General features: G+C 44.5%; 6 protein-coding genes across 6 annotated transcripts; 1 reads left to right on the top strand and 5 right to left on the bottom strand.

Annotated features, from left to right (window-relative positions):
* Window positions 1-78,944: 78,944 nt before the first annotated feature.
* On the bottom strand, window positions 78,945-93,452 carry LOC121557214 (ras-related GTP-binding protein C). Its single transcript, XM_041871051.2, has 7 exons — window positions 93,039-93,452; window positions 91,314-91,517; window positions 88,599-88,798; window positions 86,761-86,875; window positions 82,440-82,582; window positions 82,029-82,177; window positions 78,945-81,575 (listed from the first exon to the last, which is right to left on the bottom strand). Exons 1-7 carry the CDS (start codon window positions 93,219-93,221, stop codon window positions 81,424-81,426), a joined length of 1,146 nt encoding a protein of 381 aa, XP_041726985.1. The 5' UTR covers window positions 93,222-93,452; the 3' UTR covers window positions 78,945-81,423.
* A 641-nt stretch (window positions 93,453-94,093) lies between these two features.
* LOC121557218 (c-Myc-binding protein) lies at window positions 94,094-97,686 on the top strand. The gene is made up of 5 exons (XM_041871055.1): window positions 94,094-94,220; window positions 96,584-96,656; window positions 96,757-96,805; window positions 97,119-97,248; window positions 97,364-97,686. Exons 1-5 carry the CDS (start codon window positions 94,206-94,208, stop codon window positions 97,406-97,408), a joined length of 312 nt encoding a protein of 103 aa, XP_041726989.1. The 5' UTR covers window positions 94,094-94,205; the 3' UTR covers window positions 97,409-97,686.
* Window positions 97,687-97,786: 100 nt separating this feature from the next.
* Window positions 97,787-101,723, bottom strand: LOC121557217 (gap junction alpha-9 protein-like). Its single transcript, XM_045213773.1, has 2 exons — window positions 101,063-101,723; window positions 97,787-100,209 (listed from the first exon to the last, which is right to left on the bottom strand). Exon 2 carries the CDS (start codon window positions 100,185-100,187, stop codon window positions 98,694-98,696), a length of 1,494 nt encoding a protein of 497 aa, XP_045069708.1. The 5' UTR covers window positions 100,188-100,209; window positions 101,063-101,723; the 3' UTR covers window positions 97,787-98,693.
* Window positions 101,724-107,726: 6,003 nt separating this feature from the next.
* On the bottom strand, window positions 107,727-114,645 carry rhbdl2 (rhomboid, veinlet-like 2 (Drosophila)). Its single transcript, XM_041871060.2, has 7 exons — window positions 114,520-114,645; window positions 113,110-113,258; window positions 109,904-110,016; window positions 109,419-109,519; window positions 109,258-109,318; window positions 109,069-109,130; window positions 107,727-108,288 (listed from the first exon to the last, which is right to left on the bottom strand). The coding sequence occupies exons 1-7, from the start codon at window positions 114,643-114,645 to the stop codon at window positions 108,112-108,114; spliced, it is 789 nt and encodes a 262-aa protein (XP_041726994.2). The 3' UTR covers window positions 107,727-108,111.
* A 5,909-nt stretch (window positions 114,646-120,554) lies between these two features.
* Window positions 120,555-134,826, bottom strand: LOC121557216 (akirin-1). The gene is made up of 5 exons (XM_041871053.2): window positions 134,442-134,826; window positions 123,510-123,653; window positions 121,937-122,065; window positions 121,204-121,275; window positions 120,555-121,014 (listed from the first exon to the last, which is right to left on the bottom strand). The coding sequence occupies exons 1-5, from the start codon at window positions 134,647-134,649 to the stop codon at window positions 121,004-121,006; spliced, it is 564 nt and encodes a 187-aa protein (XP_041726987.1). The 5' UTR covers window positions 134,650-134,826; the 3' UTR covers window positions 120,555-121,003.
* A 6,995-nt stretch (window positions 134,827-141,821) lies between these two features.
* Window positions 141,822-143,659, bottom strand: LOC121557221 (cannabinoid receptor 2-like). Its single transcript, XM_041871061.2, has 2 exons — window positions 143,569-143,659; window positions 141,822-143,402 (listed from the first exon to the last, which is right to left on the bottom strand). Exons 1-2 carry the CDS (start codon window positions 143,642-143,644, stop codon window positions 142,303-142,305), a joined length of 1,176 nt encoding a protein of 391 aa, XP_041726995.1. The 5' UTR covers window positions 143,645-143,659; the 3' UTR covers window positions 141,822-142,302.
* Between the last annotated feature and the right edge of the window lie 520 nt (window positions 143,660-144,179).

Below are 144,179 nucleotides of genomic sequence, written 5' to 3'. Positions count from 1 at the left end.
TGCAGTTCAAATTGTTTTCTATAAGTCACCTCTACAGGGGGATTTTTGTTCATCCCGCCCATTGATTTGTTGCTGGGGTTCATTGGGCTAGAGCTGGGGATGGCAGGTGGATGGGAGAATGGAGTGGGCCAGGCTGGCTAGCATTCGTCCCTCTCTGGGAACTGAGAGAGAGAGAGAGAAAGAGAGAGAGTGTTTGTCTCCACAATTCAGAGGTTAATTGCCTGCTCTTCGCAGATGACCTGTGCCTGCTGTCACCCACAGAACATGGCCAACAGCAGAGCATGGACCTGCTAGAGCAGTACTGCCAGACCTGGGCCCTGGCAGTAAACCCCCAAAATACTAAAATAATGATACAGAAAACACATTGAAATTGAAATACCTATTAAAATTTGGCTAAACCTAATTGAATGTGTCATTGAACCAATTGCACTTTATGGCAGCGAGGTGTGCAAAACAAGATTTCACAAACACCCCATTGAAACACTGCATGCAAAGTTCTGTAAGATTAGGCCAATATCCACTAATAATAAAAATTCCAAAAAGAGCAATTAAGTTTTGGAAACATCTAAAATACAGTGACCACCTCTCATATCATTACCAAGCCCTGCAATGCCAAGAGCTGAGCAAAGAAAAGAGTCCCCTCATCCAGCTGGTCCTGGGGCTGAGTTCACAAACCTGTTTTAATAACACACTGAAACCTCAGGACCAGAACATACAATCAATCAGAATAAACCAAATTACAACACAGTCAAAACAAAACTACATGACCTATTGGTAAACACAAGCACAAGCACAAGCACCAAGCAAAATGCATTGCTATCTGGCCCTAAATCGACAGTACACCATGGAGAACTATTTGACCATGGTTACTGATCAAAACCTTAGAAAAACCTTGACAAAGTACAGGCTCAGTGAGCACAGCCTTGCCATTGAGAAGGGTAGATACAGGTAAACCTGGCTCCCTGTAGAGGCTGTGCAACCACAGCACCACAGCAGAACCCGAGACAGAGCTGCATTTCCTGACAAAATGTGAAAAATATAAAACAATTAGAGAGTGTAATTTCCCCAAATTCGAAACTCTTATTCAAGGTTTCAAGACCACCTGTTGGGGGAAGACGCAGAGAGCTGTGGATTGGCAGCTCACTACATTACTACCTGTCTTAAAATGAGGGACAGTATCTGACAGACCAACCAACCTGCACATGTCCTCTATGCCATTGTTATTGTCTATTGTACGGTTATTTTTATTGTTGTCCTGTTGACAATCTTGATGATGATTATTTTAATTATATTAACATTGTAAATGTATCTCTTAACCTCCAAAGTATGCTTTGGCAATATGTACATTTACATTTTAGTCATTTAGCAGTTTTTCTTATCCAGTTAGTGAATGCATAAATATTTTTTTTGTTTTTTTTCATAGTGGCCCCCCGTGGGAAACGAACCCACATCCCTGCCGGCCAAACCCTCCCCTACCTTGGACGAATTGTGTGCCGCCCATGGGTCTCCCGGTCGCGGCCGGCTGCGACAGAGCCTGGACTCGAACCAGGATCTCTAGTAGCACAGCGATGCAGTGCCTTAGACCACTGCGCCACTCGGGAGTCAATTGTTAAGTCATGAAAATAAAGCAAATTGGATTTAATTGAAATTGAGAGAGAGAGAGAGAGAGAGAGAGAGAGAGAGAGAGAGGAGGATGAATAGAGAGGAGAGGGATAGAGAAAGAGAGAGAGTGACCAACAGACAGACAGACAAAAGAGAGAGTAGAGAGAGAGAGGGAGAGAGAGAGAGAGAGAGGGGGGGAGAGGGAGAGAGAGAGAGGATAGAGAGAGAGGGGGAGAGGAGAGAGAGAGAGAGAGAGAGAGAGAGAGAGAGAGAGAGAGAGAGAGAGAGAGAGAGAGAGAGAGAGAGAGAGAGAGAGAGAGAAAGAGAGCGAGAGAGAGAGAGAGAGAGAGGAGGAGGAACAGAGAGGAGAGGGATAGAGAAAGAGAGAGGAGTGATCAACAGACAGAGAGAGAGAGAGAGAGAGAGAGAGAGAGAGAGAGAGAGAGCGAGAGAGAGAGAGAGAGAGAGAGAGAGAGAGAGAGAGAGAGAGAGAGAGGGGAGGAGGAACAGAGAGGAGAGGGATAGAGAAAGAGAGAGGAGTGATCAACAGACAGAGAGAGAGAGAGAGAGAGAGAGAGAGAGAGAGAGAGAGAGAGAGAGAGAGAGAGAGAGAGAGAGAGAGAGAGAGAGAGAGAGAGAGAGAGAGAGAGAGAGAGAGAGAGAGAGAGAGAGAGAGATACCTGGGGAGACACCCAGAGAGACAACAGGCGGCAGCACAACAACCACCTCACAGTGAACCCAGCTTCCTCTGGCACATCATAAACAAAGCATCACTATGCATTTCTCTTTCTTTCGCTCTCCCGTCCTTCTCCACATCCCCCTTTCCCTGTACAGATAGGAACTTCCCCACAGGCGCTAAACCTGTCTGATGCTTACACGTTTAATAATGATCAAATATGTTTACATGCACTAAGAAATCTCTACATAATACCTTACTCTGGGTGCATGATACCATCGCTGTATTATGCTAAATACCCTGGCATCAATCCATTGTGGTAAACAAGTGTTTATTCTCCTTTTTTTTTTTTTTTTTTATACAATATGAGAATCCTGATGGGGAAACTTTCATTCAGTTATTTTTTCTTTCATTCTTCTTCCCCTCATGTCTTTCTCTCTCTTTATCTCTCTCTCTCAAATAATGCCACATGCGCCCTGATTTGCCTGTTTCAATTTCACGTAGTGGCTTAATTATGGCGAGTGTTTATAATGCAAACGATGAGGCATAATCAAGGACCAAATACAATCAACATGCTGTCTTATTAACCTGCGTTGTCTGATCCTTCCCTATGCCATACAATGTACAATGTGAGCATGTTCAGTATGCAGTTTGTATATGCTGACATATAGGCTTTGTATGAGTGACTGCAGATACTGGTTTGCATACAGCATGACTCACTTGTCTGCTAATGTGGAAAAGAGCTATGAGAGGAAGAGGCATTTTGACTGTGTGATGTGAGGTGAATACAGGGCACTGTTATAGTAAGCTTCGCAGGAAAAACCCTATAGAATTATGATGTGTGTGTATGTGGTCCTCTGTAGCTCAGCTGGTAGAGCACGGCGCTTGTAACGCCAAGGTAGTGGGTTCGATCCCCGGGACCACCCATACACAAAAATTAATGCACGCATGACTGTAAGTCGCTTTGGATAAAAGCGTCTGCTAAATGGCATATTATTTTTATTTCAATAGAAACAGAAAGGTGTGACCATAGAAATAGCATTTCTAGAGGTGACATAGCCCCTCAGACCACAGCTATATGAATTAGAATGCCCGGTCTAGGAATTATATTTCTATGGGTGTGAAGCAGTATGGGTATACAAGCTCATACCGGGATGAAGCTGTGGATGACCATTGCTATGGAGTGGCAATATTGATCAGATGTAATCATTCCAAGTTCTCCAAAGCACAACTGTCAGAGTCTAAGCTTAGATTGGTGATGGATGAAACAATCAATTACTCCTACTGTTTTATGCAAAACCCAAACATTGACAAGTTTGCAAACAGTGTACTTCATAAAATATGAATGTGTTTGGATGTCTGTGCATGTTCACTCATGCATGTATATGTATATTTCCGTGTGTGTGTGTGTGTGTGATTCATTAGTTTTGGCTCGATTCAGAGGCTTGCCACTCATCTGGGGGCTGGGGTACTAACCCACAAACAAGATGGGTCCAAATTAGCCGCTCGGAAAGCCCATGGCCTTGAGTAGCAGTGTCCTACCCCGCAGCTACATTATTGAGCAATGCTAATAACCTCAGCTTAACTTCTTTACACTCACTTCAACACCATCCAGCAACACTCGCCAACACGAGCTTTAAAGAGGAGACATTCAAGAGGGTTTATAAAAATGTTTAAGTTACCATGTGGAGAGCTCTATCTCTGTCTTTCGTTTGCTCTCCTTTTCTCCACATGTAGTTACTTCTGTCTCTCTGTCTTTATTTTAGTCCCTCCATCTCTCTCTCCCTGTCTGTCAAGATTTAGGTAGTGCTGCTCCTCCTGGTTTTAATAAGCACTGGAGCAAAGTGTGTGTGTGTGTGTGTGTGTGTGTGTGTGTGTGTGTGTGTGTGTGTGTGTGTGTGTGTGTGTGTGTGTGTGTGTGTGTGTGTGTGTGTGTGTGTGTGCGTGTGCGTGTTTTAACGGTGAGCCAGTAACGAGACATGGCCCTCCCTCACCGTTGCCGCCTAGCTCCTATTTACTTGAGCAAATCCGTGAGCTAGGCCGAGTCTCGCGTCGCTCCGAGAGCTTTACTCCTGTTAATTGGTCATTAAAGGTAGTCATTTGTAGGCCTCACTAAATCTTTAAACAGGCCATGAAATTCTAAAAGGAGGGCTTGTCAATGCTTTAGCCCCAGAGAAGCCTAACTGAGAAGAGAAGAAAGGACTTGGCTTGTGATCATTATCTCTAGAATTACCATGTCTGATAATAATTGCTCTATTCATTTTGGGGACTTGTAAATACATTTTTATTAATGTAGCTCCTTATCGAAAAGATGAAAAACAGATTGTCATTGATGTGCTGGCAAAAGGGGGGTTGTAGTAAGGATTAATTGTATGTACCGCTACGGTGTTCAAATAAGGACTGAGTTTGAAACTTTACACTAATATAGTCCTTTTATTAGGTAGATTGTCAGATAGAGAACTCTTTATTCTTTATACATAACACCATATACTGAGTGTACAAAACATTAGGAACACCTGCTTTTTCCATGACATAGACTGACCAGGTGAATGCAGGTGAAAGCTATGCTCCCTTAATGATGTCACTTGTTAAATCCACTTCAATCAGTGTAGATGAAGGGGAGGAGACAGGTTAGAGAATGATTTTTAAGCGCTGAGACAATTGAGACATGGATTGTGTATGTACAGTGCATTCGGAAAGAATTCAGACCCCTTGACTTTTCCCACGATTTGTTACGTTACAGCCTTATTCTAAAATTGTTTTAAAAATTGTAATCTCATCAATCTACACAAAATACCTAATAATGACAAAGCGAAAACAGGTTTTAATACTTTTTTACAAATGTGTTAGAAATAAAAAAAACAGAAATACCTTTTTAAGTAAGTATTCAGACCCTTTGCTATGAGACTCGAAATTGAGCTCAGGTGCATCCTGTTTCCATTGATCAATCTTGAAATATATCTACAACTTTATTGGAGTCCACCTGTGGTAAATTCAATTGATTGGACATGATTTGGAAAGGCACACACCTGTCTATATAAGGTCCCACAGTTGATAGTGCATGTCAGAGCAAAAACCAAGCCATGAGGTCGAAGGAATTGTCCGTAGAGCTCCGAGACAGGATTGTGTTGAGGCACAGATCTGGCGAAGGGTACCAAAACATTTCTGCAGCATTGAAGGTCCCCAAGAACACAGTGGCCTCCATCATTCTGAAATGGAAGAATTTTGGAACCACCAAGACTCTTCCTAGAGCTGGCCGCCCGGCCAAACTGAGCAATCGGGGGAGAAGGGCTTTGGTCAGGGAGGTGACCAAGAATCCGATGGTCACTCTGACAGAGCTCCAGAGTTCCTCTGTGGAGATGGGAGAACCTTCCAGAAGGACAACCATCTCTGCAGCACTCCACCAATCAGGCCTTTATGGTAGAGTGGCCAGACGGAAGCCACTCCTCAGTAAAAGGCACATGACAGCCCGCTTGGAGTTTGCCAAAAGGCACCTAAAGGGAGAAACAAGATTCTCTGGTCTGATGAAACCAAGATTGAATTCTTTGGCCTGAATGCCAAGCGTCACGTCTGGAGGAAACCTGGTACCATCCCTACGATGAAGCATGGTGGTGGCAGCATCATGCTGTGGGGATGTTTTTCAGCAGCAGGGACTGGGCAACTAGTCAGGATCGAGGGAAAGATGAACGGAGCAAAGTACAGAGAGATCCTTGATGAAAACCTGCTCCAGAGTGCTCAGGACCTCAGACTGGGGCGAAGGTTCACCTTCCAACAGGACAACGACCCTCACCACACAGCCAAGACAAAGCAGGAGTGGCTTCGGGACAAGTCTCTGAATGTCCTTGAGTGGCCCAGCCAGAGCCCGGACTTGAACCCGATCAAACTCTCTTGAGAGACCTGCAAATAACTGTGCAGCAACGCTCCCCATCCAACCTGACAGAGCTTGAGTGGATCTGCAGAGAATAATGGGAGAAACTCCCCAAATACAGGTGTGCCAAGCTTGTAGCGTCATACGTACCCAAGAAGACTCGAGGCTGTAATCGCTGCCAAAGGTGCTTCAACAAAGTACTGAGTAAAGGGTCTGAATACTTATGTAAATGTGATATTTCATTTCTTTAGTTTTTATAAATTTGCCAACATTTATATGAATCTGTTTTTGCTTTGTCATTATGGGATATTGTGTGTAGATTGATGAGGAGGAAAAAAACAATTGAATCAATTTTAGAATAAGGCTGTAACGTAACAAAAATGTTAAAAAGTCAAGGGGTCTGAATACTTTCCGAATGCACTGTATACCATTCAGAGGGTGAATGGGCAAGACAAAATACTTAAGTGCCTTTGAACGGGGTATGGTAGTAGATGCCAGGCGCACCGGTTTGAGTGTGTCAAGAACTGCAACGTTGCTGGGTTTTTCACACTCAACAGTTTCCTGTGTGTTTCAAGAATGATCCACCACCCAAAGGACATCCAGCCAATTTGACACAACTGTGGGAAGCATTGGAGTCAACATGGGCCAGCATCCCTGTGGAACACGTTCGACACCTTGTAGAGTCCATGCCCCAACGAATTGAGGCTGTTCTGAGGGCAAAAGGGGCTGCAACTCAATATTAGGAAGGTGTTCCTAATGCTTTGTACACTCAGTGTATGTTTGAAAGCATACTTTTATAGCTGTAGTTTTGGTGTGGGGTCTGGAGGAAGTACATGAATTTCTGGGAGAAACATTGAATATGCATAATACAAGCACACATGACATCACCACTCTTTTGGAAGGGAATCTAGAAAGGGGAGGGTGGCAATTGCTTAAAAAGTGACAACAGAAATATGGAGACAAGATAACAGGTGTTGAATACACTCTCACACATAGACACACACTGTAGAGGCTCCCAAGAGGAATGATTCTGTTCTACTTGCATGACTTCTCATTTATTGATTTGAGTCATATCGCCACTCCCTACGGGCCATAGTCTTTGGCGCTCAGGCCTGAGCCTATTGTGTGTGCGTGTGCATGTGTGCAAAATACCAGCAGTTGGTGTGTCAACAGAGGCGGTGTGGGAGAGAGAGGGATGGAGTTTGGGGTGAAGGGTTGGGATCCCTGGTTTCAGTGACATCTGTGGGAGTGGGGTACCACCCCGACCCAACCCTGTCCCCCTTATTGTTGGGGTATCAGTTCAGGCCGTCAATAATGGAGCAGCCGAGTGTGAAGGGACAGGCGTGAGTGTGTGTGTGTGTGGGGGGTGGGGGGGGTGGGGGGTGAGAGAGAGAGAGACACACTCACACACCCGTGATCACTGACCCTACTGACCTTCCCCAGCTCTCCCTCTCTCCTGCTGTCTGTCCCGTGTGCCCCAGCCTCTCTTTCACCAGCTCCCTCCCCCCCTCCATTGCAGGCCATTGTTCCCTCTCCTCCACTATTGTCTCAGCTGAGAATGGCGAAATGAGCAGCTGTGAAAGAGGGCTGATCATCAGAAGGTTTTGCATGGTTCTGAGATTCATAACATAACACAGGCCGTCACAGAGATTTGTATACTAAGCCCATGTTGGTCCTTCTCCACAACTTAGTCAAGTAAAGTAGAAGAAACATAGTGGATATGACATGAACCTCCACCTTTTTAGAATGACAGAATATCAAAGTCTAGGATCAACTTTCACTTTACATGTTTCGATGAAAAGCAAACAAGTCTAAAGTTTAAGATATGTTCTATTATTTTTGCTTGCATCATTTTTTCTCTACTGTGATTGTTTTATCAGTGTATTCTAAGCTACAAGCTTTAAGGCTTTGAATATGTCAATGCAGTGAAATGTGAAAATCACTTTTCTTAGAGCAGTCCTACTCAAACAAATTCTCTGTCCTGTTTTCATTTCTACAACCTAATGTAATATTTTCTTTACACCGTGATATTTCATGCTTAGGCTCATCTGTTTTGATTTGAGCTTTCTTCTCTAGCAGGTTCATCTTACTTAAAGATGAGGAAGGGCTCAGAGTCAGCTTCATTCCATAGTCTGTCTGACACTAAATCTGAAATGATAGAAGTGTAAAACATGGGCCGGTAAAACATGTTCTTGAGTTCTCTTTCTGTCTGACCTATGAAGTAAATTTCTGACAATGGACTGTAAATCCACATGCTGCTAAAGGCTAGGTTTTGAGTGCCATCTACATATGTGTTTCAGTATTGCACCATAGGGAACCCATGGATTTAATTTACAAGCCCTCAAGCCAAATATGGTGACCTCATGGTTTCTTGAAAATTCTCCATCTCTATTTTTATGTTAATTAAAGGATTTGTAAATGTTGTCACCTAAGACTTAAGTTGCAAATTATCCAGAAATATGGAATGTGGTTACATTAACACCTCTTTTCTCTTGTATTGTATTTCAGTACCGTTCTTACTTAATTTGATAAAAAATCATGTGTAGCATATTTGATGAAGTTGGGATATGTAAGTACACAATATTCATTTAGGTAGACATCATTGTGATTCATAAAATCATTTCAGATAAATCAGTTCAGTAGAACAAAATAATTTCAGTAGAATTCCTAGATAGAAATAAGACCAGTTTCATATCCAAGTTGCACTAAAGCAATTACATCTGTTCTAAATGAAGCACTGAGTAGATATGTGCTCCAAATCTGGTTTAACACCCTCAGGGATTTGTGTTATTATTAAATAAGGACTACCTGTGACACATTAGTGAGATTTAATGTGAGGAATATAATAATTTTTCCACAATAACCCACAAGAGGATGATATTTGATTTCAAAGTTATTCCAAAGAAAGAGGCTATCATGCACAGTTAGAGCATGTATTTCTATACTAAACTGTATATTTGTACACAGCCTATACAGATTATTAGGGATTTGCACAAAATCACATCTCTCTTTTTAAGCAAAAATAATTAATTGAATTGTTCAGATAATAGTGGCATTAATGTATCTCCATAATCTGAGTTTTGCAGATAAAACACTCAGGTCAATGGTTTATCAGAAATTATGAAATCTTATTTTTGTAATATAAAAATATATAACTTAGAAAGATTAAATGATATCATGGCACCCTTACAGTATCAGTAACTCAAACACAGAAAGCATACTCTAGAGTCGGGTGAAATAAAAAAATATCAGGACCGCCACATGCGTTTGATGCTGTCCCAGTTGCCTAAAGTGATTCTGTCAATAATGTATCGGAGCTCTTGTTTATTATTTACTGTTTACACAGAGAGACTCATGCTGCTTCTGTGGAGTGTCACTCTCACCCGCCACCGCCATCTGAGATGAACGAGACAAGCCTTGCATGCCAGCCGGCGTTCATGCCGCCACGCTCTGTCGAAGCTGAGGCACTGAACTGAAAAATAAAAGACATGTCGGTTCACGTGAGCTGTTGTACATGCATCCTGAGGTAGTCAAAGAGAGGGAAATATTGAGGAGTGGAGGGGATATTAAATATTGATATTAATATTAATGTAAGGAGGGAGGGAGCCACCTAACTGGTAACTGGCCATTGAGCCTCAGCCTTTAAGTCTCCTCCTTTTAGTTTTCAGTTTACGCTAAGTGGGATTTGTCTACCCTAAGAGGGAGAGAAAAGGAAGATTGTTCATTTCTGCATCGTACCCTAGGGTAAGATAGTGTGTGTCCACTAATACTTTAGAGTTAATGCAATCACACTCACACCTGTCTTTTCTTACTAGCACTGATTTAAGTTTTACTTGCAATGATTGTGATATGGGATTGTTTTTTCCTACCTCAGTTGAATGCAGTGATTGTAAGTGGCTCTAGATAAGAGCCTATGCCAGATGACTATAATGTAAATGGGAAATGTACACTGTCACCACATAGTCACTCTCCCAGATATCTGTATGATATGCAGAATAGGTATTTGGTAATATACAAATGATAGGACAGAATGGACAGTCTAGAGTATAATTCCTGGATTATTTCTTGTAGCCTACACGTCTGTTAGCCTGTGTGCAAGGCAACCTCATTTTTGTATGCATACAAATGTTGTTTACAATAATTTGAAAAAATAAGATTTGGTCATACGGGACAATAATTACATGTATAATAATTACATGTCTATACCGTAGACATTAAGCCCAACAGGTCCCATGTCAATTTCTTCCAAATTTCTAGAGTAGATGAACACACAAACAATCACTAACCTCAAACTACAAACAAAAACAAACACACACACACAGACACACACACAGACAAACAGACACACACACACAAACAGAAACACACACACACACTTTCAAAGTCATAAAATGAGGGGACTTCAAATGCAGCTATTTGTTTGGGGCCTGTTGTCGTGGGAATAGGCAGTGCGACTGTGTGGGTTCATTAGAATTCCTTTCAAGTTGTGGAGTGCGGCCTCCCTGTGTTCGTCTCTCCATATTCCCTGACCCCGTCGGATCTCACAGGGGTTGAGGTAGGGCGGGGCAATGAGCGGGGGGTAGCACTATAGGGTCCATACACACACAAAAACATACAGTACAAACACATGCATGTACGCAAACACAAATACACAAACACATAAACACATAAGGCACAGTGTGTGGAGGGGGGATAGCAGTACACCCACACACACACAGAGACACACACACAGACATACACACACAGCCCTCCGCCCTAATAGTGTCACCTTGCTGCACCACCCTCTCTGGGATGCAGTGGGAGGTTCTCCTCTCTCCAGTTAGAACTGGAACCTTTGGTACAGGAGAGAGAGGCTGTTGTTGTGTTTTTGCCCCATGAGATGGTCTCCGTCATTATAATAATTGCTCACGTATTCTCCCAAAATAACACGCAGACAGGGGTACTATAAAAAATACTAGTACTAGTACACTCTCAAATGTGCTGAAGCAGCTTGATCTTATGGTCTCTAAGGTTCTTCACAGCCCCAGCAAGCTAAATATAGTATAGTAAACAGAATATTAATGAATATTACCTCTAATGTAATATATTGGATGCCTATTGTCAAAACAGAAGGTCCAGGAAAATGTAAGTTTGTCAAAGGTTAAGGTTATTTGAATTAAGCAAAAGTTCTAAGAAAACATATCAGACTTGCTGACAAACAATTTTAATGATTGGCCAGTGGTTATAAAATTGTATGACTTAGCGAGTCGTTACTGTGGTCTTATTCCAGTGAACAAGAGATGCTGGTTTCCTGGTTCCCCTGGTAACAATGGGGAGGCAGTGGGTCTCCACTTCTGTACTGCATTTACCCCCAAGTTTCTGTATTGTCACATTTCAACATATTAAACAGATTTCGCTTTGTTCAAATAGCAGGTGTTTTGGATCACACTGGATTGGAGATGGTGGAAAGAAACGGAGGTGGGGACGGAGGGGTGGCGGGGGTGAATTTCTGTGCTGCCGGGGAGGTCACTTTGGCAGGCTGGGCCCCGGACGAGATCCCAGTGGGCGCCAGACTGCGGGGAGAGGGGCGAGGGAGGGGTGCAGTAGCTGCCCGTCACAGCCCACTGCCTGTCTGACGGCCTGGGGCCTGGCAGACTGACACCCCGCCCGGGCAGGAGGCAAAGGGGACAGGAAGGGGTGGAGGGGGGAATGGAGGGGGTGAAGGGGTGTAGGAGGTATATAGAGGTGGTGGAGGACAATAAGACATGTATTGTATTTATATAGACTAGTGATTTCACCAGAGTGGACAGAGAAGAGGAGGTGAGAGGTGCTGAAGACACAGAGAGAGGAACATGCTGGTATCCTGTAGAGCACGTAATGCCATAGATAGCAGTTGCAGGCGACACTCAAGAGAGAGAGCTGGTCATTGCAGTCTGTGTGCTCTGAGTGCTTTGACTGTAACCTAGCCTAAATTGAGTTAGCTGTTCTATTTGTAAGAAAAACATTCTATAACACGTTCTGTTACATGACCACTGAACTTCATAAAATGTTTTAAACAAGGACAATCTTTTCTTCTGTAATTTTGCAAGTGTAGTTGTCGGTCAAGGTGCTTTATATCACTGAGGTGACGACACTCAGTCACAGCAGATAAATCTCACCTGAGATTCACTGACAAACACTTGTGATTGACTGAAATAGAACTGAGATTACAGTATATGATGCTAGTTCTCCTCTTTGCCACAGCATGTGTCTGCTGGTGTGGTGCAGGACAAGGAGGAGGGCAGGACTCAGAAAGTCTCTCAGGCGTGTCCTGGGCATGAGCCAAGCACACACACACAGGCAAATAGGCATACACCCCCACCCACACACACACACACACACACACACACACACACACACACACACACACACACACACACACACACACACACACACACACACACACACACACACACACACACACACACACACACATACACACACACACACTGCTACAGTATGCTGTATACAGTGCCTTTGGAAAGTATTCAGACCCCTTTACTTTTTCCTCATTTTGTTACGTTACAGGCTTATTCTAAAATGGATTAAATAAATAAAAATCCTTATCAATATACACACAATACCCCATAATGACAAAGCAAAAACAGGTTTTTAGAATGTTTGCTAATTTATAAAAAATGAAAACAGAAATACCTTATTAAGTATTCAGACCCTTTGCTATGAGACTCGAAATTGAGCTCAGGTGCATCCTGTTTCTGTTGATCATCCTTCAGATGTTTCTACAACTTGATTGGAGTCCACCTGTGGTAAAGTCAATTGATTCAACATCATTTGGAAAGGCACACACCTGTCTATATAAGGTCCCACAGTTGACAGTGCATGTCAGAGCAAAAACCAAGCCATGAGGTTGAAGGAATTGTCCGTAGAGCTCAGAGACAGGATTGTGTCGAGACACAGATCTGGGGAAGGTTACCAAAACATTTCTGCAATATTGAAGGTCCCCAAGAACACAGTGGCCTCCATCATTCTTAAATGGAAGATGTTTGGAACCACCAACACTCTTCCTAGAACTGGCCGCCCAGCCAAACTGAGCAATCAGGGGAGAAGGGCGTTGGTCAGGGAGGTGACCAAGAACCTGATGGTCACGCTGGCAGAGCTCTAGAGTTCCTCTGTTGAGATGGGAGAACCTTCCAGAAGGACAACCATCTCTGTAGCTGTTATGATTTAACTGGATAGAACCCAAATGCAGACAAGTACACCAAGCCAGAGAAGTTTTAACAGGTTTATTATAATGTTCAATAGTCCAGGTTTCCAATAAATGGGGAAGAGCAAGTCCAGGTTACAGTGAGGGTACAGATCCAGGTCAGGGCAGGTGTGGTACCGTAATGTCCTAGTGTCCGTAGGGAGTCCAAAGGAGAGGTCCGATAGTGGAGAGCAGGATGGTGGTGGCAGGAGTGAAGCGGAGGCAGGAGTCAGGTTCCAAATATATGGTTGTCTTGACTATGATCTGACGATGAGTGGCAAGTTTGACCGGGTCTTAAAGGGCTGAGGTGATTATGGTGAATGAGCTGCAGCTGGAACCCTGACTCCCGCACACCAGACTTCACTCCTGCAATCAAGGACAAACAGAGGGGAGGGGAAGAGCAGAGAGAGAGCTACCTAGCAGCAGTAGGCCTAACAGTACCCCCCCCTCTACGGACGCCACCTGGCGGCCGACAGGGTTTATCGGGATGTAACCGATGAAATTCACGGACCAGAGCAGGATCCACAATGAAGCTCCTGGGCACCCAGGAACGTTCCTCAGGACCATAACCCTCCCAATCCACCAGGTAATGGAAACCACGACCCCGGCGGCGAACATCCAGAAGTCGCCGGACAGTGTAGACAGGACCCCCACCCACGATCCGGGGCGGAGGAGGGGGACGAGAGGGCGGGCACAGAGGGCTGACAGACACAGGCTTGATCTGGGATACATGAAAAGTGGAATGAACCCGTAGGGAGGCAGGAAGCTGTAGCTTAACCGCGCAGGGGTTAACAATAGACAGTATCTTGAACGGTCCTATAAAACGCGGCGCCATCTTCTTAGATTCTACTTTCAATGGAAGATCACGTGACTTAAGCCATACCTCTTGACCAGGAGAGTAACCGGGAGCCTGGGACCGGTGACGGTTGGCTTGCCTCTGCATGTATGACGAAGCTCGGGACAGAGCTACCCTGGCCTTCCTCCAGACCTTGAAGCAGCGGCGCATGTGGGACTGCACCGAGGGTACCGCCAGTTCCCTCTCTTGAGAAGGGAACAGGGGAGGTTGATAACCCAGAGCACACAGAAAGGGAGACAAACCAGAGGAAGCGTTAGTCAAGGTGTTATGAGCATATTCCACCCAGGGGAGCATGGAGCTCCAAGACCCAGGGTTAGACCCTGTGACACAGCGGAGAGCGGTCTCCATCTCCTGGTTCGCTCTCTCGGCTTGCCCGTTGGTCTGGGGGTGATATCCAGAGGACAGGCTGGATGTGATGCCCAAAGCTTTACAGAAAGCTTTCCATACCTGGGAGACAAACTGGGGACCCCTGTCGGAGACAATATCAGTGGGCAGACCATGAGAGCGGAACACATGTTCAACCAAAATATCAGCCGTCTCTCTGGCAGTGGGCAGTTTAGGTAGGGCCAAAAAATGAGCAAACTTAGAAAAACGATCAATCACAGTAAGAATGACAGTCTTTCCAGACGAGGGGGGAAGTCCAGTGACAAAATCCAAAGCAATGTGGGACCAGGGCCGACTGGGTATTGGCAGAGGTCGTAGATGACCAGCGCTGGCCTGGGTGGAGTTCTTACTCGTGCACAGACCGTACAAGCAGCAATGAAGGCTCGAGTGTCCGCCTCCATCCTGGGCCACCAGAACTTCCGTCGCACAAAGTCAAGGGTCCGAGTAACTCCAGGGTGACAGGTAAGGGGAGACGAGTGAGCCCACTGAAGTACCTGGGAGCGAACAGACTCAGGGACAAACAACCGGTTAGGAGGACCGCTCCCAGGGTCAGCTTGATGATGTTGAGCCTGTCTAACAATCCCTTCGATGTCACATGTAATGGCCGCAATACTGCAGGTAGGAGGCAAGATGGGTTCAGGGTTACTACCAGTATCAACAGCAGAATGAACACGAGACAGGGCGTCAGGCTTGACGTCGCGTGACCCAGGACGGTAAGACAGAGAAAAATTGAATCTCCCAAAAAATAGTGCCCACCTGGCTTGACGGGGATTGAGCTGCTTAGCTGACTGGATGTATGCCAGATTCTTGTGATCCGTCCAAACGATGAAGGGTTGTTCCGCCCCTCCAACCAATGCCGCCACTCCTCGAGAGCCAGCTTAACGGCGAGCAGTTCACGATTGCCAACATCATAATTCCTCTCTGCCTGAGAAAGCTTCCGTGAAAGAAAAGCACAGGGATGCAGTTTGTTATCTTCAGGAAAACGTTGTGACAAAACCGCACCTACCCCAGTGTCGGATGCATCCACCTCCACGACAAACTGGCGGTCTGGGTCCGGCTGCATCAGAATGGGAGCCGAGGCGAAGCGATGTTTCAGTTCTTCGAACGCTGATTCGGCCCCCTTCATTCCAAGCGAACGGTAGTGAGATGGAGGTGAGAGCGGTGAGTGGTGCCGCAATGCGGCTGTAGTCCTTGATGAACCTCCTGTAGAAGTTCGCAAACCCCAGGAATCGTTGAAGTTGTTTGCGGGTGGAGGGGGCTGGCCAGTCCGTGACTGCAGAGATCTTAGCTGGGTCCATCCGCAACTCCCCCTGAGCGATTATGTAACCCAAAAAAGAGGTCTCAGACACATGAAATTCACATTTCTCCATCTTCACAAATAGTTTGTTCTCCAACAACCTTTGCAACACCTGGCGCACATGTAGTTCATGTTCCTGGGAGGACTCTGAGAAAATCAGGATATCATCCAGATAGACAAAAACAAAACGATTCAACATGTCCCGAAGGACATCATTCACGAGTGCCTGAAAAACAGCAGGGGCATTAGACAAACCAAAAGGCATGACCAGATACTCAAAATGTCCCAAGGGTGTGTTGAAGGCAGTCTTCCATTCATCACCTTTACGAATGCGCACCAGGTGATACGCATTTCGTAGATCAAGTTTCGTAAAGATGGTAGCACCATGAAGGAGGGGAAAAGCAGAATTAATCAAAGGCAGAGAATACTTGTTCTTAATGGTGATATTGTTAAGTCCATGGTAATCAATACAGGGTCTGAGGGTCTTATCCTTCTTAGCAACAAAAAAGAATCCTGCTCCTACAGGTGACGAGGAAGGACGCATAATACCTGCCGCCAAGGAGTCCCGAATGTAGTTCTCCATAGCCTCCGTCTCCGGCCGGGAGAGATTGTACAGGCGACTGCTGGGGAGCGGGGCTCCTGGCTGGAGGTCAATGGCGCAGTCATAAGGCCGGTGAGGAGGAAGAGAAGTAGCTCTGTGTTTGCAGAAAACGGATGCCAGGTCATGATACGCGTCAGGAACAGCAGAAAGATCCATGGACTCCAGTGGAGGTTGAGGCACAGTACTGGCAGGAGTCTGAGCAGAACACAAACAATTCACATGACAAAAAGTGCTCCATGAAACAATGCTACCTGTCACCCAATCAATGTGTGGATTGTGTCTTATGAGCCAGGGGATACCAAGGACCAGGGGGTCTGTGGGCAGTCGATAATATGGAATTGAATGTTCTCCTGATGATTTCCCGACACTCTAAGACACACAGGAACAGTCTGATGGGTAATACGGGTCAACAATTGTCCATTTAGACCCTTAGCCTGCAGCGGACAGTCCATAGGAACAGTCTCCAAATCCATCTGTTGAGCCCACTCTCTATCCAAAAAGCTTTCGTCGGCACCAGAGTCAATCAGCGCACTAACCGAGAAATTCTGAGACTGCCACTGGAGGGATGCCTGGAGCAGAATGCGGGGAGAAGAGGAAGAATCCGCTGCTCGGCTCACCAAAACTTCTCCCATTAATGATGAGCCGGGCCTTTTCCCGGACGAACTGGGCAGGAAGGAACGAAATGACCAGCTTCTCCACAATACAGGCAGACCCGAGCCTGAATACGACGTGCACGCTCCTCTGAGGACAACCGTGCACGACCCACCTCCATGGCTTCGGGTTCAGTGCTCCTCGTATCGACTCGGGAAGACACGGCTTTCTCCGTAGGGGAAGATGCAGGGAGGAGTTTGTTGATGACAGACACTCCTCTCCCGGCGGCGCTCCCGAATCCGATTATCCAACCTGATAGTGAGTGAAATAAGATTATCCAGCGTAGGCGATTCATCATATGACACCAATTCATCCTTTAAAGTCTCAGACAAAGCATTGATGAACACTCCTTGTAATGCCTCGTCATTCCAACCACTCACTGCTGCTAAAGTCCGAAACTCCACTGCCATCTCCGCCACACTACGAACCCCCTGCCGAAGAGAAAACAACCGTTTCGCAGCCTCCTTGCCTCGTACGGGGTGGTCAAAAACCTTCCTCATCTCCGTGGTGAAGGCCACGTAAACGTTGCAAATGTCCGACTGACTCTCCCAGACCGCGGATCCCCAGGCACGAGCGGAACCGCTAGTAGAGTTGATAAGGTAGGCAATACGGGCTCTTTCTGAGGCGTAGGTGAGGGGCTGTTGTTCAAACACTAACGAGCATTGAGTCAAAAACTCGCCACAGGTTCCCATGTTCCCGTCATAGCGCTCTGGAGCAGGAACAAAAGGCTCTCTGATCTGGGCTGAAGGGGTAGTAAGGGCAGACACTTGATTGGTGAGTAATTGAACCTGATTAAGCAGCACCTGACTGTCCTCAGCAATCGTCTTAAACAGGGTATCATGTCGGCCAAGTAAAATGCCCTGATTGGCTATGGCAGTCCAAATTTGAGTGCACTCTGGGGTGGTATCCGAGCTACTGTCTGCTGGGTTCATGTTGGTCAGATCATACTGTTATGATTTAACTGGATAGAACCCAAATGCAGACAAGTACACCAAGCCAGAGAAGTTTTAACAGGTTTATTATAATGTTCAATAGTCCAGGTTTCCAATAAATGGGGAAGAGCAAGTCCAGGTTACAGTGAGGGTACAGATCCAGGTCAGGGCAGGTGTGGTACCGTAATGTCCTAGTGTCCGTAGGGGAGTCCAAAGGAGAGGTCCGATAGTGGAGAGCAGGATGGTGGTGGCAGGAGTGAAGCGGAGGCAGGAGTCAGGTTCCAAATATATGGTTGTCTTGACTATGATCTGACGATGAGTGGCAAGTTTGACCGGGTCTTAAAGGGCTGAGGTGATTATGGTGAATGAGCTGCAGCTGGAACCCTGACTCCCGCACACCAGACTTCACTCCTGCAATCAAGGACAAACAGAGGGGAGGGGAAGAGCAGAGAGAGAGCTACCTAGCAGCAGTAGGCCTAACAGTAGCACTCCACCAATCAGGCCTTTATGGTAGAGTGGCCAGATAGAAGCCACTCCTCAGTAAAAGGCACATGACCGCCGGCTTGGAGTTTGCCAAAAGGCACCTAAAGACTCTCAGACCATGAGAAACAAGATTCTCTGGTCTGATGAAACCAAGATTGAACTCTTTGGCCTGACTGCCAAGCGTCACGTCTGGAGAAAACCTGGCACCATCCCTACGGTGAAGCATGGTGGTGGCAGCATCATGCTGTGGGGATGTTTTTCAGCGGCAGGGACTGGGAGACTAGTCAGGATCGAGGGAAAGATGAATGGAGCAAAGTACATTACATTTACATTTTAGTCATTTAGCAGACGCTCTTATCCATTTTTCATACTGGTCCCTCGTGGGAAACGAACCCACAACCCTGGCGTTGCAAACGCCATGCTCTACCAACTGAGCTACACAAGAGATCCTTGATGAAAACCTGCTCCAGAGCGCTCAGGACCTCAGACTGGGGCGAAGGTTCACCTTCCAACAGGACAACATCCCTAAGCACACAGCCAAGACAATGCAGAAGTGGCTTTGGGACAAGTCTCTGAATGTCCTTGAGTGGCCCAGCCAGAGCCCGGACTTGAACCCGATCGAACATCTCTGGAGAGACCTGAAAATAGCTGTGCAGCAACGCTCCCCATCCAACCTGACAGAGCTTGAGTGGATCTGCATAAAATAATGGGAGAAACTCCCCAAATACAGGTGTGCCAAGCCTGTAGCATCATACCCAAGAAGGCAAAGTACTGAGTAAAAGGTCTGAATACTTATGTAAATAGAACTTTTCAGTGTTTTATTTTTAGATTGATGATGAGGGGGGAAAAAACACTTCAATCAATTTTAGAATGAGGCTGTAACGTAACAAAATGTGGAAAAAGTCAAGGGGTCTGAATATTTTCCGAAGACTCTGTATATTTCCAGGCTTTACAGTAAAGATATTAAGTACACAGAATAAGTTGCTGGTCTGTCTCTCTCTCTCTCTCTCTCACTCTCTCTGTCTCTCTGTCTCCTTTTAAACAGGGGACGTAAATGATAGAGAGAGACAGCTCCGGGCCATCCAGTTGACACTGAGCAGCGATTGTGTGTCTGTGTGTCGACGTAACATCTTTCAGGATTGTTGGGCACCAATGTAAACAATACATGCTTACAGAGGAATGCTCAGGCCAGGGACAGTGACATCCATCCATCCACCCACAAAGTTTTTAAGACAGCAGTTATGTTGTACAAAAGGTAATCTTGGCTGGTTTTGCTTGTAAATACTTGTTTTATTTTTCTAGTGATTTGAATAGTAGGCTGACAGTACCATTATGCAACATACACCACAAATAAAGCTTTTGTGTGAAAAGAAAACGCTTACCCAATGACACTATGCAGGACATGTGATGAACATACCCTTTAATGCTGCAGAACCATTGGGGATAGGATCGGAGCCCTTGCTGTACACACAGACAGTCACACTGTAACACAGAAAAACACACAACATACACATTGTAACACACACAGACAGACATTAACACTGTTACTCCCACTGTAACATACACACACACACACACACACACACACATACTGTAATACACACAAACAAACAAACACACACACACACACCTTTTAACCTGATTGAGCATTTAGGCTGAGGACTGAAAGGGTTAGCGGTAGAAGTCATGGAGGCAGGTATAGCTGGGCAGATCACATAGACCCCTGTCTAAACAGTCAGTGTTCCATGGTCTCCAGGCTCAACATGGAATTTTGTAATTACTGGTAAACAGACTGATCAGTATATACAGTATGTAGCTGTGTGTGTTTATATATTTGTGTGTATGTGTCTGGGGGGGCCTCAGGGGCCCCTCCTAATGAGCTCTCTGTGTGCATGCCTAACAAGAGCCCACTGCAGCGCCCACGGCGCTGTCTTCAGGGGCCACGGTTGACCTTGCTCAGCTGCTAGGCTCTGTCGTTTCCTATATTTATGGCACCACCACCTTGCGCTATACGTGTGTGTGGGGGGGGGACTTCTGTGTGTGTGATGTGTGTTTGAGCGAGGATGCATTTGCGAAAGATGGGGGAGGGGGGCAGGGGGCTCGCTCAGGAAGCAAATACTGTGTATATCAGCATAATGAATGAGAGAGAGAGAATGAGAGAGAGAGAGATTGGAGAGAGCGAGAAGGAGAGAGCGAGAGAGAGAGATATAGAGAGAGAGGGAGGGAGGTCATTTTTCCCTCTGCTATTTTTCCCCTTCTGGCACCAAACCCCTGTGGTGTCTATTCCCTCTCTTCTTCTGTTGCCTTCCTCTTTATTCTCCCCTCATCTCCCTCATTTTATTCCTCTGCTTGAGCTTATCTGATAGTCATTCTCTCCTTGGGCTGATCATTAACACCACGACGCGTTCAGGCGTCACAAGATGTACTGGATACGCCATTTGATGGGCTTTGTGTCAGGAAGGATGCTCAATGCTATTCTGTCTCTGTCACAAATACATCTTAACCCTCATGATGATAATTAAATTTCAAAGCAACATTTATGCAACATTTACACAACACATAGGTAACGCATTACTAAATAGCGTAAATGTATCTTGGGGTGTGTATGCAGCTGCATGACTTTGGCTGAGCGGATCCTCACCCAGAAATAAAAATGCATGTGCATGGTCTCTCGTTTCTGGGGGGAATTGAGTGTAGGGCGCACACACATAATGCCTCAGTATGCAAAGCCCCGGCAATGGGTTTTGAGAGAGATTGAGAGAGAGAGAGAGAGAGAGAGAGAGAGAGAGAGAGAGAGAGAGAGAGAGAGAGAGAGAGAGATGAGTACCAGCCTGTAAGAGAAAACATAGTAAAGAGGACTTAAAAACACAACTCCAGATCCTCCTCCTCATTGACAGAGCACAACACCCCCTGAAGACCCTATGTACCAATGAAGAGCCTAAGGTTCCCAACCGGCCTGTAATAGTCATACTCAACCCTCAGTCTTGCTGCCAACATCCCCCTGAGCATGCCCACCACATCCACAGACCCCTTTCCCTGTATGCATTTTTTCCTGGTCTTCCAGATAGCTAGCTTGGCTGCTCCTGATACGAAGTTGAGTAGGGGAAAAATAGCAGAGGGAAAAATGACCTCCCTCCCTCTCTCTCTATATCTCTCTCTCTCGCTCTCTCCTTCTCGCTCTCCTAACCATAAAACTATACTTCAGTCCAAAAACAAACAGGTACAGTACCAGTCAAAAGTTTGGACACACCTACTCATTCAAGGGTTTGTCTTTATTTTTTACTGTTTTCTACATTGTAGAATACTAGTGAAGACATCCCAACTATGAAATAACACATATGGAATCATGTAGTAACCCAAAAAGTGTTAAACAAATCAAAATATATTTTATATTTCAGATTCTTCAAATAGCCACCCTTTGCCTTGATGACAGCTTTGCACACTCTTGGCATTCTCTCAACCAGCTTCATGAGGTAGTCACCTGGAATGCATTTCAATTAACAGGTGTGCCTTGTTAAAACTTAATTTCTTAATACGTTTGAGCCAATCAGTTGTGTTGTGACAAGGTAGGGGTGGTATACAGAAGATTTGTTAAAAGACCAAGTCCATATTGTGGCAAGAACATCTCAAATAAGCAAAGAGAAATGACAGTCCATCATTACTTTAAGACATGAAGGTCAGTCAATCCGGAAAATGTCAAGAACTTTGTCAGCAGCCTTTCATGGAAGTGTCTGGTCCAAACAAACCAGCCCACCTTGTTGATCTCACCCCTTCCAGGGAGGACGCATGCAACACCTTCACATATATCGTGTACATCGCCCTTCTTCCCATAGCTGTGAAATACAGCAGCAGTCCCTTAACCAGCAGCCCCTTACCCCTTACCCTTGAATCCAGTGGTGTCCTGCCAAAATAAATTAACAAGCATCCTTTGAAGGTCCTGTTTCAAACCTCCTGGTGGCTGTAACACTGTCCGTCTACGCCACAGGGTGGAGGCTGCCAGGTTTTTGGCTCCCAGAACCCTTCCCCTATAGGACAGCTGGGGCAGCAACCATTTCCACCAAGACAGTCTGGCACACACCTTCTCCACTACACCCTCCCTGTTCTTCTTCTGAAACTCCTCTGAGCCTAAACCCCCCCCCCACCCCACCCCACCCCCAAAGTCTTTAGCCCATTCCTACCCCACTGTAACCCCTGTCTGACACTGACCTGCCCACGGAGCTTCATTTTTGGCCCAATTCACCCTAGCTGAAGAGGCCTTCTCATACACTTCTAGAACACCTGAGAGAACCCGAACGTCTTCACGCCCTGTAATGAGCACTGTCACATAATCTGCGTACGCAGACAAAGCTGTCCCTGGATGCTGAGTCATCCCTGGCATGGAGAAACAAGTAAGCTTCGCTCGTAGTAAACAAAGCAACGGCTCAGTTGCGAGACAGTATAACTGGCCCGAGATTGGGCAACCCTGCCTAATACCTCTGTGGACTGGGATAGGGCAGTTCAACTCACCCCCCACCTTCACCATACAATAGGTCCCAGGATACAGTAAACCCACCCAAGTCAACAACAAAAAATTCCCAAAACCCAAAAGCTTTCATCGTTTCAAACAAATACTGGTGGTTTACACGATCAAAAGCCTTCTCATGATCCAGAGAAAGCAGGCCAACATTCACATCTGACAGTTTACAAACATCCATAAGATCTCTTAACAAAAACAAATGATCCACAATAGAACTGTCAGGTATACAGTACGACTGGTCCTTGTGTACCAACAGCCCCAGATATTCCTTTAACCTGTTAGAGAGACACTTAGATATGATCCAGTGGAGGCTGCTGAGGGGAGGACGGCTCATAATAATGTCTGGAACAGAGCGAATTTGAATGGCATAAAACCATGTGTTTGATGTATTTGATACCATTGCACTAATTCCGCTCCAGCCATTACCCCTCCCCAATTAAGGTGCCACCAACCTCCTGTGACATGATCTTATATTCTGCACACAACAATGCTACAGGTCGGCAGTTTTTCAAAAGAGCCAAATCCCCCTTCTTTGGCAATAATGAAAGCACAGCATGATGACAAGACACAGGAAGAGAACCTGAAACGATTTCCCCCACAATACATCCCCAGAAATGTTTGTAAAAATCTGACGGCAAACCATCAAAATCAGGAGCTCGGACTGAGGAGAGCTGCATAACTGCAGTGGACAGCTCCTGCAGAGTAATGACAGAGTCCAAAGCAGCTCTCTGCTCAGGGCCCAATTTAGGAAGTCCTTGAAGCAACTGTGCAGTGCACACAGAGTCACAGTCCTCCACCCTGTTGAGGGTAGAATAGAAAAATCCACGGCATTTCGGCGCATCTCAACATTGTCCGTGGTCACCCTCCCATCAGGGAGATGAAGGCAGACCATTTGTTTGCGCTAAGATACCAACCGCTCTAGATTAAAAAAGAAAGGGCTAGGAGCGTCCATATCCCTGAGGGTAGCAAGACGAGGCCTGACCAAGGCCCCCTTCACCCTCTCATGTAAGTATAACCCCAGTTCATGTCTTTTATCCTGTAAAGTTCTGTCCTGACAAGGGTCATTCTGAGCGAGCAGTTTCAGTTCAAGAGTTTATATCCTGCTCAAGTGCTCTGACAGTTTATTTCATCATAATAGTAGACAGAGAAGTATACTGTTGACAAAACACATGTATTTGGGCCTTCCCAACCTCCCACCATTGACTCAATGACTCAAAGTTCCCCTTTGTAGCCCTCCACTGCTCCCAAAAATGTTTCACAGAACATGGTATCTTGCAACAACTTAACATTGAAAAACCAATACGATGTTGACCTTTGTGGACATGACGTCAATCTCAACAGTGACAAGATGGTGATCTGTAAAACCCACAGCAGTAATGTCACACAATATCATCCTACCACTGTGGTCTAACCTTGCTGCACTGGCCCTACCATCACGGACCTTTATCCATGTTGTGATGTCACGAGAGGCTGTGTCCTGGAGGGACGTTACATCCCCCTGAGATGGCTGCAAACCCAGACAGCTATGGCTCCATCTGCTGGTATGGTCGGGAACTCCACCCCTCTATGGCCAATCTTCCCACGCAGCTGAAACAAATCAGGAGCTGATGAGCTGAAGGTTTGGGAAGGGAAGAGACACACTGAGGGAGTGTGTGGGGGTGAAGAGACACAGTCTCCAACCTGGGCTCTCTGGAGGACAAGAGTGCTGCACGTCCACTTCCATGAGGAATATAAGGATTTGGAGATACTTACCTTTGGGAGATACTCACCTTTGGATATATGCACCTGTGGAAATACGTGAGAGACATTTGGAAGGACTTTTTGCTGGGTTGGCCACTAGCTGCAACGTGGACTACAGTAAGGCTGGGGAAAAGTTATCTGAGCGAGTGAGAATTATGATTTTGGATGTGGAAGAGACATCCCTGAACTGTTAACCCTTAAAGAGCCACAAGAGAACATAATTTTGTTATATTTTCGTTAATTTCCCAAGACCTATAATAAAATCCTTGTGTTGTTTGAACCTTGTCTCCTTGCACTACTTGAGCAATCCCGCTGAAAGCTGTGTAGCCTCTCGTGACGTCACAGATGGTGGAGAATACGGGCACGCTCAAGCGTTAATAGTGCATGTCAGAGGAGGATACCGAAGGTTTGATCACCCAGTTTTCCAAGTTGGCCGTAGGCTCCCCGGCGACTGAAATGGAGGACATATTGAAAGCCCTTGTTGCTGGCCAGCAAGCCCAGATGCAAGCAAACGTGGCTCTCTTGGAGGAGCAAAAGAAAGCCAACCTTCTGAAGGCAGAGGAATTGCAGTTGCAGAGACAGAGGGTTGTCCAAAATACCCGCCCAATAAAGGCAAGTGACTTTATATCTAAGATGGGAGCTACCGATGACATTGAGGCATACCTGCATGCATTTGAGGCCACGGCCACTAGGGAAGCCTGGCCCAAGCAACAGTGGGTTGGTCTGTTAGCCCCCTTTCTAACCGGGGAATCGCTGAATGCTGTCCGGGACCTGGGCCCTGACCAGGTTACTGACTATGATGCCCTGAAGTCTGAGATCCTCAGCAGATATGGACTCACAAAGTTTGGTATGGCCCAGCGCTTTCACAGCTGGACCTTCCAACCAGACCAACCTCCTCGGGCGCAGATGCATGAACTTGTCCGAATCGCAAGGAAATGGCTGGATCCGCAGAGGAATACAGCAGCGGCGGTGGTGGAGGCCGTTGTGGTGGATTGTTACCTACGCGCCCTGCCTTATGATGCAAAACGGTTCATCAGTCAACAGGCCTTGACCACGGCTGATCTGACCGTGGAAGCTGTGGAAAAGTACCAGGCCACAGCGGAGATGCTGAATGCTTCCCGAAAAGACCCCAGGAGTGCGGCCCCACCACAAATGGGAAGAACCCGTCCAAAGGACCCCAAGGTCTCGAACCCAGCCACGTCAGGACTTATCCCGGCTCCAGGGGGAGCCAGAAACCAGGCGGGTCCAAGAAGAGTACACCAGGAGGGGGAAACTCGACAGTGTTACCGGTGTGGGGAGATGGGACATATCTCCTGGCAGTGTGGGAAACCAGCCGATGAACCTATGCCCACTGCGGAGTCCTCCAGCTCAGCACCCACACACCGTTTTGCCTCGCTCTTGGGAGTCGTAGATGGCGGCCCAGATCGACCCCCCCACCTGCCCGGTAACTGTGAATCACCATGATGTGGAGGCCTTACTGGATTCTGGTAGCCGGGCCACCCTAGTGCGTAAGGATTTGGTGGGCCCAACGTGTCTGACCCCGGGAAAAGTCCTCCCAGTTTCCTGTGTCCATGGAGACACCAGAGAATACCCCATTACTGAACTTACAATGACCAGCACACGGGGAACCATACACACGACGGCGGGGGTGGTTGATTCCCTCCCCGTCCCTGTCCTAATTGGACGAGACTGCCCAGCCTTTTACCCACTCTGGAGATAGTCTCAGGAGAGGATAACCCGAGTACCTCGGAAACGGAGAGGCAAGACTCATCCTGGGAAGGCTCCGGTGCAATCCTCCGAGTTACTCACTCCCGCCCGGGCTCTGATAGGGATGGCAGGTGCCCAGACCGACACAGAGACGGAGCTACAGAATCTGGACAAAGAACTGTCTGGTCTGAAGGGGACCGCTGAGAGGTATCGTTTGTTAAAGCAACAGTTAGACATGAAGACAGAAGAGTTAGATATCCTCCAGGCTAAACTCCAACAGAGCTCCTTCCCTAAGCAACAGGAGGAGCTGGAGAGGCTGCGCAGGACCATCGAGGAGTGTGAGGAGACCCTGCGCAGTAGTAAGGAGGTCCAGAAGAAGGCAGAGGAGAAGTACAAGGTGTTGGAGAACAAGATGAAGAATGCGGAGGCAGAGAGAGAGAAGGAACTGAAAGCTGCTCAACAGAAGCTAAACTCTGCTAAAACCAAGGCTGATGCGTTCAGTAAGAAACTCAAGGAGAGACAACAGGAGGCTGAGTCCCTGGTCCTAGAGGTGGAGGAGTTGAAGAGAGAGCAGGCTGGCAAGCACCACGGCAATGCGGACGCCCTCTCCCGGCGTGATGCCTTCTTCGCTGCCTTTACCCCGACGAGGACGTCGGTCCCGAGGAGGGGGATGTGTGATGTCACGAGAGGCTGTGTCCTGGAGGGACGTTACATCCCCCTGAGATGGCTGCAAACCCAGACAGCTATGGCTCCATCTGCTGGTATGGTCGGGAACTCCACCCCTCTATGGCCAATCTTCCCACGCAGCTGAAACAAATCAGGAGCTGATGAGCTGAAGGTTTGGGAAGGGAAGAGACACACTGAGGGAGTGTGTGGGGGGTGAAGAGACACAGTCTCCAACCTGGGCTCTCTGGAGGACAAGAGTGCTGCACGTCCACTTCCATGAGGAATATAAGGATTTGGAGATACTTACCTTTGGGAGATACTCACCTTTGGATATATGCACCTGTGGAAATACGTGAGAGACATTTGGAAGGACTTTTTGCTGGGTTGGCCACTAGCTGCAACGTGGACTACAGTAAGGCTGGGGAAAAGTTATCTGAGCGAGTGAGAATTATGATTTTGGATGTGGAAGAGACATCCCTGAACTGTTAACCCTTAAAGAGCCACAAGAGAACATAATTTTGTTATATTTTCGTTAATTTCCCAAGACCTATAATAAAATCCTTGTGTTGTTTGAACCTTGTCTCCTTGCACTACTTGAGCAATCCCGCTGAAAGCTGTGTAGCCTCTCGTGACGTCACAATGTGTACTGCCTAATGTTTGTGTGTTTGACCCTCCACACATCAGACAAACTGTGTATATCAGCATAGTGAATCAAGTAGCAGAGAGAGGGACAGAGAGAGAGAGAGAGAGAGATCACAGCTGCAAGATTTGTGACCTGTTGCCACAGGAAAAGGGCAACCAGTGAAGAACAAACACCATTGTAAATACAACCCATATTTATGTTTATTTATTTTCCCATTTGTACTTTAACTATTTGCACATTGTTACAACACTGTATATATACATAATATGACATTTGAAATGTCTTTATTCTTTTGAAACTTCTGAGTGTAATGTTTACTGTTAATATTTATTGTTTATTTCACTTTTGTTTACTATCTACTTCACTTGCTTTGGTAATGTTGACATACGTTTCCCATGCCAATAAAGCCCTTAAATTGAAATTGAATTGAATTGAATTGAGAGAGAGAGAGAGAGAGAGAGAGAGAGAGAGAGAGAGAGAGAGAGAGAGAGAGAGAGAGAGAGAGAGAGAGAGAGAGAGAGAGAGAGAGAGAACACAAAGTTTTACCATCTCATGCTGGAATATTCAAGGATTTAGGTCATCTGCCTTTGGCCTAAAGAGCAGGAACACAGACATTGTTATTCTCCATGAAAAATGGTATAGAGGAGATGGACACACTGGTTGCCCTCTAGGTTACAGAGAGCAAACTACCAGGAGTAAAACAGGGAAGGGACTCAAGGAGTATGCTAATTTGGTATAGATTAGACCTAATCCACTCTATTAAATTAATCAAAACAGGAGCATTTTACATCTGGTTAGAAATTAATAGGGAAATGATCTCAACAGAGAAAAATGTCCTCATGTGTGCTACCTATATAACCCCGATAGAATCCCCATATTTTAATGACGACAGCTTCTCCACCCTAGAGGGGGAGATCAACCAGAACCTGACACTCTTCGCACACAGGGGGACAAACACCTACCTGGAGGTGACAGCATTCCCTCCCCAGTATGCCCCCCTAGACAAAACAACCAACAAAAGCAGGTCACAACTCCTGCAGCTCTGTCGCACACTGGGTCTGTACATAGTCAATGGTAGGCTTCGAGGGGACTCCTATGGTAGGTACACCTATAGCTCATCTCTTGGCAGTAGTACTGTAGACTACTTTATCACCGACCTCAACCCAGAGTCTCTCAGGGCGTTCACAGTCAGCCAACTGACACCCTTATCAGACCACAGCAAAATCACAATCTACTTGAACAGAGCAATACTCAACCATGAAGCATTGAAGCCGAACGAACTGCATGCTGTTAAGAAATGCTATAGATGGAAGGAGAAACCTAGCAAAAAACTATTGGCCAACAACAAATTCAATCCCTCCTAGACAACTTCCTGGACAAAATGTTTCCCTGCAATAGTGAAGGTATACACTTAGTAGGAAGCATGAACAGTATATTTGACCTATCAGCTAACATATCAAATGTAAATTCAAGCAGAAAATCTAAGAAAACAACAACAATGAGAAATGGTTTGATGATGAAGAATACAAAAACCTTAGAAAGAAATTGAGAAACATATCCAACCAAAAACACAGAGACCCCGGAAACCTTAGCTTACACCTTCACTATCGGGAAACACTAAAAAAAGTACAGAAATATACTAAGAACAAAGAAGGAACAGCATGTCAGAAAACAGCTCAATGTGACTGAAGAATACATAAAATAAAATCACTTCCTGGAAAATTGGAACACACTAAACAAAAAACAACACGAAGAGCTACCTATCCAAAATGGAGATGTATGGATAAACCACTTCTCCAACCTTTTCGGCCATATAACAAAGAATCAAGAACAAAAACATGTACATGTACATGATCATTTACAAAGCTTAGAGTCAAGACTACCAGAATCCATTGGATTGTACAATTACATTGGATGAGCAACAGGACAAAATACAAACCCTCCAACCCCAAAAGGCCTGTGGTGTTGATGGTATACTAAACAAAATGATAAAATATACAGACCACAAATTCTAATTGGCTATTCTTAAACTATTCAACATCATCCTCAGCTCTGGGATCTTCCCAAATATTTGGAACCAAGGTCTGGTCACCCCAATCCACAAAAGTGGATACAAATTTGACCCCGATAATTACTGTGGAATCTGTGTCAACAGCAATCTCAGAAAAATAATCAATGAAAACAATGTCCTGAGCAAATGTCAAATTGTCTTCTTACCAGAATACCATGCGACAGACAACGTACAGTGGGGAGAACAAGTGTTTGATACACTGCCAATTTTGCAGGTTTTCCTACTTACAAAGCATGTAGAGGTCTGTAATTTATTATCATAGGTACACTTCAACTGTGAGAGACGGAATCTAAAACAAAAATCCAGAGAATCACATTGTATGATTTTTAAGTAATTAATTTGCATTTTATTGCATGACATAAGTATTTGATCACCTACCAACCAGTAAGAATTCCGGCTCTCACAGACCTGTTAGTTTTTCTTTAAGAAGCCCTCCTGTTCTCCACTCATTACCTGTATTAACTGCACCTGTTTGAACTCATTACCTGTATAAAAGACACCTGTCCACACACTCAATCAAACAGACTCCAACTTCTCCACAATGGCCAAGACCAGAGAGCTGTGTAAGGACATCAGGGATAAAATTGTAGACCTGCACAAGGCTGGAATGGGCTACAGGACAATAGGTAAGCAGCTTGGTGAGAAGGCAACAACTGTTGGCGCAATTATTAGAAAATGGAAGAAGTTCAAGATGACGGTCAATCACCCTCGGTCTGGGGCGCCATGCAAGATCTCACCTCGTGGGGCATCAATGATCATGAGGAAGGTGAGGGATCAGCCCAGAACTACACGGCAGGACCTGGTCAATGACCTGAAGAGAGCTGGGACCACAGTCTCAAAGAAAACCATTAGTAACACACTACGCCGTCATGGATTAAAATCCTGCAGCGCACGCAAGGTCCCCCTGCTCAAGCCAGCGCATGTCCAGGCCCGTCTGTAGTTTGCCAATGACCATCTGGATGATCCAGTGGAGGAATGGGAGAAGGTCATGTGGTCTGATGAGACAAAAATAGAGCTTTTTGGTCTAAACTCCACTCGCCGTGTTTGGAGGAAGAAGAAGGATGAGTACAACCCCAAGGACACCATCCCAACCGTGAAGCATGGAGGTGGAAACATCATTCTTTGGGGATGCTTTTCTGCAAAGGGGACAGGACGACTGCACCGTATTGAGGGGAGGATGGATGGGGCCATGTATTGCGAGATCTTGGCCAACAACCTCCTTCTCTCAGTAAGAGCATTGAAGATGGGTCGTGGCTGAGTCTTCCAGCATGACAACGACCCAAAACACACAGCCAGGGCAACTAAGGAGTGGCTCCGAAGAAGCATCTCAAGGTCCTGGAGTGGCCTAGCCAGTCTCCAGACCTGAACCCAATAGAAAATCTTTGGAGGGAGCTGAAAGTCCGTATTGCCCAGCGACAGCCCCGAAACCTGAAGGATCTGGAGAAGGTCTGTATGGACGAGTGGGCCAAAATCCCTGCTGCAGTGTGTGCAAACCTGGTCAAGACCTACAGGAAACTTATTATCTCTGTAATTGCAAACAAAGGTTTCTGTACCAAATATTAAGTTCTGCTTTTCTGATTAATCAAATACTTATGTCATGCAATAAAATGCAAATAAATTACTTAAAAATCATACAATGTGATTTTCTGGATTTTTGTTTTAGATTCCGTCTCTCACAGTTGAAGTGTACCTATGATAAAAAAATTATAGACCTCTACATGCTTTGTAAGTAGGAAAACCTGCAAAATCGGCAGTGTATCAAATACTTTTCTCCCACTGTATACACCCTGCACACCCTTATTCTCATGCTTTGTTGATTTAAAAAAAGGTTTTGCTCAATTTGACATGAGTTTCTGCTATACTAATTGATGGAAAGCAGTGTTGGAGTTAAAACATATGACATTATTATAAAAAAAAAAAAAAAATTTACCTTTATTTAACTAGGGAAGTCAGAAAGGGAAAACAAATTCTTATTTACAATGACGGCCTACACTGGCCAAACCCAGACGACGCTGGGCCAATTGTGCGCCGCCCTATGGGACTCCCAATCACGGCCGGTTGTGATACAGCCTGGAATCGAACCAGGGGGTCTGTAGTGACGCCTCAAGCACTGAGATGCAGTGCCTTAGACCGCTGCGCCACTCGGGAGCCCATAAAGTCAGTGTACACAGAAAACAATTGTGCTGTTAAAATTGGCAATAAACACACATATTTCTTTCCTCTGTCCCTGGGGTGAGACATGGATGCAGCTTGAGCCCCACCCTCTTCAATATTTATATTAATGAATTGGCGAAGGCACTAGAACAGTCTTCAGCACCCGACCCTACTGGACTCGGAAATCCAATGTCTACTGTTTGCTGATGATCTGGTGCTTCTGTCCCCAACCAAGAAGGGCCTACAGCAGCACCTAGATCTTCTGCACAGATTCTATCAGACTTGGGCCATGACAGTGAATCTCAGTAAGACAAAAATAGTGTTCAACAAAAAGTCCAGTTGCCAGGACAACAAATACAAATTGTATCTAAACACTGTTTCCCTAGAGCACACAAATAATTATACCTCCCCCGGCCTAAACATCAACACCACAGGTAACTTCCATAAGGCTGTGAACGATCTAAGAGACAAGGCAAGAAGGGCCTTCTATGCCATCAAAAGGAACATAAAACTCGACATCCCAATTAGGATCTTGCAAAAGCGGAGCAAATTGGAATGCTATCTGGCCCTAAACAGAGAGTACACAGTGGCAGAATACCTGACCACTGTGACTGACCCCAAGTTAAGAAAATCCTTGACTATGTACAGACTCGGTAATCATAGCCTTGCATTTGAGAGAGGTCACCATAGGCAGACCTGGCTCTCAAGAAAATACAGTATATGTGCCCACAGTCCACAAAATGAGGTGGAAACTGGGATTGAATATTTTCCCGGTATTTTACAAATGTTCCATCCTGAGAATAAATCACTTTTCTCCCAGGTAACCCAGTATTTCCTGCCAAAACCAGAATTGTCAGTCAAAAGCATTATAAGCATATACATAAACCTATGTCTGGATTTGATTAGAGCTTTGATAGAAAATTCAAGCCTGACGCTACCTGAGCCTGATGAGCCATACATTAATACATTTTATGAGCCTTACACTAAAGACATTTCATGAGCCCAAGCCCAAAAAATCCCAAATGATTGTGACATTATCCAATACATATATGATATAGGCTACTGCACATTACGCACGACAGAAAAACATAAAACCCCATAGATGTAGCTAGCTATATGCTCTTTTGGGTAAATAAATAAAACCAGCTCCAGTACACTAATATTTTTGAGTATGAACTGTATTACAGTACTGTATTGTATTATATTGTATTATATGGACCGGAATTACGCATATCGTTCAAACCATGATAAAGCAGGGAGAGAAGATGTGATTTTGGTGCAGCACATGTGGCCTGCAAAGTTACAAGTATAGGCTAGCGAATTTGATTTTAATATTTTTATATAATAGGGCCTATTTGTATAATTAGTAGACTGCTGCATACACTACCGGTCAAAAGTTTTAGAACACCTACTCATTCAAAGGTTTTTCTTTATTTTTACTATTTTCTACATTGTAGAATAAAAGTGAAGACATCAAAACTATGAAATAACACATACGGGATCATGTAGTAACCAAAGAAGTGATAAGCAAATCAAAATATATTTTATATTTGAGATTCTTCAAATAGCCACCCTTTGCCTTGATGACAGCTTTGCAAACTCTTGGCATTCTCTCAACCAGCTTGAAACGGAATGCTTTTCCAACAGTCTTGAAGGAGTTCCTACATATGCTGAGCACTTGTTGGCTGCTTTTCCTTCACTCTGGAGAGGAGAGTGATGGAGTGCTGCATCAGATGACCTGGCCTCCACAATCCTCCGACCTCAACCAATTTGAAATGGTTTGGAATGAGTCGGACCGCAGAGGGAAGGAAAAGCAGCCAACAAGTGCTCAGCATAAGTGGGAATTCAAATATAAAATATATTTTTATTCATTTAACACTTTTTTGGTTAATACATGATCCCATATGTGTTATTTCATAGTTTTGATGTCTTCACTATTATTCTACAATGTAGAAAATAATAAAATAAAAAATAAGAAAAACCCTTGAATGAGTAGGTGTTCTAAAACTTTTGACCGGTAGTGTATATAACTTTCATAATATTTCCCCTAATGTTATTAGCCTACCTCCTCTTTCTCCAGTAAGCTATTCTAGTCTAGCTCTTCCTGCATGGGACTCCAAGAGCTAAGGATAGTTCTTTAAGGAGAGGGCAGCGGAACACAGGTGCCTGCATATTGCACAAGAGATATAGGCTATAAATTAGAAGCGTATTATACATAACCCATCATTAAGTAGCTAAATATAAGGCTAATACTGCATTGAATTTATTACCTGAAAGAGGTGGGCTAGGACATCTACAGTTGAAGTCGGAAGTTTGCATACACCTTAGCCAAATAAATTTCATCTCAGTTTTTCACAATTCCTGACATTTAATCCTAGTAAAAATTCCCTTTCTTAGGTCAGTTAGGATCACCACTTTATTTAAGAATGTGAAATGTCAGAATAATAGTAGAGAGAATGATTTATTTCAGCTTTTATTTATTTCATCACATTCCCAGTGGGACAGAAGTTTACATACACTCAATTAGTATTTGGTAGCATTGCCTTTAAATTGTTTAACTTGGGTCAAACGTTTCGGGTAGCCTTTCACAAGCTTCCCACAATAAGTTGGGTGAATTTTGACCCATTACTCCTGACAGAGCTGGTGTAACTGAATCAGGTTTGTAGGCCTCCTTGCTCGCACACACTTTTTCAGTTCTGCCCACATATTTTCTATAGGATTGAGGTCAGGGCTTTGTGATGGCCACTCCAATACCTTGACTTTGTTGTCCTTAAGCCATTTTGCCACAACATTGGAAGTATGCTTGGGGTCATTGTCCATTTGGAAGAACCATTTGCGACCAAGCTTTAACTTCCTGACTGATGTCTTGAGATGTTGCTTCAATATATCCACATAATTTTCCTTCCTCATGATGCCATCTATTTTGTGAAGTGCACCAGTCCCTCCTGCAGCAAAGCACCTCCACAGCATGATGCTGCCACCCCCGTGCTTCACGGTTGGGATGGTGTTCTTTGGCTTGCAAGCAACCCAGTTTTTCCTCCAAACATAACAATGGTCATTATGGCCAAACTTTCTGTTTAATCAGACCAGAGGACATTTCTCCAAAAAGTACGATCTTTGTCCCCATGCGCAGTTGCAAACCGTAGTCTGGCTTTTTTATGGCGGTTTTGGAGCAGTGGCTTCTTCCTTGCTGAGCGGCCTTTCAGGTTATGTCGATATAGGACTTGTTTTACTGTGGATATAGATACTTTTGTACCTGTTTCCTCCAGCATCTTCACAAGGTCCTTTGCTGTTGTTCTGGGATTGATTTGCACTTTTCGCACCAAAGTATGTTCATCTCTAGGAGACAGAACGCGTCTTCTTCCTGAGCGGTATGACGGCTGCGTGGTCCCATGGTGTTTATACTTGCATACTATTGTTTGTACAGATGAACGTGGTACCTTCAGGCGTTTGGAAATTGCTCCCAAGGATGAACCAGACTTGTGGAGGTCTACAATTTATTTTCTGAGGTCTTGGCTGATTTCTTTTAATTTTCCCATGATGTCAAGCAAAGAGGCATTGAGTTTGAAGGTAGGCCTTGAAATACATCCACAGGTACACCTCCAATTGACTCAAATGATGTCAATTAGCCTATCAGAAGCTTCTAAAGCCATGACATCCTTTTCTGGACTTTTCCAAGCTGTTTAAAGGCACAGTCAACTTAGTGTATGTAAACTTCTGACCCACTGGAATTGTGATACAGTGAATTATAAGTGAAATAATCTGTCTGTAAACAATTGTTGGAAAAATGACTTGTGTCATGCACAAAGTAGATGTCCTTCCATTTCACGCCATGCTGCTCATATGAATAATTTATAATAATTTACCGGTTTCTCGCAGTTATTTGTCCCGGGAAAAGGGAGTGGTTTTGGGCGGTAAATCCCGGTAAACACTAGTGGAAACTGAGCTGCACTTCCTAACCTCCTGCCAAATGTATGACCACATTAGAGATGCATATTTCCCACAGATCACACAGACTCACAAAGATTTTGAAAACAAATCCAACATTGATAAATTGCAATCACAGCAGCAAGATTTGTGGCCCACCAGCCATGAGAAAAGGGCAACCAGTGGAGCACAAATAACATTGTAAATACCACCAATACGTATCTGTTTATTTATCTTCCCCCACTTTTCGTACTACAACAGTTTTTACATTGCTAAAACACTGATAAAATTACACTTGAAATGTCTTTATCTTTTTGAAATCTTTTTTGAGTGCAATGTTTACTGATAATTTCTAATAGTCTTTTATTAATGTTGTTAAATTTGTTTCATCTCACGTTTGTTTATTGTTTATTCACTTGCTTTGGCAATGTAAACATATGTTTCCCATGCCAATACAGCCCCATTGAATTGAGAGAGAGAGAGAGAGAGAGACATTTTTCCCTCTGCTGTTTTCCCCCTTCTGGCAACAAACCCCTGTGGTATATATTCCCTCTCTTCTTCTGTTGCCTTCCTCTTTATTCTCCCCTCCTCTCCCTCATTTTATTCCTCTTCTTGAGCTTATCTGATAGTCATTCTCTCCTTGTGCTTATCATTCTGTCTCTGTCACAGATACATCTTAACCCTCATGATGATGATTCAACCTCCAAGCAACATTTATAAAACATTTACACAACATATAGGCAATGTAATATGAAATGTCTCTGAAAAGATGCCTAACGACCTTCTGTCTCTGTCAGAGATACATCTCAACCCACAGAATTTCCCAGCAACATTTACACAACACATAGGTAACGTAATACTAGATAGCGTAAATGTATCTTGGGGTGTGTATGCGGCTGCATGACTTTGGCTGTGCGGATCCCCACCCAGGAATAAAAATGCATGTGCATGGACTGGAGTCTACCCGGTTTCTCGTTTCTGGGGGGAATTGAGTGTGATGAGCACACACACATAACACCTCAGTATGGAAAGCCCCAGCACTGGGTTTTGAGAGAGATTGAGAGAGAGAGAGAGAGAGAGAGAGAGAGAGAGAGAGAGAGAGAGAGAGAGAGAGAGAGAGAGAGAGAGAGAGAGAGAGAGAGAGAGAGAGAGAGAGAGAGAGAGAGAGAGAGAGAGAGAGAGAGAGAGAGAGGGGGGAGGGGGGGGAGAGAGAGAGGAGGAGAGAGAGAGAGAGAGAGAGAGAGAGAGAGAGAGAGAGAGAGAGAGAGAGAGAGAGAGAGAGAGAGAGAGAGAGAGAGAGAGAGAGAGAGAGAGAGAGAGAGTGCTGCTGTGAATACTCATCTGAGACCGGAGGAGAGCTTTGCTGTGTATCCCCCCCATAACCTCAGGGTGAGGGGCAGCGGTTGGGTTTCCATTCACGCAGGACACACACACATACATACAAACATACAGACAGAGGCAATAACACACACACACACACACACACACACACACACACACACAAACACACAGGCGATAAGCGACAACACTGTGGGGAGAGTGCCGTGACTAAAAGTAAAGTTTTAATTCGGTCCTCGGGGAGGCTGCTTACTCATCCTGCTCCCCTAAGGAGTGACTTCCTCTGAAATCTATTCAAATCACATCTCCTCCGCTTTTTATTGCATTTCTCATATCCCCGATCACAAAGTGACAAATCACCACACACTTCAGGGAACTGGATCAGTTTTCTCTCAATTTTTGGGATTTGGCCTTCACTTTTAAAGTGATTACTGAGAGAGAGAGACCGACTGCCTACTGGCTTCAATTATCTATCTAATGACCATTGTGTTGCAGTGAAACATGTAGTGAACCTGTAGCAACTAGACAGGAGAAGTAGGCAGGAGAAGCCTGGCAACTCCACCCATCCTACACCCACCCACCCACACACACACAGACATACAAATACAGTCCCACACATGAATGCACTCCCACTCTGAAACACACCAACACTCTTAAACACACACACTCCCTTGCACACACACAAGCACTCTGACTCTGAATGCGACACTTCCGCCAGTGCTGTGCTCTCCTAATAAAGCTTTGCGAAGTGAGAAGTGCCGGGAGGATAATTAGTTTATGCAGACACATGACGGTGGGACAGGCTGCATTGTTATTATTTCCCCAGCCCTGACGTTGCCGCGGTGACACTTACAACGCCGCCACCGCCACCCCGACCGGTAACGCTCCTCAATGGTGGCGGGCGGCAAAGAGGGGGTGCATAGAGCCGCCAAGCCACAGAGCGCCACTTGATATATTCGTAATGTTCCTTAATATTTTCATTTTGATGTAATTTGTGGCTCCGGTTTTTTAAATATCCGCTCTGTAATAATGTTTAATTTCAAGGGTCAGTCTGCCAAGGAGTATATTAAAGCTGATAAAACTCATTTTCCACAGCCCCAATATCAAGCCCAGATCAGGTTAGGAGGCCAGCCTCTGTGAATATTTCATCTTTTATCATGCCGATAATGGGGAGATGACAGAGGCGCATTATTACAATGAGAGAATTGCCTCATTTTCCACAAGGGGAGGGCTATAGGGAGGGAGGGCTGGCTGGCTGCTGGAAGCTAGGCGTCCAGGAGTGGGGAGTGTTTGCCTGCCGTTACTCAATAAAACCAATTCTTCCAAGAGGAAAGCAGAGGTGAAGAAAAGAGAGGAGGAGGGGGGAGGGATGGAGGGAGGTGGAGAGAGGGAGAGAAAAGCAACTTTCTCCAGGCACCACACTTGATTGCGATGAATAATAAATGGAGGGATGGCGGTCGCTGGTTGGAGGGGAGTTGCGGTCGGAGGGGGGTTATGGTTGAGGGTAGGTGATAATCAGTGATTTGCAGAGGGTCCCATTCAGAATTAACCTAGCCTAATTGACCCATTAGAAGAGAACAGAGCTAGGGCTATTGGGAGACATGAGAGGAGCGGGCTAATATCCACATATTAGCCCCTCATTGGCCAGGGAATGAAACCATGGAACCCCAGAACGTAATGACAAGACAGGCCGGCACCGTCTCCGACCGGCCTAATAAATAGACCCAATCAGGGCGGTTCTGGCAACCACCTGTGTCCCGGGTGGGTCAGAGCCATTAGACCCAGATTAGAGGGGATGATGAGACTCCCACCGCCCAAAAAATGAGTACAATAATAAAACCATCATGGCATATTTATTGCCTGGGAGGGATATGAGAAGGAGAGAAGTCTTTCTGATAAGTTTTTTTTTTTTTTTTACTTTAGAAAGGGATGCTTCGGGAGTAATGGGAATATTAGGAATTTTTATTGTATAACTGATGAGTCTCTGAAATGGCTACTCAGGCCATTGGAGTGCCCAGTTGAACGACTCATCAGTGATCAATTCAGTCCATAACTTCTAACAAATTGTTAAAAAGCAATGTGGACATAATATACTTGTCTTAACCAGAACTACGTGCTACAGGACATCAATCAAACACGGTATGTTTTATATCAGTATAACGGTCAGTTAGCACTAATCCCCAAATCCAGCAAGAAATACAAAAATGATCAAAAATCAAAATATTCCAGCAGCAAGAAAAATATTAAGGTTTGATCTAACCTTTTCAGCTGTACATCTGTGTAATAATCTAAGGAAAAATAGCCCATAGAGAACCCCCCCCACATATGTAAGTAGGCCTTAGTAACAGCCTTCCACACTTCTTGTAAGTCAATAGTCCACACAAAGAAAACGTATTTTAATAATCAATACAATATACCTTACAAGTCTTTGAGAAAGTTCTCACTTGTATGGAGTGAGAGAACTAGACTTTTGGACTATAAACAGATTTCTAGTTAACAAACATTTCGGACCACAACATGGCTTCCCCCAAAACATGGCTTCCTGAAAAAACAGGAAGTGACTATGGGTGTGGCTAGGGAGTGATCAGGGTGGAGCCCACAGCCTATACATCTCAGGGAACCATAGAACCTTGTGGGTTACATCAGTCAGATTTTAAAAACATAAATGCATATACTATGAAACAGGATTGGCCATGAAGAAAGACCTGGCGATGAAGGTCTGTGCAATAAACTGTGAGATCTTAAAGATCCCTAGTGGGCCTGTTCTTCAGAAAACAGAATTCCTCAAAGGGAGAGCACTGTATGGACGCATGCCATTACATATTCATATATACACTATATATACAAAATATGTGGACACCCCTTCAAATTTGTGTATTCGGCTGTTTCAGCCACACCCGTTGCTGACAGGTGTATAAAATCGAGCACACAGCCATGCAATCTCCATAGACAAACATTGGCAGTAGAATGGCCTTGCTGAAGAGCTCAGTGACTTTCAACGTGGCACCGTCATAGGATGCCACCTTTGCAACAAGTCAGTTCGTCAAATGTCTGCACTGCTAGAGCTGCCCTGGTCAACTAGAAGTGATGTTATTGTGAAGGGAAATGTCTAGGAGCAACAACGGCTCAGCTGCGAAGTGTAGGCCTCACAAGCTCATAGAACAGGGCCGCCGAGTGCTGAAGCGTGTAGCGCTTAAAAATCGTCTGTCCTCGGTTGCAACACTCACTCCCGAGTTCCAAACAGCCTCTGGAAGCAACGTCAGAACAAGAACTGTTCATCGGGAGCTTCATGAAATGGGTTTCCATGGCCGAGCAGCCACACTTGGCATTGCGCATGGTTATCTAAGATAACCATGCGCAATGCCAAGTGTCGGCTGGAGTGGTGTAAAGCTAGCCGCTATTAGACTCTGGAGCAGTGGAAACACATTCTCTGGAGTGATGTATCACGCTTCACCATCTGGCAGTCCGACGGATTAATCTGGGTTTGGCGGATGCCAGGAGAATGATATCTGCCCCAATGCATAGTGCCAACTGTAAAGTTTGGTGGAGGAGGAATAATGGTCTGGTGCTGTTTTCCATGGTTCGGGCTAGGCCCCTTAGTTCCAGTGAAGGTAAATCTTAATGCTACAGCATACAATGACATTCTAGACGATTCTGCGCTTCCAACTTTGTGGCAACAGTTTGGGGAAAGCCCTTTCCTGTTTCATCATGACAATGCCCCCGTGCACAAAGCGAGGTCCATACAGAAATCATTTGTCGAGATCGGTGTGGAAGAACTTGACTGGCCTGCACAGAGCCCTGATCTCAACCCCATCGAACACCCTGGTGATGAATTGGAACGTCGACTGCGAGCCAGGCCTAATCGCCCAACATCAGTGCCCGACCTCACTAATGCTCTTGTGGCTGAATGGAAGCAAGTCCCCGCAGCAATGTTCCAACATCTAGTGGAAAACCTTCCCAGAAGAGTGGAGGCTGTTATAGCAGCAAAGGGGGGACCAACTCCATATTAATGCCCTTGATTTAGGAATGAGATGTTCGACGAGCAGGTGTCCACATACTTTTGGTCATGTAGTGTATCTCTCTCTCTCATATTCCATGGGCCTCCTTCTTTCTCTCTTTTGTTTTGTTTGTTTTTCTCCCTCCCTTCATCCCTCTCTCTCACTCTCTCTCACACTCTCGATCTCTCTCATCTCTGTGTCCTACTCTTCAAAAGCCCAGCATTAATTAATTTTAATGGAATCAGGGAACTCCTGTGCTCAGGCAAATATTAGAGCAGCATCAGGGGCCGCTAAGATCATACTCATTTACCGAAGGAGGGAGAAGGGAAGGACAGCGAGGACTGTCCACATATGAAAAATATCATACTAATTTGCATAGTGTACAGTAACTCACAGTACTCAAGACAGTATTCACAATAATAACAACAACACAACACACACAGGTTGCCTGCTTCAAAATGGAGGTCAAAGGACAGACTTCTGATTTATTGCTCAAGAATCCACAGTTTGGACCTCGCTCACTTTACAATCACATTCAATTTCAAACTGTCAAGGCGTCAGTGTAATGCGGTAGGACGAAGTCAGGCACAGGACACAGAGCTACTCGAAAAACGTACTTTACTCGTAGGTATCTTAATGAACATACCTCCACGCAGGGAGGAACAAACCCGCTCACATACGACAACCAAAACATGAACAAACACGCACAACACACAGTGTGAGCCAGAGGGTTAAATAGGGAAGACATAATTACAAGATGGGAAACAGGTGAGACCAATACAGACAAAACAAGTTGAACATAGAAACATGGATCGGTAGCAGCTAGTACTCTGGTGACGACGAACGCCGAAGCCTGCCCGAGCAAGGAGGGGCAGCCTCGGCTGAATTCGTGACAGTACCCCCCTTGACGCGCGGCCCCAGCCGTGCGCCGACCCCGGCCTCGGGGAAGGCCAGGAGGACGCGTAGCAGGGCGAGTCGGATGACTACGGTGGAGATCCCTCAACATGGAGGGATCGAGGATGTCCCTCCTAGGGACACAGCACCGTTCCTCCGGACCGTACCCCTCCCACTCCACGAGATACTGCAGGCCCCCCACCCGACGCCTCGAATCCAAGATGGAACGGACCGAGTACGCCGGTGCCCCCTCGATGTCCAGTGGGGGCGGAGGAACCTCCCGCACCTCGGACTCCTGGAGTGGACCAGATACTACCAGCCTGAGGAGAGACAAATGGAACGAGGGGTTAATACGGTAATTCAGAGGAAGCTGTAACCTATAACAAACCTCGTTCAATCTCCTCAGGACTTTAAATGGCCCCACAAACCGCCGACCCAGCTTCCGGCAGGGCAGGCGAAGAGGCAGGTTTCGGGTCGAGAGCCAGACCCGGTCCCCCGGTGCATACACCTCACTGCGGTGGTGGTCGGCGCTTGTCTTTTGTCGCCTGATGGTCCGCTGCAGGTGTACATGGGCAGCGTTCCAGGTCTCTTCCGAGCGCCGAAACCACTCATCCACCGCAGGAGCCTCGATCTGGCTCTGATGCCATGGTGCCAGGACAGGCTGATAACCTAACACACACTGAAAGGGAGACATGTTAGTGGAGGAGTGGCGGAGGGAGTTTTGGGCCATCTCTGCCCAGGGGATAAAACCCAACCACTCCCCCGGTCGGTCCTGGTAATAGGACCGCAGAAACCTACCCACATCCTGGTTAACTCTCTCCTCCTGCCCATTACTCTCGGGGTGAAAATCTGAGGTCAGGCTGATCGAGACCCCCAGAAGTTCCATGAACGCCCTCCAGACCCTTGAGGTGAACTGGGGACCCCGATCCGATACAATATCCTCAGGCACCCCGTAGTGCCGGAAGACATGTGTAAATAGGGCCTCAGCAGTTTGTAGGGCCGTAGGGAGACCTGGCATAGGAATGAGACGGCAGGACTTAGAAAACCGATCCACAACGACCAGGATCGTGGTGTTCCCTTGTGAGGGGGGAAGGTACGTAACAAAATCCACCGATAGGTGGGACCACGGCCGTTGTGGAACAGGTAGGGGTTGTAATTGCCCTCTGGGCAGGTGTCTAGGTGCCTTAAACTGGGCGCACACTGGGCGCACACGAGCAGGAGGAAACATAAACCCTCACGTCCTTGGCTAAAGTGGGCCACTAGTACTTCCCACTAAGACAGCGCACTGTCTGACCGATGCCAGGATGACCAGAGGAGGGTGATGTGTGAGCCCAATCGATCAATCGATCGCAAACCTCGAGCGGCACGTACATACGACCCTCTGGACACTGGGGGGGAGTGGGCTCGGTACGTAACGCACACTCGATGTTCGCGTCAACCTCCCACACCACCGGTGCCACCAGACACGACGCCGGAAGTATGGGAGTGGGCTCAATGGACCTCTCCTCTGTGTCATACAGTCGGGACAGTCGGCCAATTACGCACGGCCAATTACGCACGGCCGAAATGCGGTCAATCTCCATCTCCACCCCTGACGCGGACAAGCGGTGCCCTAGGAAGGAGATGGACTCTTGCACAACACACAGTGTGAGCCAGAGGGTTAAATAGGGAAGACATAATTACAAGATGGGAAACAGGTGAGACCAATACAGACAAAACAAGTTGAACATAGAAACATGGATCGGTAGCAGCTAGTACTCCGGTGACGACGAACGCCGAAGCCTGCCCGAGCAAGGAGGAGGGGCAGCCTCGGCTGAATTCGTGACACAAACTGCCTTTCAAAAAAAATGTTTTTGGGTTGTTGTAAGATTTCATTTGATCTTTTATAAACCAGTATGAAAAATGTATGCACTCACTAACTGTATGTCGCTCTGGATAAGAGCGTCTGCTAAATGACTAAAATGTAAAATGTAATTAACAATACAAAACATACACATACAAACCACACATACAACTTTTGATAGTATGGCAATGCTACTGAAATAATAACCGATCACCCAACCCCTCAGATAAACAGCAAAAACCTCAAACTGTTTTGGCGAGGAAGAGAAAGCAAGGACCCCAAAGGGCTACAGAGGTCACCACAGACATGGCTGCACAAAAAAGGACTCTGAGTGCCAACAAACGCAGAAGAAAGGGTGGAGGGTGGGGCTGGGAGGAGGCCCTCCTCTGTCTCGGTCCACCCCCAAATATCTGGGGATGAGGGAGTGGGGGGGTTCGTGATGGGTACCAGACTGGGGCACCTCAGGGAGCTTTGGAAGAAGAGCCATGCACCATGTCTCCTGCTACTGTTGTTCCCTCATTTGATTTGAATGAATAATGCATAGTTAGGGGAGTAGGGGGGAGTGGAGGGGGAGCCCTGCCACAGTGGGAGTCATTACTGAACACACACCACACTGATGAGGAGAGTGAGAGAGTGTCTGTGAGAGAGAGAGAGAGAGAGAGAGAGAGAGAGAGAGAGAGAGAGAGAGATATGGGGGATGGAGATGGAGAAAAACAAACAAGAAGAAAGAGAGAAAGAAAGAAAGAAATAAGAACTGCATCAAACATTCCAGGCGTGCCACTCATTTCGTTTTTTCCATCTCACTTTTTTCATCATAGATGTTTTGTTGTTGTTTCAGTTTTTATCTATTAATTTATCTGTTCATATACAATAGAAATTGTTCAACATTAACTGGATCATTTTACTTGTTTGTTTCTATTAGTTGTGGAGGTTAATAGAGTCTGTGTTCTGTGTTGATCTTAGTAAGCATAAACTCTGTTAGATTACTAGGGTAAAGACTGGTAGGAGTGATACATCAGATACAATATTTGGTCTTCTGAGTTAAGGCGTTTCAGACATTACAGAGAGACCCTCATACAGTACACACACACAGAGAGAGAGAGAGAGAGAGAGAGAGAGAGAGAGAGAGAGAGAGAGAGAGAGAGAGAGAGAGAGAGAGAGAGAGAGAGAGAGAGAGAGAGAGAGAGAGAGAGAGAGAGAGAGAGAGAGAGAGAGAGAGAGAGAGAGAGAGAGAGAAAGATACACCTCACACAACCAAACACTTCACACTGTCGCCCATCTGCATGCAATCTCAAGCATACGCATGCACCTGCGTCCATCCACAATTTCCCTGTGCATATGCAGAGCTGGGCGGTAGATCAGGCAGATTATTCAAGAGTGACTTTGGAATTGGACATCTATCCATGTCCTGAGGACGTCGGGAATGCCTTCAAAACCGGCCACTAGGGGCAACAGTGAGCACTATAACCATCAAGTAACCAGATGGTTGCGTGTTCGATCTCTAGTTAAAAAATATATTATGTTTTAACCCTATCCAAAACCTTAACCCTTAATCTTCTAGATTTTACATTTGGAGCAACCTCAAAATTTGACGTTTGGAGAAACGATACGATACTGAGCAAGATGAGTCAACCCAGAGTGTCAAAAACACTTATAATTATGCAGTGAGATTGTGAGAGCTTTTTGGGTATATATATATAGGTAGGTGTGTGGGGGAGGAGGGGGCAAGGGAGAATGGGCCTGTAAAGCTGCTGCTCTGTGTGTGTGTGTGTGTGTGTGTGTGTGTGTGTGTGTGTGTGTGTGTGTGTGTGTGTGTGTGGCTATGTGGGTTGGTTCTTCTATCCTTGAGGGGATCTAAAATCCCCAAAAGTCCCCACAAGGATAGTAAAGCAAGGAAAATTCTCCCTCGTGTGGACATTTTCCACATCCCCATGAGGACAAAGGCTATTTTAAGTTTAGGGGTTAGGTTTAGGGTTAGGGTTACAATTAGGGGTTAGAAGTTAGGTTTAGGGTTAGGAATTAGTTCAAGGTTTAGGTTTAGGTTAGTGTTATGGATTAAGGTTAAGGTTATGGTTATGGTAAGGGTAAGGGTTAGGGAAAATAGGATTTTTAATGGAAAAAAAAATTTGGTCCCCACGAGGATAGAAGAACAAAACATTTGTGTGTTTGTGTGTGTGTGCGTGTTCATTTTTGTTTCACTATGTGTGTGTGTCTGTGTGTGTAGCAACACCTCGGCTCGGAGCGAGGAGAGTAGCGGCCTAGCAAGGTGTTATCACTCATTCTGATTCCGTATTACAGCATGACGGATGGGCCCCTGCGGGCTGGCGAGTGTCGCACCAGCGCTTATTACCGCCGCTCTTAAGTGGGAGTTGATTTAGCTTAAATAGGTTGTTTCATAAGGAGAAGACACCGCCGCTGTCACCGGTGCTCTGTTCCCCGCGCACTGCCAGCCGCCACCTTAATTGAATAATGCCGCCTCTAGATACATATTAGGGTGCTTAGCTACATACCCTGCCCCAATAATTTCTTATACAACCAGGCTAATTCTGCAAACCCCCCCTTTTCTCCCCTCGTCTCCCCCAATAGGTGATATTTCAAATTGCTAAACCGACAGTGCCACAGAGAATAGAATAGAGGATTCTATGGTTAAAGGTAGTCAGGTCTGCTCAGTAGGCTGTGTCAGGTGTAGGCCCTTTAATTTGGTATATAAGATGTATCTCATATTGTATATGACCAGGTAGATCGCTGAAGATTGACTTCGAAATTGGACATCTGTCTATGTCCTGAGGACTTCAGGAAATGCCTTCAGAACCAGCCACTAGGGGCAACAGTGAGCGCTATTACCATCAAGTAGGGCCTACTTAATTAATTAATTAATTAATTAATTTAATTAATTTTTTTATTTAGCAGACGCTCTTATCCAGAGCGACTTACAGGAGCAATTAGGGTTAAGTGCCTTGCTCAAGGGCACATCGACAGATTTTTCACCTAGTCGGCTCGGGGATTAGAACCAGCGACCTTTCGGTTACTGGCACAACGCTCTTACCCACTAAGCTACCTGCGTACTTAGTAGGTTTGGGTTTTGCTAGAGAGTTGTGGACAGGGGTGGCGGATGGGTGTAATCCCATAACTCAGCGTAATCCCATGACTCCGGATCAGAAGGTTGAGTGTTTAATCCCAGTGATGGACACTCAGTTTTAAATATTTTTGTTTTTACCCTATCCCAAAATTGTACCCTTAATTTAAACATTCAGAATGAATGCCTAATGAATGGCTAAATGTTTTAACCCTATCCAAAATCTTAACCCTTAACTTCGAAATTTGATGTTAGGAGCAACTTCGAAAATTTGATGTTTGCATAAACAGAATGATGCTGAGCAGGGGGAGCAACCAAGGCTGTCAAAAACAATGCAAAATGTGACGTTTGGAGCAACTTCGAAATGTGATGTTTGGCTAAACATAATGATGCTGAGCAGGGGGAGCAACCCAGACTGTCAAAAACACTTTGAAATCTGACGTTTGGAGCAACTTCGAAATTTGACGTTTGGAGAAAAAAACTAAAACGTCTAATTCTACAGTGAGAGCTTGTTGATATAACAGACAGTTTTACGAACGGACTTGTTGGAAAGGTGGCCTCCTATAACGGTGCCACGTTGAAAGTCACTGAGCTCTTCAGTAAGGCCATTCTATTGCCAATGTTTGTCTATGGAGGTTGCATGGCCGTGTCCTTGATTTTATACACCTGTCAGTAACGGGTTTGGCTGAAATAGCTGAATCCACTCATTTGAAGGGGTGTCCACCTACTTTTGTATATATAGTGTATCTCAGATGAATACCCCTGTATGTCTATTCCAATATTTCCTCTATGGTCTTTCAATTGGATTTGGTTGAGATTCTAGGAGGTTAGGATAAAGTCAATGGAACGATGTAGATCTGATCCATTTCCCTGGGTGTTGTTGGCTTGAATAGATTATTTTCTGATGCAACAGTGTGATGGAATCTGAACCGTGTGCATTATGCTATCCTACTGAGGTTTGGAGCGGCTGCCAACCCACTCAAAGTGTACAACACTGTGTGGAAGGCTGCCAACCACAACACTCTGATCAGCCAGTGGAATGTGGTCAGTAAATCAATCATGCCTCTCCGATGTATAAAAGCAGCCATTTGTCATTAGCCCCCCACTCACACACACGCAGATTGCGCGTACACACACACATGAATCCACACACACACACATTAATTAACCCCCCCCCCCACACACACACACACAAACAGCCCCCATCCACCCCTCTCGGTGCTTTTCAGTGCCCCCCCACGCGCCATGCGGCACCCCACTCTGTGTGCCTGCAGTGCCCTCTGGTTGTGGGTGATTGATGAGAGCGATGGCAATGCAGATCATTTGGGTGGCCCTTTCTACAGAGGACGTAAATCACAGCAGCCTCGTTAATGATTCTTCTCACCCGCACGTCTGGCAGGATCGGCTAGAACCCATCGAATCGTGTGCGGGGGGACAAAAAAAAACATAAATAAGTCCAAAAAAACGATTTCATCTCACCACTCTTTCAAGGCATTGACACCCAGTTAATCAAGGATTTCTCAGAAGGAAAGAGAAGTCAGTGAAATGTCATGGTCATCATTGCATCACATGTCCAAAGATGACATGTCTGGTCATGTATAAGCATTTGGTATTTGCAAACAACAAACTCCAGACATTTGGCATTTGTATAGCCTGGTCCCAGATCTGTTGGTGCGGTCTTGCCAACTCCTATGGTCATTGTCATGCACAACAAATGGCAAGACAGCACAAACAGATGTGGGACCAAACTTGTTTTGGATGCTCCACATTGTGTTTAAGGGACTTCAAACCAACAAGGCATTCATTAAACATCAATTACAGCACCCTTCTAACAATATTGGTCATATTAAGATAGATTTGAGAATGTTCCATCCTCCTCTAACATTAAACAACAGAACCCAGGGGCACCAACACACTCCTCACTCAAACGACAGATCTGCTGTCCAGTCTCCATGGCCATGCTGGCTAGCACTAGCCTGCTGTATATCTATACCAGTGTTGTTTATGCCATGGTTCTCTGGTTTGGTGGATAACACATTAACACAGTACCAGTAACTGTTGCTAGAGGCTAGGTGATGGATGGCCATGGCATGAGTGAGGACCCCCAGCCCACCTCAGGCGTCTGGGGGTGACCCATTACAACTTTTCATTAAAACGTCTGCCCGACGACCGGCCTTGATTTGACCATAATTTATGATGCCATTATGGGCTAATTAGTGCCACAATCCCTGTGCCCCGTTCAGTTCAGCTCAGCACAACACACTGTTAGCGCTCTTGGCTGTTGGGCACAGGCACACGGCTAGCTTTCTACCTCTAAAGCTAGTAACAAAGACTATATTATAAGTCATAGACAGGGTTAGACAGTTGAACTCAGCTCATGATGTATTCATAAGTGATCTTCTTCAATAATCAATGGGTATATATCATTAGTTTAAATGTTCAAAAGCTGCTGTAAGTATCACAGAGCCTTTAAAAGTAGCCACTTTATATCCTCAAAAGGAACCACTGAGAGACCACCAGAAAGTGACTTCCTCTATCAGAATTTTAACAAGCAGGAAAACCAGCCTCAGAATATTGTATTCTTTGTTTCACCTTCATTTATCTACATATATCTTATTTTGATCAAATCAAACAATACCAGGTCCAAGAAAGCAGCAGAGATATATTAGAGACATGTCTGATTCTATAGACTGCGGCACTCGACATCTCCTCTATCTGCATGAAGTGAGCTAGAGCAGTGGGACAAGACTAAAGATTACATTTACATTTTAGTCATTTAGCAGACGCTCTTATCCAGAGCGACTTACAGGAGCAATTAGGGTTAAGTGCCTTGCTCAAGGGCACATTAACGTCATTTAGGAGACGCTCTTAGCCAGAGCGACTCACAAATTGGTGCGTTCACCCCTATAGCCAGTGGGATAACCACTTTACAATTGGGGGGTAGAAGGATTCCTTTATCCTATCCCAGGTATTCCTTAAAGAGGTGGGGTTTCAAATGTCTCCGGAAGGTGGTGAGTGACTCCGCTGTCCTGGCGTCGTGAGGGAGCTTGTTCCACCATTGGGGTGCCAGAGCAGCGAACAGTTTTGACTGGGCTGAGCGGGAACTATGCTTCCGCAGAGGAAGGGAGCCAGCAGGCCAGAGGTGGATGAGCGCAATGCCCTCGTTTGGGTGTAGGGACTGATCAGAGCCTGAAGGTACAGAGGTGCCGTTCCCCTCACTGCTCCATAGGCAAGCACCATGGTCTTGTAGCGGATGCGAGCTTCAACTGGAAGCCAGTGGAGTGTGCGGAGGAGGGGGGTGACGTGAGAGAACTTGGGAAGGTTGAACACCAGACGGGCTGTGGCATTCTGGATGAGTTGTAGGGGTTTAATGGCACAGGCAGGAGGCCAGCCAACAGCGAGTTGCAGTAGTCCAGACGGGAGATGACAAGTGCCTGGATTAGGACCTGTGCCGCTTCCTGTGTAAGGCAGGGTCGTACTCTCCGAATGTTGTAGAGCATGAACCTGCAGGAGCGGGTCACCGCCTTGATGTTGGCGGAGAAACGACAGGGTGTTGTCCAGGGTCACGCCTAGGCTCTTCGCACTCTGGGAGGAGGACACAGCGGAGTTGTCAACCGTGATGGCGAGATCATGGAACGGGCAGTCCTTCCCCGGGAGGAAGAGCAGCTCCGTCTTGCCAGGGTTCAGCTTGAGGTGGTGATCCGTCATCCATACTGATATGTCTGCCAGACATGCAGAGATGCGATTCGCCACCTGGTTATCAGAAGGGGGAAAGGAGAAGATTAGTTGTGTATCGTCAGCGTAGCAATGATAGGAGAGACCATGTGAGGATATGACAGAGCCAAGTGACTTGGTGTATAGGGAGAAAAGGAGAGGGCCTAGAACTGAGCCTTGGGGGACACCAGTGGTGAGAGCACGTGGTGCGGAGACAGCTTCTCGCCACGCCACTTGGTAGGAGCGACCGGTCAGGTAGGGACGCAATCCAGGAGTGAGCCGCGCCGGAGATGCCCAGCTCGGAGAGGGTGGAGAGGAGGATCTGATGGTTCACAGTATCAAAGGCAGCAGACAGGTCTAGAAGGACAAGAGCAGAGGAGAGAGAGTTAGCTTTAGCAGTGCGGAGAGTCTCCGTGACACAGAGGAGAGCAGTCTCAGTTGAATGACCAGTCCTGAAACCTGATTGGTTTGGATCAAGAAGGTCATTCTGAGAGAGATAGCAAGAGAGTTGGCTAAAGACGGCACGCTCAATAGTTTTGGAAAGAAAAGAGAGAAGGGATACTGGTCTGTAGTTGTTGACATCAGTGGGGTCGAGTGTTGGTTTTTTGAGAAGGGGAGCAACTCTCGCTCTCTTGAAGACGGAAGGGACATGGCCGGCGGTCAAGGATGAGTTGATCAGCGAGGTGAGGTAGGGGAGAAGGTCACCGGAGATGGTCTGGAGAAGGGAGGAGGGGATGGGGTCAAGCGGGCAGGTTGTTGGGCGGCCTGCAGTCACAAGTCGCAGGATTTTATCTGGAGAGAGAGGGGAGAAAGAAGTCAAAGCATAGGGTAGGGCAGTGTGAGCAGGACCAGCAGTGTCATTAGACTTAACAAACGAGGATCGGATGTCGTCAACCTTCTTTTCAAAGTGGTTGACGAAGTCATCCACAGAGAGAGAGGAGGGGGGATTCAGGAGGGAGGAAAATGTGGCAAAGAGCTTCCTAGGGTTAGAGGCAGATGCTTGGAATTTAGAGTGGTAGAAGGTGGCCTTAGCAGCAGAAACAGATGAAGAAAATGTAGAGAGGAGGGAGTGAAAAGATGCCAGGTCGGTAGGGAGTTTAGTTTTCTTCCATTTCCGCTCCGCTGCCCGGAGCTCTGTTCTGTGAGCTCGCAGTGAGTCATCAAGCCACGGAGCAGGAGGGGAGGACCGAGCCGGCCGGGAGGATAGGGGACACAGAGAGTCAAAGGATGCAGAAAGGGAGGAGAGGAGGGTTGAGGAGGCAGAATCAGGAGATTGGAGGGAGAAGGATTGAGCAGAGGGAAGAGATGATAGGATGGAAGAGGAGAGAGTAGTGGGAGAGAGAGAGCGAAGGTTGCGGCGGCGCATTACCATCTGTGTAGGGGCAGAGTGAGTAGTGTGGGAGGAGAGCGAGAGAGAAAAGGAAACAAAGTAGTGGTCGGAGACTTGGAGGGGAGTTGCAGTGAGATTAGTAGAGGAGCAGCATCTAGTGAAGATGAGGTCAAGCGTATTGCCTGCCTTGTGAGTAGGGGGACGGTGAGAGGGTGAGGTCAAAAGAGGAGAGGAGTGGAAAGAAGGAGGCAGAGAGAAATGAGTCATATGTGGACATAGGGAGGTTGAAATCCCCCAAAACTGTGAGGGGTGAGCCATCCTCAGGAAAGGAACTTATCAAGGCGTCAAGCTCGTTGATGAACTCTCCAAGGGAACCTGGAGGGCGATAGATGACAAGGATATTAAGCTTAAATGGGCTAGTGACTGTGACAGCATGGAATTCAAATGAGGAGATAGACAGATGGGTTAGGGGAAAAATTGAGAATGTCCACTTGGGAGAGATGAGGATTCCTGTACCACCACCCCTCTGACCAGATGCTCTCGGGGTATGCGAGAACACATGGTCAGACGAGGAGAGAGCAGTAGGAGTAGCCGTGTTTTCAGTGGTGATCCATGTTTCCGTCAGCGCCAGGAAGTCGAGGGACTGGAGGTTGGCATAGGCTGGGATGAAGTCAGCTTTGTTGGCAGCAGAACGGCAGTTCCAGAGGCTGCCTGCGACCTGGAACTCCAGGTGAGGGGTGCGTGCAGGGACCACCAGGTTAGAGAGGCAGCAGCCGCGCGGTGTGGTGCGTTGTTTGTGTAGCCTGTGCAGAGAGGAGAGAACAGGGATAGGCAGAGGCATAGTTGACAGGCTGTAGCAAATGGCTACAAAAATGCAGAGGAGATCGGAATGAAATGAGCTAAGCATCTGGGAGAGGAGAGAAGGGGGCCTCCCTCACCAAAAACTTCTACCTCAGAAACTAAAATTGTTTCACTGAACCACCCGAACAAAAACTCTCCCAACTTCCACCTTTAGAAATCAGAAATTGTTGTGAACCACAGTTGTTCAATGTTTAAAGGAATAGACTCAACCCACTTTATTCAGCTAGCTAACTATGACACCATAGCTGACTAGCATGCTAGCATCCAATAACACACAGTTTAACACACAGTTAAGCACCAATACTTGGTCACAACAAACCACCAATAGTGTGTTAACTAGCTAACTAGCATGCTAGCATCCAGTAACACACAGTTTAGCACAAACACTTGGTCACAGCAAACCACCAATAGTGTGATAACACACTAAACAGATCATTCGTGTCTGTGTCAAGTTCCTTTCATGACGCAGCAATGATTCAACGTTGGCTAGCTAGGACAAGTATATTGTAATTAGCTACTACCGTACAGTTCGCTGGTCGTGTTGGGTAGCTAGCAATGGCCACTGTGTTGACTTTGTTTGAAGAACGGCTAGCTAGCTAGCTTCGTGCTACACCCGGCACACAATGGCTACTGTGTTGACTCTGACTCTGTTCGAAAAAACGGCTAGTTAGCTCGCTTCGTGCTACAGCCGGCACGGCGAAGACACTGCCAAGACACAGTAACTACCCACGATACCTAGCTATGACGCCGTAGCTAACTAGCAAGCTAGCATCCATTAACACACAATTTAGCACCAATACTTGGTTACAACAAACTGCCAAGAGTGTGTTAGCACACTAAACAGATAAATCATGTCCGTGTCTAGTTCCTTTCATAACGCATAACGCAGCAAAAATTAAACGTTGGCTAGCAGCACATTTAACATTGGAAACAGCTAATCGTTACCAGTAGCTACCCGCTAGCTAGCTAGCCTCGTGCTTCGATACTAACCTACAATTACCTACGGAAACCTACAATAACAACAATACTAACCTATAATAAATACAATACCTAACTACAACTAACTACCAACCTACGATCTAATACATGGTTAAGCTTTACTCAACACCAAATGAGAAGCTTACCTCCTGCTTACCTCCAGCTAGAGAGCTAGAGAAAAACACTACCTCAAAAAATATTGAAAAAAAATATTGGTTAAGGTTAAGGTTAAGGTTATCCCTTAAGGGTTAGGTCTAACTCTGTCCAGACCTGGTAGGGTATCCCTTAAGGGTTAGGTCTAACTCTGTCCAGACCTGGTAGGCTATCCCTAAAAGGGGTTAGGTCTAACTCTGTCCAGACCTGGTAGGCTATCCCCTGTCCAGGACACATCTCAACCAGCAGACTAGCCTATATCCTGCAGGGAAAACCCTGGTTTTCCTCACCAGACCCGCCTTGTGACAGTTATTGACATACTACACTTACGACATCCTACTGTACATCATCACAGGGCCTCATAGGCCTCAAAGATGACTGTCCTCTCCTCTCCAGCTGATCTATAAGAAGAGGAGATCTCATCAAAGCCGGAGCACCCAGGCGTGAAAGTCAATCCACTGCACGCTTGTGTTTTATTTATTCATTAGTGACACGAAGCTTAGCAAAAAAGAGAGAAAAAGATCAAGTTCCATTCAAATAAGCATGGGGTCCCTGGAGCAGGGAGTGGGAGTGGGAGTGAGGGTGCTGGAGGGAGGGAGGGAGGGGATGACTTCTTTTAATTTGGGGACCCCTCGGGGGGAAATAGTGCCTGCGCACACACAATTACGACAGTCATCAGTGAAGCGTGCACGTAAAGAAGAGGGGCGGAAGAAAATATCAGGATAGAGACAGAGAGAGGAAATGATTTGAATGATCATTTCAAGTCTTATCTTAGCCCCACTCCCTCTACACACACACACACACTCTCTCTCTGTGGCTCATTTCGGAAATGATAAATGTAAGTAATACATAGGTAATCTATTACTGTTTACTGACCGTTTCGGTGGTGGGGGGAGGGGGCAGGATCATCATCACTGGCCAATTATCATCTTATTAGGGTCGCTACGCAGCCCCATATTAGGGTCAGTGCCCTTCATTTCAGTGAAAAAAATCATTGTTAACCTCTGTAATAGCGATACACAGAAACCATTTAACTCACCCCAGGGGGATGCCTTGGGCTAATCAATGGCCACTTTGACGGACAAAATGGCTGCCTTTCAAACAATCGCAATCTGCCGCTTTAAACAGTCACATTGCGTCGTCGCTCCAGTAAGGTTGGAGAGATAATAATAATAAGCCATTTAGCAGACGCTTTTATCCAAAGCGACTTACAGTCATGCGTGCATACATTTTTTTTTTTGTATGGGTGGTCCCGGGGATCGAACCCACTACCTTGGCGTTACAAGCGCCGTGCTCTACCAGCTGAGCTACAGAGGACCATAAATAAACAAAACAAAGCACGCCAAATTAACTCGTGCATATCATTAGCCACATGACTGAGAGATGAGATAAACAAAGAGATTCACATTTTCATATTTTGACTATGTCTCAAAATACTGTGGAAGCTAACTGTGAAAGCTGCTTTGGTGGTTTTGGATGCATATTGTCAGAGAATATTGTGGCATAAAATGGGAATCGAAAATACTTTGGAAATATTTTGTTCAGCCACAGCATCAGTAGTCACACCCTCCCTAAATATTGTTCCACAATAATGTTTTTCTTTGAGTCAGGTAAAACCAAATTAATTTAACTAGACGATATAACCATAGATCTTATATGGATGACTCTCCTAAGTCAACCTGGGGTTTTTGATTTTAAGAAAATCATCATTCTTGACTTTCAATTTTATTCCCCAAATCTGTTTTTCACAAATTCCCCTCCGACCATATTGCACCTGCCTAAGTCATCTTTATTGCGGGTGCTCTCCGGTGGCCCCTCTGTATGGTAAAGTGGCACCCCTAGGCCTTGTGTCGCCTCCGGCTCATATTGAGAGAGACACCAAAGTGAGGATCCTCTCAACAGCGCATCTCGGTGAGCCGATCCACTAAGTGAGTTACCTGTCTTGGAGGCTAGCTTAGATAGAATGAAGGACTCCCATGTCAGTTATATTAACCCTCCTCTACACACCAAACTCCTCCACCCCTCCAAAACCTCTCACCCACTCCCCTTACATTCTACAAAAAATCCCCTCTTTCTTTCTCTCTCACCCCCAAGTAATTGTCCCTATCATACCCCCCAGCTAAATCATCTCCACTTTGCATAATGCACTATTTAAACTGATAGCGGTGACATGAGCGGTGGAGGGCACTCAGAGGAAGATGGGATGATGGAGACAGAGCGAGAGAGAGAAAGAGAGGAAGTGATGGGGTTTTATTCTCTTCCCTGTCCTCCCTAAGAGCAGCCTGGGGACGTGGACCTGAAGCGCTGACCTCGGTGACAGTTATTATCCGCAAGGTCACGGACCGGACCCCTGTCCCACGAGCAGGACACAAACCCTCCTAATGTAGTCCCCCACTGGGCCTGCCCCCCTCGCCGCACCCTCATCTCCCCACCCCCCTACTCTCAGCACCAGCTCCTCCCTCCTCTCACTGTCATTCCTCCATAGCGATATAGAGGAGTAGCAGAGAGGCAGGGAGCTATACGGTACGTGACACTATTCTGATGAGGCTGTCAGACAAAGAGAGAGAATCTCTCCTGCGCTTTCTCATTATAGATTTATACTGCTGTGGTTTGCCTGAGTAGTGGTGGTTCCATCCTAGGATAACGTCTGCACTAAGGGCTCAATAAATGTGTTAATGTCGTTATAAATGACGAAAACCGTGTTACATTTAATTATGTGATTACTGTATCTCTATACACTGAGTGTACAAAACATTAAGAACACCTTCCTAATATTGAACATCCTCCTCCCCCTCTTTTACCCTCCGAACAGCCTCAATTCGTAAGAGCATGGACTATACAATGTGTCAAAAACGTTCCACTGGGATGCTGGCCCATGTAGACTCCAATGCTTCCCACAGTTATGTCAAGTTGGCTGGATGTGGTGGACCATTCTTGATACACACTGGAAACTGTTGAGCGTGAAAAACCCAAACCGGTGCACCTGGCACCTACTACCATACCCCGTTCAAAGGCACTTAAATCTTTTGTTTTGCCCATTCACCCTCTGAATGTCACACATACACAATCCATGTCTCAATTGTCTCAAGGCTTAAAAATCCTTCTTGAACCGGTCTCGTCCCCTTCATCTACACCAGGGATCTTCAAGGCATTACTAGTCGATCACCAAACATTTCTGTAGAAAAGCCAATGATAAAGGCTTACGCTCCTTTTGTTTAGTTCATGTTTAAGTTTTTATTCAGCACTGTCAACACTGTTTTAATTCAACCCTTCTAAAAAACATAAACTTCCACTCACGCTGCAGCTGAAATGAATGACTAGCCAAGTGTATTGATAGGCCTGCGTTTTAATTATTAGCAGCTCGTCGTGTCTATTTTAATATCGAGGAATATTTCACTTTTTCTGGTCATAGGAACAACATGTGCATGAGGCAGATGCGGATGCGGTGTGACTGGAGCGACTGTGAGAGGCGGACCCTCTGCTGCTCTCTCCCTCCCTCCCTCCCTCAGCTCAGACTAATGCTCTGTTCAAGATAACTGGGAACTTGGAAATCTCAGACTTCAGTGTGTTCAAGACAACTGGGAACTCTGGAAAAAAAAACTATAGTTGGATACAAAGTAGTTTTAAATCCAAGTCGGAATTCCAAGTCGGAAGCTCTGGCATCTTTATAGAGTTCCGACTTGAAAGCACCATGACCATCAGATGCAGGTACCATCAGTCCAGTAAAATATAAAAGCACATTATTTCAATTTATGCTCAGCAGTTCTTCACAAGTGCTACACGAACTGATCTATTTTGTTTTGAAATATGATATGGTCTGAGAATAACAATATTGGCGGGCCAAGCATATAGCCAATATGCTGTGATAATGTATTAGGCCTACTGCACAAACCTCATTCCTACAGAACAGCTTTTAATAGGTTAATGTTTCATTTTTTAAAATGATGTTTTTTTTGTTTTTTAAGCGGTAGATCTCGGCTTGCTTTTTGACTGTGAAAGTGATCTTGACTCAGAAAAGGTTGGTGACCACTGATCTACACTGATTGAAGTGGATTTAACAAGTGACATCAATAAGTGATCATCGTTTTGAACACTCAGTGTATTTTATTATATATTTCACGACATGTATACAATGTATACAATACAATATATGCAAGAACGTGATTTCTTAAATTTGTTTTAAACCACTTAAATTCAACTAATTTTAATCTCAATTTTTATTTATTTATCTAAGTGTGTTTTACCCTACTCTGAGAGGAGAAACAAAAGAGGAAGACAGTTCAAGTAAAGACAACTTTATATTCCAATCGAGAAGTGTGGGCAGAGACACACAACACAACCTCATGAATTCAAATGGCGGCTGCCCCAGAATGCCAATGTCATCTCTCCTCCCTCTCCTTCCTGCTGCTACCAATTTCTATTTTCCATATGGGTCCTTAAATGGCAAATGTAACTCATTGCGTGCCCTTCTTTCCCTCCCAGCTCCCCCCTGGAGACCGAGGCGGTCAAAAGTCAAGGAAATTCAGATTCCGCTCCAAACAAACCAAACAGCTCAACCATTCTATAGGCAACTGGGCAAACTCTGGGCCCCCTCCCTGAGAGATTCCATACAATTCTAAATTGTAATTATTAGTTTTTTGAACTCGACTGCCACAATGCAAAAGACAAAGAGAGAGAAAAAGGGAAGGGAGGAATGAGAGAGAGAGAGAGAGAGAGAGAGAGAGAGAGAGAGAGACAAAGAGAGAGTAAGAGGGAAGGAAAGGAAGAGACTTAAAGAAGCTAAGAGAGAAAAAGAGAGAAAGAGAGAGATAGAAGGAAGCGAGAGAGAGTGAGAAAAAAACAGAAGATATGTAAATGGCGAGTCAGAGTTCAGGAGGAAACGGTCGGAATAATGTGGGGCCCTGACCTGAGGGCTGGGTGTTTGGGGGCCGAGGGGCCAGTGGCCATCTCTCAGTGGTTATTATTATGTTTGGGAGAGGTCATCAGTGTTTGAGGAAAGAGGGCTCTCTCTCCGAGGCAGTCGGGGGAATGAGGAGAGTTGAGGGCCAGCGGAGGGCACGGCAAGGGTCACTGGCTGTCGTTAGCGATGCAATGATGCTAGCGACGCTCACCTCATCTTTAAGTTCGTTCCACTTCCACCACTGTCTGTCTATCTTCACCACTATAACTCAGGCCTTACTGGGCAAAGTACCATTTGTATGGAAGTAGTGTACGCACATCCAGTAAATTGCAGGTGCAGTGTACAAAAAAGTAAAGAAAGAAACATAAATTAGGTACACTGTTGGTTGCTCTTGCAGTTTTATTGTGCAACGTATCAATTACACCTCCTGAATTTTCAGTTCCAAATACTTTACCCTGGTAACTTCAGTTTAGTGTAAAGTAACTCATAATTTATCATGAATCTGCTTTTAAAGATGTAATTTTATTTTAGATCTTCATTGATCACAGTCGTGCTCTATCCGGCATGTGTTCCATAAGTGGGAATGATCCAGGCTGGAGAAAGGCTGAAGAGAAAAGAGAGAGAGCTTGAGTGGGAGATGAATGATAGCAGAAGGGCTCTTACACAGCAACAGATTCATGACACAGCGCATGGCCGGCCTGTCTAAAACACGTGACGCAGCGATTAGAAATCATCTCCGCTTACAAAAGGCTCAAAAGACCACAAAAGGTGTTCTTTTCATTGAAGAGATGGAGCCGAGCCCCGTTGGCGTTAAAAGAGCCCGGGTCCCTTTCATTGTCAAGCATTTCTTTTCTTTTCTTTCCCTCCAACAACACCCTGCTCTTTATCAGCACAATTACGCCACAAACAGTCTCATCACGGACCCAACTGTCCTCTCCAATCGGCTCTATTTCCACAGGCAACCTAATTAGTTCTAAAGAGAGAGAGAAACGTACGAGGAGGAGGAGAGGGGAAAAAGCCCCAGCTATCATGTCCATCTGTGTGTGTTTGCGATGGTGATTGTGTTTCTCGTCCCACTCTTTTTTTGTTTGCCGGAGAAATAAAGAAAGCCTTCAAAGGAGCGATTGTGCGACGTTGGGGCTGAAGTGGTCTGTTGGTAAGCGGCAGCAGGGCGAAGGCGGACAACACAACACAACAAACATGGCGGGATCTAATCAGGGCCCCGGCTAATGTAAACAATGTCATTTTTTGCCCTTAATGAGCCAATTTTCTGCGGATACGAGAGGCTAACAATTGGGGCAGCGGCTTTGATGTCCTTCATTTGAAGGTTTGTTTGTGATCGCTGGCACTTTTGTTGGAAGCCCCGTGCGGGGCCCCTTTCATCTCCCTGCTTGAAAAGGGAGAGCCACGATGCATGTCTGACTTGGGCGCAAAAAAATAAAAAGAGAGAAAGAAAAATAAAAAATAGATGACAAACACCCCTTTTTTCAATAAACAATCTCTCATCAGCTGACCTGCTCCCTCCCTCCCCCTCCTACCCATCCAAACGGCGGTGTCCAGAAATAAAACAACGCGGCCGAAGCCAGTGTCGGGTGTCTATTGCGATCAAATGCCGTGCTCATTAAAAGGTGCCCCAGTGTGTGCGGAGGCTTCATTAACATGGCGCTGACAAAAGGTGACGCAGACCAAAGAGGCAGCCGGCGGGCCAGGTGTGTGTGGCGCGGCGCCTTTCAAGACCGCACCGAGCTCGGACTCTGACCGTCGGCCGACACTGACCAAGAACAGGATTGTTCCGGTGGTGAGAGAGAGAGAGAGAGAGAGAGAGAGAGAGAGAGAGAGAGAGAGAGAGAGAGAGAGAGAGAGAGAGAGAGAGAGAGAGAGAGAGAGAGAGAGAGAGAGAGAGAGAGAGAGAGAGAGAGAGAGAGAGAGAGAGAGAGAGAGAGAGAGAGAGAGAGAGAGAGAGAGAGAGAGAGAGAGAGAGAGAGAGAGAGAGAGAGAGAGAGAGAGAGAGAGAGAGAGAGGGAAACAGAGAGAGAGATGGAGACAGAGAGACAGAGACAGAGAGACAGAGAGACAGAGAGGGAGACAGAGCGAAAGAGAGAGAAAGAGAGAAAGTGAGGGAGACAGAGAGAAAGGGGGAGACCGAGAGAGAGAGAGGGGGGGAGACAGAGAGAGAGAGCGAGGGGGAGAGAGAGAAAGAGACAGAGAGACAGAGAGAAAGAGGGGGAGACAGAGAGAAAGAGAAAGAGGGGGAGACAGAGAGACAGAAAGAGCGTTGGAGAGAAAGAGAGGGAGACAGAGAAAGAGAAAGCGAAAGCGAAAGAGAAGGGGAGAGGTAGGTAGAGAGAGAGAACGAGAGAGGGATGGATACAGAGAGAGAGAGAGAAGGAAATAAATAGAGAGGTACACTAACTGTCAAAAGTATTAGAACACCTACTCATTCAACGGTTTTTCTTTATTTTTACTATTTTCTACATTGTAAGAACATCAAAACTATTAAATAACACATATGGAATCATGTAGTAACCAAAAAAGTGTTAAACAAATCAAAATGTATTTCAAATAGCCACCCTTTGCCTTGATGACAGCTTTGCACACTCTTGGAATTCTCTCAACCAGCTTCATGAGGTAGTCACCTGGAATGTATTTCAATTAACAGGTGTACCTTCTTAAAAGTTAATTTGTGGAATTTCTTTCCTTCTTAATGCGTTTGAGCCAATCAGTTGTGTTGTGACAAGGTAGGGAGGGTATACAGAAGATAGCCCTATTTGGTAAAAGACCAAATCCATATTATGGCAAGAACAGCTCAAATAAGCAAAGAGAAACGACAGTCCATCATTACTTTAAGAACTTTGAAAGTTTCTTCAAGTGCAGTCGCAAAAACCTTCAAGCGCTATGATGAAACTGGCTCTCATGAGGACCGCCACAGGAATGGAAGACCCAGAGTTACCTCTGCTGCAGAGGATACGTTCATTAGAGTTACTAGCCTCAGAAATTGCAGCCCAAATAAATGCTTCACAGAGTTCAAGTAACAGACACATCTCAACATCAACTGTTCAGAGGAGACTGTGTGAATCAGGCCTTCATGGTCGAATTGCTGCAAATAAACCACTACTAAAGGACACCAATAAGAAGAGGAGACTTGCTTGGGCCAAGAAACACGAGCAATGGACATTAGACCGGTGGAAATGTGTCCTTTGGTCTGGAGTACAAATTTGAGATTTTTGGTTCCAACCGCTGTGTCTTTGTGAGACGTGATGTGTGCGAACGGATGATCTCTGCATGTGTATTTCAAACCTTAAAGCATGGAGGAGGAGGTGTTATGGTGTGGGGGTGCTTTGCTGTTGACACTGTCTGTGATTTATTTAGAATTCAAGGCACACTTAACCAGCATGGCTACCACAGCATTCTGCAGCGATACGCCATCCCATCTGGTTTGGGTTTAGTGGGACTATCACTTGTTTTTCAACAGAACAATGACCCAACACACCTCCAGGCGGTGTAAGGGCTATTTGACCAAGAAGGAGAGTGATGAGTGCTGCATCAGATGACCTGGCCTCCACAATCCCCCAACCTCAACCCAACTGAGATGGTTTGGGATGAGTCGGACTGCAGAGTGAAGGAAAAGCAGCCAACAAATGATCAGCATATGTGGGAACTCCTTCAAGACTGTTGGAAAAGCATTACAGGTGAAGCTGGTTGAGAGAATGCCAAGAGTGTGCAAAGCTGTCATCAAGGCAAAGGGTGGCTATTTGAAGAATCTCAAATATAAAATATATTTTGATTTGTTAAACACGTTTTTGGTTACTACATGATTCAATATATTTCATAGTTTTGATGTCTTCACTATTATTCTCCAATGTAGAACATAGTAAAAAGAAAGAAAAACCCTGAAACTTTTGACCGGTAGTGAATATGGAGAGATTGTGTCAAGGTAAGAACCTCATCACAGTCATCCTCTCATCTGTACATCAATCACTTAGTATTTATAAATTAATCAGTGAAAAAATTGATATTTTGATCTGATCTCCTACAGAGCATTTTTCTAACACAGTTCCTGACCCAGACTAAAATATCTAATTACGTCTGATGTCACTATCAATATGTCATTCCATTACCAATTACCAGAATGAACATACACTGAACACCCCGCTCTCATATGTGACTTGTTCCTTTTAGCTACTAGTGGAGCAAAGGGCCTATCGTACTATTTAATTCATACTCCACAATAATTCAACTTCTTACCCACGCTCTTCTGTGAATCACCTATACTAACGCAGTCAACTTTCTAAGTTGGAGAGTTGGGACCGTCTGAAAGGACAAAAAAACATGAAGAGAGTGACAGAGGGAGGCATCGTGAGAGAGATAGAGAGAGAGAGAGAGATAGAGAAAAAAAAACATGAATATATAATGTAGGAGGGTTGGAGGTAGGAAAAGCTGGGTTGGGTGTCCAAAGGCGATGGGAGCCTGTGTGTCCAGGCCTGTTCCAATCAATCAGTGTAGTGGAGGTGAAGTAAACTCCAGGCCAGTCAGCCCAGGCCCCAGAACACACCTCTCTGCCCATGAGTCAGGGGCCCTCTGGGGCCACACACACCACACCTGCCGGGCCCTGCAGTAACCAGCTGTCAAGTCTACAACTCCACGTGTGCCCTCACATCTGTTTATTGGTGTGTGTGTGGGAGGGAGGGGGAGTTGTTTGTGTGTGTGTTTTTCGTGTTTGTGTGAGTGAGTGAGTGGTGAGTGAGTGAGTGAGTGGTGAGTGAGTGAGTGAGTGAGTGAGTGAGTACATGCATTAGTTTACGTTCAGGAAAAGGGAAATAAATAAAGTTGTATGGCTCAGCTGGTGAGGTGGGAGGGCTGAGAGACCCTTAAGGGTATATAAGGGGTGAAGGAGTTGCACAATAATGCTGTATTAACCTCTCCTTTCATCCCACTATCTTCCAGTACAAATTGACTAGAAACAGCCTGCCAGGTGTGTGACTGGTCAGACTGTCCTGTAGCACTTCTAAAAACACACGTACACATGCACACACAAACATTGCTCAATCTGAAGTCTTACAACATCCGAATCCCCCAAAGAATCCTTTCCAAATCCATTTCAACATAACCAACTGTTTGTAAAATAACAGTGGACTACCCTGAAAAATGAGACAACTTACTGCACTCACTGCCAGGGCATGACCTAGGAAAACCCCAGCCAACCACATTAGAAATGCTGAAAAACTAAGCTGTTTTGGGGGAAAATCAATAATGTCTTGTGATATGAACCATTTCCCCACTGGATTTTCCTTTGCTCTGCACAATCCTCCCTGTGCCCTTGAGGTATATAGCAGTACTTTGTTACAGTGTTGTAGCTGTAAGCCTTGGAGACTGCCTTGCTGTGCTAAGCTGCGCTGGAGCATATTAGCCAGGCCCATGTCAAAGAGGGCTGAAGCTGGCCTGGCATGGGAGAAATGTGTCTGTCCGCTCGCTGGGCAGAGAGGGGGGGTAGAGAGAGAGACAGAGACAGAGAGATGGAGAAGAGATTTGGGAGGCAATGTCCTGAACAATGCATGCGGAGATTGGGCAGACTTCACCTTTGTTCAGGTCTACAACTTGATAGTGTTTGTGTAAAAGGCCAATAGTGAAATTCTAACGTTGTACCATTAAAAGGTAGGCTATGTATCATCACAAGCTATGAAATCCCTTTTTTATGGCAATATGGTGTCAGTTTTGACAGTGAAAGACAGACAGCTGGGAGAGCTGCACGTCAGTTCAGGTTGAAGAAGGGAAGGAGACAGAATGAGAAGGGGTGACAGAGGAGAGAAGGCTGACAAATTCACAGCTGATGGCTATTTAGAGGGCTATTCCCCTTCACCGCAGAAGTCGGGGCTTGAACACTTCTCATTTTCTTCTGTTTATTTTCCCCTCTCTCCCTCGCTCCTTCTCTCCGCGGTAAATTTGTTTGCTTTGCATAATACTCCTGTGTGGTGGAGGGATCGTGGTGTGGTGTGGGGATCGTGGTGTGGTGGAGGGATTGTGGTGTGGTGTGGGGATCGTGAGGTGGCACCAGCGTGTTATAGGAATGTGGTGCAATTCTCCCCCCCTCCCCCCCCCATCTCTGACCACCTCTCCCAAAGCACCCCATCCCCTCCCTCCTCCTCACTCCGTCCCCCTGCCCCATCTATCCTCCCCCTCCTCCCCCTCCTCCCTTACTCACCACCCCTCCACGCTCCCTGTCCCCGTCTCTCCAGGAGGCAGTTGTCAATCATGTGCTTCTCCCAGAATCCCTCTGGAACTCATTGTGCCCGCCGGTCGCCGGCGGAGGCGAGCGCCTGCGAGGCAGCGGAGAGCCGCAGATGGAGGGAGCGCTGTCAATCATTGTCACTAATTATTAATTTCTGTCACTCAGCCCCTGTGGCTACGACGCGCTCTGGCTCTCCCTACCTCCCTCCCTCCTTCTCTCGCTCAGTCCCTCTCTCCCTATTTCTTGCTCTCAGTCCCTCTCTCCCTCCCTCTCACTAGCCAAGTCCCTCTCCCTCCCTCCCTCCTCTCCCTCCCTCCCTCCTCTCCCACCGTCCCTCTCGCCATCTCTACTTGCGTCTCCCAGTGGTGAGTGGATTTGGTATGCCACCCCAGCAACTGCAAAGTTCAACCTTTCATTATGTGACGCACACACAACACTTTCTCCACCCGGGTCAGTCCCCTTGACTCGCTGCTCTGCCTTTTAATTGTATGCTGCATGGCCTCCACCCCTCCCCCGCCTCCCTCCTGCACCCCCCACCCCTCCATCCCCCCATCATTGTTCCTAACGGAGTGCAAAAAGAGAGGGTGGACCTGGTGGTTATGTTGAAAAGTCCCAGCCGTTGCGTTGGTTCAGGTTTTGATTTGATTTTGATGAACTCGCCGCCCGTTTCAATTTGCATGCGTGTGGCTTTGGCGCTCTGATGTCATTTGATGGATGGTAATGAAGGATCGTGACCCTGTGTGTTTAACTGAAGCAACACTGGTCCACTTCCTCTAAAGGTTCTGATCTGTTTCCTCTCTCCTCATTACCGGAGGTGGTGGCCGGGCCGGGAGAAAGGCCAATCTGCAGTTAGCAAAGACACACACACACACATTCAGATGTACGCACACACACACACATTTGTGCATGTATGCAAGCACACACATGCAGTTATCTACACACACACACCGTTCTCCTCCTCCCCTCTCTAAATCTCCACCTCCTCCCTGGATTACTATTCGGGACAGGGCCATGGCCCTGTTCTAATGAGGGGCAGAGGTAGGGGCTAGCTGGACATCAGTGATCCCTGAGCTCTCACTCTCCCCCTCTTCCCTCCACACACCCTGCGCCACAAATCCTGCTCTGCATCCAATGCATTAGCCCTCCTCTACCCCTAACCTTCTGTCTCTCACCCCCTCCCTTCCTCCCTCGATCGTTCGCTTCCTCCCTCCCTCCTCGCCGTCTGTCTGTCTCTCTTCCTCTCGTGTCTGTCATTCCCAGTCCCTTCTCTTTCCTCTCTCCCCTCTCTGACATCTGTTACTTTTCTTTCACTTCTCCTTTTTCTTCTTCCTTCGCTCTCTGTCCTTTTTCTCCCTCTCCTCCTCCTCCTCCTCCTCCCTCTCCTTCTCCTTCTCCTCCCTCTTCATCACATCTTTGTTGTCACTCCTCTTCTTTTCTCATCTGATCATCTCTTCACTCCCTTCATTCCCCTCTCTTTCTTTCTCTCTCTGTCTCTGACCCTCTCTCTCTCTTCATCACAACAGTGTTTGTGTGTGTCTCCCTACTCAGCACCTCTGTGGAGACAGGGTTTATTGGGGTAATGCATTTATCACTGCTGCAAGGCAGGGCCTCACCTCCTTCTTTGAACTGGTGAGTAATGAAAATGGGATCATTTCTGACAACACCTACTGTGGTGTGTGTGTGTGTGTGTGTGTGTGTGTGTGTGTGTGAGCACACAGGCTTGCACCCACACACACACACAGAAACAAACTCAGACAAACACACATACACACACTCAGATAAAGACAGACATACATATATACACACCTACACAAGTAGACCCCTGAGTCACCCATGCTCCAAACTTGAGGTGGTGGACTGAGTTTAGTGCACATGCAACACATTTGCCCTGTTCTCCATTCCATTTAAATAAATCTGCAAAGTACATTTAATTCAATTTCAATTTAATATTAAAGAAGAAGAAAAAAGGCTGCCCTGCAATTTGGTTACATTTATCAATCTTCAATTGTAAGGAAATTATTTTGTTATTTTGTGCTAAATAAAAAGTCAGTCTGTCCGAAGAAGGTGAAGAATGATTAAATGTCCACATTGTGCCTCTTTTCTATTTAACATGTGTCTTCTGAAAGTTGATTAACTGACGTGAATTAAATGTGTGCTTTCATTCTCTTGTTTAAGATGAACATTGGACTCTGAGAGAATTTCATTTCCTAGCTAATTGTGGGACAAAACATATGTAAATTGCTCACCAAAATTCTAATCTTGTTAGAATTTTTGACTTGAATGTATGGGGTATTATGTGTTCTTCCAATGCTGAGCCCAAAATACATTATTCATTGCTTGACCACTAACATTAGGAAGCGTCTATACCATACGTATATCATATCAAAACATAAAAAAACATGGATTATCTAATTTAGGGATGAAAAAATAACTGTTTAGGCCTTCTTAAAATAAAGCATTAGGACACACCTGAGAACTAGAGAAGGGAAAGAATGTGTTGGATTTTGTGCCAATGGTCCTAGTTGGTTTACGAAAAAAACAAACAGGTAAGGACTAAGGGCCGATCGCCAGGGGTGCTTGTCCAGTCTCATTCTATTTACTGTTGAGTTGGGGATTTTTTCTACCCAGCTAAAACGATCCCATCACCACAGGTGTTAAAGCCGGGCTCTGATTGTCCGTGACAGAGTAAACATCACGAGGGCTTCAGGAACGTCAAACTCTGAAAGACAGACAAGGTCAGGGCAGGCCTGACACTAAAGTTTCATCAAACAACACAGAGCTTCGAAAACAACCTAAAACCCACCTACTTCTAACAACAACAAGACCAAATACATAGATACGAAACTACCTGTATGTCTGTGTTCTACCTCTATGCCCAAATCATTACAAACGTGCAGTGATGACGAATACCCCATTTGCTGTTACTAAACCTCAAACTGGAGTATTGCTGACTAATATGCGAAAAAGTGCAGAAAAACAGGGAAATGTGTTGTATTGCGGATGGCAGTGATATTTGGTACTCATATGCCCCTCAAGGTGTGCCCACGAGCCATGTGTGAGAGAAAGGAGGGGAGGGAACTGGAGGAGAATTGCCTCTGCAGTGCTGAGGATGCCATTAATGTTCGCTGATCGCTCTCCCACATTTAAATAACAATACTGCGGTGAGGGAAACCACTGGTGTGGATCCAAGCTGCAAAACACCCAGGAGCTCTAGGCCTATCTCCCACTGTTTCTGTGTGTGTGTGTGTGTGTGTGTGTGTGTGAGTGCGTCCATGTACCCGCACATGTGAATCCATCCGTATGTGTGTGCGTGCGTGTCAGGGTTTGTGCATGCATATGTGTGGGCCATTCTATTAGCATGTACAGGTGGATCTTGTGTCAATGTGTTCCTGTGTGTTGCTTGCCTGGCCCCAGATATTGTATAAGGAGCAGTGGATGCAATGTATGCAGGCTGGGCCTTCAACTCCTACCTTAGACCTCCTCTCTCAGCCTTGCTTCCTATTGGTCGAACTCCTCCTCTCTACTCATGTACTCCACTGTATTACGTATCAACACCTCTCCATCCACCTTCACATCCCGTCATCTTCCTCTTTCCCTCTATCCCGAGGCTGGTTACATGTAGCTGCTCTCATTTTCTTGTACACGCACACACACACACACACACACACACACACACACACACACTCGTCGGCAGGATGCAATCCGTCACACTCACTTCTCACTTGCACTCTCCCAGTGTGTTGCCCCTGGGAAGGCTCTGAGGGGCAAACACACACACACACACACACACACACTAACACACACACACACACACACACACACTCTCTCTCTTAAATAAAGAAGAATAAAGAAGACAGATCACTTCAGAGGAGAATACTAAGCATACTACCAGACTATAAGAAGCTCGTCAGTACAACAAGAGAGTTAGCTTTAGAGCAAAAGAGAGAAGGCAGAGACTAAGTATAGAATGTAGTGGTGTCTTGCAGTGCCATTTAAATACACGGCTCCAGTAGTTACCGTGGAGAGACTGCACTTCACAGCATCAGGACATCGCCCTGCTGGATGTCCATGCTGCTGCTTCACAGTGCCAGAGAAGGGTGTGTGTGTGTGTGTGTGTGTGTGTGTGTGTGCACGCACTTCTGCATGCACAAGTGAGTGTGTGTGTGTTTATGCACTTATGCATGTGCAAGTGTGTGTGTGTCTGTGCACATGCTCTGCATGCACAAGTGAGTGTGTGTGTGTGTGTGCGTGTGTGTGCGTGTGCATCAGGGCTCCATGGTTCTCATTACTGTTTCACTGTAATGTGCTCCTCTTCCTGAGAAGACCCAGTAGCATAAGAATCCTATGTCTCATATGCTCACATACTGGCCTCTCTTAGAAAAAGGCCTCACCCTGACTGCACTGAATCCTTTAATACATATTGCCTTCTTCATCTGGATTTGAACATGGTTTTTCTGTATTTTTGTGTGTGAGAGAAAGGGAGACCATAGAGTTGCCCCTCATTTTTAACCTTGACTTTAGACACCAGTATTCCCAACAGAAGGTTCTACAATAGAAAGCAGGTACATTAGTCTGACTTGATACTGTTTGTCCTCCTTTAATGACACACCAAAACACACATCTCCAATGATGTTGATCATTGTCATCTCAGCAAGACATGACGTCATACTGAAGGTCTGTTTCCAGTCACACTGATTAAAGAGAGAGAGAGAGAGAGAGCGAGCGAGAGAGCGAGCGAGAGAGCGAGAGAGCGAGAGAGCGAGAGAGCGAGAGAGCGAGAGAGCGAGAGAGCGAGAGAGCGAGAGAGCGAGAGAGCGAGAGAGCGAGAGAGAGAGAGAGAGAGAGAGAGAGTGTTTAGAACGCAGGGCTGGAGGGGGTACAGTAGTGTCCTGATTAGTCTGGCAGCAACGGTGTCAGACACTCAGCAGGGGGGGTAGAGGCTGTGTGTGCGTGTGTTTGTGTGTGTGTAGTGTGTGTGTAGTGCAAGCGTCAGTGGAGGTTGAGGCTGAAATACTGTAGTAACAGTAATGAGTAAAGAGAGGCCTACTGCAAAGATCTACTTCCTCACAAGTAACTGGATTTATCATTCACCTGTGGAGATTCAAAGATGATGGGAGGAAAATAATCCCTGCAGACACCTTCACCCCTCCATCATAGACCACAATCTGTCTGTGTCTGCCTCTCTCTCTCCCCCTTTCTCGCCCTCTCTTTCTCCCTCTCTCCTGCTAAGGTCTAGAAACTCCAATACAATGTGTTCAGTCTCAGTCTAGTAAATGACTGGAGGGCTGACATTCTACTGTCAACATCCATCTCCACAGTCTATATCACTGTCCCATGTCACTACACCACACCGAGCAGAGCTAGCACAAATGTGTTATACCCCAAAAACACTGCCTAACGACTCTCTCCCTCTGCCAAGCCTGTTAAATATGCTGCCACATCCCCCGTACGGCCCCATTTGGGTTCTCCAAATGACCAGAACATCCTTGGTGAAGTGGAAACTGCATATGTTATAAACCCAACACTAGATGAAACTCGGAGAGCATGCAATATGGTTTTCATGATCCCCCTGAATACTGAGCGAGAACTGGGTGAGTGATCCAAATGTCTAGCGGTAACTACACTGGTCATGCATACTCAAGCACACACACACACACACAGTCGCACACACACATTTGGAGGAGTATGGAGGGGCTCAGACGAGTGTGAACAGGCAAGCCTAGTCCCAGTGATAATCCAGTACTTCTCTAGCGTGTTTCATTAACTTTGCACACACAGACACGCATCCACGCACACTCGCTCACACACAACTGCATGTGTGAACACACACACCATCCCATACCCACTCCACACACCCTCCACACACACACAAAAACACACACACAAGCACACACACCACTTCACCCCCTCCACACACACAGACACACACACCAATTTACCCCCTCCACACACACACACAGGGCTGCCTGTCTGTCTCCAGGCCTGTGCCTGCATCCAGTTGTATCTGCATGAGGCTGAGATAATGTCATCTGTCACTGCTCCTTTTGTCAGTGTGGCTGCTGCTCTGCTACTGCCCATTAGCTGGCTGTTGTCTGACTGGCCCTGCACTACATGGTCTACTGGCTGACCAGCCACGTAAATACAGGAGACGGCTGCCTCTCCTCTACCTCCCTCTTTCTTTCTCTGTCTCTCCTCTTCCTCTTTTCCCCCTCCAAATCAAAGTGCAGCGTAAGAGGGTGGGAGGGGAGAGGTAATAAGGCAAGGGGGTTTGACAGTCAGGGCCAAGATATAGGTGTTCCTGCCCCTTCACTGAGACCCATGTTTCGAGGCTATTGAACATGACATGGCAACACTGACATGGCATCATTTCAGGGTATCAATATAGGAGAACAGGGGAATCATGTACCAAGCCGACTTCTACTTTCAAATGAGAACAAATGGTATTCCATATACTTACTAATTTGTAACATAATGTTATTGAATTGTAATGACTCTGATTTAAGGCTGATCTAATATAAAAAGTGACTCTTGATTTTAGAACCATACAATCCTAATGAATTCATCCTAATTTGCTTGAATGTACAGTGGGGAAAAAATGTATTTAGTCAGCCACCAATTGTGCAAGTTCTCCCATTTAAAAAGATGAGAGAGGCCTGTAATTTTCATCATAGGTACACGTCAACTATGACAGACAAAATGAGAAAAAAAAATCCAGAAAATCACATTGTAGGATTTTTTATGAATTTATTTGCAAATGATGGTGGAAAATAAGTATTTGGTCAATAACAAAAGTGTCTCAATACTTTGTTATATACCCTTTGTTGGCAATGACACAGGTCAAACGTTTTCTGTAAGTCTTCACAAGGTTTTCACACACTGTTGCTGGTATTTTGGCCCATTCCTCCATGCAGATCTCCTCTAGAGCAGTGATGTTTTGGGGCTGTCGCTGGGCAACACGGACTTTCAACTCCCCTCCAAAGATTTTCTATGGGGTTGAGATCTGGAGACTGGCTAGGCCACTCCAGGACCTTGAAATGCTTCTTACGAAGCCACTCCTTCGTTGCCCGGGCGGTGTGTTTGGGATCATTGTCATGCTAAAAGACCCAGCCACGTTTCATCTTCAATGCCCTTGCTGATGGAAGGAGGTTTTCACTCAAAATCTCACGATACATGGCCCCATTCATTCTTTCCTTTACACGGATCAGTCGTCCTGGTCCCTTTGCAGAAAAACAGCCCCAAAGCATGATGTTTCCACCCCCATGCTTCACAGTAGGTATGGTGTTCTTTGGATGCAACTCAGCATTCTTTGTCCTCCAAACACGACGAGTTGAGTTTTTACCAAAAAGTTATATTTTGGTTTCATCTGACCATATGACATTCTCCCAATCCTCTTCTGGATCATCCAAATGCACTCTAGCAAACTTCAGACGGGCCTGGACATGTACTGGCTTAAGCAGGGGGACACGTCTGGCACTGCAGGATTTGAGTCCCTGGCGGCGTAGTGTGTTACTGATGGTAGGCTTTGTTACTTTGGTCCCAGCTCTCTGCAGGTCATTCACTAGGTCCCCCCTGTGTGGTTCTGGGATTTTTGCTCACCGTTCTTGTGATCATTTTGACCCCCACGGGGTGAGATCTTGCGTGGAGCCCCAGATCGAGGGAGATTATCAGTGGTCTTGTATGTCTTCCATTTCCTAATAATTGCTCCCACAGTTGATTTCTTCAAACCAAGCTGCTTACCTATTGCAGATTCAGTCTTCCCAGCCTGGTGCAGGTCTACAATTTTGTTTCTGGTGTCCTTTGACAGCTCTTTGGTCTTGGCCATAGTGGAGTTTGGAGTGTGACTGTTTGAGGTTGTGGACAGGTGTCTTTTATACTGATAACAAGTTCAAACAGGTGCCATTAATACAGGTAACGAGTGGAGGACAGAGGAGCCTCTTAAAGAAGAAGTTACAGGTCTGTGAGAGCCAGAAATCTTGCTTGTTTGTAGGTGACCAAATACTTATTTTCCACCATAATTTGCAAATAAATTCATAAAAAATCCTACAATGTGATTTTCTGGATTTTTTTTCTCATTTTGTCTGTCATAGTTGATGTGTACCTATGATGAATATTACAGGCCTCTCTCATCTTTTTAAGTGGGAGAACTTGCACAATTGGTGGCTGACTAAATACTTTTTTCCCCCACTGTAGTACACTGTGAGGATGTATTGCCTTACAATAGAAAGAAATCAATTAACTACTTTCACATTTGTCAGAAATTCCAACATGCCTAACCGGGTCGACTTCATTTCCTCCTCATCACGTCTAATACTAACACACAGATCAAAAAGATAATTCACTGGAGTTAGAGCTTTATTAAGAGTTTCACTGACTGTATCGTCGCTATAATGACAGCGCACGCACATAAGATAAAGGTTCAACCTGACGTGCGTGCGTTCGCTCGCAATGTAATGGAACGAGAGTGTGACATCACAGACAGGCAAAAGTATGTTCTGCTGGTTGATTTTCATTATTGGTTGAGTTTCCTTATTAGATGGTGAGGAGATGAGAGAGAACAAGCATTGGTTTTGATAAAGCAAGGCAATTTCAGGAGCTGCTATAGTGTAAAATTACAGCAGTACATCATGCTGCTCTCTCTCTCTCATTGTGCAAGTCTGTGATGTTAACATTTGATTTGCATGTTGCCCACCATTGTGAGAAAGAGTGTGTGGGTGAGGAGGGAATATTAGTGACTCAGGAAGATTAAAACGTAGACACTAGTGCCATCTAGAGACTGATTGGAAGTGCTACAGGGATTCTGGAGTGTCAATGTTCATGGCAGTCATGTCAGCGTGCCTGAAATTGTTTAAAATGTGATACAGTGGGGAGAACAAGTATTTGATACACTGCCGTTTTTGCAGGTTTTCCTACTTACAAAGCATGTAGAGGTCTGTAATTTTTATCATAGGTATACTTAAACTGTGAGAGACGGAATCTAAAACAAAAATCCAGAAAATCACATTGTATGATTTTTAAGTAATTCATTTGCATTTTATTGCATGACATAAGTATTTGATACATCAGAAAAGCAGAACTTAATATTTGGTACAGAAACCTTTGTTTGCAATTACAGAGATCATACGTTTCCTGTAGGTCTTGACCAGATTTGCACACACTGCAGCAGGGATTTTGGCCCACTCCTCCATACAGACCTTCTCCAGATCCTTCAGGTTTCGGGGCTGTCGCTGGGCAATACGGACTTTCAGCTCCCTCCAAAGATTTTCTATTGGGTTCAGGTCTGGAGACTGGCTAGGCCACTCCAGGACCTTGAGATGCTTCTTACGGAGCCACTCCTTAGTTGCCCTGGCTGTGTGTTTCGGGTCGTTGTCATGCTGGAAGACGGAGCCACGACCCATCTTCAATGCTCTTACTGAGGGAAGGAGGTTGTTGGCCAAGATCTCGCGATACATGGCCCCATCCATCCTCCCCTCAATACGGTGCAGTCGTCCTGTCCCCTTTGCAGAAAAGCATCCCCAAAGAATGATGTTTCCACCTCCATGCTTCACGGTTGGGATGGTGTTCTTGGGGTTGTACTCATCCTTCTTCTTCCTCCAAACACGGCGAGTGGAGTTTAGACCAAAAAGCTATATTTTTGTCTCATCAGACCACATTACCTTCTCCCATTCCTCCTCTGGATCATCCAGATGGTCATTGGCAAACTTCAGACGGGCCTGGACATGCGCTGGCTTGAGCAGGGGGACCTTGCGTGCGCTGCAGGATTTTTATCCATTACGGCGTAGTGTGTTACTAATGGTTTTCTTTGAGACTGTGGTCCCAGCTCTCTTCAGGTCATTGACCAGGTCCTGCCTTGTAGTTCATGATCATTGATGCTCCACGAGGTGAGATCTTGCATGGAGCCCCAGACCGAGAGTGATTGACCGTCATTTTGAACTTCTTCCATTTTCTAATAATTGCGCCAACATTTGTTGCCTTCTCACCAAGCTGCTTGCCTATTGTCCTGTAGCCCATCCCAGCCTTGTGCAGGTCTACAATTTTATCCCTGATGTCCTTACACAGCTCTCTGGTCTTGGCCATTGTGGAGAGGTTGGAGTCTGTTTGATTGTGTGGACAGGTGTCTTTTATACAGGTAACGAGTTCAAACAGGTGCAGTTAATACAGGTAATGAGTGGAGAACAGGAGGGCTTCTTAAAGAAAAACTAACAGGTCTGTGAGAGCCGGAATTCTTACTGGTTGGTAGGTGATCAAATACTTATGTCATGCAATAAAATGCAAATTAATTACTTAAAAATCATACAGACCTCTACATGCTTTGTAAGTAGGAAAACCTGCAAAATCAGCAGTGTATCCAATACTTGTTCTCCCCACTGTAGATTTGAATATAATCCACATTATGTTGGACAGTAAAAGTCTGTCATTTATAAAGATCTGTTGCTGTGCCATTCATCACTATATTTTGTTTTGCTTATAGACTGGAGTGCTGGTATCAACATAGGCCAGCATCATACATAGGCCTATGTACTTACTGTATATACAGTCGTGGTCAAAAGTTTTGAGAATGACACAAATACAAATTTTCACAAAGTCTGCTGCCTCAGTTTTGATGATGGCAATTTGCATATACTCCAGAATGTCATGAAGAGTGATCAGATGAATTGCAATTAATTGCAAAGTCCCTCTTTGCCATGAAAATGAACTTAATCCCCCCAAATCATTTCCACTGCATTTGAGCCCTGCCACAAAAGGACCAGCTGCCATCATGTCAGTGATTCTCTCGTTAACACAGGTGAGAGTGTTGACGAGAACAAGGCTGGAGATCACTCTGTCATGCTGATTGAGTTGAAATAACAGACTGGAAGCTTTAAAAAAGGAGGGTGGTGCTTGAAATCATTGTTCTTCCTCTGTTAACCATGGTTACCTGCAAGGAAACACGTGCCGTTATCATTGCTTTGCACAAAAAGGGCTTCACAGGCAAGGATATTGCTGCTAGTAAGATTGTACCTAAATCAACCTTTTATCGGATCATCAAGAACTTCAAGGAGAGAGGTTCAATTGTTGTGAAAAAGGCGACAGGGCGCCCAAGAAAGTCCAGCAAGCGCCAGGACCGTCTCCTAAAATTGATTCAGCTGCGGGATCGGGGCAACACCAGTACAGAGCTTGCTCAGGAATGGCAGCAGGCAGGTGTGAGTGCATCTGCACACACAGTGAGGTGAATACTTTTGGAGGATGGCCTGGTGTCATGAAGGGCAGCAAAGAAGCCACTTCTCTCCAGGAAAAACATCAGGGACAGACTGATATTCTGCAAAAGGTACAGGGATTTGGGCTGCTGAGGACTGGGGTAAAGTCATTTTCTCTGATTAATCCCCTTTCCGATTGTTTGGGGCATCCGGAAAACACCTTGTCCGGAGAAGACAAGGTGAGCGCTACCATCAGTCCTGTGTCATGCCAACAGTAAAGCATCCTGAGACCATTAATGTGTGGGGTTGCTTCTCAGCCAAGGGAGTGGGCTCACTCACAATTTTGCCTAAGAACACAGCCATGAATAAAGAATGGTACCAACACATCCTCAGAGAGCAACTTCTCCCAACCATCCAAGAACAGTTTGGTGACGACCAATGCCTTTTCCAGCATGATGGAGCACCTTGCCATAAGGCAAAAGTGATAACTAAGTGGCTCGGGGAACAAAACATTAACATTTTGGGTCCATGGCCAGGAAACTCCCCAGACCTTAATCCCATTGAGAATTTGTGGTCGATCCTCAAGAGGCAGGTGGACAAACAAAAACCAACAAATTCTGACAAACTCCAAGCATTGATTATGCAAGAATGGGTTGCCATCAATCATGATGTGGCCCAGAAGTTAATTGACAGCATGCCAGGGCGGACTGCAGAAGTCTTGAAAAAGAAGGGTCAACACTGCAAATATTGACGCTTTGCATAAATTTAATATAATTGTCAATAAAAGCCTTTGACAATTATGGAATGCTTGTAATTATACTTCAGTATACCATAGTAACATCTGACAAAAATATCTCATAACACTGAAGCAGCGAACTTTGTGAAGACCAATACTTGTGTCATTCTCAAAACTTTTGACCACGACTGTACATACTGTAGTGTACCATCATCACATCAAGTGCGAGTGTTAGTTCACGCAAGGCTTCTTTTCCCCTTCATTTTTTATACCGGGGGTGGGACGGTGGGACGGTGCAACGGGGGTGCTGTGGGATTATTTAGGACACGCTTTGAAGAGGGAGGGTTTCAGATGTTTTCGGAAGATGGGCAGGGACTCTTCTGTCCTACCTTCAGGGGGAAGCTGGTTCCACCATTGGGGTGCCAGGACAGAAAAGAGCTTTGCCAGGGATGAGCGGGAGCTGCCCTTCCGCCGGGTTGTCATAATGGTGTACTCGGGTTGGGGTGTAGGGTTTGAGAGACCTTATACTTTGATTGTTAATTTATGATTTCAGTACGTCACTGTCACATTTTAGATTCCTTGGCATGGTTACTACAGTGGGAATGCACTATTTGTCTTTAATTAGAGCCTATTTGAGGAGCCATCAAACCAACGCGGGAAGGTTGGAGGAGAGTTTAAAGAACCGCGGGGAAGCCGTCGCCAGGATTAATCAGGATTTTTATAAGAAATTAGAGGCTTAATGAAGTGGATAAAAAAGCTGTCAGTGTTTTATTGCATCTAAATTGTGGGGAAGTGGTGTTTAGTTGCCTCGCCTACCTCTGCACATAATGGGTCGTCAGTGGCTGTGAGGTTTATTTTAACTGGCAAGGCACTTTCGTAGCAGAGCCATTCAGCTGATATTTTGCACAGTAAACCAGTTGGCCACACAATTGTTGAACCACAGCAAACTCAACAAAATTTGCAATTTCTGGGCTAATGTTTCAAATAATAGCATTGTTGAAAAATGTAGGCCTACGTGTTTAGCCTATGATTTGATTAGCCTATGTTATATGGCAAATATATCGATTTCTTTATTTTTTGTCATTTAGCAGACGCTCTTATCCAGAGCAACTTACAGTTAGTGAGTGCATTCATTTTTCATACTGGCCCCCCGTGGGAAACTATAGATCAAATACAGATGTTTTTAGGAAAGTTTTGGTTGAGCTTTTTTTCTCCAAGTCTATTGTGTTGTTGTTTTTTTAAACGTGGTTGTCGGATTTATATACTTTACCTTCAGCATAGGCCATTGACGAAGGCCGTTGTTCTCCATCTCTCTCCGTTCAGGGCAAGTTTTTCCACAGCGAACCAGTTGAGGCCGCTCTCAGTCATCTCTGCCTGGACATCTCTCCTCCAAGTGTTTCTGGTTGCTCCCTGTGGTTGTGGCTAGGGTTAAAAACATTTGGATTGAGTCTATCATAGCCAATGTAGTCATCCCTGAAATACATAGTGAAATTATTCAGGTAGATTGGCAAACTGTGAATAGCAATACACGATGAAAAAATTAGAAGTCATTTGGCACCATCTAGCGTTCATTTCCAGGTGTGTAAAAAGAGCCTGGAGATTTGGCAAGCTAGCACATAAGTTTATGATCCTGTGCCAGATACCAGATTTCATATGATACAGCATTGTGCCCTAGTCTGCCAAGGACCTAATGTCCTAAAACATCAAGTAAAACCAGAAACATTTGCTTTTGATGTGCAAGTGTTTATTTCATGTGAATGATAAAACCTCTGGCAGAACTGACAACAGTGGATTTACTATAGTCCCAAATGTCTACTATTTGCAAAAATCAAATGAACAAAACAAACACAGGCAAAAAACAACACCTTTCTTGCGTTCAGGGCAGAATAATGAAATTTGGTCATTTTTTCCCACGTTTCAGTTTCATTGTTAGACCTGGTCTCCCCTACCCACAGTGAAATACAATGAGCAATGCTATGCTGAGAATAATTCAGCTTGATGACACATTATTGCATACATGCTTGGAATGGGTTTTCATATTGGCTTCATGCTGCGTTTCGTGTTTTTCGTGTGGATTGCTGTGATAAAACTGACAAGTCCTTGCCGCAGAACCCTCAGCTAAAGTGAAACCTTCACAATGTTCCAACAAATTTGTAATTCAAGGTAATAGATAATAGCACAAAGACCTAATTCTAAATCCACCAGAGTTGTGCTATATGGTACAGAGTATTGGAAAGTGACTGAACTGGACCTCAACAAACAATTCACCTTCCACACATCTTGTCTGCGAAGAACACTCCACATCTGTTGGCCTAACGCATTAAACGCCAAACTCCTCAGACAAACCAGAAGCAATGGCCCAACTCCTTGTGACTCTGAGACTGACCTAATATAGACACCGGAATGCTGATCTCCAACACCAGGAGAGCTCGAGCACAGTAGAGTAGATTGCCAAAGAAGCGCCAGAAGTGGAAAGCAGTTGTTGCTGTCCTATATGCGCCAGACGGCGCGATGGGGATGAGTGAGTGTATCGACCAGTCACATAAGGCAGGGTTTGAAGAAGTGGTGACCAGCATTTCATTGCCACCATTCTGTTCATCATTATAACCATCATGAAATTATATGTCCATTGATGCCACACAACCAGAATATATAGATCCCATCAGAGACCTTTCCTAGTTAGACTGGTCCTAGATCTGTTTGTGCCTTCTTGCCAACTCTTCTGTTCATTGTCACGCCTTGGCAAGACAGCACAAACAGATCTGGGACCAGACTAGCTCATTCCTAATGGCATCGGACTCCACCTGCTCAGTAAAGAGAAGGGTCATGCTCAAAGAACTTGTGATGTCATACATGTATGAGTTGCACACAGTTGAAGATTGGCACAGTTGGTTGGGTGTTATTAGCATTTGGTCTAAGGCAAGCATCCATGCGGGGCAGTATTACGATTCGGTGCCAGAAAATATTGCTAAACTGACTACTGTATGCACAAGGGATATATATATATATATATAGAATGTGATTGTATTCCATACATCATTTGATAGCCAAGCCAAGAGAATAAGCCAATGCAATGGGATATTTCCAGAATACTATATTTAGAATATGTTGTATGTGCAAGATTCTAATGAATCAGATATCCAACTGCAACATATTGTAGTTAGAATCTATAATGTTGTTTCAAAATTTATAAGCATCACTGATCACAGGTTTATTTTTTAGCTCAGTTTTCCAACATGGCATAGCATTATACAGTATGACACAACAGCAACTTTGAGCATAGGGCATACACTGGCAAACCAACATGATGGGGCACAGTCATGAATCCATAATCACAAACTATCCTATTTTCCAGCCACACACACACACACGTACTCAACACACACACACGAAGAACAAGTGGACACTACAATCCCTTTAGCACTCTGAGGAACCCTGTTTTCTTCAGAAGTAGTGAAACCAGAAGCAAAGTCTTGGGCAGCATACAGGTGAGTGAGTAGTGAGAGAAAGCTTGCAACAGGCAAGCTCAATCTAAATAAGGCCTTGAGAAAGTGTTACTATGTGCGTTTTGGATAAACACCAAGCATTTCTTAGAGATTGACTCATAAGTCTGCACAGGGTTACACAACTATACTGATCCCCGTACAGACTTTGCAGTTTCTTCTCCTTATCGAGGGTTACATCAATGTTTAAATTTTTTAAAAGTAGTTCTTCACATGGATGAACCAGCAGCTAAAACAGACAGCGATATTATCAAGCTTCCTCAGGGCTCTTGGGACTTGCAGCACGCGAGGCCTTTTCTCACTGAAAGTTCCCAAATGCCAAATACGCTTTTGCTTGCGTATAGCAGTCCTGTTGGACTTTCATTTCGCTGTTTTTACTGGTGGCAAACGGTGCCGAGAAAACAATGCCTTGTATTCACACGAAATTTACGAATGTTCCTAGTATCTCTGCATTTAGTTTCCCTTCCATCCTAGCTTTGTAAGCTCGCAATCCTCCTTACCCTCTGGGCTTTGGGTTCAGCGCTGACTCTTCCTTTGAATTTTTTGCTCTAGTCCTCTTCCTGTGATTTTTAGGATCTGGGAGCGAGAGATATGATTGGTTTACTGAAAACCCCAATCCATTAGTCTTTTCCGCACGCTCCCTCCCCATCTTTCTTTCCTTTCCTCTCTCTGTCGGTCTGTCTGTCTGTCTGTCCATCTGTGTTTAGACAGTGCTCCGGGGGGTGCCGTTGAGTGTCACAGCCTTGGTGCAGGGCGTGCCGGCCGCCTGGGAGCCCGTCCACGGTGTGGAAACGCCCACCTCAAACACCTCGTGGACGGCCTTCCGGAAACAGTGGAAGTTGTAGTCTATCAAGCCTGGGGAGAGATAGGTGTCAATGAGAGAATGGTATGAATCTATTTTCACTTCTGTGATCTTAGAGACTTTGAATTTCACTCAGTCGATTACTCCATAAGTCATGTATTGTTGAAACAAAGAATAAAAGTAAGTTGTGAATAAAGTATCACCCTATCAAGATAAACCATTAACGCCCAGTGTGAAGAACATTTACAAAAACAGTGGCAAAGAAAAACTAACTAGCAACAAAGATGGCCTTCATCAGCCACTTAAATGAGTGTTAGCGCCTGAGAAGCTTGAAAATCAAGAGACTCAAGACATGATTAATTCCTTAAATAAGACTGTGCCACTCTTCCATTGAAATCTGTCTGAATTTTCCACTTGTGGGAGTGAAGTCACACTTGATTGAACAATAATGGGTAGAAGCTCTTGACAGACTGCTTAATGAGGAAATGCTGTGGTGGATGGCTTGCCTTTGCGCTCAAAGCTCTCCTCTCGGAGGATGCAGACCAACGCCAGGAACTTGGTGACCTCTTTCAGGTAGAGGACTGTGGTGTTATTCAGCTTGATGATGGCCATGGACTCCTTGTCGTAGGCACTACCACTGCCGTCCTCCTTCAGACTGGAACACAAACACACAATATAGAACTGTCAATGTAAGGAACTTATTAAAATTGAAAATGTGTTCGATACAGAGACCTAACATATCAAACTTTATAATAAGACACTAAACGCCTCATACATGCTTATAACAAGTAGTAAATTATTATTTTATACCTGTCAGCTTGAAGTAAAGTGTGGTCCAAAACATTACCGCCAAAACACGCACGCACACAGCTGTAAACTATACATATCTGACAGGAATTCAGTTCTACGGGCCTTACCCATAGATGCAGGAGACATCTATAACCACGTCGATCATGTCACAGCACAGCTCATAAGACTGCATGTCCACCGGACTGCTGTCTGTAGCGATGTAGATCTTACTGACCACGTCAAACAGAAAGGCCTTCTCTATGCCGGAGTTCTGAGGACGGAAGGAGGGGAAAAGGGAGATGAGGGGAAGGAGGAGGGGCAGAGAAACACCCTCAGTGCACATTTGGTACTCCTAAAAGCTAGTTTGGCAGAAATCTCAGAGCTATCTTTCAGGTCATATCAACAGCAAGGGTTTCAAAATGAATTATTGAGCTCCTAAGTTAAAAAAGAACATATTTTATTTACCAATGCAAAACTGTGGTGGCTTAGCGTACATGTATTTTGACTGGGATTGAAGAGACTTTGGGGTCTGGAAGCTTGGTATTATACAACAACCATAAAAGCAGCGCATGAAAGAGTCATCAGGGCTGACGAGGATGATGACACACTGTGAGTCACACACCAGACACCATTTCAGCTAGCGCTGGGAATTGCCAGGGACCTCATAAATCAATTTTATATATACCATCACAATAAATCCATTATTTATTTTAGGCAGGTCTAAAGAAACATTATGAAAATGTATTTCAGAAGAACAGAATGTGAGTTGGCCTACTGTATGTTATCTGGCTATGTGCCATGCCATAGGCTGTAGGATTGTTCATTTAGCAGACAAGATATGCTTATAAGTCCAGTGCCATTATTTATATTATATGATATGATTAGGATGCATGATTTTATAGTAAGAAGAATATAATTGAACTTAGTTGAATAAAATAGAAAGGATATTTTTCCCATTCCAAAGCGAGTATGGATATGAAGTGGCTATGTTGAGTGTAAAGTGATCATTTGAAACAGGTCTTCTTTGCTATATTTAGAGTCATTTGGCAACTTTGTGAATGATACAAACCGTAGAATGTCTTAGAAATCAAAACATATATGGGCTGCATGATGCATGATGGCCCATTATCAAATGGGCAGGAACAGCACCAATAGCGAATGGAGGCCACCTTCCCGCCAGTTAATTTTTCAAACATGCCGGGTAGGCTACTCTGGTTACTTCACTCCATGCATCAACCACTGTTTGAGGAGCATGCAGCCTCTCGCTGCGTGACAGGTGATATTCCACCCAAACTCTGTATGCCATGGTCTCTCCAACCCTGTTCCTGCAGCTACCCAGTGCTTAATTTGGGAAACCAAGTGAAATCTGTTCAGGAACATTGATAGTAACATGTTTTCACAACGAAACATTTCATTAAACTGTTGACAGCCACTCTCTACGCGCTTGAGAAAGGAATGAAGGAGAGCGAGGAGGAGATGGAAACGCACAGTGGTGAGATTCTGTAGCTAAAGGTAATGTGTCAGCCTATACATTTTGAAAATATAAAACAATTCCCTATTACTAGGCTATTCAAAATCAAATACACTATAAATTGTAGGCTAACTCTGTAAGCCACCCTGCACAATCAACAGCATCGCCTAGTCCTATACGTTCTCTCCCAGACTCATGGATAGAAAGTTTGGAGCGTAGCATAAGGTAACCAGTCCATCCAGTACAGTGAGGGAAAAAAGTATTTGATCCCCTGCTGATTGTGTACGTTTGCCCACTGACAAAGACATGATCAGTCTATAATTGTAATGGTAGGTTTATTTGAACAGTGAGAGACAGAATAACAACAACAAAATCCAGAAAAACACATGTCAAAAATGTTATAAATTGATTTGTATTTTAATGAGGGAAATAAGTATTTGACCCCTCTGCAAAACATGACTTAGTACTTAGTACATGACTTGGCAAAACCCTTGTTGGCAATCACAGAGGTCAGACGTTTCTTGTAGTTGGCCACCAGGTTTGCACACATCTCAGGAGGGATTTTGTCCCACTCCTCTTTGCAGATCTTCTCCAAGTCATTAAGGATTTGAGGCTGACATTTGGCAACTCAAACCTTCAGCTCCCTCCACAGATGTTCTATGGGATTAAGGTCTGGAGACTGGCTAGGCCACTCCAGGACCTTAATGTGCTTCTTCTTGAGCCACTCCTTTGTTGCCTTGGCCGTGTGCTTTGGGTCATTGTCATGCTGGAATACCCATCCACGACCCATTTTCAATGCCCTGGCTGAGGGAAGGAGGTTCTCACTCAAGATTTGACGGTACATGGCCCCGTCCATCGTCCCTTTGATGTGGTGAAGTTGTCCCCTTAGCAGAAAAACACCACCAAAGCATAATGTTTCCACCTCCAAGTTTGACAGTGGGGATGGTGTTCTTTGGGTCATAGGCAGCATTCCTCCTCCTCCAAACACGGCGAGTTGAGTTGATGCCAAAGAGCTCAATTTTGGTCCCATCTGACCACAACACTTTCACCCAGTTCTCCTCTGAATCATTCAGATGTTCATTGGCAAACTTTGTGGTCCTCTGTAGCTCAGCTGGTAGAGCACGGCGCTTGTAACGCCAAGGTAGTGGGTTCGATCCCCGGGACCACCAATACACAAAAATGTATGCACGCATGACTGTAAGTCGCTTTGGATAAAAGCGTCTGCTAAATGGCATATTATTATTATTATTATTCAGATGGGCCTGTATATGTGCTTTCTTGAGCAGGGGGACCTTGCGGGCGCTGCAGGATTTCAGTCCTTCACGGCGTAGTGTGTTACCAATTGTTTTCTTGGCGACTATGGTCCCAACTGCCTTGAGATCATTGACAAGATCCTCCCGTGTAGTTCTGGGCTGATTCCTCACCGTTCTCATGATCATTGCAACTCCACGAGGTGAGATATTGCATGGAGCCCCAGGCAGAGGGAGATTGACCGTTCTTTTGTGTTTCTTCCATTTGCGAATAATCGCACCAACTGTTGTCACCTTCTCACCAAGCTGCTTGGCGATGGTCTTGTAGCCCATTCCAGCCTTGTGTAGGTCTACAATCTTGTCCCTGACATCCTTGGAGAGCTCTTTGGTCTTGGCCATAGTGGAGAGTTTGGAATCTGATTGATTGATTGCTTCTGTGGACAGGTGTCTTTCATACAGGTAACAAGCTGAGATTAGGAGCACTCCCTTTAAGAGTGTGCTCCTAATCTCAGCTCGTTACCTGTATAAAAGACACCTGGGAGCCAGAAATCTTTCTGATTGAGACGGGGTCAAATACTTATTTCCCTCATTAAAATGCAAATCAATTTATAACATTTCTGACATGCGTTTTTCTGGATTTTTTTGTTGTTATTCTGTCTCTCACTGTTCAAATAAACCTACCATTAAAATTATAGACTGATCATTTCTTTGTCAGTGGGCAAACATACAAAATCAGCAGGGGATCAAATACTTTTCTCCCCTCACTGTATGCATAATTATACAGTCCACACTCAAAGGTGATTACTAGAGTATAGGTTAGACCAAGTATGTACCAAAGACATCTTAAATCCGTTTTTCTTTATGTTTTTCTGCCATGTGTAATATCCGGTAGGTATGTATAGTATAATGGCACAATCATTATTTTAATTCTGGGGGGTTTTCGGGCTTGGCCTCATATATAGGTCTATGCGTATGCATAAGCTCTAATATGCATATGGTGTGTTTTGAATGAATCATCACCTTAGAAGACTGTCCGTTTCATTGTGTTAAGGCTTTGAAACAACATCTACAATGACCATGTTTTCCACTCAGTTTCAACCTGTTGTTGAACTTCTTTCTTCAAATTGACCAATCACAGTGAGGTGAGTTTTAAAAGCATGATACCGTTTTGAAGAAGTGTTTGATGTGATTTTCGATTGCATTTATGTCAGAGTGGTTAGAGGGGCAATAGAGCCCTGAGTACCAGGCCATTAGCGACCTGATGGTCATTAGCGAGGTGGGTACTACAATATTATCATGATACTTTGGTGCCGATACGATATGTATTACAATTCTATATGTATTGCGATGCGATACTGGGATTTTATTGCGATTCGATGTTCAACAAATTTCGCACCATATGTCTGCTGTAGAGGCACAAGAGGGAGCCATGAGAAAACACGTTTTGATCAGTCATGGAAATAAAAGTGCTGAAAATATTTTGCTCCCTATTTAAAAAGAAGATGGAGAACAAGCTATGAAAAATACTAGAGTTTTGGTGCAGGTACAGCCAACTAGCAGGGAGGGACTAGCTGAACTTGCCTAATGAGAAACATGAGTTTCCGTTGCAAAATGTTTTGTTATGGTGTGCACTAATGAATACGACCCAGGTCAAACGAATGAAAGAAATGCAAAAATGCCTTCAAATCAAACACCAAGAACTAAATCAAGAGAGAATTTGGTACTTACGGATATAAAGATGTTTAGAAGGTTTTCCAGTGTTGGCAGCTGTGGGATAAGCTTCTGGACCACTTTACTGAAGGCTTCGAATATCGAGTGGTCATAGATACTTGTCAAATAGAAACTGAAAGATATATAAAAGAAAGGGAAGTTAGCTATAGGTTTGCACAGGTTAGAACAGATATGATAACTAAGTTCCTCATGCTCTGTAGTTCAAGTAAAACACAAAGTGAGACTGGATCATATCACAAAACAGTAGGGAACATTAGAAACTGAAAGCATTTCTCAGCTTTAGAAAACACACAAAGATAACCTATCGCTTTATAATGACCATGATGCTACATTTTGGGACAGTCCAACTGTAGAAACTAAAATATTAGCAAAACAATGTATTACAAAAGCATTACGGTAGCGTAACATTTTAAGGAATTCTATGAATAATAGTAGTGATAGAACATTGGGAAACTTTAAGCACTGCAGTTCTAACCAATAGAACCAAAGGTCCTAGAGAAGAGAGGCCAGTGGATGTGACTACAGACTTCGCACAGAGATTTTTTTAGATGTCTTTGTGGTGTTTTTTAGATGTCTTTGAGATGTCTTTGAAGTGCAGAGAACAAAACACATCCCAACTCAACATGACATCCCTCCTCCCAGCTTCACTATAAATCCACCACTGATCCAACTGTCTGGCCAACAGCAATCTCACCTTTCTTAAAAATCGGCCTACATCTCAGGATGGAAAGGCACACACTCGATTGAAAAATCTAGTACTGGAAATCTGCAGAGCTCTAGCGTGTTTGAACCAGTTTGTCTGTTCATAAAACGACTCGCTAAGCTCAGTATCATTAATGTATAAATGGCCTAGGCCTATATCTGGGAAATTATCATTAGGGCATATGATGATATCCCTGTCGAAAACAACCATTACAGCAGAATTCAAATTTGAGGCTATAGCTTCAACTTCAAAAGAGAAAATAGCAAACATTGAAGTATGAGCATAACGGTACATGATATATAGGCTATATACTATAAGCTCTATAAATCTACATGTAATCTTTCTGATCCTTTAACAGACAGTTTGTATTATGAACACTTGCTGTGGTGTTTGTTTGTTAAGAGGCCGGGGTGGAATCTGACAGTAATGCTCGAGGTATGACAACCATGCGCTGGAAGTATACAAGCTAACCCTATGATCCAGGCCCACACAGTGACAACTGTCCTTGTCATTAATATGTTATTGCACCACTCACAGTCAAATGTTGGACCAAAACAAGGGCTGTGTTTCGCCCCACATCGCCTTGGAACGTGGACATTTTTTTTCATCCATGTGTTGTATAAGGCAAGTCATAAACTGCCCAAACTTCCTTATGCAAAGTAAGAGAGTCGGGTTCTAACAGCTAAGCTAACACTAACATGAAACTGCTTGAAGCAATTTTCACTGCATCAACATCAGTGGAATCTCAAGTGTGATCTGATTCAGTCAGATTTCAGCCATATTCCAAAACCAATCCTGCTATTTAGAAAATAACCAAAGTGACAGTGGCAGAAGCCACAGGAAATGACTTGGCAGCACAGATGACTAGCTTATGTTGTGAAAAAAAGATGGCTGAGCAGTGCTAAAACTGCTAGCATTTTAGTCAAATGCACATCAACTGAACTCCCATGAGGTCATTGCTGGGTTGAAACAGTAGAAAAATAGAATACTAACCAACAATAGCAAGGCAATAAGCTGAGAAGGCTAATTAGCTTAGCGTAGCTGCTCTTTCTGTAGGTTTTCAATGGGAGGATTAAAAGGATGGTTAGATTTTTTGAACTATCCCTTTAAGGGTGAGTGTCTGTGGACCTACCTGAGGTGAAGCTTCTCTAGGCTGGCGTCTGCCAGGTCGTCGTTGGCTCTCTGGTGGATGTCCCTCTGGGTCTCGATCTTGTGGTCGTCGGAGAGGCCGTCCACTTTGTGGATGAACACCTCAAAGTTAATCTCAGGGTTGACCCTGTAGGCCCGCGACACGGTGAGGTGGAGTCTGCCCAATGCCTCCACATAGTCATCCTGGGCAGGGAGAATATTAAAGAAGAACACACGCACAAACAGAGACAGACAGACCGAGACACACACAGAGAGCCTTAGAAAAAGGTAGCTTAAAACAAAGTAGTGTACAAGTGTGCTTAAAAAGTCGACTACATGCATCCTGCTGCCTGCATGCACATTTCCATGTCAATACTATCCAACACGCATAACGCAATCCCCTACACCCATATATCCTACTTGTTACAGTCCCAGTGGTGGAGAGGGTGAGCCAGAATTCCTGGAGAATTAGGCAATTTTTTTTATTAAAGCTATCAAAGATTTCAACATAACCATCATACAATCCTTCAGATTGCAAAATCTCCAAATCCCACTGCAAAAATGTGTGACAACATTGGATGTGTTGAGCAAGCCTGCCAATTTATTTCCCTGCGAATTCTGCATCTGCACTGAGAGATACTGAACGCTAGTGAGATATGGAGTGCCACAATGCCTCAGTACAGTGGCTTGTACAAACACTTCCTAAATTTAACTCAGCTGGAAAATCAAAATAAACGGGCAAAAGGATACAGTAGGTTTGTTGGACATACAACACCTGGGACATGTTACGTAGTTACAACCTAGTTACACCTCACAGATAATTGTGACAGCATTAAAGGGCTAATCCACCCCCAGAAATACAAATCATGAAACTCCTGTCAAATTGGTGAAAGCCTATGTTCGATCAGTGGGTAAAACAACAATTTCCCCCATGATTTAACTTCTAAGTGGTCTGTTAGTGAAATCAGGAAATCGTGTAGGAATGCGTCATAGCTACATGGTTCTCGTCACTGGAGATTCGGGATAACACTCTATGACATTTCATAACGCTTTTTAAAAAATTAGGCCTACCTGCACTCCAGATCGCCAAATCAGCCAATAGAAGGTATGGGCATACTTGTCTAGAACACATACATCCATTTATATCGTCATGACAAAGTATATACTGTATTTCGCTTAGATGTGCTCAATCTAAACAGTGAACCAAATTATTCAACTCAGTTTCTCCTTCAAGTACAATGCCGCAATGTGCCCTGTGTGTCTGTTGGAAACGTGGAAAAGGGACGTTATTCCTATAGCAACGTACTCTGCACTCGCTCTGGTAAGAGGCGAACTCGGTGAGAGACTCCTAAATTGATAGTGCAGTTTAAGGCGATTTTACAGCTAGCTAGCTAGCTAGCTAGCTAGCTACTTCACATGCTGATATTGACTTTGGTATTTTTGTGTGTAGCTATGTTTGCTAGCTAGCTACCTAGCTAGCCAGCCAGTCCAGAGAGAGTATTGCATTGTGGGTTTTGTAGTTGACTTGCGCTGCAACAGATTTCCACAACAACTTTCACATTGCTACCAACCTTGTTATAACCACAAATTGAAACATTTGTTCACAAAAAGAATTGTTATTTAAGACTGTTAATCATAGGAATTAGTGGTTTGGGGTGGATTGTCCCTTTAACGTTGAGAGAAAACACCAGCAATGAGGACACGCTGTCCTGTTCCGGGTTATAGGGATGTGACAAAAAAAAACACACAATTCCACGTGAACCATGCACTAGGCCCATCTATCGGCAATTAAAAAGCTGGATCTCTCAATGGAACGCTGTATCTCGCAATTTCTTAGCTTCCAATGTCTCGCAACTTCAGTAAAGCAGGGCCTATCATCAATGAATAGGCTAGGATATTGAGCGAGATGCAACACGTCGCTCTCACAGTCACACACAGTATATGCACGGGTTCGCTTCACGCTGTTCACAGCGAGGTAGCTTTCTTAACATTAAGGATCCCAATTTCATTTAAACGTTTTAACATTCACACCTCTAGTTCATTAGGCACCAAACGGAAGAAAACGGAGTGAAACAGGGAGGTCCAATAAGAAACGCTCAATTTCGTATTCCGTTGCATAATGTTTGAAAACATTTTTCTCTGCGTGTTCTACTAAACACAACCCAGAAAGATAGAAATGTAGTGACTCTGGGAACTCCTTTCAATGCGATCATTAAACTGAGATAGATATGGCATCTTTGATCCCTTATGGCCTCCCTGATCAAATTAGCTTTGATTTAGATAATGGTTAAGATCACTTTGTTCCAGCAGTTAGGATAACAATGTGCACTGTCTTGGGAAAACATCTGTGACAATCAATTGTCTTTGAAGCGGTGGGTCACTTAACGTTTCAACATTAGAAGCTTATCCTGTGCTGCAGAGTAGAAGTATTCTAGCCTAAGACTATATCATCCACTTCTCTATAAATACAAATTATGTTTATAAACTATACAGTTCAGTCTGTTTGAATACATTTCATTCAGTGTAAAGGCCATAGAACAGGTTCAGTCATTACCCATGACATGAGTGTTCTGTTAAAATGCTCTGGTCTGAAGGGCTTTCTCCCTTTCTAGTAATTATATTTCTATGGGATCAGACATTTCATCAATTATGGTTATCAACATGTCAGTAAGTCAGTCAACCGTTGTGTTTTTCATTCGTTTCCACTCAATCTTTTCACCTGTGCGTCAATGACGAATATCAAAGCCCCCGTGCCTCTGAAGATCATCTCGTAGTCAAAGGTGGGGTCGAAGAAGTCCACTTGACCCGGGAAGTCCCAGATCTGGAAGTTGACAAATGAGCTACTGGAGATGTCGTCCTTGTAGATCTTGTTGGTGCTTTCCAGGAACAACGTCTCGTTGGGAGACATTTTGTGGAATACCACCTGAAACAGGCAATTAGACATAGTGATGTTAAGACAAAATGACCACACCTAGAACTACTGCTTCCTTCTCAAAATACCAAAGAGAGACTTCATTTTGAGAGTTTGTTATTCCGTCACGGAACTGGGGTCACTACTACCAGAGGAAAAAGCCAAATCACATGCTTCTGGACTAGCGAGAGGCTTAAGGGAAGAACGTACTCTGCGGCTCAGCACTTAGGGTCATGGATTTACATGGGCCTTCAACAACAGTGTAGCACTGCACAACCATAGCCTATGAATGAAAATATATTTGAAAGGAACACAAATAAGCCATGTAAATATATAGTTTGGCACCCTTAAAAGAAATGCTCCTGTACTTCGGTGACTAAAATTATTTTTTTTAAACGTCCCGCTTTAGCCTGGATGTGTCAATATGTAGTTCATACATGCATAATCTATGAGCAGAATTACTGTTTTATCTCAAATAGCCACAAAATCCCTAGTTTGAAAGCAACTGTTTTATTGAAGCTGTGCCTTGACATCCCCCCATGTGGGCTACTTTCAGAACTACTGGCTAAAAAGTATGCAAAAGTACCGTTAAGTCTCTTTAATACGTTATGTGTTGTGACTCTTGTATCTTCTACTACTGAAGCAGAAATACTTTCAGATTAATTTCAGTTTACATGATTTCTCCCGCACTGTATCAAATGGGTGAAGGCATTGCCCCCAGCATCTTAACAACGCCAAAATGTCTGCAAAAAAACAACTACATCTATGATAAATTAGTTATCTGGGCTACAGTGTACAATCTAAAAGTGGCAAATGACGAATAAAGCCCTTAGAATTTCTCCCAACTAAGGAGTAAAGTGGTACGTGCATCTTGAATGAATTGTATTGTCCTGGAAAGAGTATACTTATTGAACCATATAAGTGATGATATGACTTGCAAAATGTAAGGCGTGTAGCTGTATCTCTACTGTCATGAGTCAGGTGGTTTAGTAATATAATGTTGACTGCAAGTGTCTGACAAGTTTTGGAAGGCCAGAGAAGGGATTTTAGAGAGGCACAGTCCCGTGCCCAATCCATACAGGTGATCACACCGCGCGCACACACACACGAGTGCCAAACAACAAACATGCTTTCACCTGATAAATGATTAACAAGTTACCTTGCAAACGTTTATTTGACATCAATACGGTTGAATTAAATTGTGTTGTTTGCACTCGTTAGCTGAACAAACAAGCTAGTTTCTAAACCTGACCATCTCTGTTGATGCTAGCTATACTAACGTGTTTGCTTGCTTGTCCTGTAGCAGTAACTTGCTATCCAGACCAGGATGACAACTGGTCTTTGACATAGAAGTAAGGTATGACGTTCAGAGTGGATGCATGTTACTATATTAACCTCAGGAATGTTTAGAAGTTGTGGCAATGTCAGCTAGCTATCTCAATAACTGGTGATGATAGCTATAGTTGCTGTTTGAACCAAAATAAGGCGTTATGTAAAGACAGATGAATCATGTCCGCCGAGATCTCTTCCTACCTTCTGTATTGACGACTTGCCACTTCTCCGCAAACCCATCAACAGAATTCTAGGTTTACTGTCAGATGGAGTTGGGCTATCCTCGATGTCGGCCTCCTCTTCTCCATAGCCAAAATCTTTGGGAAACGAGTCCGCTACCCCGTAGCTGTCTGCCAGCGGCTCCACTTCGTACTGAATCGACATTTTGACCCGACGACGCGCGCTTCCTCCAATCCCCACTCACCCTATTAGTTTTACACAGTCCTGCTTTTACCGACAGATCCTTCCACTCCACCGATAAAACGTAAAGTACAGTTTAAATGCATAAATAATGTCAATGTTACTTTCAAATCCAGAGTGTGTTGTAATATTCTCCCTTCTCCTTTAGATCTTCGGGTCCCCTATGTTTCCCTTTCGCCAAAACCCTGCTCTTGAACCCACCTCCGAATCTAATTGGACGACGTAGATAGGATACGAATAATAATTGGTTAACCAGGGTGTAAATCTGTCGAGACTGGTTCTTCCCTTGTCAGATGTTTTGCAGTCAGCTGACCAAGTAGACTAGTGCCAGAGAGGAAGAGACGAAGCGAGAGGGTCCACTCCCGTCAAAATCTGTCCACGCAGGAATACAGCGATAAGCAGACCGAATTTAATTTATAGCTCAATGAGACTGATAAGCAGACCGTCTGCCTTCCCGCCGGTTTGGGCGGAGACAAGAGCATATCGTCATTATATACAGTATCTCTGCTTGTGCACAGGCTTGTTTTGTGACCTTTCACCTGGAGTTATTTTTTGCTGGAAATTGATTTTTTTTTTTTTACTGGATGACCGTGGGGAAAGTAGATATTGTGTGTGGGGGGTCAATTCACGATGGATGTATCCCTTTGATTCATAGTAAAATTATACAATCTTATACAATAAATGATATTCCAGTAATTCCAGTGTGGTTTTCCATCTGTGGAATGAATCCACATTCAATCAAAATGTAGTGTAAAACTGTATGTGTGAAGCCTACAAAATCACCAGCAGAGGGCAGAAAAAGACCGTACAGAAAATATTTCAATAAACTACACTGCGCATTCTCTGAACACGAGCGTGCTTGTGTTGACTTCAAGGGCCAAGGCTGCTGGGGAAACTTGCAGGTCGTGAGAACGTGAGTTAGCAGAAAAGCCAAGGTTTAACTTCATAATGGCACACTACAGAGTAAGTGGACTGTATACTGAATATGTTTTACATTGGCGTGAGTAACGATGGAGTCCGTAAAACACAAAAATTGCATTGTTTCCACAACCAGGCGAGCTTGAAAAGTTTTCCCAGATGTAACTAGCTAGCTAATTTTGCGCAAAACACATTTGCTAAGTAGCTGGCTAGGGAGCGGACTAAACTCCACTCCATGGTGAAGGAATTTTAATAATAATAATAATAATTTCTGATGAACTTCACCAACTGAGTGGAGCCGAGACCAGGTTTTGTGGAATGTAGTCCCAACTACATCGATTCGCCCAAGGTCAATACTTAAAATAAAATAAAAAATATGAAACGCCCACCTTGTACCTATGTTTATCATCTGTACAGTTGCGTGCCTTTCTTTGTTTGCTGAAATCATATTTTTTCAATAAACGTTAATCAAAAACCACAGGTATAATCACAGTTTCTAAACCCAGAGGCACAACATCGCGAGACTTCCGAGAAAGCTTTGCGAAACCGACCAAACAGACTAGGCAGGGTTTTGGGGTTTGAGAAGTCAATGAGAGAAGTGAAAAATGATTCCTTAGTTGTTCATTTTCTCGAAATCTAAAGGCACAAGCCAATGTCTTAAGTAGTTGAAGATGTTTCTACTCCAACCTCGTGAAAGTGACAAACTGACACGCTTTAATGTTCGTCAAAAACAACTTTTATATCGAAGGAGTGCCTTTGGTTTGACGGACTGCACATGGGTAGTTCAGCGCGACACGACCGTTCGACCCGAAGACGTGTTTGTACGCATTAGCTTTGCTAGCCAACGTCGAAGTCGCCTAAAGTGTGATGTAGATTTCTATTGGCGAAACAGTTTTAGCTTGTCTTCATACTGTATTGTCTTTGGTGTGATATTGATACCACCCACTGTTTCCTTGTTGCGATTCTATTGGCACATGCGCATTTGCGCTGAGTTGCCATTTTAGAGCAATGAGCAAACAGTCGGTGGTTGTATTTGATGAACGTCTATTGAAAAAGTATGGATTTCAGCAAACATAGGTAGAAGTTTATAATTAAAATATTGACCTTGCGCGAATCGATGTATATAACATGCCACTTAGCAGACGCTTTTATCCAAAGCGACTTACAGTCATGGGTGCATACATTTTTGTGTATGGGTGGTCCCGGGGATCGAACCCACTACCTTGGCGTTACAAGCGCCATGCTCTACCAGTTGAGCTAGATTCCACAAAGCCTGGTCTCGGCTACAATCTGTTGGGGAAGTTCATCAGAAACTAACTTCACCATGGAGGAGTTTAGTCCATTCCTGGCTGGCTAGTTAGTTTATTGCCAAGGTACAGGACTGTCAGGAAGGATTCGTTTTTTTTCTTTCTCAATACACTGTAAGGAAGGCTATAATCTTTCTAGCATTCATTCTTGCCCCATTTAAGCTAAAATCCTTAAAATAATAACATTCCTTGATGGAATCATTGATTAGAAATGACTGGACAGGTGAAAGCCATGTGATGGAGCCCTTGCGTTCACCTGTCCAATTATGTTTTATTAACAGTGATCACTAGCCGGCTACCACCTGATTACTCAACCCGTCTCCTGAGTGGCGCAGTGGTCTAAGGCACTGCATCGCAGTGCTAACTGTGCCACTAGAGATCCTGGTTCGAATCCAGGCTCTGTCGCAGCCGGCCGCGACCGGGAGACTCATGGGCGGTGCACAATTGGCCCAGCGTCGTCCAGGGTAGGGGAGGGAATGGCCGGCAGGGATGTAGCTCAGTTGATAGAGCATGGCGTTTGCAACGCCAGGGTTGTGGGTTCGATTCCCACGGGGGGCCAGTATAAAAAAATATATATATGTATTCACTAACTGTAAGTCGCTCTGGATAAGAGCGACTGCTACATGACTAAAATGTAATTGTAAATGTAGAGGCTGGTGCCCTGGAGTCACTGGTCACTTTAATAATGGAACACTAGTCACTTTAATGTTTACATACTGCTTTACTCATTTCATGTGTATATACTTTTTCTATTCTATTGTATTTTAGTCAATGCCATTCTGACATTGCTCATCCTAATATTTATATATTTCTTAATTCCATTCTTTTACTTTTAGATTTGTGTGTGTTGTTGTGAATTGTTAGATACTACTGCACTGTCGGAGCTAGGAACGCAAGCGTTTCGTTACACCCGCAATAGCATCTGCTAAATATGTGTATGTGACCAATAACAGTTGATTTGATGCACAGGGCCTTCTTCCTTCCCTTTCTTGGGCAAAATGGTGCCAACAAACATCCAGCAGCATCATGGATGAACTAGCTAATTACTGAACCCTGAATAAAACGGAAGTATCATTTGTCTCAATGCCACTGTGTCCACAGGCTTCAGAGTCCAAACGAGAGCAGTTTCGGAGATATCTGGAGAAGGCTGGTGTCCTTGACAGCCTCACCAGTGGTGTGTTTTTATTTAGAATATTTCATTAACTTTAATTGTTAGTTAATCTTATTTGGCCGATGCTAATTACGAAAACTGCTTGTGCCTTTCCTTATTACAGTGCTGGTGGCATTGTATGAAGAGAGGGAGAAACCCAACAATGCACTTGAGTATCCTTTTAAAATGTTTGATCTGTTTTTGTATTGAACATTTCCTACATAATATAGACAGACATAGCTATGTTTTTGGAATGTGATGAAACATCAACGAGACCCCTCCTCCCATTCATAATCTGAACTTTCTGTTGCCTTTAGTGTTCTAGCAATCTGCAGTGCTCACACAGACAGAACAGGTGTAGACTGTCACAGATCCTGATGGGATGCTTTTCTAAAATATTAGAACAATAACTAATTTCCAATGACAACGAGGTTGAGAATGAATCTAATTCCTCCTCAGCACACTAATTTCTTTAACAAGATCCAGTTTTCTCAAGCAACACTTGGGTGTGGCTGGCCAGGAGTCTGCAGACACTGAGGCACTCCAGCAAGAGCTAAGAGACGTGAGGCAGAGGTGTGAGCTGCTGGCCGAGGAGAACACAGAACTCAAGAACAGGGTAGGCCTACCTATGATTATTTTTCATTGAGTATGATGATCTATACATGGTAGGCTTGACTTTTCAAAACTACCCAATTAATTAATCGAATCTCTGTTTTTACACATTTCCTTAGCTTCAACGCTATGAGCCTACACAAGAGGATGGAGCTGCCGAATAAAAAGTGCCTCGACTTTATTGAAGTAATTTTGTTAGAAACTCTGATTTTTATGGCAAGCCAAAACCAACAACGGAAGGCAAGGGATTTAATGCACCTCTGTTATTTTTTTTTCTACTATGTTTAAATATTTAACTTATTTTGTATATTTAATATTGAAATATAATAGCTTTTGTCCCTTATGATTGTCTCCAAAAGCGAACCCCCTTTTTCTGCTTTCACAGTGTACTTCGCCTACTGTACACCAATGCTTTGTATCTAGTAAACAAACAGTAACATAATGGTATTTTCCTTTTTATTTACACATTTGTTACAATATAGAAACCTTACATCATGATATCACTTTTGTACTGTGTGCACAGAGGCTCTGCTGGCGTTAACTTGAAATGCACAAGAAACTGAAAACCCCCACAACCCTTAACAGAAAAGCTGTCTAAAAGAAAGTGGAAACCAAAGTTCATCAACAGGGCCATTGTAACCGTCATACATGGTTTTACGATGATAGTGCTCATACTATGCAACATAGTTAATGCAAAATAAAAATCTAGATAAAGCTTTTATAAATATGAAATTAGGTCATCTTTCATGCAATATACAAATACATTATTTAGGTTACATATTCTATTTTATGTGGTCAATAAGCTACTTTGGCTGTGTTTAAACAGGAAGCCCAATTCTGATCTTTTTCCACTAATTGGTCTTCTGACCAATCAGATCTTTTTCAGAGCTGATCTGATTGGTCAAAAGACCAATTAGTGAAACAAAATTCAGAATTGGGCTGCCTGTCTAAATGTAGCCATAGTTCTAGCACTAGGACATATTTTCATGGTTTCTCTCTTAACAATGGTGTTTAAAATGAACTGAAACATACAGAAAGCATTCAACGATGTCACTGCTGTGTGATCTGTACTGTCCCAGTGTTGTTTTTCTCTTATCCACAACACTTTTAAATGCAGGTCAATATTGCCAATGGCAAATCCCCACACCCAATGTTTCATCTATTGTGTCTTACGTGATCACAAAGTATGACGGAGGCTTTGAAGCTGGTAAATACAAAAATAAACTACCACGTAGAGGAGATCAACAGTACAGTAAGCAATAAACAGAAACAAAGAGGTGACATCTTATAAAACACATCCATCCATTTTGCTGGACTACTGCAACAGATCCACCTCCGAAGCAGTTCGCACAATGTCACAACTCATGTCATGTTCTTCTGATCCCTGCATTTGAACAGAAGTTTTGCATGTCTGATGAGGGACAAAACATAAGGTTTCACTCTTAGCATTCAAACTTGTAAGTCTGTGGGGGCTCGCCTACTGCTTGCGTTGCTTGTCGATGATGGCCGGCGATTGGAAGAGGGTGGTCTCGGACTATGCCCTGACCCTGAACTTGAGTCCTCCAGTGAGTCTGGGGTGGAGGGACGCATTTTGGGTTCCGATTTCGATGCAGTCCGGTCTCGGTACCCACCACTGGCCTTAGCACCCCCATAAGAATCTGTGTCTGAGCTTTTGCCCTCCACCACTGTGGAACAATTTGAGGGAGCATTGACCCTCCATGTTTTCCTTCCGGCGCCTACTAGCAATGTCGGGCAGGAGGAGTTGTGAGATGTGTCCCTTGGGTGCCTGGGAGAGTCTGGGCTCCCCCTCTTCTCTTCCTCCTCACTGTGAGGGGGAAGGTGTGCAGACTCCTCAGGCTCCTCCTGCTTTGGCGGGGTCACTGAGTCGCAGGGCGGTGAGCGGCTGTCACTGCTGGTGTTATTGGAGTTGGAGTTGTGCTCTGTCGGGCTATGTGCAGCATCTTTGAGTTCTTCCACGCTCCGTTTACCAGCCAGTTCACCCTGAACTGGGAGGAAGGCAGAGGGGTTGATAAGGGAGGGGTAGGTGTGACCGTCCTGGGCCCGCTCCAGTAGGAGGTTGTAGCCACTGGGTGCTGAGGCCATGGTGGGCTTGCAGCCGGAGGAAGCCATGCATGTCTGATGCACCACAGAGTCTTTCTTGGTTTTGCTGGAGTAGAAGTCGTCAAGCTCGTCTTGCAGGTGTGGATAGTAGTCCAGGATGCCCTTCTTGACCTTTTTATAGCCCAGGTGCATGATCTCCAAGATGTTTAGGGAGAGGGAGACTACAGCGATGCATTGCATAAAGACCATGAAGACACTCTTCTCTGTGGGCCGGGAGACGAAGCAGTCCACCACGTTGGGGCAAGGCTCACGCTCGCACTTGAAGAGAGGGGAGAGCTGGAAGCCATAGAGGATGTACTGGCCTGTTATAAAGCCTACCTCCACGGCGGAGCGGGTAATGATGTGGGCCACGTAGGTGCGCAGCAGGGACCCCGACAGCGGAGCCTTGTTGAGCTTGCCTTGCTCCAGCTGCCTCACCTCTCGCTCAATCGTTTTCCGAGCCGCCACCATCTCCACGTCCACTAGCTCCAGCTCGCGACGCAGCAGGACCTTCTTTTTCTGCCGCTCCTTCTCCAGGGCTCGGAGGCGGTAGAGAGCATGGCCCATGTACACCAGCGAGGGCGATGAGACAAAGATGACCTGAAGGACCCAGAAGCGGATGAGGGAGATGGGGAAAGCCAGGTCGTAGCAGACGTTCCGACACCCGGGCTGCTCCGTGTTGCAGATGAAGTCGGCCTGCTCATCGTTCCACACGTCCTCGGCCGCCACACCCAGCACCAGCATGCGGAAGATGAATAGGATGGTGAGCCAGATCTTTCCCACCATAGTGGAGTGGATATGCACCTCCTCCAATATCCCCCCGAGGAAATTCCAATCCCCCATCTTTACGCGGGCATCGGTGTGTCTGTCAGTAGGAGGCAGGGGCGGAGAGAGGATAGAGGCATATTTATCATTTTGTCATTTAAAGAGGCTATATAGAACTTTTGCCTTTTTGGATGCCTCTAGAGCCTAAGGCCCCCTTCAATGGACAGAAATATTGCCCAGAAATTCAAATTGGACATAAAGGGCCACTCCTCCCCACTAATGAGCAAAAGCATTTAGGGTTTACCTAAAACCAAGGATTTTATTTTATTTTATTTTTGTGAAATACAAAATGTATTAATATTATCATATATATCCAGGCTCTGTCGCAGCCGGCCGCGACCGGGAGACCCATGGGGCGGCGCGCAATTGGCCCAGCATCGTCCAGGGTAGGGGAGGGAATGGCCGGCAGGGATGTAGCTCAGTTGATAGAGAATGGCGTTTGCAACGCCAGGGTTGTGGGTTCGATTCCCACAGGGGGTATGAAAAAAATTATGTATGCACTAACTGTAAGTCGCTCTGGATAAGAGCGTCTGCTAAATGACTAAAATGTAAAATATATATATATATATATATCATACAGCCAACTTTCAAGCCACAATTTGACATTTAACAATTAGCAACTAAACTTCCTCACACTAGTATCTTCAACAATACATCGTAAAAACTAAATGTAAATGTTATTTTCTATGCAGTTTGTTTTAAAATCGGTTTCATTAACAAATACTCCATGAAAAATATATTATTCCACAGACTATTTTAATCCCACAAAGGTTGCTTTACCAATTAAACTAATGCATCTGTCCTTTCATAAAAATAAATAAAATTTAAAACTAAACTTGGTTAAGTCATTGACATACTAAACATTGACATACAAATAATGAATTGCAACATACCTTTATCAGGGGAAAAAAGGAAATGTACATCGAATACAGATGTAAAGTTATCATGAATATGGAGCATCACATATTTGTAAAGTAGATATCAAAATGAATGAATAAGCAAGCCATCGATTAGCATCTGGTTTATTATTTTCCTCTCTTGTTCCTTTCAGTAGTCCTGTTTTACCAAAAATAAAGGCATTCCCCTCGGTGATTTCACTTATAAACAATGAGAGAAATCAATGGGAGAGTAATTTCCATTTACCTGGCAGCAGCATGTACAGACTGCCGGTGATTTAAATCCCCGCGGGTCATGCAGGCGCGATGAGGCCACCAAATAGCTTTAAAAAATCGTTTGTGCCCCCTCCACATCTGTTGATGCGCATCACTTGAACTTCTGTGACCCGAATGTTACCAGGGTTGCAATAGGGACAGTACTCTACGTACAACTGAACAGTCGAGACAGCTGCCAGTGCCAGATTCTGGTCAGTCAGCGAGATAAAATCAATAGAGTTCTACCAATACAGTACAAGACAAATCATAGCCACACAGCAATTGTTTCAGCCTATTCATGCTTGTTAGTATTGATTCAGGGTTATAGGTTAGTTAAACAATATGTCCTAATTAAAAAGAAAGAGTGACCTTGATACATTGTGAAATTAGTGGGAAAAAAGCCATTTACAGTGGGGAAAAAAAGTATTTAGTCAGCCACCAATTGTGCAAGTTCTCCCACTTAAAAAGATGAGAGAGGCCTGTAATTTTCATCAAAGGTACACGTCAACTATGACAGACAAATTGAAGAAAAAATTTCCAGAAAATCACATTGTAGGATTTTTTATGAATTTATTTGCAAATTATGGTGGAAATTAAGTATTTGGTCACCTACAAACAAGCAAGATTTCTTGCTCTCACAGACCTGTAACTTCTTCTTTAAGAGGCTCCTCTGTCCTCCACTCGTTACCTGTATTAATGGCACCTGTTTGAACTTGTTATCAGTATAAAAGACACCTGTCCACAACCTCAAACAGTCACACTCCAAACTCCACTATGGCCAAGACCAAAGAGCTGTCAAAGGACACCAGAAACGAAATTGTAGACCTGCACCAGGCTGGGAAGACTGAATCTGCAATAGGTAAGCAGCTTGGTTTGAAGAAATCAACTGTGGGAGCAATTATTAGGAAATGGAAGACATACAAGACCACTGATAATCTCCCTCGATCTGGGGCTCCACGCAAGATTTCACCCCGTGGGGTCAAAATGATCACAAGAACGGTGAGCAAAAATCCCAGAACCACACGGGGGGACCTAGTGAATGACCTGCAGAGAGCTGGGACCAAAGTAACAAAGCCTACCATCAGTAACACACTACGCCGCCAGGGACTCAAATCCTGCAGTGTCAGACGTGTCCCCCTGCTTAAGTCAGTACATGTCCAGGCCCGTCTGAAGTTTGCTAGAGTGCATTTGGATGATCCAGAAGAGGATTGGGAGAATGTCAAATGGTCAGATGAAACCAAAATAGAACTTTTTGGTAAAAACTCAACTCGTCGTGTTTGGAGGACAAAGAATGCTGAGTTGCATCCAAAGAACACCATACCTACTGTGAAGCATGGGGGGTGGAAACATCATGCTTTGGGGCTGTTTTTCTGCAAAGGGACCAGGACGACTGATCCGTGTAAAGGAAAGAATGAATGGGGCCATGTATCGTGAGATTTTGAGTGAAAACCTCCTTCCATCAGCAAGGGCATTGAAGATTAAACATGGCTGGGTCTTTCAGCAGGACAATGATCCCAAACACACCGCCCGGGCAACGAAGGAGTGGCTTCGTAAGAAGCATTTCAAGGTTCTGGAGTGGCCTAGCCAGTCTCCAGATCTCAACCCCATAGAAAATCTTTGGAGGGGAGTTGAAAGTCCGTGTTGCCCAGCGACAGCCCCAAAACATCACTGCTCTAGAGGAGATCTGCATGGAGGAATGGGCCAAAATACCAGCAACAGTGTGTGAAAACCTTGTGAAGACTTACAGAAAACGTTTGACCTGTGTCATTGCCAACAAAGGGTATATAACAAAGTATTGAGAAACTTTTGTTATTGACTAAATACTTATTTTCCACCATAATCTGCAAATAAATTCATTAAAAATCCTACAATGTGATTTTCTGGATTTTTTTTTCTCATTTTGTCTGTCATAGTTGACGTGTACCTATGATGAAAATTACAGGCCTCTCTCATCTTTTTAAGTGGGAGAACTTGCACAATTGGTGGCTGACTAAATACTTTTTTTCCCCACTGTACTTGACCTGATGGGGTTAAAAAGATATTTGGCTTCTCCTAAAGGACCAGCTGAACTTACATTTGAACAGTCCAGTATTGCTTGAATGTATAGCCAGGAATATTAGAGCGATGCATGGAAAGTTGTTGCACTGCACAGATGGCCTACTTATTGGGTTCACTCTTGTCTACATCTGTAGATTCTATAGGCTGTTGGAGACTCCGTAGCCCCAGTGAGAGATGTTTGGTGATCAAGGTATATAGAGATACAGGCAATGTGATGGGAGTTTCTTTGAAATCAGTTACTGGTTCTGGAATCCCCCCAAACAACATTGCGCTATGGCAATGTGCCACAACTCTTTCAGATCGATAGTTATTTACTCTTGTAATGCAATCAATGGGTCATGTCCGATTTCATACTCTGGTGCTTTGCCTCTGTAATTAAGTTGTCTCTGTCAGTTGACACTATTTTTATCCATTTACAAGAAATCAATTACTCTGGCCTGTTGCAATTGAAGTCAGTCAATTCAGGAAGTGATTTGAATTTAAAATCCAAACATTTTACAACTTTTGACATAAATAGCTTCTCCTTTTCAGTTTGAGAAGTCATTGAAAATAGATTCCCTTTTTCAATAATTGAATTGGAATTTCAGTTTACTTCTAAATTGACTGCCTTCAATTCGAATTGAGCCTAAACCTGATTACCACAGATGTTAAGGGTATATTCAAAACTTGCAGTCTGTTTTTTTTGGTCCAGGAGTTGGCTTAATCTGGGTCCTGTAACTCCACCCGAAAACAGTTACAAAACAGTGTTTATAAAGCAGTTACAAAATGAAATGCAGTTCTGATCATTGTACATATTAGCCTACATATAGTCTCATGTCAGAATCAGAAAGCACAACTTTCTTTGTGGTTGTCCTTTTAATCAGATCATACAATTATTATTTCCAAAGGAATGGATGTCGATGAGATTTCGATAATCAACTTTGGTCAATGCACAGTGCAGTTACATGGTGGCCTACGGTGTGTCTGTTATTTTGTCTATCAACAAGCAGACTAACACCAATATGAGTTTGCCAATCTGTGTGATGTGCAATTGATGTCTATTAGGGATAGGCGCGAGTCCTCGATACAAGGTTTATATTCTATTACCAATAATCAAATTCCTGTACACTAAATTTACAAATGTAACTATACTGAACAAAAATATAAACGCAACATGTAAAGTGTTGGTCCCATGTTTCATGAGCTGAAATAAAAGATCCTAGAAAGTTTCCATATGCACAAAAAGTGTATTTCTCTCAAATTGTGTGACAAATTGGTTTACATCCCTGTTAGTGAGCATTTCTCCTTTGCCAAGATAATCCATCCACCTGACAGGTGTGGCATATCAAGAAGCTGATTAAACAGCATGAGGTGCACCCTGTGCTGGGGACAATAAAATGCCACTCTAAAATGTGCAGTTTTGTCACACAACACAATGCCACAGATGTCTCAAGTTTTGACGGAGCGTGCAATTGGCATGCTGACTGCAGGAATGTCGACCAGAGCTGTTGCCAGAGAATTGAATGTTAATTTCTCTACCATAAGCCGCCTCGACCTCGTTTTAGAGAATTTGGCAGTACGTCCAACCAGCCTCACAACCGCAAACCACGTGTAACCACGCCAGCCCAGGACCCCCACATCCGGCTTCTTCACCTGCGGGATCATCTGAGACCAGCCACCCGGAGAGCTGATGAAACTGAGGAGTATTTCTGTCTGTAATAAAGCCCTTTTGTGGGGAAAAACTCATTCTGATTGGCAGGTCCTGGCTCCCCAGTGGGTGGTCCTGGCTCCCAAGTGGTTGGGACTATACCCTCCCAGGCTGCGCCCCTGCCCAGTCATGTGAACTCCATACATAAGGGCCTAATTTATTATAATTGACTGATTTCCTTATATGAACTGTAACTCAGTAAAATCATTGAAATTGTTGCATGTTGCGTTTCTATTTATGTTCAGTATATTTAGCAGATTAAATGTATAAGCACTGCCAACATTTCAAACTCTGTTTGTTTGTGGAGTGTATCAAGTGCAGTGAAAATACATTGTTTTGTTTTCAGTTGTGTTTCAGAAGAACCAGGAATTGGAACAACCAATAGAATACAGTTTCCTTCAACCCCGTTTCATTTAAAACTAATATGAGCGTACTCAAAATCATTTTCATGAGTACTCGAACACAGACATTATTTCAAATGCTATCCCTAATGTCTGTCACTAACACTTTCCAGCTTTCCAAAGCACCTGCCACACATTCGTTTTAAATTTGGCAGAAGAATCAATGAAATATCTCTACTGGCCCAAATCCAAACATTTACTACTAGTAGCTCCCCGTGATAAGTAAGTCAGATTGTGCAGGTCATTAGTTAGAGCACGACAAAGGGAAACTGAAAATATTGGTTCTCAGTACGAAACCTTAACCCCAAATCCTGGGTGGATTATTGTTGGGCAGACGGTGTGCCAGTCTGGTTCTGCTTTACTCTCCTGTAATACAGGAGCTAGCATTGTTCAATCCCAAACAGTCTGGTACCCAATATAGACTGACTATACCATTCACCTGAGAACCCTGTGTACTGCCCTGAAATGGTCTCTCTTTAGAATATAGGTCAAATCATTTGGCATAACTAGGGGGAATCGATTCACTTTCCAAATTAGTCTGATTCAAACACATTTATAGTCAGGGATTCACATTAGGTGAACCTAGTTTGAGGATTTTATTTAGCCTTTATTCCAGCAGTTTGGTGAATTTAAGAACCAATATTTATTTGCAATGACAACTTGGCCATTACTTTCTGAAGCTTCATTACCCCTCTTAACCAATGGTTTAAGTGTCCACAAAGTAAACAAGCAAGCATTAACTAGCGCACAATTAAATAATGCCACTGTATTGATGTTCCGAGTCTGGAACTATGGAATGTTCCACATAAACTGGCTAGAGTGGTGGCTGTCATTGGGGTACGATCAATTGTCTTTTTTTGAAGCGACTGTCAGCTAATGAGAGCCATAGAAGCGAGGCTGCCTGGAACCCTAGGTCAGGTCAGACATCAGTCAAGCAAATATCCTGCTCCATACCCATTCACTAACCTCCATGTCTGGCATTCTAAAGGCCAGATGAATTAAGATAGTTAATCTTGGCAAAACATATTAGTCGTATAACACCAAAGAGTATACACAACAACAAAACTAATAATCCAATCATTTTCAGAGATCGGATTATGCATGGCTTTGTCAACACAGATCTAAGATCCGAAGGGATTTTGGAAATGTAAAATATGTATTTAATGTAAAAGTGATGAAAGGATACAAGATCGAGTCTGGAGATCAAAAAATGAGCTTCAAATACAAAACAAGTCATTTACAATTGGAATGTTATGCTATCTACCAGACATTTACTTAGAAAGTACATGGTCAAGGTGTAATCACATAATAAATACCTAAAGTATGTATTGGTTTCTTAGAGATTTGTTGAACCACTATTTGGTTTCAGATACCAACTAACAAATATCACAACAAATAAGTTTAGGAAAAACATTAGAAAATATAATCAATAAAAATATGCCATACAGATGGCCTAAAGATGAGGCCTTTTCAATGACCTTTTCATTTTACTGAAAGGTTATGTAGACTAATACACACAGACACAATTGAAATGATATAGAAAATGCCTAATATACAATGGAAAGTGCTGCCCTCTACTGTTCCACTGTACAATCATCCTAAACACCCAAAAGATTGACTGACTGATAAATACAAACTGCTGGCAAGTAGTAAAAGCTAAAGAGAAACACAAATTAAAATCTTGCCTTCAATAAATGATCATTGAAAGAGGTTTAGCCAAGGATAGGTGAGCAGATTTACATTGATATACTATTAGCAGATAGCGTCTCATCCTGTCAACAGGGAAGTGAAACAATAATCTGGCATTGGGCCATTGGCATGGCTTGTTTATGAATTGACACTATTCACCAACAGATGACACACTTGCTCCTGATGGCTTGAAAATACCCAGAACACACACACACACACACACACACACACACACACACTTGTAGGCCAATCTAAAACTTAGAGGAAATTACCTGCTTGGGGGAAATAATGTCCTACCTCACTGACATATTACATTTACATTTTAGTCATTTAGCAGACGCTCTTATCCAGAGCGACTTACAGTTAGTGAATACATATTTTTTTATACTGGCCCCCCGTGGGAATCGAACCCACAACCCTGGCGTTGCAAACACCATGCTCTATCAACTGAGCTACATCCCTGCCGGCCATTCCCTCCCCTACCCTGGACGACGCTGGGCCAATTGTGGGAGCCGCCCATGAGTCTCCCGGTCGCGGCCGGCTGCGACAGAGCCTGGATTCGAACCAGGATCTCTAGTGGCACAGTTAGCACTGCGATGCAGTGCCTTAGACCACTGCGCCACTCAGGAGACCACTGCGCCACTCACTGACCAATCAGGACAAACATCATATGGAAAAAACACCCGTAACACCAACAAACTGAGGTATATTGAGTTCAGTACAAAACCTCGAGATCAAATGAATAATGCATATCATTATCAACATCACTAAAAACACCATGTAGCAAAGATAATGTGCTGTGTGTAATACTACACTTCAACAACAGGGGTCCCTCTTTCCATTTAAATATCTTATCTCCTGCAGTAGGGGGGGTTTACATTTTTTGGATAACCTTCAAAGTCCCTGAAATGCCCTATTTCCGTTATTCAAAACACATTCATTTGTGTAGTGTGAAATTATGCAGGGGAAAGGAAGATGTTGAAGAGCACAGCGAACAAGAGGAAGACAACGTAACCGATTATGCAGAGCCAGAAGCGCGGGTCCTTCAAGAGCTTCTTGTTGTAGGCGCTGAAGAACACGTAACCAATGGTCATCCCAGCCACCCCTCCTCCGATGTGCGCCACAAACGAGACCTGAGGGAGACCAGGGAGGAGTCTCATTTCAGTCTCGTTTTCCCTTCAAAACCAACAAAGACATGCTGTGCTACAGCCTTGCAATTAGCATGCTCTGCCCTGTGGCTGTGGTTAGTATGCAATGGGTGGACAGACAGTCAATCTAGCAGGACCCTTTTAAAAGCAGCCAGTGAATCTGGAACTGCACTTCTCACAAAGACCAAGAAAACAGGAAATAAAAGCAAGATGAGAGAGGGGAAGCAAGTGATAGATTAGTAGCCTATAGGGCAGTCAGTTACGCTGCTGGAAAGACAAACAGCTGCAACCCTTATCATGCTCTCAGCTTCTCCTAAAGCAGAGAGAACAGAATCAAGGGTCACACTCATCACAGTCTAGTGACATGAATGGTTTGGGTGCAATAATTCAGGGGGAACAGACAGGTTGTGTCTGTGACACAGTGTGTGTGTGTGTGTAGAGGGCAATCTGGTTTAGAGATTAGTCAGTCCTGGCATGGGAGTTTGTGTCTGTGTAACTGTAACCTGTATAATTCAGCTGGGTGGTACTGCTACTGCAGTTGTCTATAGTTTTCTATTTACATACACTGATAAAAGCCAGGTCCACTCACTGTTATATTGGTCTAGGGTTGGACTTCACATAAGAGCCTCTCCAGTTGTGATCTAAAGACTGTTCTAAAAAAGCATTGCTCTCTGCTGAAACAATACTTATCTGTCTGTGGAAAATCTTTCAATGCCATACACCTTAAGAAGAGAAAGGGCATGCGAGAAGAAAAAAATGTCTTACCTTCAAGCCAACGTCGTGAGTAAGAAACCTTCTGTAAAGGGCGAATCCGATATCTGTCCCGACTTGAGAAAGAAAACATTGAATGTTTAGTTACTGAAATACGACCACAGAGGCGTGGGCGCTGCTGGAACAGTAAAGCTTGAGGCACTGGTGGGAAAATAATAGGAGTGGATCTGGGAAGAGACCTACCGATAATCACAATCACTCCAATACGAAACACTCCAAGGAGAGGAATCATCTCTCTGAAGTTCTGTAGGCCAGGGAGTAAAACAAGAGGTAGGAACAAGGACATAATGAGAGAGAGAAACAATCTGCTAAAATAGTAGAATCAGCAGTTAGCCAGAACTCACCACAATAGCATTCATGAAGTATCCCCCTATGAGGGCATATACCCCACCAGATGCCCCTACCAGAGCACTGTGAGGATCAAATATGGAGCTGGCCAGGGAGCCTGAGGAAAAAAATTTATGAGAAGGTCATCTATAGCATTACAGACGTTTCAGCTATGAAACCCAAGGAAAAATAGACCTTTTGAGAAGCTAAAGAATTTCAGAGAATACCACCTACACAGCTCAGTGCCTGTGAGTTGCTAGCATTGTGCAGTCATGATCAGCAAAAACCCAGAAGTGGTATGTAACAAGCGAGCTAATAACAACTAAGGCAACCTGTCGCGCACATTGTGTTGGTTAACCAATCATATGCTATCCTACTCATGTCACTAGCCACACGAGTCAACTTAAAAGCAACTTAATTCAGTCGTAACAGACCTTTGAAGACAACTGTGTCTAATTGACTGTGCGTCAATGGAAAAAGGGGGTGTAATGTGGATGCCCACCTGCTAGGACGCCTGCCATGTAGACCATGCCCACTTCAAAGCCTTTGTGGACCAGCTCCAGCGGGATGCCCAGCATTAGCTGCATCACCAGGTTGCCCAGGATGTGCTCCACGCTGTGGGGGAGGAAGAGAGGAGATGGAGACATGGGAGTTGAGACTTGGGAGTACAGTGGTGGCGGCAGGAATTTTTCACTGGGGTAGCTCTGTCATTGCAAAGGGGTGCTTGCTATCTATGCTATCCCCTATAGCTAGGTGTCTAGCTAGTTCAATGCTACGACAATGTTTGTCAGCTATTTAGCTGGGAGGAGGTCGTCGGGTAAGCTTGGCGCCGGGTAAGTTTGGCTTTATACATAGCTTGGGCTTTGTCGAGTAAGGCTTAAACTATGTATTTAGATTGTAGTTAGGTATTGTAGGTAGGTATCGTGGGTTGTTGTAGGTAGTTGTTGTATGTAATTATTGTAGGTTAGTATTGTATTCGGCGGTGCCGGGTGTAGCACGAAGCTAGCTAGCTAGCTAACTCACCACCTGGACTAGCTGGCGAGTAGCTATTAGCAACGGTATAGTTGTTTCACGCCTGAGAGTGCCTGTAATTACGCCAGCTGGCTGCCTGCAATGATTACATACAATAACTGCCTACCATTCAGCTGTTTTCTAACCTCATTGTCTGAACCGTTAACGTTAGGTAGCAAGTGGCTACTGTGCTTGAAAATTAGCAAGCTTGTTGCAACCTGGATAGCTACTTGTAAACAATAGCTGGAACGACCGAGCGAACAGACGCGAACTGGCTGAGTCAATTCAGTGGCTAGCTTTGCACTTGGCTAGCTAACAGTAGCTGCTAGGGGTAAGTCATAACCTACACTTGTGTTTTGTTTTTTACATATTGATAGCCCGAGTCGCTCAAGGAATTCGGGACATGGGTGACTAGTTAACGTTAGTTTGGCTCTCTCTGTGTGTTCGTGCCGTGAAGGGAGGGGTTCTTCTTTGTCTGAAAGCAATGGCTAGCTAGTTTGCTAACTATTCTAGCTAACTAACTGGCTGAATAAGTTGACGACGGACTCGCTCAAGCTGTCGGGACTAACCCACAACGTTAGACACGGACACGAACGATCTGCTTGTGTGATGATACACTGGTGGTTGTTGTGGCTGAGTATTGGCGCTAAACCCTGCTGCTGGAGACCGGCATGCTAGCTGGCTGTGGCGTCTTATGACGAGGTGCCCGGACGTTTTTCACGGAATAATACTGCACCTAGTTAGCTAGCTGAATAAACTAGGTTAGTCTATTCCTAGAAAACATTGAACCGCTGTAGTTTACAACAATTATAGTTTCTGAGGTGGAAGTTGGGAGAGTTATATTTGGGAGTTGTGGTGAGGGAGGCCCCGCTCTCTCCTTTCCCAGATGTTTAGTTCATTTTATTCCGATCTCCTCTGCATTATTGTAGCCATCTGCTGCAGCCTGTCAACTATGCCTCTGCCTATCCCTGTTCTCTCCTCTCCGCACAGGCTACACAAACGCCTCACACCGCGTGGCTGCTGCCTCTCTAACCTGGTGGTCCCTGCACGCACGACCCACGTGGAGTTCCAGGTCTCAGGCAGCCTCTGGAACTGCCGTTCTGCTGCCAACAAGGCAGACTTCATCCCAGCCTATGCTACCCTCCAGTCCCTCGACTTCTTGGCGCTGACGGAAACATGGATTACCACTGAAAACACTGCTACTCCTGCTGCTCTCTCCTCGTCTGACCATGTGTTCTCGCATACCCCGAGAGCATCTGGTCAGCGGGGTGGTGGCACAGGAATCATCATCTCTCCCAAGTGGACATTCTCAATTTTTCCCCTGACCCATCTGTCTATCTCCTCATTTGAATTCCATGCTGTCACAGTCACTAGCCCATTTAAGCTTAATATCCTTGTCATCTATCGCCCTCCAGGTTCCCTTGGAGAGTTCATCAATGAGCTTGACGCCTTGATAAGTTCCTTTCCTGAAGATGGCTCACCCCTCACAGTTCTGGGGGATTTCAACCTCCCTACGTCTACATTTGACTCATTTCTCTCTGCCTCCTTCTTTCCACTCCTCTCCTCTTTTGACCTCACCCTCTCACCGTCCCCCCCTACTCACAAGGCAGGCAATACGCTTGACCTCATCTTTACTAGATGCTGTTCTTCTACTAATCTCACTGCAACTCCCCTCCAAGTCTCCGACCACTACTTTGTATCCTTTTCTCTCTCCCTCTCCTCCAACACTACTCACTCTGCCCCTACACAGATGGTAATGCGCCGTCGCAACCTTCGCTCTCTCTCTCCCGCTACTCTCTCCTCTTCCATCCTATAATCTCTTCCCTCTGCTAAATCCTTCTCCCTCCGATCTCCTGATTCTGCCTCCTCAACCCTCCTCTCCTCCCTTTCTGCATCCTTTGACTCTCTATGTCCCCTATCCTCCCGGCCGGCTCGGTCCTCCCCTCCAGCTCCGTGGCTTGATGACTCATTGCGAGCTCACAGAACAGAGCTCCGGGCAGCTGAGCGGAAATGGAAGAAATCTAGACTCCCTGCAGATCTGGCATCTTTTCACTCCCTCCTCTCTACATTTTCTTCATCTGTTTCTGCTGCTAAGGCCACTTTCTACCACTCTAAATTCCAAGCATCCGCCTCTAACCCCCCTCCTTCTCTGTGGATGACTTCGTCAACCATTTTGAAAAGAAGGTTGACGACATCCGATCCTCGTTTTGTTAAGTCAAATGACACTGCTGCCCTACCCTATGCTTTGACTTCTTTCTCCCCTCTCTCTCCAGATAAAATCTTGCGACTTGTGACGGCAGGCCGCCCAACAACCTGCCCGCTTGACCCTATCCCCTCCTCTCTTCTCCAGACCATCTCCGGTGACCTTCTCCCTTACCTCACCTCGCTGATCAACTCATCCTTGACCGCTGGCTATGTCCCTTCCGTCTTCAAGAGAGCGAGAGTTGCACCCCTCCTCAAAAAAAACAACACTCGATCCCTCCGATGTCAACAACTACAGACCAGTATCCCTTCTTTCTTTTCTCTCCAAAACCATTATTATGAGCCGTCCTCCCCTCAGCAGCCTCCTGTGGATTAAGCCTAGTCCTGGACTAAAAAGTTTGGTCAATGGAGAATCTCCAGTGTATAATCTCTGTCTGGGAAACCGCCCCAAAACGTCTGGGCTTGGGCATCTGTGTGAGGTGAAGTGACCCTTACCCAGCGTGGACAAACATGTAGGAGACAAAGCGCCACGCCTCCTCCCGCCGGTCAGATTTGTAGGTGAGAGGGCTGTTCCAGATGCCCTCGCCCAGGGTGACCCACTGCTTCTGGGGCTTCCACACTGCATAGTAGATAAACACCGCTAACTGTCCAGACAGACACAGGGTAGATCAGTGACTAGTTACATAATGATACAGGAGGGGTCCTGAAAGGCTAAACAGTTGCTTTAAATGTAGCCATTAGTTAGCCTTTCATAAAGTGCAGTATGGGCAGAGCAGACCATTACAGCAGCATACAAACATACGTCAAACTGATAACACACATTGGCAACAAAGTTAATGAGAAGAGCAGAGAACCCTAGACAAATTCCTTTAACAAACTGTGTCGACCTGGCTAATTTTTCCACTCACTTTAACACCTTTAATATAAAACACACATCTCAATGATTCTGCCATAACAAGCTCACCACACTACTAAAATATCAGTGAAATGTCATGGACACAGTGTGCGGTGGTGTATGATTAAAAACACATTCCTTGGGAGGATAACCTTAAACCCTGGACCCAATGTTATTTGTGCTCAAACTCTATTTTCATTGAGCCAATGCATAGGTCTAGGGATTGCACTAAGAATCTTGGATGAATTCAGACATTGAGATGGATACACTGGCAGAGACTTCCCACAGCAGAAGGAGAGAGAGGAATGTCAGGTACAAGAGCTCTTCAGTTCGGACCTTAGCCGCATCCAAACTCAGAAAAAAAGTCACCCTGTATACACAAATACCAATATTGGGCCATTTAATAGAGCTCGCCAGCTTGTAGTCCTAAAAAATTGAAATGAGTCACCTCTGGTTTGTACAGCCATTCCTATGGGGAAAATGAATGGGGAAAGAATAGGGTTTTGGGATAAACATAGAAAATAAGGTCTGAGGTTAACACAGGCTTAGGAGAGCTTATACGTTTTGTTCTATGAGATAATATCAGTCAGTTAACATGACCTTTATGAATTATGAAGCCTTTGTGCTTTGTGCTTTTTCTGATTACATAAACGCTTCAAAATTCACAAAAAGTGACGTTAGCTGATGAAGATTATCTCATAGAACAAAACGTATAAGACCTCCAAAGCCTGTGTTTACCACATACCTTATTTTAGGCTTTATCCAAAAACTCTACAAATACTCAATTCATTTTCCCATAGGCTTTGTCCAATGAACCATGGTGGAGGTATAATATCAGCTGCACCTCTCTCTTTAAATACCATGTCCAGAGCATTTCTTGAAATCGAAAATTCACTCAGGTATAACAACCCAATCATAACACCGTATGTAGATGAAAGAGGCTACTTGTTGTCAGTGCTGCGCTGCCATTAGTATGATGTGTATTAACCATGATGTGTATTAACCCTCACCTCTCCGATGCTGATGAGGATGATGAAGATGGGAGGGGGGCAGCAGTTGGCTCGCTCCCGGTACTGTTCGTGGAGCTCTTCCGGAAGCATCCACTTAGAGATGGAGTGATGGAACCTCTGCAGCATCCAACCTTCCTATTCCCGTCATCATCACCTTCCGTATCCCCCATCCGTCTCCCATCTCTGTCTACAGGGTCTACAGCGAGGGGGTCCTGCTCCTCAATGTCTATGTCCATCACTCCTCAGATTGTAGCCTAGACAAATAGTGGATGAGTCCTAAAGTCAAATGAATTGACAGGAAGAACATGCTACATTTCTCCATTTTAGATCATGCATTCTCTATGAAAGTATGTCAATGTTTTTTTCAGTATGTGTCGATAGACATACATTGAGGGCTGGTTTCCTAGACATTGATTAAACTTGACTTAATCTGTGTCTGGGAAACTAGACCATAGGCAGAGGATTTATTTGGAATAAAATCATATAGGTCAGGATAGTACCATTCAATGTAACACTAATTGATTTATTAGAGTGTATGTTGTGTTAAATGGGTTGGGTTTGCCTCAGAGTAACAAAACTGTAAGGGTGAGATATTATGCGTTGAGTAGCTACTGGGTTAACGACACATTAGTAAGGTATTTGATACTGTTATAAACATGCGAAAGAGCTGAACATTGTTGTCTCTAGGGACAATTACAGTAGCTACACAACTCTTCCAGACACACAGCGCAGATGCTTTTTGGAATTAGCCTAATAAAGGGGTCCCCAATTACAGCCATGGTTGCGGGGCTGGAAAATGTACCGCAAGAATCCCAGACAGATTTGGCAAAAACATAATCATTTAAAACCTTGATTACATTGGGATACAATCACATATGCCTCTCTATTTATGTGTGGGAGTACTTGGGAACCGATTTTCTAAATTATAAATTTTACAATTAATATAGGTCTAAATATATGTATTTTCTCAGAAATCTTAGGGGGGAGGGGGCGAGGGGGCAAATAAATTCTGACTGCCTATTGGGGAACACTGGTTTAATACATATATAATATATATATAATATGCCATTTAGCAGACGCTTTTATCCAAAGCGACTTACAGTCATAAATTGCTGATATATTGGCCTACTTTGGAGTCTGCCACTGTCGGGTCAATATGAATGACAGAAATACAAGCGCGGGCAATACAATTTCAAAGGAATAAAGTTAATTTTCCTAAACCCTTTTTTGACTACATGGCTTTTTTCAGTTTACCTGTATATGAACCATTAGCCTATGTAAACTTAACAACCCCCAATCATGTCCCATTCAGTACAGAAGTAGGTCTGCACATTTTCCCTAATAACAGAGGCTTTACTCCGTAGGCCTATATAGCAGGCAATGGTATTTAGAAAGTTTAGAAGTAACTTACGTACCGATTGAAAGCGCTGTCGAGTAAAATGATTCAACTCAACGTTTCCACTAGCATCTCAAAATACATAAATGATTGTAGCAGTTTCCCCTGTAATACTTTTTATTTTGATGTTTTTATATTTTCACGCAATTCTAAAACAGTCCGGACATCCCAACGCGGGTAAAATCCTCACTACTGCACCTTTCTGAAAATGACGGTCTATTCTGATAAATGACTTGAGATAATTATAGTCCTCGCTTGGCTTTTCCTGCTACGAACTTCCTTCCTTTTCCAAACAAACCACTGAAGCATTCCCACTTGAAATGCATAGACTACAGAATCTCATTTCATAAATCTAAAAAGTTGAACGTAGCGCAAACTTCACAGGCATTTAGCAACAACTCACCTGCGCTTCCGGTAACACCTGAGATCGGTGACGTCATGGGTTTGAGGCTTTGGCTAGAGGTCCCAATTTATGATTTTTACCTGCATAATGTCCTCCACCAACAACCGGTGATTAAAAGTGTGATATGCACCGTTGTTTCGTGGACCACAGACAAACGAGTCATGTACATGTTTATCAACGATTCTGGTGTTCAAATATTTACCTTGTTCCAAAGGAAAAGCCTGCTGTACCGTCAAGCATCCTATTAAAGCAATTCCATGCACAATACGAGTTGTACCACTAGAGGGTGGAAGAGACCATTACAAAAGAGAATACCCATAATAATGACACTCGTCTCAAAAAAACTAGTTTTACACGTACAGACTTTATTGGGACGCTTGTCGATTTGCAAATATACACCAATCCTCTCAGATCTTCATAAGTACCCATTGGGGGTAGGAAGTAGTGTTAAATTAGACATATTGGAAATATCACAATAGTTCACCCCCAACCTGATTACTCAAGTCATACAGTGCATTCGGAAAGTATTCAGACGTATTCTAAAATTGATTAAACACACAATACCCCATAATGACAAAGCAAAAACAGGTTAAGAAATATTTGCAAATTCATTTAAACCCCCCGGGAATATCACATTTACATGCGTATTCAGACCCTTTACTCAGAACTTTGTTGAAGTGTAACAGTGTTGCTTCCGTCCCTCTCCTCGCAAGGGCCGCGGCTTTTGTGGAGCGACGGGTAACGGTGCTTCGAGGGTGACTGTTGTCTATGTGTGCAGAGAGTCCCTGGTTCAAGCCCAGGTAGGGGCGAGGAGAGGGACGGAAGCAACACTGTTACATTGATACTGTTGACCCGGATCACTGGTTGCTGCGGAGAAGGTCAAAAGGGGGGTGAGTGTAACCGGTGTGAAATGGCTAGCTAGTTAGTGGTGCGCACTAGTAGCGTTTCAATCAGTGACGTCACTCGCTCTGAGACCTTGAAGTAGTTGTTTCCTTTGCTCTGCAAGGGCCGCGGCTTTTGTGGAGCGACTGGTAACGGTGCTTCAAGGGTGACTGTTGTCAATGTGTGCAGAGGGTCCCTGGTTCAAGCCCAGGTAGGGGCGAGGATAGGGACAGAAGCACCTATGGCAGCGATCTTCTTGGGTATGATGCTACAAGCTTGGCACACCTGTATTTGTAGATTTTCTCCCATTCTTCTCTGCAGATCCTCTCAAGCTCTGTCAGGTTGGATGGGGAGCGTCGCTGCACAGCTATTTTCAGGTCTCTCCAGAGATGTTCGATCGGATTCAAGTCCGGTCTCTGGCTGGGCCACTCAAGAACATTCAGAAACTTGTCCCGAAGCCACTACCGCATTGTCTTGGCTGTGTGCTTAGGGTCGTTGTCCTGTTGGAAGGTGAACCTTCGCCCCCGTCTGAGGTCCTGAGCACTCTGGAGCAGGTTTTCATCAAGGATCTCTCTGTACTTTGCTCCGTTAATCTTTCCCTCAAACCTGACTTGTCTCCCAGTCGCTGCCGCTGAAACACATCCTCACAGCATGATGCTGCCACCACAATGCTTCACCGTAAGGATAGTATTGGCCAGGTGAAGAGCGGTGCCTGGTTTCTTCCAGACGTGACGCTTGGCATTCAGGCCAAAGAGTTCAATCTTGGTTTCATCAGACCAGAGAATATTATTTCTCATGGTCTGAGTTCTTTAGGTGCCTTTTGGCAAACTCCAAGCGGGCTGTCATGTGCCTTTTACTGAGGAGTGGCTTCCGTCCGGCCACTCTACCACAAAGGCCTGATTGGTGGAGTGCTGCATAGAACGTTGTCCTTCTGGAAGGTTCTCCCATCTCCACAGAGAAACTCTGGAGCTCTGTCAGAGTGACCATCGGATTCTTGGTCACCTCCCTGACCAAGGCTCTTCTCCCCCGATTGCTCAGTTTGGCTGGGCGGCCAGCTCTCGGAAGTCTTGGTGGTGCCAAACTTCTTCCATTTAAGAATGATGGAGGTCACTGTGTTCTTGTGGACCTTCAATGCAGAAATTATTTGGCACCCTTCCCCAGATCTGTGCATTGACACAATCCTGTCTCGGAGCTCCACGGACAATTCTTTCGACCTCATGGCTTGGTTTTTTCTCTGACATGCACTTTCAAGTGTGGGACCATACACACTACCGGTCAAAAGTTTTGGAACACCTATTCATTCAAGGGGTTTTCTTTATTTTTACTATTTTCTACATTGTAGAATAACAGTGAAGACATCACAGCTATGAAATAACACATATGGAATCATGTAGTAACCAAAAAAAGTGTTAAATAAATCAAAATATATTTTATATTTGAGATTCTTCAAATAGCCACCTTTTGCCTTGATGACAGCGTTGCACACTCTTGGCATTCTCTCAACCAGCTTCATGAGGTAGTCACCTGGAATGCATTTCAATTAACAGGTGTGCCTTCTTAAAAGTTAATTTGTGGAATTTATTTCCTTATTAATGCATTTGAGCCAATCAGTTGTGTTGTGACAAGGTAGAGGTGGTACACAGAAGATAGCCCTGTTTGTTAAAATACCAAGTCCATATTATGACAAGAACAGCTCAAATAAGCAAAGAGAAACAAGTCCATTATTTTAAGACATTAAGGTCAGTCAATATTATGGCAAGAACAGCTCAAATAAGCAAAGAACTTTGAAAGTTTCTTCAAGTGCAGTTGCAAAAACCATCAAGCGCTATGATGAAACTGGCTCTCATGAGGACCGCCACAGGAATAGAAGACCCAGAGTTACCTCTGCTGCAGAGGATAAGTTCATTAGATTTACCAGCCTCAGAAATTGCAACCCAAATAAATGCTTCATAGAGTTCAAGTAACACACATCAACATCAACTGTTCAGAGGAGACTGCGTGAATCAGGCCTTCATTGTCGAATTGCTGAAAAGAAACCACTAAAGGACACAAATAAGGAGAAGAGACTAGCTTGGGCCAAGAAACACGAGCAATGGACATTAGACCGGTGGAAATGTTTGTACAAATTTGCGATTTTTGGTTCCAACCGCTGTGTCTTTGTGAGTGTGGGTGAACGGATGATCTCCGCATGTGTATTTCCCACCGTAAAGCATGGAGGAGGAGCTGTTATGGTGTGGGGGTGCTTTGCTGGTGACACTATCTGATTGATTTTGAATCCAAGGCACACTTAACCAGCATGCCAATCACAGCATTCTGCAGCGATACACCATCACATCTGGCTTGGGCTTATTGGGACTATCATTCGTTTTTCAACAGGACAATGACCCAACAAACCTCCAGGCTGTTTAAGGGCTATTTGACCAAGCAGGGTGATGGAGTGCTGCATCAGATGACCTTGCCTCCACAATCCCCCGACCTCAACCAAATTGAGATGGTTTGGGATGAGTCGGACCGCAGAGTGAAGGAAAAGCAGCCAACAAGTGGTCAGCATATGTGGGAACTCCTTCAAGACTGTTGGAAAAACATTCCAGGTGAAGCTGGTTGAGAGAATACCAAGCGTGTGCAAGGCCAAGGGTGGCTACTTTGAAGAATCTCAAATATAAAATATATTTTGAATTGTTTAACATTGTTTTGGTTACTACATGATTCCATGTGTTATTTCATACTTTTGATGTCTTCACTATTATTCCACAATGTAGAAAATAGTAAAAATAAATTAAAACCCTTGAATGAGTAAGTGTTCTAAAACATTTGACCGGTAGTGTATGTATAGACAGGTTGTGTGCCTTTCCAAATCATGTTCAATCAATTTAATTTACCACAGGTGGACTCCAATCAAGTTGTAGAACATCAAGGAGGATTAATGGAAACAGGATGCACCGGAGCTCAATTTCGAGTCTCATGGCAAAAGGTCTGAATGCTTATGTAAATAAGGTATTTTTCTATTTATTTGTAATACATTTGCAAAAATGTCTAATAAACTGTTTTCGCTTTGTCATTATGGGGTATTGTGTGTAGATAGAGGATTTTTTTTTTGTTCATCCATTTTAGAATAAGGCTGTAACGTAACAAAATGTGGAAAAAGTGAAGGGGTCTGAATACTTTCCAAATGCACTGTAACAGTCTTAAATAAACCTTAAAGCATATGCACTGCACAAATGAACCTTCCTTTGACAAAATACTAACTTTCTCATGTATTTACTTTATAATTTAAAAAGATTACCAAAATAAAATGGTTTCTTTTAACAGTTTGATCAACTGAATGCATGACAAAAAAGTAATTGAGAGAAACCATTTTAAATCACACAACTTTTATTTTAAAAAGGAAAAAAAATCCACATCCTCAGAGTTGGAAAAGAGAAAAATAAACTGGGTGGATAAGAGGCCAGGGGGCTTTAGCAATACAGCTGCTGCAGAGGGGCAGTGCTGGCAGGTTATAACACAGAAGGATCAGAATAGCCACTGCAGTGCTGGGGAGATCGACACAAATCTGCTTTAGTCAAAATTCCAGAGAGATAGCATATCGACTTTTTACATTATCTTCCAATTCGTTAGCGTTTTGGCCAGCAGCCACAGTTCAGGAGTATAGAAATCAGTTTTGGATTAAAAATGTGGCTATACCATGGCACCCAAATAGCATGAAGAAAATAAAGGGGGGACATAAAAATCACATATCTAGTGGAGGAAGAGGCAGTAGAAGAGCAGCCGTCCTGTGAGAAAAGCTGGTACCTCAATGGGGGAATTCAAGAGACGTCTGAAAACAGAGGGATTGAATAATGGATGAGATCAACAACATGAAGACAAATGAGAGGAGAAGAATGAATTATAACTCTGAACAGAGAAAAATCTATTACTTTACGTGGCTTTAGGGATTGCTTTGTTTACTCTTCTGAAGCAAAATGGTGGACGGGTAAAATGTGAAAACTGAAACTGGGATACTTACAACTAGCAGGCCTGGCACCGTATCTTCGCATGATCTGGTCTTGTGTGAATTTCACAAAAGATTCGTATTGTTCTGCAACAGAGGATCAAGATGGCCATTGGATTAGTACAAAATTGTGACGGTGCAGATTCAAGTACCAGATAATGTCAATACATTTCCACAAATGATGCAAAAAAATAATAATACTTGGTGCTTGAGCCTTCACTAAACATCAGCTAAAAGGTTGATCATAATCATTCCAGTCAGGGCAGATTTCCATTCTAGAAACATTAGCAGTCTTGGCTAGTAGTGTCTAGTCTATAAATCCATATCTGCCCAGAGAAGCCCTAATTAAACAAAAACAAAATCAGCAGGACATTAGATAAAGGCGGCATTAAAGGTGTTCTGGGGGAGCAGCAAATAGGCCTATCTCCTATTGCACACAGGGTGCCATTTGTATCAGTCTTTCTTCATTGCTAGTGCTAAAGGGTGTGAAAACATGTAAAAAAAAGAAAAAAAGAAAGAAAATAAAAACGCAGCTGTGACAAACGAAACTGCCCTTTTCACACTATCGAGTCGACCCGAACCAAACTGTGCTCGCTCTGACATTTTATTTTCTGTTTTGGCACGTTCCAGCATCTACAGTGGATGCGTAACCATGCCAGCTCAGCTTGTTTTCGGCTTGGCTAAGTAACGTGAAAAGCCATTTTGACTTCAGTTTAAGGGATGGTGATATGCCAAGTGCTGTCTGTACCTGCAAGTTTTGTGTTGAGGATCTGTTCGTACTCCTCCCGGATCTTTTCCTCGTGGTCTTTGAGCAAGCGCTCACACAGGTAGCTCACCTGCCTCAGTGTGAACGACGGCTGGTCCTTCCTCGAGGCACCTGGGACACACACAGTGAGATTTGAAATAGGCTGACATTCCCCATGTCATCCATACATACACTATAGGTGACAAAGTCTGCGCAAGACAATTTATTACTTTTTTTTTTGTCACCTTCGACTCAGCAGCAGCCTAGAGAAGTAGTTCCCAACCGGTGTGCGTTGAGGAACTCAGGTGTGCCTCAAAACTTTTCCTAATCTAGGTTGTTATGTTTACACACTTATAAACGTGACCTGTGGAATGCACATGGAATGTTTACTTGGGAGCACTAGTGCCGGTCAGATAAAACATGAAATGGCACATGGTTACATCTGTATCGTTGTTTCAAGTCCAGTGTGCTCAGGATGTTGTTACATTTGTATCATTTGAGGGGCACGCATCACGAGCAAAGTCATTTGTATAATTTTACTTCACCTATTAGCACAGGCAAGTCTGATTAGGCTTAGCCAGAGTCATTTATTTCTTAATACGTGTGTCTCTGGCCTTAGCTATACCACAGCCTCTGCTATAGAAACAAACGGAACATGGCCTTGTGTCCATGGTTGCCCCTTTACAATGCAGAAAACCGCTCATCTGTAGCCCCAAAAAACATTCAACACTGAAGACCAATTATACCCGAGATTCATTTTCTTCTTCTGGCTTCTTTCCGCCACAGATTCACGGGACGCTCTTAAAAGGGTACACAAGTTAACCATCATGAGTATGGAACTATCAAAACTATGAAAATATTTCAAATAAACCATATTTAATAAAAAACGTTTGTCACAGAAAATAGATGGTTTGCAGTATGAATCAGATAAAATGAGGTCATTACCACTAAATAAATTAATAGGGACATTTTAGGTGTGCCGCAGAATGTAATATCCCATCAAGGTGTACCATGGTTAAAAAAAGGTTGGGAACCAGTGGCCTAGAGGGTCATGTGGCACTAAAGAGGCCCCTTCTCCAAGTCTTCTTCTGAGCTGGATCCATGGGAGGCTGAATGATTCATGCCCTGGGCCTTTAAGTGGACTTTGACCCATTCTGAATTTCTGACCAAAGCTTTTAAAGCTAAATTCCAGGCAATGCTCTCGGAACTAGGAGAGACAGAAATATAATTACTAGAACGGAGCGACAGACATTCACATTCAAGTCAATGTAGTAATTGTCTATGGGTTTGGAAACATTGAAAATAATGAGACTGTGCTAACCAGCTATACTTGAGCCAATGGGATCTATAAAAACATATACCAACTCCAAGCATCGTTATGTAACGTCTGTGGAGGCTGAAATGTTTGGGGTTTGTATTACCGCTGCATGCGCACACTGAACACCATATGGGTGGTGACGTGGTTTGGCAGGTGACTCGGTTGTTGGCCCACCTCGCACAACATCAACAACTCCAGCCCCCCCCTGTGTGTGTGTGTATGTACACGTGTGTCCATCTCTCTCTCGCAGGGTCTCACCTGGCGGGGAGCTGGGGGCGGTGAGGGAGGAGCTGGGGGCATCGGTGGAGCTGCAGGCAGCCTCACTCTGGTTGAAGGCCCCCTCCAGCTGCCGTCGCCTCTGGTAGCGGCTGTACTCCTGACGGATGTTCTGGAAGATCTGCTCTGTAGAGGGGACAGAAAACAGGGGACACGGTCATAAACAGGGCCGGGAACAACCAGCACTCACAGAGGACAAATAAAGCCTGGAGCACCATTATGAAAATGATGCCTGTCTATTTGATTTTAGAAGACAACTAGCCACACCCTTGCTTGTAAGCCCAAACATAAAAAGGTGACATGTTTATTTTTAGATGGTCTCTGATCATAGCAAACCAGCCATGTCAGATAGGCATTCTTAGAAGCTAAATGTGTTCCAAAATTGCATGTTGTTGATCATCACTACAAGCTACAATCATGCTATAGTCCTAGTAGGCATGGTGTTCTATGATAGCAGAATGTTTTTCTCAAGCCTAAATGAAGGCCCACAGCTATGCACACATCCTGTGAGCTGCAGTGTTCAGCTGATATGGTTTTCAAAACAAACGCACTAACAGGAAGGAGAGCTTTAAAGTTGGGGAGTAACGTCGGCAACAAACACACCAGCTGTGTCAACCCACACAGCACACTTGCGTGCGCACACTTCCTCAGAAGGAAACCACCCCTTCTGAGATCCTGTGACTAGCGAAAAGGAGCGAAGGAGTCAGTTTCACTTCTTCCTTCAAATCTTTCAGGACTTGTGACACATCCATAGCTGACTAGGAGACAGTCAGGCTTAATAGGTCTTCGTGTCTCTAAGAGCCAACTAAGCAAAGACAAAAATAGTAGACTACTTGTCTTGTACCAGCATGTCCGGCAATAACACAGCAAGAAAACTACCTGAATATTTGATGCAGAGGTCTACTTGGCAGTGGTGCTAATGTTGGAGGCCTTTGTTGACAGGCAGGAGCACCAAACACAAAGCAAGAGTGATTTATTTAGATAGATCTGGGTGATATCTGACTGCAATGCAGAGGCCGGGAAGGAGCGTGAAACTGGGCACCGGCCTCGCATGCTACAGCCTTCTTTCCAGAGAAACTGGGTTGGGTTTCATCCTCCAAGGTCTTTGACCACTGCAGAGCTGGGCCTCTGAGCCAGCCTGCGTCCCAAATGACACCCTATTCTCCATGAAGGGCTCTGGTCAAAGGCAGGGCACTAGGCTATAAAGGGATTAGGGTGCCATTTGGGAGGAGATAATCTAACATAGTAGGCATAAAAGAAAAACGCCCGAGCGGAGTTCCCACATCCGGTTTTCAGCGGAAAAGGAAGCTAGGTTGAATTAGCTTTAGCCCTGAAAACCGGATGCATCCGGTTGTTGGCAACGCCGCTAAGCGGGGGGACTTATCATCCTTATTCCACCTCAAAGGGCGAAGGGCCTTTGTGCACCTCTATCTAGGGAGGCCTGCCTACTTTATCTTGGGTTGAGGGAGCAGCAGCCATGTCAATATAAGAGCAAACATGCATGTCTCCGTGAGCTGTTCTGAGGGGGAAGCTAACTAGCCAGCAGGCCTACATGGGCCCTTTCTCAATTCATCTTTCCTCGCCTCCTCAAAATGCAGTGTAAGCGGTAGTCTGAGGGGAGGGACATTGGATATTTTCGTCCAATGCACATTGAAAAGGAGGCAAGGAGAGAGCGGAATCTAGGCAAGATCAATTGAAAACTAGCCTTTTTCAGATGCCATTTTGAGAGTGAGGTAGCTAGCCATGTGACTGACTGGCCAAGTATTATTGAGCTGGAGGCTTCAAATGAGCAGAGTACACCACCAGAAGAAGAGCAGGACAGGAGCAGCAGGGGAGTTGAGTCTTCCTGTGTGAACAATGCAGCTCTAATCTGACTGGCTTTGTTTATTAAGCCATGGCCAAACTTTTCTAACTCAATAAAGCTGTACTTATCCCAGAGACAGGAGTATATGAAGGGGGCTAGACTAGACATGGATGGCTTCCCCCTTGAAAAGTTAAGTTTGTAGGAGTGACTCAAATGGTTCACGATGCTGCATGAACTGACTAGTTGAAAGGCCACTGTGTCAGATTGTCTGCCAATGCTACCCCAAATAGATTGGTGCAATGATCTATTAGCTTGAGCATCACGTTGTTCATCTAAATAGCTTACCCACAAACAATGAGACTTAAGCCCAAGTCATAAGTCACTCCCTAAAATAAAGTTGTCAAAAGGTTTGGTTCTTTATGTCGGTGCCATGACAGCAAGTCACCGGCATCTCAATCTCCATTCCTGTAGGCTACATTTTGAAACACTCCATTTGATACATGGGTGAAAGTAGATTTAATTTCTTCCCAGTACGGGACCTCCTATGTGTGCGCGCACTTAAAATCATAGAATTACATATAGAATCCCTATTAATTCAATCAGATCTCTGTGGGCCTAGTCATAAAGCTTTTTCATTTAACTTTTGAAATGCATTACCTTTTATTGTTGCATAAACAACAAGTCATGATGTTTTCATCTGATTGTCAAAAGGGCTCCTTTACTAGGCTACCCATGCATATTCATCTACTTGCAACATATTTCCAGCATCCAAACAGTGGTGAATGGAAAGAGAAATCTGTTACACAAAACACCACAAAGTGTAAATGACATTTTGTCGATTGTCATTAGGCCAGAATGTATGCATCCACTGCTGTCCGCGCGCGTCTCGGTGACGGCCATTCATCTCTGCCTTGGCAAAATGTCAGTGTTCTCGTCTAACCACATTACATTTGAGCATAGGCTATACCACCCATTTTCTGTTCAAATATTTTTTATTGAACACACACAAGAATGGTGTATAGGTATGAAAGACATGTGTACAGTTCTTATCTAAACATAAGAGAACAGACATGAACAACAAGATCCAGAGTTCTGGACACAAAACAAATATTACAAAACACGACATACAGAACAGGGACAGGTAGAAAGAAAAAGGGTAGATGTAACCCCCCCACTTATACCCCCTTTATCCCCCCCCCCCTATTCCACCCTATTCCCCTCCCGACTGCTCTATACCACCCATTTTCAAGTCCATTCGCTAATTTTTCATGCCTCTGACTAATGATATGGTAATGATAAATAATGGTGTAATAGCCTAGTTTATGACATTTTGTTTTAATTATTGTGATAGGCTCATGTTCTACCAGTATGGCGTACTGCCACTATTTATTTTGCTGGGACTCCATACTGGACCGCCTTACTTTCACCCCTGATTTGATCAAACACATTAAGTTTGACGAGAGACATCCTTTTCCGAATCAGGGCACATCTGCACTTGGGTTTGCTGTGCTTAATGATCTCAGGGCAACCTTTTGAGTGACAAGTGAAATCCCTCCCCTGCTCCCAGTCAACTGCCAGCCAGGCTAGCACTGCCAACCAGCAGAGTATCAATCTGGGGGCGTTGCCTAGCAACAATGACCCTGCCACAGCCAGGCCAAAGCAATCAATCACAGAGACTTCCTGCAAGAGAGAAAAGCCTCAGCTAAAAAGCTTAGGGAGAGAACAAACAAAAACAGTGTATAAGGCAGGAGATTGGCCAGATAAGTTGGACGTGGGGGACGACGGGTAGCGGTGAAGAGAAAAACAGGCCGTCTGACTCATTTCACCCTCCATTGCTGAAGTATAGTAGGAGGACTTAAGGACTCCAAAGCTGCCAGGAAGCAGGCTGTATTGTGGGTCAGGCCAAGTTGATGTAGCAAAGACCCTCTTAAAAGTATAGAGACAGCATTTGTTGCTACTTGAGCATGAATATGGGTGGGAACTGACCATAGGGCTTACTAACTGCCGGGAAGTTTGTGTATAATGAATTGAAGGAAAATTCTGTTGAGAAGTACTAGGCTAGCTAGGCTCACGCTGTGCTGAACATTAGCACAGATAACTAGGTCAGGTTGCAGTGTTCTTCAAACACAAACCAAATTAATGTATTGCCCATTATTGTACAAGGTAAGAACCTGGAAGGTAACCATCTTAAGAAATTCTGCACACAGATCTAAATCCAACAAACCCCAACTCAGTGACCCACTGACAATACAGCACATGTATCACAAGTAGGGTTGTGAACATGTTCAGTCTTCGGTCTGTTGCGTGTAGAATATTCTAGCCTATTCATTGATGATAGGCCCTGCTTTACTGAAGTTGCGAGCCATTGCAAGCCAAGAAATGCAAGATACAGCGTTCCATTGCAAGATGCAGCTTTTGATTGCCGATAGATGGGCCTAGTGCAACGTTGTGGCCGACCTGCCTACACTGTTTGAGTTTGGTGACAAACAGTACAAATTACTGGCCAGACAACTTTGAAAAACAGAGTGAATGATTCACAAAGATAACATTTGTCACATCCCTTACTAAAATCACACAGTATCTGTGCAGCAGGGGTACTGACACGTACTTAATGTGGGCAAGACTAAATATGTTGTTCTCTAATTCTTGCAAAAACATTTCAAGTGAACTACATATTTATTCATTGACTATGGTGACACCATTTACCAGAATGCAGCAGCCACTACTCTTAAACCTTTGGATGCCCTCTACCATAGCGCCATTCAATTTATTACAGGTGACTGTTTTAATACTCACCACTGCATCCTGAATTTAAAAGGTTGGCTAGTCCTCATTAAAGTCTCGTAGATCAGTTAATTATTCCAATCAAGTGGGCTGGAGAGGGAGAAGGAGGAGAACCTGTCCATGTGCCCTGGGAACTACAACAAAGGAAACCTGACTGGCTCGTGGGGAATGCCAATAAATATTGAAGGGGGTAACTAGCAGGCAGCTTACCTTGAAAACAGCGACTGAACAGGAAACTGCGTTCACCGGCAAACCCACAGCGGAGAAGCTAGCTTGCAAAGAGCTACAATGTGGCTGGGGCGCCTCTCTCATGGTAAAGGTGAGCATAATATCAGGTATCTGGGCCCAATGTCTGCAGACACCGACATCTTACATTCCTTTCCTCTCTGCAGCTGCTGTGCAGTATGTAATTCAGCAAGCCAGGCAGATACTGAGTAAAATGCCAGTGTGCATGAAGCCTGAGGATAGCTGGCCTGTACGTACACAGAAGCCATTAAAGTGGTGAAAGAAAACTCAAACTAGCTTGTGGCGTACATTTGTGTTTTCACTCTAGGTCTTAACAGACATGACAGCTCTGCATTAACAAAAAAAAAGATTGAGAAGCATTGTTGGTTGTTCAACAGGTTTTTTTTCCATTGAGCCAATCCCTAAATTGTATAGCCTACACCCAGTAACCCCTGCTTTGCACTGAGGAACTAAAATTAGAAGAGAAAAAAACATTACGTTAGGCTTAGCTAATCAAGGGAGAGGCTAAATTACAGAAGGAGATTGGCTACCCTTATCACACAGTCGCATTGCACACAGGAAGGCAGACATGAAGACACCTCTTCCTCCATCTGCCCGTTACACGAGCTTCTTCAGCTGTTGAAACCTGCATGTGTGTGAACCTGCCAACACCCTTGTGATGTTGCTAGATTTTCTGCCTCTTGCGTCAAAAGTGACATCAGCATTATCTCAAAAAAGGGGCTTAGGTGGGGGACGTGGCGGGTCCGTTGGCAGGCCGAACTTAAGAGAGCATTTTAGAGGCCCCCCTTCTTGACATTTTTGCATTTGTAAGCCAATTTCTTACAATTCTACAAATGTCTCCATGGAGCGGATAATTCTTTTTGTAGTTTAAAGCACATTTCCTGCGATTCTACACATTCTGCCATGGCGCTGAGAGAATTGCCTTTTTAAAGCTAATTTCCTGCAATTCCATGCATTTTGCTATGGCTAATGCAGTTTCATTTTGCTTAAACATAATAAAATGAATACATTTATTGTTTTTTGAATTTTCAATTCACTAGCTTTTACTTCGGTGATTGTCAGTTCTCAAAAGATTATATATAGATATCTACATAATTTATATCTGATTTCAGTTGTTTAATTTTACACAGAAAGCGTTTTTCCCCCATCCAGAAAATTTATACAAAATATATGATCATTATTTTACACCATGTTTGGACTTAGGTGTCCCGAAAAAAAAACGCTTAGTCGGCCCGCCCAACGATTTCAATGGCAGATAAACCCTGGATACGCAGGTTCTCCCTTACAAAAGAGAACAAAAACAATGTAGCTATCAAATAAGTCCTTGTCCAAACATTAAACAGGCTTAGGACTAGCCTACATGTCAGTTGCACAATCTGGTTTGGTACGATGGGCTGGGCTGGGCAGGACCAAGCCAACTGCCTTTGTCCAGAACTGGGACGCCAGCCACACAGTTCCCATTTCACTTCCACTATCAGCAAGTCATAGACTATGTGGGAACCCACAGTTCATGCCAAGCGCAAATATCTCAAGGTCAGATTACTACTTCAAAGCCACTCCCTAATATCCGCTCACCTTTTCTGATATCATTGTCATTTTGGTGTAACATCATTAGAGGACAAAAGTGGTTGGGGAATGTTAGGTATTCACTCTGTGGGCATTCAATTAGGTACATTCCAGGAGAGCGCTCGCCCCTTTCAAAGGTCGATGGGTGCCATGAGGAATACCAACCCAGACCACAGGTGGGGCGCAGGGAGCCGGTGGCCATGGGAGTTCAGCGGCAAACAGACATGCAAACTGGTGAGGGCCCAAAAAGGTGAAGATAAGAGTTTGTAAAATGCAAGTGAAATGTGCCCATTTTCGGAGTGGGGTGTCACAATACCAACATTTTACAAACGATGTGATACCAGGCCAAGTATCACGATACCAAGTAGTATCATGATACCACAGGGTTTGCGCCCCACCTCCCCCAGGACGCCTGTTCCCGTTCTATACGTTCTGCACAAAAACCTGTCCCTGATATTCACACCTCTACACAATCCAACACATTGAATGCTATTCATCCATTTTCCATTTTTCCTGTGCCATCCAAATGTGTGCATAGCCATGGTACCATGTTGTTAGCTAGCTAGCCAGGTAACATGACAAAACAAGGCAGTTTGTCGCGGGATAAAGGGGAGAAGGTAACTTCTGTAATATGGGGCATAACTTTTGAGCGGTTTTCAGTGATGTAAAGGCACAAGTATGACTGTCACTGTGGTCTGATTTTCCTCTATGGCAGTGGCACTTTCTATTTAACCAGGTAGGCCAGTTGAGAAAAAGTTCTCATTTACAACTGCGACCTGGCCAAGATAAAGCAAAGCAGTGCGATAAAAACAACAGAGTTACACATGGGATAAACAAAACATACAGTCAATAACACAATAGAAAATCTATATACACAGTGTGTGCAAATGTAGTAAGTTATGGAGGTAAGGCAATAAATAGGCCATAGTGCAAAATAATTACAATTTAGTATTAACACTGGAGTGATAGATGTGCAGAAGATGATGTGCAAATAGAGATACTGGGGTGCAAATGTGCAAAATAAATAATATGGGGATGAGGTAGTTGGGTGGGCTAATTACAGATGGGCTGTTTACAGGTGCAGTGATCGATAAGCTGCTCTGACAACTGATGCTTAAAGTTAGTGAGAGATAAGAGAGTCTCCAGCTTCAGAGATTTTTGCAGTTTGTTCCAGTCATTGGCAGCAGAGAACAGGAAGGAATGGCGGCCAAAGGAGGTGTTGGCTTTGGGGATGACCAGTGAGATATACCTGCTGGAGCGCATATTACGGGTGGGTGTTGCTATGGTGACCAATGAGCTAAGATAAGACAGGGATTTGCCTAGCAGAGATTTATAGATGACCTGGAGCCAGTGGGTTTGGCGACGAATATGTAGTGAGGGCCAGCCAACGAGAGCGTACAGGTCACAATGGTGGGTAGTAAATGAGGCTTTGGTGACAAAACGGATGGCACTGTGATAGACTACATCCAATTTGCTGAGTAGTGTTGGAGGCTATTTTGTAAATGACATCGCCGAAGTCAAGGATCGGTAGGATAGTCAGTTTTACGAGGGCATGTTTGGCAGCATGAGTGAAGGAGGCTTTGTTGTGAAATAGGAAGCCGATTCTAGATTTAACTTTGGATTGGAGATGCTTAATGTGAGTCTGGAAGTAGAGTTTACAGTCTAACCAGACACCTATTTGTAGTTGTCCACATATTCTAAATCAGACCCGCCGAGAGTAGTGATTCTAGTCGTGCGGGCGCAAGCAGCGTTCGATTGAAGAGCATGCATTTAGTTTTACTAGCGTTTAAGAGCAGTTGGAGGCTACGGAAGGAGTGTTGTATGGCATTGAAGCTCGTTAGGAGGTTTGTTAACACAGTATCCATTGAAGGGCCAGATATATACAAAATGGTGTCGTCTGCGTAGAGGTGGATCTTAGAGTCACCAGCAGCAAGAGCGACATCATTGATATACAGAGAATAGAGTCGGCCCGAAAATTGAACCCTGTGGCACCCCCATAGAGACTGCCAGAGGTCCAGACAACAGGCCCTCCGATTTAACACATTGAACTCTATCTGAGAAGTAGTTGGTGAACCAGGGGAGACAGTCATTTGAGAAACCAAAGCTATTTAGTCTGCCAATAAGAATGCGGTGACTGACAGTCGAAAGCCTTGGCCAGGTCGATGAAGACGGCTGCACAGTACTCTTATCGATCGCGGTTATAATATTGTTTAGCACTTAGAGGCTGCGTGACAGCAAAGCCTAGTAAGACTGGCCAGCTTGTTACAGGCAAAATGAAAAGATATGCGATGCAAGCCGCACCAAAACACTGCCTGCACACCCCAGCTCGCCATCACGGCTAAATAACATTTAAAAACTGATAGACATGCACAGAAAGAACGGGCGGAGAAAAGCAGCTGAGTAGGCTAATGGCTGGTTAAGGGATGAGGCTGACTGCTCACAGCTGTCACACGTGATATTGGATGAAGCACTCATTCTGATATGACATATTACATTTACATTTTAGTAATTTAGCAGACACTCTTATCCAGAGCGACTTACAGGAGCAATTAGGGTTAAGTGCCTTGCTCAGGGCACTTCGACAGATTTTTCACCTAGTCGGCTCGTGGATTAGAACCAGCGACCTTACGGTTACTGGCACAACGCTCTTAACCACTAAGCTACATATCTGGCATCACGCTCTGAACTCTGATATTCTAGTTGTAGGACACGTAGGGATGCATTCTGTGCGCAGTCATTCATTTTGAGAGAGAAGGTAGTGATCACACCAGGAGAAGATCTGTTTGCACCTCTCTTTTATAGCGCAATGGGTAATATACTGAGTCCGCAAACTTTGTCAACCCCCCCACCCCCCCATGGATCTACACAATTCATGTGGATGACCTATTTTGGAGATCAATCTGGAGGTGAAAGAAACACCTGTTTAGGTGAGGTGGTGGCTACCAGAGTAGAACACTTGAAAAAGAAAAGGCGAGCTGCACACTCTAGGAGCTCAGATGCAATAATTGTATAGCCAACGTTTTAACAGCCAAGCTGTCTTCATCAGGGTATAATGATGAGATCATAACAGTGAATATCACCGAAAAGTGACAAGTTTGCATCCCTGCAAATATGTAAAAAGGTGCAACCACCAACTGCCTTGGTTAGGGGCTGAAGGAAAAGCAGTCAATCAATTAAAAAGAGATAGGCCAGACAAAGACAAACCAAAGGGGGTTAACCAGTTCAATGGATGAGGCATCCGCGTCAACATGCAGGCCTGGGTAATGATAAGGATGGGAGAGCCTCAAAAACAAAAAAGACTACCAGGAGTGCCCAGTCCATACAAACTCTGGCCCAGGAGGCAGTCCATTGTACACTCTTATTAGATTGAAATTCTTCACAGCATTTTGTGACAGGAGGAGCTGCCCATCCATTGAACTGCAGCAGGATGCAGGGCTTGAATTAGGGTTATATTCAGCTGAATTTGAGGTTAGGAAAAGACAAAAACAACAAAGGATTTACTGTGGTGCAAACTAAAAAAATCTGCACGGAAATGAACAAGGGGTTCAAAATATAAGATAGGCCCCAGCACTGTAATCCTCCAGTTAACATATTATACACACATCTCAACAAAGAAATAGGATCAAATTGTGCGAAGTGGGAGCAAGGTTTTAATTAGGGTTTAGACAGCGGTGAAGATTAGCTGCTGTCAAATAGCTTGCCTCTACCCCGGTGACCGGCACATTCAATGAGCTTTGTTGGATTGCTGTCGAGATATCCAGGTAATTATCTTGCCACCCCTGCAGCCCCCACGCTCGCTCAACTCTCACAGGGGTTAACCTTTTCAAGCGGGTGGGCAGGATGGGTGCGAGCATAAAGGAGCAGAACAATGCCCTCTCAGCCCAGGGAAAATCGAGAAGGTACAAAAAAACCTGTGTTCCCACACTTCTAAACAAAAAGGCTTGGACGTTTCAATGCAGCGTTCTACTATATACAAAATAAATGCTGCGGTGATGGCTGTCTGCTCATGGAATAAAGTGGCCTAAATTTACAGCACTAATTTACAGCATGTTTTATTTCAGCCACACGAGACCAATCATGGATTGTGGACCATGCAAAGGAAAGCAATCAAAGCGTGTACGTTAGCTAGCTGCTAATGTTGGCTAGCTGGGTTAGGGTTGTTATGTAGCTAGCTTAGCAAGCTGACGACGAAACTTGCCTTTTTTTGCTTTGTGTCATAGATAATGGTGCTAGCTAGTTAACATGCCAGGCAATGCAAATTAATTCACAAATATATATTAGTCAACATTGTTAATGGCTCACTTGTTAGCCAGCTATAACGGCAGGTTAGCTAGCTGACTGCGTTTAGTTAGTTAACGTTAGCTTGCAAATGTTAGGCTAGCTACTGTAACTACCTAACATTAGCTTCTTATACACCAACCCCCATTCTATCGAACCACCCATTCCATTCCACCCCCTCCCCCATATCAGCCTCCCTGAAATACAGCTAAATCCAAATTTTGACAATGTCTTACCTGGAGTTAGCCTGTGTTCTCCTCCCATAGCCGGGGGAGACATCGAGTGTGATGATGGGCAGTCAACTGGCGGACGGAGGTTGCATCTTTGAGGGGACGGAGTGCTTGGAGCCCCCGGTAGTGCATTGCACCTTCTTCGCTTAGGAGACTGGGGACTGAGTAGGGCCTCAAACTCCATCGAGCGTTTTAACGTAGCTCCACACGCCATGGTGCCTGAGCAAAAGAGACAACGAAGATATACGACCCGCAAAACGTGAGGTCTAAACGTTAAATATCTTCTAAAAATGCTGTACTCGACCCTTCTCTTTCCCGTTCCTCTCTCTTCACAACAACGGTTTGCTGAAACCGGGAGAGTGAACCAGTCAACTGCCCTGCCTACCGACTGGATTTCTAAAACGTCACAAGCGCCGACCGTACCATTCGACAAAAAGAGGGTGAATGTAGATTTCGGAAAAAAAATTATTCACGTAGAATTTCTCGTATAGAGCATAATTGTGATATTTAGATTTTATTTAAAATATTATCGATTCTACATACATGTGTGATACATTTTGTCAATAAATGTACTACTTTACATGTTTATTCTTGTCATCCACCCCTTTTCTTTTATGACGACTGTTTTCAGTTTAACTCAAATTTGATGTTCACGAGAGTGACTGCTCTGCTCCTTTTAACAGGTAGGCTACAGTAAGTATCTGTTGTCTATCATGTTCTTTATAAATACTAAATTAAAACACTGTATTCCCCCTTTACATACATCAATGAAAACCAAGGGCGTTTCAAATGTCCCTTCACTTCCCATAAATGATGTCTTTATAAATTACTGTTGAGCAACTCAAGCAAGAGCAGCTGATCTGTTGGTGTTCTTTCCAACCACATTGCTTATTGCCAAGACAAACATGACAATGAGTGACAGTAGGCATGATAGTAAAAACAGACTGGCACCCAGGCTAGCTCTAGATGCTCAATTTAATTAGTTCTGGTTACTTTGCAGTCTCACCTCCCCTCTTGCTTTTTGCCTTCATATTATTTCATCCATGGGTTTTCAATATTGCAAAGAATATCACAGGGAAAACCTTTGAACCACAAATTGATAGATTTTGCCAAGGTTCCTCATAGGTTAATATGCCACGGTCTCTGCAAGAATCCGTCCTAAACATTTGCTCATTGTGATGCATTTAATGACATACTGAGTCCATTGTGACACTGCAGGTGAAAGGATACATTGCATTGTGTACCAGTTAGCCTAGAGCCCTCTGCACAAGGGAGGTTTCCTTTTGCATGTCCTTTTCGATTCATACATCCTCATATTTTTCATTCAGAGTGTAACATGTCATGTATGGTTGCACATAAACATTGAAGTCAAATCATTAGTGAGTTATTCATTGTGTTTCTGGTCCCTAGTACCTGAGAGGGACATGCTTTATATATTGACATGGATGTATTATCTGTGGTCATCTTGTCTGCCACCTTGTCTTAAAGGCCTAGTGCAGTCAAAATGTGATTTCTCTGTGTTTTTTTTTATATATATATATATATATATATATATATATATATATATATATATATATATTTCCACACTATGACGTTGGAATAATACTGTGAAATTGGGAAAATTACGATAATGCCCTTTTAGTGTAAGAGCTGTTTGAAAAGACCGCCTGAAATTGTTGGTGGGATGGAGTTTTGGCCTGCCTGCCTGGTGACATCAACAGGCGGTGAATTAGTTCATAGACCAATAGACGGATTGGTTGTTTAGCAACAAAACCAACACGTGTGCAACTATGAGGCAAAACAGATTGGGTTGGCTTACATTGTTGACAACATGTAAATTATATTTAGTCACCAAATGTTTATTGAAAACATAAATACATTTGCACAATAAGCACTTGTTGTCTCTCAAATACATCGTTACAGTTGTTGGTTAGCTAGATAGTGAATTTGAGTCATATTAGCATTAAAATGAAATAAGTCAAAATAACGCAAAAGACATGGTATCAAGAACAAGATACAACTAGCTGAAATGAGCCACCTACGATTCCCCACATGACAGTTTCTTGTCATTGTTGCTAGCTATCTGACCGTTCAGAATCATAACAAAACACGGCTTCAAATCAAATCGAATTTTCTTTGTCACATGCTTTGTAAAAAACAGGTGTAGACTAACAGTGAAATGCTTACTTACGGGTCCTTTTCCAACAATGCAGATAAAGATATATTTTTTTTTACTACAAATAGTGACACAAGGAATAAATACACAGTGAATAATGAATAACAATAAAAAGTAAGAATAACAAGGCTATATACAGGGAGTACCAGTACCGAGTCGATATGCAGGGGTGCGAGGAAATTGAGGTAGCTATGTACACATAGGTATGGGTAAAGTGACTTGGCAACAGGATAGATAATAGACTGAGCTGTAGCAGCAGTGTATGTGAAGCAGTAGCAGCAGCGTTTGTGTGTGTGGCATCAGTATACATGTGTGTGGGCATATTTAGTGTTTGTGGGTGTGTGTGTGTATGTGTGTGTTGGGGTGTCAGTGTAAGTATGTGTGTAGGTAAAGTCCAGTGTGTGTCAGTGAAAGAAAGTTAGTTAAAACAGGGTCAATTCAGGTAGTCTGGGTAGCCATTTGATTAGCTATTTAGCAGTCTTGTTTAGCGGTCTTCTGGCTTGGGGATAGAAGCTGTTCAGAGTCCTGTTGGTTCCAGACTTGCTGTGCGGTAGCAGAGAGAACAGTCTATGGCTTGGGTGGCTGGAGTCTTTGACAATTTTTTGGGCTTTCCTCTGACACCGCCTGGTATAGAATTCCTGAATGGCAGGGAGCTTGGCCCTAGTGATGTACTGGGCCGTACTCACCACCCTCTGTAGCGCCTTGCGGTCCAGTGCCTTGCAGTTGCCGTGCCAAGCAGTGATGCAGCCAGTCAAGATGCTATCAATGGTGCAGCTGTATAACTTTTTGAGGATCTGAGGGCCCATGCCAAATGTTTTCAGCTTCCTGAGGGGGGAGAGGCGCTGTCGTTCCCTCTTCACAACGGTGTGGGTGTGTGTAGACCATGTTAATTCCTTAGTGATGTAGACACAGAGGAACTTGAACACTCTCGACCCGCTCCACTACAGCCCCATCGATGTGGATTGGGGCGTGCTCGCCCCTCCCTTTTCCTGTAGTCCATGATTAGCTCCTGACGTTGAGGTAGAGGTTGTCTTGGCACCACACTGCCAGGTCTCTGACCTCCTCCCTATAGGCTGCCTCATCGTTGTTGATCAGTCCTACCACTGTTGTGTCGTCAGCAAAGTTGAGGATGGTGTTGGAGTCGTGTGCGACCACGCAGTCGTGGGTGAACAGGAAGTAGAGGAGGGGACTAAGCACACACCCTTGAGGGGCCTCTGTGTTGATGGTCAGTGTGGCAGATGTGTTGTTGCCTACCCTCACCGCCTGAGGGTGGCCCGTCAGGAAGTCCAGGATCCAGTTGCAGGGGAGGTGTTCCGTCCCATGGTCCTGAGCTTGTTGATGAGCTTGGAGGAGACTATGGTGTTGAATGCTGAGCTGTAATCAATGAACAGTGTAAAATAGAGTGGAGTGTTGTAGAGAATCGAAGGACCATGAATGTAATAAGCAACCTTAGGTGCTGGCCTCAGGCTGGTAGCAACCACTACAGACTGTCCAGTCAGAACAAGGATGAGGCGGGTGTTCAGGTTAAGGGGAGTTTAATGGAATAAGATGTCCACATCCACATACACACATCAAACACACATCTGACCACTCATGGTTCAGATAACTGAGAATCATGTCCAGTGATAACTGACATTAACTATGTGGTTCTGAAAGGAAAGCGGAGAAAGAACATGTAGACTATAGCACTGCTATAATATGAATGCCATGGCTGTATAAGCTAGCACAGGTAAGTATATAACAGCAAGGGCTATACACTACAGCAGGCATTAGGCCTAGTCACATGGCAATAGACTGGGCTATACACTACAGCAGGCATTAGGCCTAGTCACATGGCAATAGACTACACAAACTATTAGATTTGTACACATGAAACTCAGGCAAATGTGCTCAAATAAACATTACAGTAATGTTGAAATGTATACATAATATAAATAAAATGAGCATGAGTGATATATATATATATAGAATAGAAAATAGCCTAGCACCATAAATGAGAAATGCTAATAAACGGCTAATCACTAACAGTCATGCTAAAATGCTAATGCGTTCCAATGCAAAATGCTAACGGTAGTGCTAACGCTAGCAGGAGCGCGAGCTAGCTAACAAGCTCAACACACGGTAATTATACACAATAGACCACAAAACTTAGCTCCACATAATATGACACAGATTTCAAGGCACTTACGTTTAGATGCACGCACAATTAAACATCAGACATACAGGGATTCAGTCCACAGGAGGAAAAGTTCAGCAGGAGGGAAAACTGTGGAAATGCTCATTAGGATGGGGAAAGCACATTTCTGACCACACACACCAGTGTTGCCAACTCCTCAGTAAGGAAAGTAGCTATTGGCTGTCCTAAAAGTCACTAGAAGTCGCTAAATGACGTCATCACCTAATTTGCATAATTGGCCATGTGCATGTAATTGTGATGGACACTGTGGAGAGAGGAAAAACGTTGTGGGAGAGACAAAAAGTGAGTAAAAAACACCCTACATTTACATCCCGCCCTGAATGTAAGCCAGGGCGGGATCAGCCAGCGGCGGCTTCCCGCATGCGCGATTCATTTGCATTGTGGACGCGGAGGGGTGAACATCTCCTGCTCTGACTGCAGCTGGCCCAGGGTGGGGCCCACTGCAGCACCCGCTGCTCGTCGAGAAGAGTAAGAACGATACGTGCTTTCACGTCAGAGTCTCCAAAAGTCTCCAATAACACCAGAAAAATTCGCTAGATTTGTCGCTAGTCGCTTTTTTGAAAATGTGTCGCTAGAGGGGTCTGAAAACTCGCTAAATATAGCGACAAAGTCGCTAAATTGGCAACACTGCACACAGCGTGCTGGGTCATAGACTAACTGAAACTGGTCCCGGGAATCAAGGCCACTGATAGGCTGAACGAGATGTGGTGATAAGTATTTGGCATGACATTAACCAATAAGCGACTAACAAAAGTGGGGGTCCTCTGAATGGGAGACTAAGCTGCCTGACTAGAACTAACCAGAAGGGATGGCTAGAATCAGCTGACTGAAGCTGGCCGTTTTAACAAACAGCATTCTTACATAGGTATTCCTTTTGTCCAGGTGGGAGAGGTCAGTGTGGAGTGCAATAGAGATTGCGTCATCTGTGGATCTGTTGGGGCGGTATGCGAATTGGAGTGGGTCCAAGGTGTCTGGGATGATGGTGTTGATGTGAGCCAAAACCAGCCTTTCAACGTATTTCATGGCTATAGCTGTGAGTGCTACGTGGGCGATAGTCATTTAGGTAGGTTACGTCGGCGTTCTTGGGCAAGGGGACTATGGTGGTCTGCTTGAAACAAGTTGGTATTACAGACCGGGTGAGGGATAGGTTGAAAATGTCAGTGAAGACATTGCCAGCTGGTCAGCGCATGCACTAAGTACGCATCCTGGTATTCTGTCTGGCCCAGAGGCCTACGGAGAGCGAGATCCCCCAGTCGTATCTGCAGAGGAGAGTGAGATCACACAGTCGTTCCGGCCACATCGATGCATGCACATCATTTTCGTGACATTGTCAGACAACCCGTCTATAAGAAAGAGTTCCAAACCTCTCTGCCATTAACAGCTAGTTTTCAGTTTGCCCCTCCCCACTCAGACCACTCTCAGACATTGCTCTTTGCTAAGAAACTTTTTTTTTTTCTTTTTGACCATTTTAATTGAAAACAATCACAGTAAGGTACTTAATTGTTATCCAGAAATGACTCAGTCTCTCTCTCTATATAGTTTCTGCCATCTCACCCCTTCACAGAAACCATGCTGTCTGTCTTTTTTCCCCACTGTTCTCTGACCTGAAATGGCAGACTCCCTGTCTCCAGACTGTCATCTGTGTTCAGAAGGATTGTCCTCTTGATTTTATCTGGTAGGGAACGGGGACTATAAACACCCAACACTTTCTTTCAAAGGCTGCAGAGGAGACACCAAATTGTCTTAGCAGCAGTGTAGTTTGTCACTTTAACAGGAGACTGGGAGCTGAAGAGAAGAAATCGATTGACTAATTAAGGGATATCATATATTTTTTTCATGTGTATACAGCCTGGCATTACTTTTAATGGCTTAGAGCTTAGACTATTGCTTAGACTAGTACCCCTGCACATCGACTCGGTACTGGTACTTCCTGTATATAGCCATGTTATTGTAACTCGTTATTGTTATTCGTTATTCACTGTGTATTTATTCCTCATACCACTATTTCTATGTTTTATCTTTAACTCTGCATTTTTGGAAAAGGACCCGCAATTAAGCATTTCACTGTTAGTCTACACCTGTTGTTTAAGAAGCATGTGACAAATAAAATGTTATTTTTTTAATTAAGACAAAACATCTACACCTTTGTGTTTGATTGTTTTGTGATCGATCTACTAAAATGACTTTGTGAACTATAGTTGCCATTTGTAGTGTTCTATAGAAAATAGGGTTCTACGCTCTGTGTTGGGTGACTCTCTATCTTTCTGACCTGTGCCCCACTTATCTCGACCAGTGGCGTAGGCAGAAATTTGTGGGTGGGCCTGCAGAAATGTTGCCATGGAACAGAGACAAATGTGCAGTTTATAGCTAATCTCATGCTATTCTACACATTTTGCCATGTTGCTGAGACAACATGTTGGTGTTTTAAAGCACATTTCCTGCAATTCTACACATTTTGCCATGGGACAGAGAGGAAAATGTGCAGTTTTTTTACTAATCTCATGCTATTCTACACATTTTGCCATGAAGCTGAGAGAAAATGTAGCATTTTTAAAGCTAATTACAGCTAAAATATAGATGTGTTGACTGTGATAAAGGCATTGGATTATGAGCTGTCTTGTTTGCTAAATGAACAAATGAAATAGGCAGTGGCATGGTGCATATAGCCATAGAAGCACAGTGACATATGCCTCAATGCAGTCATATTCGTGGCTCATTTTGGGTGTGACTTTCAGTTTGTTCTTTTTGGCAAGTTATGTCATTCCAGGTAATCTGTTCCATTATATTTAATCAAATCTAACTAACCCAGTGCACTGCTTGCTATGAATTCTGATAGTGTTTGCATATTTAGGTAAAAAGACAAATAATGTCCCATTTGGAACACTGACAAGTAAAGAGCATAAAAAAATATTAAAATAAATATAATACAAAATCTGAGTGGACCACTTTTTTTTCTGAGTGGACCCACCCAGGCCCATCCTTGCCTACGCCCCTGATCTCGACACTGCTTGCAGTCACATGTGGTGGACATTGTTTACAATCCACAGGGCCTCTGTTCAGGAGAGGTATTTATGTGCAGATGGGAACCCGACAGGATCCTCTTCTGGACGCTAAAGGACAAACACTCAAGCGAAAACAAGCATAGGATACACATAGCTATCTACCTTTACACTGCCAACACCAACAATGCTGTTGTTTTCCCAAATGTGTTAATTTGGGATAATTCCCCTAATTTCTACTGGTTTGTAAAAAATAAAAAAATCTATAATGTCCCTTGGACAAATTATGAAATAATATTATCTCTGAGTGACTTGGCTCGTAGGTGGGTCAACCCAATTTATGCTAACATGGTCGATATCTTTGTTTTGGTCCCTGTTATCACAGTTCATTTTAGAGACATTACCTCCTTAACGCTATGAACACAACAGAAGAAACACAAGTTCACAACACTCCACTGCTATAACCCTGATATACAGTAAGCCTCTCCTCCCTTCTTATTTCCCAGTCATGTCCAGCTGCTGCTTGTCCACCATTTCTGAGACTGTGTTCTGTCGGCAGCTAGTGAGTCTGGGCGCCTCACCCTCGGAGTGCGCGCTACAGCTGTTGCCCTCGCTTAAGGGAAGTGCAGGGGTCGTGTCTCCCCCTACGTGCCTCTGGCAGCACCCCAGCCTCTCACTCAGGCCCCCCAACAGCCGCATCAATGCCACCCTCAGCTCCCGGCAGCGCAGGGCATACAGCAGTGGGTTGACGGCTGAGTTGACCAGGCACATGGTGCTGCAGAAAGCAAAGGCCCTCTGCTGGGCGTGTGTGAGCTGCACCGAGACGTCTACCAGCATGAAGGAGAGGGTTGGCAGCCAGCAGCCCACCATGATGAGCAGAATCAGGCCCAGGGTACGTGCCAAACGGATGTCCATCCGCATGCGGGCCTGACCACCGATAGGCGCCCCCTGGAGGCCCGTCATGGAGGCCTCATGCCGATTGGCCCTCCACAGGATCAGGGCGTAGGCGCCCAGGATGAGTGACAGCAGCACCAGGATGAAGACGACCCAGCAGGCCAGGTAGCGGTGGTCGATGTATGGGAAGAGGAGCGAGCAGGGCGGGCTGAGCCCTGTGGGGCACCTCCAGCCCATCAGAGGGAGGAAAGAGATGAGGATGGTGGCGCTCCACAGGGCCAGGAGAGCCAACAGGGCCCTGCGGCGCGTCAACACCACTTTATATCTAGACGCCTGATGTATACACAGATAGCGGTCCAGAGCAGTCAGCAGAAGACTACCCACCGAGCCGGTGAAAGCCATCGTCACACCACCCAGCTTGAAGAGGAAGGCGATGGGGCCGTCAAGGCGGTGGAATAGGTGGAAGTCCAGGAAGCTTGTGGTGAAGAAGCAGCTGGCAAAGACGTCGGCCAGGGCCAGGCTGCCGATGAAGAGGTAGGAGGGGCGCTGGCGCAGGGCGGCGGTGGTGGCGATCACACCCAGGACCAACGCATTCTCCAGGAAAGTGAAGGGTCCGGCCAGGAAACAAATGGAGCCGATGGCTCTCTTCTCCACCTCGATCAGGACCATATAGCACTTCAGCTCCTCACAGGACTGGTTGACTGTTGACACAGGAATACAATTCAGACATCAGTGATTGGCATTTGTTGCATGGCAGCCAATGTGAACTCACATTACCAATCATCATCATCATAATATTTAATGTGTCTCTATTACAAAGTTATTCTATTTAAAATATGATGAGACATAATATTCTAATATACATACCCAGAGGTGATGTTGTGGTGGTGCTGCCATTGTCTTTGGACATCATGGCTCCTACAGGCTCATTCCATCCATCCATCTCTTATAGGTAAGGGGTTAGCTCTGAGATCTATTTAGAGGTGCAGAGGGGAAATGTATGGACATTGTTCTCATACTGTATGTACCCAGAGAAATTCAGATGGGTCAGAAGTCATCAAACAGTATCAAATGTGACCACTGGATGGAGACATTATCTCAGTTTAAACAGAACTTCCTGAATGGTGCATCTCAAATTGTACTTCCTTGACTTTTCACATTCACGTTCCTCGCTTTCTTCTCAAAATGCATCGGAGGAGAAGGTCCAAGGGGAGGAACCTCTGACTCTTTCCTCCAATGCGTTGTGAGAAGAAGTTGCCTCCTAATTGCCTCCTTCCTGAATACTTGCAGGGTCTCTTCATGGTGAAAATGTGCTAATAATTGGCTTGTGAATGTGTTAATTCAAAACCAATTATTGTCCTATTTTTTATTATCTTTTATATTTTTTTCTCTGCTGTAAATAGATAGAGTATTGTTTTGAGGTGATGAAACATGTCCCTGTGTTCAAATATATTCCTATTAGCAGAAAATGAAATCCA

This window comes from Coregonus clupeaformis, unplaced genomic scaffold (genome assembly GCF_020615455.1).
Source record: "Coregonus clupeaformis isolate EN_2021a unplaced genomic scaffold, ASM2061545v1 scaf0151, whole genome shotgun sequence".
Lineage (NCBI taxonomy): Eukaryota > Metazoa > Chordata > Actinopteri > Salmoniformes > Salmonidae > Coregonus > Coregonus clupeaformis.
This window is presented reverse-complemented; position numbering and strand designations above follow the sequence as displayed.

Bases quoted from the DNA above. Each gene is read 5' to 3' on its own strand.
- LOC121557216 (XM_041871053.2), bottom strand. From the start codon at position 134,649: ATGGCGTGTGGAGCTACGTTAAAACGCTCGATGGAGTTTGAGGCCCTA. The intron at 122,066-123,509 runs GTGAGACCCTGC...TGTGTGTCCCAG, and splicing joins CGCCCCCAGCTCCCCGCCAG to GTGCCTCGAGGAAGGACCAG. The intron at 121,276-121,936 runs GTACAGACAGCA...CCTCTGTTGCAG, and splicing joins CCTCAACACAAAACTTGCAG to AACAATACGAATCTTTTGTG.
- rhbdl2 (XM_041871060.2), bottom strand. From the start codon at position 114,645: ATGCTGCAGAGGTTCCATCACTCCATCTCTAAGTGGATGCTTCCGGAA. The intron at 109,319-109,418 runs GTGAGTTCTGGC...CCTGGCCTACAG, and splicing joins ACTTCATGAATGCTATTGTG to AACTTCAGAGAGATGATTCC. The intron at 109,131-109,257 runs GTAGGTCTCTTC...TTCTTTCTCAAG, and splicing joins TGGAGTGATTGTGATTATCG to TCGGGACAGATATCGGATTC.
- LOC121557221 (XM_041871061.2), bottom strand. From the start codon at position 143,644: ATGGATGGATGGAATGAGCCTGTAGGAGCCATGATGTCCAAAGACAAT. The intron at 143,403-143,568 runs GTATGTATATTA...CTGTGTCAACAG, and splicing joins CACCACAACATCACCTCTGG to TCAACCAGTCCTGTGAGGAG.
- LOC121557214 (XM_041871051.2), bottom strand. From the start codon at position 93,221: ATGTCGATTCAGTACGAAGTGGAGCCGCTGGCAGACAGCTACGGGGTA. The intron at 88,799-91,313 runs GTGAAAAGATTG...CTCCCTGCCCAG, and splicing joins TATTCGTCATTGACGCACAG to GATGACTATGTGGAGGCATT. The intron at 81,576-82,028 runs GCAAGCCATCCA...ATCTCTCCCCAG, and splicing joins GGAGAGCTTTGAGCGCAAAG to GCTTGATAGACTACAACTTC.
- LOC121557217 (XM_045213773.1), bottom strand. From the start codon at position 100,187: ATGGGGGATTGGAATTTCCTCGGGGGGATATTGGAGGAGGTGCATATC.
- LOC121557218 (XM_041871055.1), top strand. The intron at 96,806-97,118 runs GTATCCTTTTAA...AACAAGATCCAG, and splicing joins AAACCCAACAATGCACTTGA to TTTTCTCAAGCAACACTTGG. The intron at 97,249-97,363 runs GTAGGCCTACCT...ACATTTCCTTAG, and splicing joins ACACAGAACTCAAGAACAGG to CTTCAACGCTATGAGCCTAC.